This window comes from Hyla sarda, chromosome 11 (genome assembly GCF_029499605.1).
Source record: "Hyla sarda isolate aHylSar1 chromosome 11, aHylSar1.hap1, whole genome shotgun sequence".
Lineage (NCBI taxonomy): Eukaryota > Metazoa > Chordata > Amphibia > Anura > Hylidae > Hyla > Hyla sarda.
This window is the reverse complement of record NC_079199.1, coordinates 16,144,874-16,289,052: the sequence shown is the minus strand read 5'-3', so window position 1 is coordinate 16,289,052 and position 144,179 is coordinate 16,144,874. Positions and strand designations below refer to the sequence as shown.

The following is a 144,179-nucleotide window of genomic DNA, read 5'->3' as shown; positions in this document are numbered from 1 at the left end:
TATACTTACACCATGTACAATATCACAGCTAGCGCCACCTACTGTCTCTTTACTATACTTACACCATGTACAGTATCACAGCTAGCGCCACCTACTGTCTCTTTACTATACTTACACCATGTACAGTATCACAGCTAGCGCCACCTACTGTCTCTTTACTATACTTACACCATGTACAATATCACAGCTAGCGCCACCTACTGTCTCTTTACTATACTTACACCATGTACAGTATCACAGCTAGCGCCACCTACTGTCTCTTTACTATACTTACACCATGTACAGTATCACAGCTAGCGCCACCTACTGTCTCTTTACTATACTTACACCATGTACAGTATCACAGCTAGCGCCACCTACTGTCTCTTTACTATACTTACACCATGTACAATTTCACAGCTAGCGCCACCTACTGTCTCTTTACTATACTTACACCATGTACAATATCACAGCTAGCGCCACCTACTGTCTCTTTACTATACTTACACCATGTACAATATCACAGCTAGCGCCACCTACTGTCTCTTTACTATACTTACACCATGTACAGTATCACAGCTAGTGCCACCTACTGTCTCTTTACTATACTTACACCATGTACAGTATCACAGCTAGCGCCACCTACTGTCTCTTTACTATACTTACACCATGTACAATTTCACAGCTAGCGCCACCTACTGTCTCTTTACTATACTTACACCATGTACAATATCACAGCTAGCGCCACCTACTGTCTCTTTACTATACTTACACCATGTACAATATCACAGCTAGAGACTGAACCAGAACCTGTTACTATATATCTCTAGTATGAGGGTTTTTTCCCTTCCTCTGGATCAACTCCGCAGGAACTCAATAGGGATATAGGTTGATCTTGATGGACTCAACTTTATAAACCATGTTACTAATATAGAAGAATAGGACTCCAGTAAACTGTTATAAAGAAGTAGTAATGGTTAGAGACAGTAGGTGGCGCTAGCTGTGATATTGTACATGGTGTAAGTATAGTAAAGAGACAGTAGGTGGCGCTAGCTGTGATATTGTACATGGTGTAAGTATAGTAAAGAGACAGTAGGTGGCGAACCTCCTCCTCATGTAATCACCTTACTACTGGGGTGACACACTGTAACAAACCTCCTCCTCATGTAATCTTCTTACTATTGGGGTGACACACTGTAACAAACCCCCTCCTCATGTAATCACCTTACTACTGGGGTGACACACTGTAACAAACCTCCTCCTCATGTAATCTTCTTACTATTGGGGTGACACACTGTAACAAACCCCCTCCTCATGTAATCACCTTACTACTGGGGTGACACACTGTAACAAAACTCCTCCTCATGTAATCTCATTACTACTGGGGTGACACACTGCAACAAACCTCCCCCTGATATAATCTCCTTACTACTGGGGTGACACACTGTAACAAGCCTCCTCCTCATGTAATCTCCTTACTACTGAGGTGACACACTGTAACAAACCTCCTTCTCATGTAATCTCATTACTACTAGGGTGACACACTGTAACAAACCTCCTCCTCATGTAATTTCCTTACTACTAGGGTGACACACTGTAACAAACCTCCTCCTCATGTAATCTCCTTACTACTGGGGTGACACACTGTAACAAACCTCTTCCTCATGTAATCTCCTTACTACTGGGGTGACACACTGTAACAAACCTCCTCCTCATGTAATCACCTTACTACTGGGGTGACACACTGTAACAAACCTCTTCCTCATGTAATCTCCTTACTACTGGGGTGACACACTGTAACAAACCTCCTCCTCATGTAATCTCCTTACATCTGGGGTGGCACACTGTAACAAGTCTCCTCACCATGTAATCTCCTTACTACTGGGGTGACACACTGTAACAAACCTCCTCCTCATGTAATTACCTTACTACTGGGGTGACACACTGTAACAAACCTCCTCCTCATGTAATTACCTTACTACTGGGGTGACACACTGTAACAAACCTCCTCCTCAGGTAATGTCATTACTACTGGGATGATACACTGTAACAAACCTCCACAGCGGCGCCCTCATTAAGAGGGCACTATAGGCAGCCGCCAAATCTGCCTATGGTTATAACCGGCCCTGAATCTCTTTGAACGGGGCCCCGGCAGTCTGCTGGAAGGGGGCGGGCCTACCCCCGCACGAAGTGGCAGCCGACACTCCCCTCCATGTTTCTCTATATGTCGTCTGCAGCTTTCTGCAGGGGTCGAAACGGCCGCTTCCAGCAGACTGCCAGAGCCCCGCTAAGGAGATAGCCCCAGTGATCGGACCCCCGCGATCTATAACTAATCCCCTGTCCTTTAGATTGGGGATAAGTTATGTTTCATTGCACTACTCCTTTAAGTTTCTGTCATACTTTAAAGGAGAACTCCGGAATAGGAAAACTATCATCCATACTGCCGGCAGTAAAAAAAAATAAAGATGTACATACCTTCCTCCGCTCCCCCGGGGCCTCCGGTAACCGGCTCCAGTCTCCGCCGCGATCCACTTCCTGGTTGCTGGTGGTCGGAGTCATACTGTGCTCAGCCAATCACCGGCCGCAGCGAAGTCCTGACTCGGCCGGCAATAGGCTGAGCGGCAGGGTGAGAAGCTTCAGGACACAAAATTCTTCACTACACCGGCACCTGCTGCCGCTCAGCCTATCGCCGTCCGAGTCAGGACTTCGCTGCGGCCGGTGATTGGCTGAGCACAGTATGACTCGCCGACCACCGGCAACCAGGAAGAGGATCGCGCCAGAGACCGGAGCCGGTTACCGGAGGCCCCGAGGGAGTGGAGGAAGGTATGTACATCTTTATTTTTTTTCACTGCCGGCAGTATGGGGGACAATTTTGCTATTCCGGAGTTCTCCTTTAATGTGTGATATCTGTGGGTGTTCCTTCGTTTACATCAGTGGTCTTCAACCTGCGGACCTCCAGATGTTGCAAAACTACAACTCCCAGCATGCCCGGACAGCCAACGGCTGTCCGGGTATGCTGGGAGTTGTAGTTTTGCAACATCTGGAGGTCCGCAGGTTGAAGACTAGTGTTGAGCGGCATAGGCCATATTTGAATTTGCGATATTTCGCGAATATATGGACGAATATTCGTCATATATTCGCTACTTTCGCAAATGCTTAATAACCGCGTACATGTTCGCATATGCGAAGTTTCACTCAAGAGAAAAATGCGCATACAAATTCGCATATCAGAAAATTTGCATATGTGAAAATGCGCATATAAAAAAAAAATGTTATAACATAAAATTCGCATATCTGAAATTATCATATGCGCAAATGCGCATATGCGAAACATTTTATATCAGAAAATGCGCATATAAGAAAATTTGCATTTAAGAAAATTAACATATGCGAAAATGTTCACATGAGAAAATGCGCATATAAGAAAATTAGCATATGTGAAAATTTGCATAAGCAGGGAAAAAAATAATCGTAATTGCGAATATATAGTGCTATATGCGAATATTCGCGAGCAACACTATTGAAGACCACTGGTTTACATAAAGATTAGGATTGCATCATAGTGTACCCCACATTCATGCACAGTGTTTTCCAACCAGTGTGCATCCAGCTGTTGTAAAACTAGCATGTTGGGAATTGTAGTCATGCACACTGCACAAGGTAGAAAACGCATCATTTTTTATGCAGAAAAGAATACAGTTTTCACCTGTGTGAACAATCCCTTATAATACCAAATAATATGGTAGTTCAATACCCGACCACTAGGGCGGCGGGGAAAAAAAAAAAAAGCTCCCTTCCACTATAATATACGCATGCGCAATCTCAATTTGCATTCCTATCCCCAGAAGCGCCGTACGTCACCTATCCCCGCCCATTTTCTGCATCGCGCTTGCGTTGTCTCCTAGGCGCATGCGCTTTGCTCTTCGGCGTGCTGCTGAACGACGCAAACCATCTCAGACTGTAGGAAGTGGTGTGCGCGTTGGGACAGTTTGCGCATGCGCCTCGGCCGAAAAGAGTCCACGGGGCATGCGCAGTGTATTTATTTTTTTTTTTTTTGTCCGCGGATGGTGCTACGTAGACTGGCAAGTTTGAAAGGCAGTGGGAGGAAGGTGCCCGGGGCTGGCACTGGGGTGAGGGGCAGGCCTGGCATTGTGTGCTCCGGAGATATCCAGGCCGGGGGGGGGATAACATTCTGTCAGGCATGCTGTAGGCTGCGGGTCCCCACATGGCTGCCTATCACTGCTGTGTGCCCTTCTGTAACAGTGACTCCAGGTACAATGCCGACAAGAAGATCTCCTTCCACAGGATCCCGGCCTTCCATGTGGAGCCGCAGAGACACCGGGACTGGCTGAACCGGATCCGCAGGGAGCCCGGGCCCAACTTCAAGGTAATCCTAATAAGAACTACAACTCCCAGCATGCCCTGACAGCCAAAGGCACTTGACTTGTTGCAGAACTACAACTCCCAGCATGCCCTGACAGCCAAAGGCTCTTCACCTGTTTCAGAACTACAACTCCCAGCATGCCCTGACAGCCAAAGGCATTTGTTGCAGAACTACAACTCCCAGCATGCCCTGACAGCCAAAGGCACTTGTTGCAGAACTACAACTCCCAGCATGCCCTGACAGCCAAAGGCACTTGTTGCAGAACTACAACTCCCAGCATGCCCTGACAGCCAAAGGCACTTGTTGCAGAACTACAACTCCCAGCATGCCCTGACAGCCAAAGGCACTTGTTGCAGAACTACAACTCCCAGCATGCCCTGACAGCCAAAGGCACTTGTTGCAGAACTACAACTCCCAGCATGCCCTGACAGCCAAAGGCACTTGTTGCAGAACTACAACTCCCAGCATGCCCTGACAGCCAAAGGTTCTTCACCAGTTTCAGAACTACAACTCCCAGCATGCCCTGACAGCCAAAGGGACTTCACCTGTTGCAGAACTACAACTCCCAGCATGGACTGACATCTGAAGTGCCATCGGCTGTCTGGACATGCTGGGTGGTGGTGTTCTGCAACAGCTAAAGTTACATATGCTGTCAGGACATGCTGGGAGTTGTAGTTCTGCTAAGCTGAAGCATCTTTGGCATGTAGTAAGTTTCTGTTTTACAAAGCTGAAGTGCCATTGAATGTGAGGGCTTTCTGGGAGCAGTAGTCTTGCAAAAGCTATGGGGCCTTCAGATATCAGGGCATGCTGGGTGTTGTAGTTTACACAGCTGAGGTGCGTTTTCTGTAAGGGCAAGCTTGATTGTTGTAGTTTTGCAATAGTCGGGGCATGCTGAGAGTTGTAGTTCTGCAACAGGTAAAGTGCCTTCAGCTGTTAGGGCAGTGTTTCTCAACCAGGGTGCCTCCAGCTGTTGCAAAGCTACAACTCCCAGCATGCCCGGATCCGGGCATGCTGGGAGTTATAGTTTTGCAACAGCTGGAGGCACCCTGGTTGGGAAACACAGTGTTAGGGTATTCTGGGATTTGTAGTTTTACATTAGCTGAAGCTCCTTCCGCTGTCGGCATGCTGGAAGTTTGCTTTGTAAAGCTGGGGTGCCTTTGGATGTCAGGGCATGCTGGGTGCTGTAGTCATACAAAAGCAAAGGTACCTTTGGCTGTCAGGGCATGCTGGAAGTTGTAGTTTTAAAACGGGACAGCCACAGGTTGGAAATCGTTGATATAAGGTCTGATGTACACGGCGACTTTAGAAAATTCATTTGCAAAAAAATCCGTTATAAATGTCTGTTAGGCTGCATTCTCACCACGTTTTGTACATACGGGCGCTGGATCCAACGGGGGGAGGGGCAAACCGGGCGCTCCCATACCCCGGTCGGATCAGCCCATGACTCGATTTACTTTAATGAGCCGACCGGAGTCAAACGGTTTTGGACCGGACCTAAAACCGTAGTGTACGGTTTATCGGCCGAGCGCAGCCCTGTCCCCACGTCGGGGAACTAATCATATTTCACCTGTGAGCGCTGCTTCTCTCCCCCCCCACAATAATTATCAGCCGCAGCGATGTTCCACCTCGGCCGGTGATGGGCTGAGCGCACTGTCATGTATGGAGCCAGCTTCTTACATGACAGAGGGCTCAGCCCATCACCTGCCGAGGCAGAACATCGCTGCGGCCGGTGATAGGTTGACGGCTCTGTGACGTTCCCAGGACCGCAGCAGAGGGACCGTGAGGCCGGGAACATTGAAATGTGAGTTAAAGTTTATTTTGTTTATTTTTGCAACCCAGGCAAAGAATAGTACAGTACAGCAGCTAATAATTATTGTGGGGGGGAGAGAAGCAGCGATCCTAGGTCACATATAATTGGGGACAGCCGCTGCGGCTGATAATTCATTCGAGGGGGGGTAGGGGGGGGCAGCTGGTATTGCGGTATAGGAAAAATTCATATTGTGCAGGAAAGAAATTTCAGTATTCGGTATGAACTGGTTTATAACTGGTATAGTAAAAGTCTGTTCCATGATGGGCGTAGTAGTAGTCCCGGCTGTGGGAGTGTGTAGGCAGAGGTGTTAAAACGGTCGTACATGACAGATGTTAAAACGATTCTTAACAGATGAATATGCCCGTTATTGTGACAGGCGTTATTCCGCGTTAGAACCCTTTATTTCATCCGTTATTATACATCTGCTGATGAATACTCAATGTGAAAGGAGCCTTAGACTCTGCAATATTCAGCCAGCAGCCCAATGCATGTGTGAACATGGCCTTAAAAAAAAAGGTCTGGAAAACAGCGCCACATCTATCCACAGGTGGCATGCAGTACTGCACTGTTAATCACTTGTATCCGTCCGTGTCCTCATCCTCACTCATCCCTTTATCTCAGGTCTCCAGCTGCACCAGAGTCTGCTCCAAGCACTTCCTCCCGTCTGATTTTGTTCGGACCTTAACAGGGAAGAGGAATCTGAAGCCGTACAGCGTGCCGTGCATCTTCCAGTGGTCGACCAATGAGATGGCCCAGGAGCAGATGTCCATCCCCAAAAGGAATTCTGGGTAAGGAGTCACCTGTCACTATTAACATTCCAGGCTGCTTATGTAAAATGAAAGGGGGTTATCCCCTTATCCACAGGATAGGGCAGTGTTTCCTAACCAGTGTGCCTCCAGCTCTTGCAAAACTACAGTTCCCAGCATGCTGTGAGTTGTAGTATTGCAACAGCTGGAGGCACACTGGTTGGAAAACTTTGGGATATGGGATAACTAGCAGTTAGTGGGTGTCCCAGAGGTCAGAGCTCTATGTCAGATAATACCAACACATACCAACAGATATTTAAAGGGGTACTCTGGTGGAAAACTTTATTTATTTTTTTTAAATCAACTGGTGCCAGAAAGGTAAACAGATTTGTAAATGACTTCTATTAAAAAAATCTTTATCCTTCCAGTACTTATTAGCAGCTGCTCTATGCTACAGAGGAATTTATTTTCTTTTTGAATTTCTATTCTGTCTTGTCCACAGTGCTCTCTGCTGACACCTGATGCCCCTATCAGGAACTGTCCAGAGCAGGAGAAAATCCTCATAGCAAACCTATGCTGCTCTGGACAGTTCCTGACACGGACAGAGATGTCAGCAGAGAGCACTGTGGTCAGACAGAAGTTGGTTGGTGATGTTTTACGCAATATGTTCTGAATAACCCATAATGGTCCCAGGTGGGAATACCTCTTGTAAATCTTATGTATGTTATGTAAAAAGAAAAAACAAAAATAGAGAATCTAATCTATAGAAACATAAAATGTGTCGGCAGATAAGATCCATTTGGCACATCTAGTCTGCCCAATAATCTGAATCCTATCAATAATCCCTGGCCCTATCTTATATGAAGGATATCCTTATACCTATCTCTATCTTATATGAAGAATAGCCTTATACTTATCCCTATCTTATATGAAGGATAGCCTTATCCCTATCCCAATCTTATATGAAGGATAGCCTTATACCTATCCCTATCTTATATAAAGGATAGCCTTATCCCTATCACTATCTTATATGAAGGATAGCCTTATACCTATCCCTATCTTATATGAAGGATAGCCTTATCCCTATCACTATCTTATATGAAGGATAGCCTTATACCTATCTCTATCTTATATGAAGTATAGCCTTATATCACTATCTTATATGAAGGATATCCTTATGCCTCTCTCTATCTTATATGAAGGATAGCCTTATGCCTATCCCTATCTTATATGAAGTATAGCCTTATATCACTATCTTATATGAAGGATATCCTTATGCCTATCTCTATCTTATATGAAGGATAGCCTTATGCCTATCTCTATCTTATATGAAGGATAGCCTTATACTTATCCCAATCTTATATGAAGGATAGCCTTATGCCTATCCCTATCTTATATGAAGGATAGCCTTATGCCTATCCCATGCATGTTTAAACTCCTTCCCTGTATTTAAATGGGCGCTGTCACTTTAAAAAAAAAAAAAAGTGACATTTTGTAGAGATGTTCAACAAAGTATAAATGAAAGCACTCACCACGTCATTCTGCAAAACACTCTTCTTTGAGCTTTATTCTTGAAACATGGTGCACTGAGGGGGGTGAGGGTGCAGGGCGGCAGGATGTTATAGGCAGTGGAAAAGGACTGGATGCCGGGGCGACGTTTCATACCAAACGTTGCTGTTTCAAGCCCTCGATTTTCGATTGAGTATTAGCTGCATAGGAGCTCACTGTGCTGAAGTTTCTTGTATCTTGGAGTTTGCACATGTTGTAGAGATGTCAAAAGTACGGCTGGGCGGTATACCGGTTCATAGCGAATACCGACATTTTTGTGCTGCACGATATGAATTTTAACCCATACCGCAATACCGGTTTGGCCCCTCCCCCTCGGGAATGAATCCTATGTGACCTGCGAGCGCTGTTCTGCCCCAAAATTAATTATTAGCCCAGCGCTGTCCCCAGCAGGGTACTACTCACCTATCACCCGCATGCGCTTCCCTCCTCATCCTGTTTGTTGCGGACGCCGGTGCTGACACTCTATACCAGTGGTCTCCAACCTGCGGACCTCCAGAGGTTGCAAAACTACAACTCCCAGCATGCCCGGACAGCCGTTGGCTGTCCGGGCATGCTGGGAGTTGTAGTTTTGCAACCTCTGGAGGTCCGCAGGTTGGAGACCACTGCTCTATACTGTGCGGTATCCCTATGCCCGGGCTGCAAAAAATAAACTTTAACTCGCCTCCCGTTGGTCCGGTACCGGCCTCACTTGTTTCCTGGGGATGGGAACGTCGGACAGCCGTCACCCTATCACCGGCCGCAGCGATGTCCCGCCTCGGCCAGTGATAGGCTGAGCCCACGGTCATGTAAGAAGCCGGCCAGAGCTCCTTACATGACAGTGGGCTCGGCCTATCACTGGCTGGGGCAGGACATCGCTGGGGCCGGTGATAGGCTGACAGCTCTCCGACGTTCCCATTCCCAGCGTATGGCCGACGTAGGTGCGTTAAAGTTTATTTTGTTTACATTATGCAGCCCGGGCATAGGGATACCGCACAGTATAGAGTGCCAGCGCCGGCAGCCGCAACAAACAGGACAAGGAGGGCAGCGCTTGCGGGTGATATTTGAGTATTTACCCCGATGGGGATGTGGGCTGATAATTAATATGGGGGGAGGTTCTAGGAATTACCGTTATATATAGAGATGAGCGAACTTACAGTAAATTCGATTCATCGCGAACTTCTCGGCTCGGCGGTTGATAACTTTTCCTGCATAAATCAGTTCAGCTTTCCGGTGCTCCGGAGGGCTGGAAAAGGTGGATACAGTCCTAGGAAAGAGTCTCCTAGGACTGTATCCACCTTTTCCAGCCCACCGGAGGACCGGAAAGCTGAACTAATTTATGCAGGAAAAGACATCAACTGCCGAGCCGAGAAGTTTGTGACGAATCGAATTTACTGTAAGTTCGCTCATCTCTAGTTGTGATCTGAACACTCGGACCCCAACCAATCACTAGAGTCGGGAGAAGGATGCGCTAAGAGAGACAAGCGTACAATGTAAGACTATGGGATTGTCTCGATCTGCTGCTTCTGCTGCACTTTTCTCCCAGCTTTTTTTTTTAAAGTGACAGGTACAATTTATAGTAAGTGTATCTGATGAAACTGATCTATTTTTCTTTATATATTTCCTGTTGCCAGGAGCAGTAAGAACATGCTTCAGCCTATATTGCCTTCACTACCCCAAGTCCAGAACAATAAACCTTCGCAACCAATAGAGATGACGGCCTCCATCCTGGACCACTGTTACGACTTGCCCCCCATGACCGATACAGAAATGCTTCACGCAGCCCGTGAGGAAATCGCCAGGTTACAACAACGCAATGCCGCCCTGGAGCAGAATCTGTTCTTTCTGGAGCGGTTTTCTTCTGACTCGAGCCTTATTTACTTTTATACCGGTTTTAAGGACTATTCCACTTTAAAGGTAGTTTTTTCAACCCTGACCGAAACAGAGGGCAGCTCCGTGAAATGGAAACAGTGCCAGCAGGAAGGGGACCTGAGCGTCAGCCGGGAGTCTGTGCCGGAATTGGAGGGCATGGCGCAGATCGACCAGTTCTTTTTATTTTTATGCAAAGTCCGCCAGGGATTCCACGATCAGGATCTTAGTATCCGGTTTAACGTTTCACAGAGCAGGGTTGCCCGGATTATCATCACGTGGGCTCACTATTTGTATCTTGTCCTGGGGGAAATACCTCTTTGGCGCAGCCGGGAAACCGAGTGCCAGGATGTGCCCGAATGCTTTAAGGCTTCATACCCTCGCACTCGGGTGACTTTACATTGTGCAGAAATTAAGGTCCAAACAAGCAACACGGACAGCGTACCTTCTCAGCTATGTCATAATCATGCTGTTTACAAAGGTTTGCTTGGCATAGCGCCCCATGGGGCCGTCATATTTATAAGCCCGCTCTATTCTGGGTGCGCATCAAAGAGAGACATTATTAAGTCATCCGGTATCTTGGAATTGTTGGAACCCGGAGATTGGGTAGTCACCGAGAAGGATTTCCTCATCCAGGACTTGGTGGAATCCATTGGTGCCTTCGTGGTCATCCCTCCTATTATCACCACCACTGCCCTCCCTAGGGAGTGTCATGAGGCCACGGTCATGTTGAGCCAGCCGCCGACAGACCAGAACGCCATGTTCATCTTGGCATCCACCAATGAAGAAGGCCAGGAGACCTTGGTGGTGACCACCTCAACGGCAGAAGAGGACACAATGGTGGAACTGGAACAGTCTGCCGGCGAGGTAGACGTGGTCGAGGAGGTCGTGACCGAAGAGAAGTTAGTGGAGGAGGAGGTGGAGACCACGACGGAGAACATTGAAGAGGTTTCCGAGGATCACGGTCAGTCTGGAGCGGACATAAGAGACTTGGCCAGGCGTCACGGGAACGAGATTGTGATGAAGGACACTCATTATGGCCGGGAGGAGGTGGTGAGGTGCGTGCTGCACCTGGGGAAGGCCGCCGAAGAATCCTCCGGACTAAACAAAGACATAAATTCCCTTGCTCGTCTGAGAATTTGCATAAACCAAGACATAGAGAGGGTTCGCCAGTACCATCTGTTTGATAACATTTTGCCCTGTGCTCTAGGGGGCATAGCCAATCAGTTATGGGCCGTGTGCGCCATGCTGACTAATATTAACGGCTCACTGAGCTAGAAGTGTGAATTTTAGATGGTGTGTAAGGGAATCGGCCAGCAGAATGGACTTAATAAATTAATGGGGTTGTCCAAGAAGCAGAATAGGTCCTACCCGGTTATTTCCGCCTTTTGCATATCTGGGAAGTATACCTGGCACCAGCCCCCTCATGTTGGACGGTATACCTCTGAGATGTGCAGAGGGGGGGGGGTGTTAGAGAAGTATCGGGGAGCAAAACAGGTAGGACCTCTTCTGCTCTTTTAGGACTTTTACCCTGATAAACAGAAACTAAGTTTGTCAAAGTGCCAATGGGGGCATAAATTTATGTATGTGCGCTATATTAACATCATGAAGCATTACACCTTGTCTATTAAAAGGGGTACTCCGGCACTTAGACATCTTATCCCCTATCCTAAGGATAGGGGATAAGATGCCTGATCACAGGGGTCCCTCCGCTGGGGACCCCTGCGATCTTGTACCCCGTTAAAATCAGTCCCCGGAGTATGTTTGCTTCAGGTCTGATTACTGCCGATCACGGGGCCGGAGCGTTGTGACGTCAAGGCTCAGCCCCCCTCAATGCAAGCCCCCTCCCATAGGCTTGCATTAAGGGAGGGAGGGACCGGGGGGGGGGGGGGTTGGGGAGCCTTGACGTCACAACGCTCCGGCCCCGTGAACACGCTCCAGGGACTGATATTAACGGGGTGCAGCGTGCAAGATCACGGGGGGTCCCAAGCAGCGGGACCTCCGCGGTTAGGCATCTTATCCCCTATCCTTTGGATAAGGGGATAAGATGTCTAAGCGCCGGAGTACCCCTTGGTCTTGCATTATATCAGTGTTTCCCAACCAGGGTGTCTCCAGCTGTTGCAAAGCTTTGCAACAGCTGGAGCCACCCTGGTTGGGAAACACTGGAATAATAATGCAAGACCATAACTGCTCCTGACTCTGATCAGTGATTGGACTTACATTGATGACCTTTTCTAAGCTCAAACCATCCATATGGAGTCCCAGAAAACCCTTTTAAAGGGGTACCCTGGTCTGGTGAAAAACAATTTTTTTTTTTTTTTCATATCGACTGGCTCCAGCAAGTTAAACAGATTTGTAAATTACTTCTATTAAAAAAAATCTTAATCCTACCAGTACTTATCAGCTACTGAAGTTGAGTTGTTCTTTACTGTCTGAGCAGAGTGTTCTCTGCTGACACCTCTGTCTGTCTCAGGAACTGTCCAGAGCAGGAGAAGTTTTCTATGGGGATTTGCTCCTACTCTGGACAGTTCCTGAGACACAGATGTCAGCAGAGAGCACTCTGGTCAGACAGAAAACAACTCAACTTCAGCAGCTGATAAGTACTGGTAGGATTCATTTTTTAATAAAAGTAATTTACAAATCTGTTATAACTTTCTGGAGCCAGTTGATATGAAAAATATTGTTTTTCATTGGAGTACTCCTTTAAATATATAACAGGGCAGCTGTCGCCTTCCCTTAGACATGGCCTTTCATTTCTCCTTCAGGCCACTCTTGCTTTGGACAATCGCCATTTATAACAGCAAAAAGGATATCACCAGGCAGAATGTCCATCTGGAAAATTCCCGGCAGACAGGCTCAGAAACGCGCCGGCACCATAGATGACAATGCATTTAGGAGCCGATGCTGCGGAAGGAAATGACGTCTGCCATGTGAAACTGAAATTCGGCAGTGTGCACGGTGCAGCAGAATCCCATTGAAAACAATAAGATTCTGCTGCAGTTTAATTTCCAAGTAGACTTTTTCTACCAGATTCTACTCAGATTCAAGAGTAGATCAGCTGCAGTCTGTGGGGGGAAAACAAAGCAGCAAGTGTTTATGTAATAAATCTATTTTCCTGCGCTGGCGATGCAGGGAAGAACTGAAATTGGGGAAATTAGTCTGAAATTCATGTTCAAAACTGCTGACCCTGTTAGATGCTGTAAGGATAAGGAGACACGTGGTACCTTTCATATATCTGTCTGTGCTTCTATAATGTAGAAAAAGTCAAATGTTCCCAAGCCCCTTAAAGGAGTACTGCAGCCATAGAACACTTATCCCCTGTCCACAGGATAGGGGATAAATGTCTGATACCGGGGGGAGGGAATCACACTGCCTGCCGTGGCTATGCTGCATCTCCGCCTCTCCCATAGATATACAACAGGGGGGGGGTGGCGGTGTCAGCTGCGGCCAACATGCCTCCTGCGGCAGAGCTGGGGCCCCGTACAGGAGATCACAGGGGGGGGGGGGGGGGGGGGGGGGGATAAGATGTCTTGGGGATAAGATGTCTTGGGGTGGAGTGCCCCTTTAAGTGCTGCGGGCTGGAACACCTCCTTGATTTCCATCACTGTCCCTGTTAGATTGACAGTCAGCTGGGAGCCGAGCCCTGTTTCAAAATGTGCATACAAATTGTATGCAGGTGGTAGATGGAGAAACAGGGCTCGGCTTCCAGCTGAATGTCAATCAAGCAGGGACAGGAGGAGGAAGTGAGGTGGTGTTTTAGCGCTCAGCACTTCGGGGTATTGGAAACGCCTCTTAAACACTTGTCATCAAAGACTCAAAGCATTTTTCTATGTTATCTTACAGATATGAAAGGTACCATGTGTTTCCTTGTCCTATCAGTATCAATTGTAGCTTACAGATTCCCTTTTAAGGGTGTATTCACATGTACGGTATTCTGCGCATATATCATGCTGCAGGTTTTTTGCTACAGACTTCAATGTGAACTAAATAAACACAGCTTCAAATCCTGCGCATTAAAGGGGTACTCCAGTGGAAAATAATTATTTTAAAATCAACTGGTGCCAAAAAAGTTTTACAGATTTGTAAATTACTTCTATTTAAAAATCTTAATCCTTCCAGTACTTATCAGCTGCTGTATGCTCCACAGGAACTTGTGTAGTGCTTTCCAGTCTGACCACAGTGCTCTCTGCTGACACCTCTGTCCATGTCAGGAACTGTCCAGAGATCAAGCAAATCCCAATAGCAAACCTCTCCTGCTCTGGACAGTTGCTGACATGGACAGGGGTGGCAGCAGAGAGCACTGTGGTCAGACTAGAAAGAACTACATAACTTTCTCTGTAGCATACAGCAGCTGATAAGTATTGGAAGGAATATTTTTAAAAGAAGTACTTTACAAATATGTATTACTTTCTGGTACCAGTTGATAAGGAAAAAATATATAGTTTTCCACTGGAGTACCCCTTTAAATATGCTCAGGATACTGTTGGGGTGAATAGACCCTAAAGGGGAATCTACTGTTCAGTTCAGACCACGCTTTATCGCTTTTATTTATAGTTGTGCAAATCGCTGCATTTTATTTTCGTAGATGTTTTTGTTCTATTTTTTGTACTATGCAACTTTGTGCATGAAATACAATCTTATCCTTCAGTCGAGTCACGATACATACCTGTCCGACTAATGTTCAGCAAGAATTTTTAATTTATTTTTTTTAGGTTTAAATTTTTTTTTTTGCAGTGGTCAAACAATTCACTTTACTTTAAATCTGGAAATGCATCTTAGGAGACATTGTCCAAAATATGGGGGGGGGAAGGGAAAGAGATAAAAGTTAGAAAAGGAAAATTACTAATGGCCCCAAAACACATTAGAAAAAAAAAAAAGTTTTCAGGATCAGTCTAAAGCAGTGTTTCCCAATCAGTGTACCTCCAGCTGTTGCAAAACTACAACTCCTACATTATGTCAGTGTTTCCCATCCAGGGTGCCTCCAGCTTTTGCAAAACTACAACTCCCAGCATGCCCGGATAGCCTTTGGCTGTCCGGGCATGCTGGGAGTTGTAGTTTTGCAACAGCTGGAGGCACACTGGTTAGGAAACACTGCTTTGGTGCATCCTGAGCCCTTTTACAGGTATCACACCACTAAGGTTTTGTTTGGCAATACCATCATTGTCGCGTTATAAGGAAAACCTTTTTTTTTTTTCCTGAGTTTAACGGACGTCATTTTGACGGGGGGGGCAACAGCAGGTCCCGATGAATGGGGTCCATCCCGTGCCACTATTTTTAAAGGGAAGTAGTGGGAGAAAAAGACCAAAAAAAACACTTTTTTTTTCTCCCACTATTTTCCCCGCCAACCTATGTCTGGTTTAGATTATATTTGAACTTGCTTCAGCATGGTCTGAGATATCAGCGAACTTTCGCCCAATGCGAAAAAGCAGTCTAAATCCTTTGCCAACTCTCCCCCATTGGGGGACACCAATGGCACACTTTAACTTCTAATGGTGTCTATCTCTTCGACAGGAAGAATATAGCTGCACGATGGGATTTTTTTTTAATCATCCTTCCAAACAAGACTAAGGGTACGTTTGGATGAGCGGATTTACAGCTGATTTTATGCTGCGGATCCGCCGCTGAGGGATCTCTATATGCTGCCTTTACATGTGCCTGCTCGAAGCGGCAATACGCCGCTACGTGCAGACACACTGAAGAGATGTGCGAGTCGCCGCGCATGCGCAGTGTACTCGCACACATCGCGGCGTTTCACACATTGCAGTGTGTCTGCTCGTAGCGGCGTATTGCCGCTCCGAGCAGGCCCATGTAAAGGCAGCATATAGAGGTTCTTCAGCGGCAGATCCACAGCAAAATACACGTGGAAAATCCACTCGTCTGAACGTACACTAAACTACTGATATAAAACTGTGAATAGCACCTAAGGCTTCTTTCACACTGCCGTTGCGCCCCCGTCAAGAACGGCCATGAAACTTTTTTTTTTCACTTTATCTGAGTTTGAGAGCCATCATTTTAACGGGGTTCAATGTGCAATAGCAGGTCCCGATGGACCTCATTATAGTCAAAGGGGGTCCATTGGGCGCCACTATTTTTTAGGGGAGAAAAAAAAAAGCAAGGGGAAAAAAAAAAGTTCTGCTATTTTCCCTGCTGCCCGTCACACAACGGTGGAGTGAAAGAGGCTTGAGACTACCTGCCATTCTGCTAAATATCACTTGAGTTCTGTGGTGGCCTAAGTGGTTTAGTAGAGCCCAAGAGGGGGAGGTTGGGGCTGGGTGTTTAATATATATATATATAAAAAAAAAACGCACCTCTGCTCAGGTGGGGTGTGGTATTGCAACTCTGTCCCATTTGCTTTAAAGGAACTAGGCTGTAATACCACACACAAACTGAGGACAATTGTGGCGCTGTTTCTGAAAGAAAGCAGCTATGTATTGCTTATCCTGGATAAGGTCTTTTAAAAGGGGATAAGATGTTTTCTGGCGGACTACCCTATCTAAAGAATGTCTGATCACGGGGTCCGGCTGCTGGGGACCCCCGCCATCTCTGGGCTGGTGTCCAGAACACAGAAGCTTGGAGCTTTCGGGGGATGTCTCTGCCATCTCTGTGAAGAGATGGTAATGTTTGTCCATTCTCCTTGGACATGTGCCATCTCCATACACAGCAATGCATTTCTGAGCAGATTTTGCAGACAGAATTGACATGTTCTCATTCTCTCTCTGGAATTCGGAATTTTAAGTTCCGGGGCCGTGGTTTCCATTGTGGAAATTCTACTATTTGTACGTTGCAGCAGTTTCATTGAAAACAATAGGAGTCTGCAGGAAGAGTTTTTGAGAAGAATTTTTCCCACCAAATTCTGCTCGTAAATCCGCTGTGTGAATGGTCCTTTATGTTCTCTAAATAACTGAGGCTTTCATGGAGCAGGTTATTTATTCTGCGCATACAATACAGACAGGTGGATCCTGTTTAATGTGACGTCTGAAGGGAATTGGTCACACCAGGTGTTTATTGGAGGTTGCACAGTAAGGGTACGTTCACATGTACAGGATCTGCTATATATTTTCTACAGCTAATTTATGCTACCTATTAAAGGGATACTCCGGTGGAAAATATTTTTTTAAATAAACTGAAGCCAAAGAGATTAGTAGATATCTTAAAGGGTACTTCGCCCCTAGACATCTTATCCCCTATACAAAGGATAGGGGACAAGATGTATGATCATGGGGGGGACCTGCCACTGAGAACCCCTTTGATCTCTCCTGCATCACCCCTTCATCAGCTGCACAGAACGAAGTTCATTCCGTGCCTGATGTCAAGGCCCGCCCCCTCAAAACAAGTCTATGGGAGGGGGCGTGGTGGCTGAGTCATCATCAGCACAGAGCAAACTTCACTCCATGCAGCTGATGACAGGGGGGGCTGCAGAAGAAATCGTGGGGGTCCCCAGAAGCAGGACCCCCGGCAATCAGACATCTTAGCCCTGATCCTTTGGATAGGGGAGAAGATGTCTAGGGGCGGAGTACTCCTTTAATCCTTCCAGTACTTAGCTGCTGTATGCTCCACAGGAAGTTCTTTCCAGTCTATCCACAGTGCTCTCTGCTGACACCTTTGTCCATGTCAGGAACTGTCCAGAGCAGGAGCAAATCCCCACAGCAAACCTATGCTACTTTGGACAGTTCCTTACATGGACAGAGGTGTCAGCAGAGAGCACTGTGGTCAGACATAAGACATTTAAAAAGAAAAGAACTTCTTGTGGAGCATACAGCAGCAGATAAGTACTGGAAGGATTAAGATATTTAAACAGTAGTAATTTCCAAATCTGTAACTATTTGGCAACAGTTTAAAAGAACATCCCACCGGAGTACCCCTTTAAAGGTAATGGGTAGCAAAATGAGTCACACGGAAATATCCACATGGAAAATCTGCAGACCATGGCAGCGCTAGAACGGTTCGGAAATGCACTGTCTCACAGCAATGTATTTCTGTGCGGATTTAAAAGAAAGAATAAACATGTCTATTGTTTCTGCAGACAGGAAATAGAATTTCTATGCCAGATGTGAACAGTGCAGCAAAATTCCATTGAAATTAATGGGACTCTGCTGCTGCAGGATTCTCCGTGCAAAATTCCACATGGAAATTCCATCATGTGAATGTAGCCCCAGAGTGCATCCGCATCGTATTTTACGCTGTGGATGCGCCGACAGCAGTAACCAGATCAAGCTCCCTGCTGCAGCTCGGTAGCTCAGTGTGTCCACTCGTAGCAGCACATTTCCCGCTGTAGACACAGTGCCTGCTCATAGCAGATGCACAGTGGGAAATCTGCCACTATGAGTGGACACACGGAGCTACCCGGCCGCAGCAGGGAGCCCACTCTTGTGACTGCCATCGGCGTATCCAGTGTTAAATACATAAGCATTCGCTTCTCTTCTAAATAAATTCAAAATCTTTCCCCTGCTTCTAAATGATGGACGTGACCTAATGTCCAAGAGGAAAAGGGGGGGGGGTGAACCCCTCATGAATAGGTGGTGTGTGGGTGGGTATCAATATTATCCACCTATGCAACCTCCCCTTATATAGCATTGTGGCTGATCTGCATCACTTAGAATAGCTGTTACCTGCCCTTGTACCAGTAAGTGTGACCTCTTTGTTGGTATTTTATTTTTAAGGGGGGTGAATACTTATGCAAGGCAATGTAGATTAACGTGTGTGCACATATATGTCCTCCATCCCCATACAATTCTTTTCCCCCATGTATCTGATCACAATAACTACAGACCCCAGGGCCGAAGCCCAGGAGTCACTAACTCCCCTCTTGATAAGTCCCCTAAAATATAACTTTTAATAGTGTAATAAAATATTCCCACTCAATTGATTAAAAATAAATGTCAGAGTGTTGCTTGAACAGTGAGAAATAACCAGTGGGGGAGCCCCTATCTGATAGTATAACTGTTTTAGCGGCGCTGCAGCCTGCCGCAATGGCAACACTATGACGTGCGACTTAAAATATAAGCACAGCCACCCCCGACATGTTTCGCTGTTGAGACAGCGTTATCAAGAGGTAATGTGGCTATAATTATATAGCCACATTACCTCTTGATAACGCTGTCTCAACAGCGAAACATGTCGGGGGTGGCTGTGCTTATATTTTAAGTCGCACGTCATAGTGTTGCCATTGCGGCAGGCTGCAGCGCCGCTAAAACAGTTATACTATCAGATAGGGGCTCCCCCACTGGTTATTTCTCACTGTTCAAGCAACACTCTGACATTTATTTTTAATCAATTGAGTGGGAATATTTTATTACACTATTAAAAGTTATATTTTAGGGGACTTATCAAGAGGGGAGTTAGTGACTCCTGGGCTTCGGCCCTGGGGTCAGTAGTTATTGTGTCTTAGGACCCCTCATTCCCCCGTTGGGATTTTTTGAGTTTGATTTATCTGATCACTTTCTCACAATCTCCCCCCTGCTGTGCTTTATAGGTGAATGGGGTAAGATGGCGGCTAAAAAAAACATTAACCCCTTTGATTTTAGAAGCTTGAATCGCCCCCTTTTCCCAAATTCCATTTAAAAAATATGTAAAACATAACATATGTGGTATCAACGCATGTGTAAATGTCCAATAAAAATATGTTAATTAAACCGAACGGTCAATGGCGTACATGTAAAAAAAAAAATTTAAGTTCAAAATTGCGTATTTTTGGTAACTTTGTATACCCTAAAAAAATATTTTAAAAAAATGGTATAAAGAGCGATCAAAAAGTCCCATCAAAACAAAAACAGTACCAATAAAAACTTCAGATCACGGTGCAAAAAATTAGCCCTCATACATCCCTGTCGGGGTTTTTGTTTTAAGTCCCATACAAGTCTATGGGAAATATGTTACTGCATAACTTCCAAATGGCTGGAGATATTTTAATAATACTCAGTAACATGTTACTTAGATGTCCATTAAAAATATAGGATAGTTAATTTAACCCCTTAACAACCACAGACGTAAATGTCCTGGTGCGGAGGTACTTCGTGCTCCAGGATGTACATTTATGTCCTGTACATGACCGTGAGCATTGTAGCGGTGTTCGCCTCATACACTGCAGGTCCCGGCCGCTATCAGCGATGGCGCCGATGTCCACCATTAACCCCCAGATGTTGTGACCAATACAGATCACGGCATCTGCAGCAATGCACACCTTTAAATAGATGATCTGAAATAGATGGCACTGCCGCGGAGATCCGGTAATCTAAAATGGCGGCAGGAGGTCCCCTCACCTACCTCCATCCATCTAGGTCTGAGATCGAGCAGAAGATTGCCGATAATACTGATCAGTGCTATGCATAAGGCAATCAAGTGATTGCTATAGATAGTCCCCTATGGGGACATGTGTTAAAAAAATAAAACAACATTTGAAAAATCCCCTCCCAATAAAAATGGAAATTGTCCCATTTTACCCCCCCAAAGAGTAAAAAAAAATAAAAATACATTTGGTATTGCCACGTGCATAAATGTCCGAACTAATCAAAATGTAATGTTAATGATCCCATATGGTGAACAGCGTAAAAAATGTAAAAAGTTTTTATTCCCCAAAAAATTAGCGATATAAAAGCTTCATATACACAAATGTGGTATCGATAAGTACAGATCACAGTGCAAAAAATAAGCCCTCATACCGCCCCATATACGGAAAAAAAGTTATAGGTGGTCAAAATAGGGCGATTTAAAAAGTTTGAGATTTTTTAAGCGGTACAATAGAAATGTAGCCATGGGTATAATATCAAGAATATTGACCACAGAAGAAAACAAGTACCGTATTTATCGGGGTATACCACGCACCCTCATTTTACCAAGGATATTTGGGTAAAAAAAATTTTTTTACCCAAATATCCATGATAAAATGAGGGTGCGTGTGTGCGCGTGTATACCCCGATATACCCCCAGGAAAGGCAGGGGGAGAGAGGCCGTCGCTGCCCACTTCTCTCCCCCTGCCTTTCCTGGGGTCTAGAGCGCTGCTGTCGGCCCTTTTCACCCCCTGGTTATCAGCGCCGCTGCCCGTTCTGTCCCCCTGACTATCGGTGCCGGCGCCGATAGCCAGGGGGAGAGAAGCGGCGCCGACAGCCAGGAGGAGAGAAGGGGCAGCGGCACCCATTGCCGGCGCCGCTGCCCCGTTGCCTCCCCCCATCCCCGGTGGCATAATTACCTGAGTCGGGTCCGCGCTGCTCTGCTGCTCCAGGCCTCCGTCGTTGCTATGCGCTGAACGGCGCGGCGCATGACGTCAGAGCGCCGCGCCGTGCATAGCAACGACGCAGGGGACGCACGCCGGAGGCCTGCAGTAGCGTGGACCCGACTCAGGTAATTATGCCACCGGGGATGGGGGGAGGCAACGGGGCAGCGGCGCCGGCAATGGGTGCCGCTGCCCCTTCTCTCCTCCTGGCTGTCGGCGCCGCTTCTCTCCCCCTGGCTATCGGCGCCGGCACCGATAGTCAGGGGGACAGAACGGGCAGCGGCGCCGATAACCAGGGGGTGAAAAGGGCCGACAGCAGCGCTCTAGACCCCAGGAAAGGCAGGGGGAGAGAAGCGGGCAGCGACGGCCTCTCTCCCCCTGCCTTTCCTGGGGGGTATCGGCGTATAACACGCACACAGACTTTAGGCTAAAAATTTTAGCCTAAAAAGTGCGTGTTATACGCCGATAAATAAAGTACATTTTTACCGTAAAGTGTACAGTGTGAAAATGAAACCCTCAAATTTGCAAAACTGGTTTTCATTAAAATTTCCTCCCTAAAAATAGAATTTTTTGGCCATACATTTTATGGTAAAATGAGGCCATTACAAAGTACAATTTGTCACCCAAAAAAAAACAAGCCCTTATTGTTCTGTAGATAGACATATAAAAAATAAAGAGTTATGGATTTTAGAAGGAGAGGAGGAAAAAACGAAAACTCAAAAATAAAATTGGCCTGGTCCTTAAAAGGTCAAAATGGGCTTGGTCCTTAAGGGGTTAACCCTAACCTACCCTCATAAGCAAATCTATGGGAAATATATGTTCCAGCATAACTTCCATACATCTAGAGGTATTTTGATAGTACTTGGTGACATGTTACTTATGTCAAATAAAAACAGTTACATTAATCCTAATCTACCCCCATGCAAGTATATAGGACTTCTGGTACCTTACTCCATAAGCTCCGCATCTTCTGGCTGACAGTCTGGCTGGCAAGCCACACCCTTGAAAATACACGCCCACCCTTTAAGCCACGCTCCTTTTATTTTCGATACTTACAATACCTTCATTACAACTTAGATCTAGGCCGGAAGAAGTGCTAATTAGCACGAAACCACCGGTCGTTGCCTCTGAGCCCCCGTCTACTATCCCTTTCCTTCCATGAGCCTCGTTTGATCCAGCTATGGATGCAGTAAGTGCAGGATTCCTCTATTATTTACCGTTCCATAGAATTAATATAGTTTGTGTGTTTAAAATAAACAAGCCAAGACGCCTCTTTATACCCATAACTTTTAGAGCACTGACACTTCCCTGAAGTGCCGACTGAGAACTGATACACACGATTACTGACATCCACTAGATGGCATCTAATTCTTACCTTCAGCGTCCTCAGCTAGTTAGTGTATATTTTTGGGACACTGATCAGTTCTTTTCCATTGGCATTCATAGATTTAACTCTCAAAAGGAACAAAAATAAATAAATAAAATTTACTATCTGGGAGCAGTCGGGCCCCCGCAACCAGACACTTGTTCCCTAGGAGATAAACTGTTTTACACCATAGTACTCCTTTAAAGGGGTATACCGGCCTTATACATCATATCCCCTATGGGGATACGATGTCTAAGGCCGGTATACCCCTTTAACAAGGGTTATTTTTTCACCAAGAGGTCTGATAATACACCATTATACTAGACTGCTGTGTTTTATTGGACTGTTTTGCAAGTGTGAAACAAAGCGATGAGCCTATATATAAGAAAATTCATCAAAAAGAAGAAGAGTTTTCATTCACAGATTACTTTAATTGTCTCATCTGGGGAAAGAAAACTTAAGATCATGACTTTGCCAACACTTTATTAACAACGAAACGTGATAAAAAGAGAAAAGTACATACAGATGGATACAAACATGAATGTTTCTAAAAATCTGGATAACAAAAAAAAAAATGTTTTTTGCGACAAGTCATGTGTCAACTACCTGCTGGAGAATCGTCCCGACACAACCACATACTTTATCTGGTACATGTCCCTTTTTAAACACTTTTCTTCAAATGAAAAAACAAAACCAAAGTCAAAAGTTTAAGCAATGTGTTCCAGAAGATTGGATACGTCTTATATTTGTACAAAAGTAGAATTAGAGCAGAAGTTACAAAAAGAAAAAAAAATACATTATACAGGATGTATACCACTTCCAGTGAGAGGAATCTGGAACACAGGTGTGAACAGAGGGATAAGTCTCCCCCCGGTTTTCTGTTAATTTCTGCCACACAATAAGATCAGTCTGCTCATACACAGCACACCCCTCGGGTGCCAAAACCAACTTTCCCCCCAAAGTGAAAGACAAAATTAGAAGGTTTTTTTTCTCTTATAATTTATGTTAACTCCTGCCTTAAAATGGAAGAGAAGGCCTTCAAGTGGAGGGAGGATGGTAGTACTGTCCGTAATTCCAGGCGTTCTGGTAGCTGTATTGCTGCTGCTGCTGCTGCTGCTAATAAATAAAAGAAAATAAATAAAAATATTAGAACATAAATGTAAATATATATTTCTGACTCCTTTAGGGTGTATTTATACATACAGTAACCTGTGCATATATGAAGCTGTGTTCAGTCAATTAGTCTGCAGCTTCAAAAAAGGAAACTCATCCCGTTCACCCACACTAAATCCAATATACTGGGTTAGTGTGGGTGAACAGGAGTCCAACAAGGGGTTTGCTTACTAAAATATGTCCAGTAGGTCCCGAGATATGTCCCCCAGAAGAGCCTCTTGCAAATTACATGAATTGCACGCTATTGGCGGGGCCCCGCCAGCTCAATTTACATGTTCATGGTCAGTGATTCTACGTCTCAGTGACGTGGAGCTGCAGGTCATGTGTATCTCTGCTCTTTGCATACAGCACATGCATTGACCGAGTGCTCATGTGACCAGCGAGGCACAGACCTTGAATATGTAAATTGAACCGTGGGGCCCCGCCTCCAGCATGCAATTCACAGCATTTAGCAGAGTATATTCTGGGGTACATAGCTCAGGACCTAAAGGACGTATTTTAGTAAGTGACCCCTCGGACTTCTGTTCACCCACACTATAACCCAGTCTATTGGGTTTAGTGTGGGTTAACAGGCTGACCGTTTTCCTTTGAAGCTGCAGAATGACTGAACACAGCTTCAAATCTGCAGCATCAAATATGCACAGGATACAGGTTTAGAGTGGGTAAACAGGCTGACCGTTTTACTTTCATATGCTATGCATTAAATTGATGTGCAGGATACTGCGGGGGGGGGGGGGTGCGGGTGGGGGGGGGGGGAATCCATTGGGGATGTCCATGACAACTCTGAGCTTATTCGTATGATCCCCCTGAAACGCCACTTTTATTTCCATTACAGAATGTTTCAAGGGGACCTGTGGCCAACCCCCTAGAAAATAAGATTTTATTGTCACCATATATTCAATAGTTTTAAAACAATTCAGTGAATGTCAGATATTCAATCCCATTACTAAAACTAAGTTCTCGCCCATCTGACAGATTGCCTGAACTGTTAAACTATAACCCCTCAAATCTCAGGAAGAAACTGTACAAGGGCATGTGATCAACTGCAAAACTACAACTCCCAGCATGCCTGGACAGCCAAAATGCTGAAATCATGCAGTGTTCGCAGCAGACATGTTGCGGATTTTCTCAGGCAGATTCTTCTGTCAAAAATCTGCAGCACTCTACAGTAGCAACAAAGTGGATAGAAAAAGTAGATCTCTCTCTCGTAGGATCCATTGGGGGACACAGACCATGGGTATATGCTTCTGCCACTAGGCAACAAAAAGAAAGTCATCCCCTCCTGGCAGGATATACCCTGCCTACAGACTCTGAGCTTATCAGTTTAGTCCCAAAGCAGTAGGAGAGGACAGACAGGGAAAGAAACAACAGTAACTAACTGTCCAAGGAAACCACAGCCAAAAAAAACCCAAACCAACCCTCGGACAGGCAACCGAACCAAGGACAAAAAAAAAATAGGTGGGTGCTGTGTCCCTCCCAATGGAGCCTCCAAGAAAGATTTTACGGTAAGCATAAAAATCTACTTTTCTTGCTCGGCTCCATTGGGGGACACAGACCGTGGGATGTACCAAAGCAGTCCCCGGGATGGGAGAGAACCCAAGCAACTCAGTTGGAAGGCTGGGCCACAGCCGCCTGCAACACCTTGCGACCCAAACCAGCGTCAAAGGACGCAAAGTGTGCACCTGGTAACATTTTGAAAAAGTGTGCAAGGACGACCAGGTGGCCGCGTTACAAACTTGCAAGGCCAAAGCCCTGTTGTGGAGAGCCCCGAAACAAGTGGAATGAGCGGAGAACCGGAAACGCGGAGTCTTGCCTTTGCAGCGGTAAGCTTCTAAGATGGCAGAACAGATACACCGCAAAATGGTCGCTTCCAAAGCAGGAAATCCCTTACAACAACCCTCCGTAAGCATAAAGAAAGAGTCTCACTGGCAAAAGGATGAAGTGACCGAAAGGTAAATCCGATCGCCCGTACCACGTCAAGACCATGAAGCAACCGTTCCCTGGGATGGGACGAAGTTGGACGGGAGGGCACTCATTTAGGTAAAAGGGGGAGACTGGACAGAAAACAACTTTGTCCTGGTGCAAGACCAGTTAGGGGGAATGGCAGGAGAGAGCTGCCAGCTCTGAAACTCTCCGAATGGAAGTGACCGCAATGAGGAAGGCCACCTTCCAGGAAAGGAGATGAAGAGAAAGGTTTCAGAGAGGTTCGAAGGGAGTACCCTGCAGAACACAGAGAACCAGATTCAGATCCCACGGGGGAGTAGGTGGACCTGTACGGCAGAGCTGCATGAGCTAAACCCTGCAGGAAAATGTGGATGTGAGGGTCGGATGCCAGGGGGCACTGAAAAAGAATGGAGAGTTGACACCAGACCCTTAAGAGAACCGAGAGCCAAGCATTGTTCCAGCCCAGACTGCAAAAAGGAAAGAGGGCGTGGAAAGGGAGAAAACAACTGGGGAGAAGGATTGAGACTCACACCATCGAAAGTAGGACCGCCAAGTAGGGTGATAAATCCACAGAGGAAGGCTTGCGAGTCCTGATCATAATGCGGATCACTTGGGGAGAGAACCCCCTGGCCCTTAGAACCGCGGATTCAGCCGCCACGCCAAATGCAGCAACAGTAAATTGGGGTGGCAAAGGGGACCCCGAGAGAGCAGGTCTGGACGAACTGGGAGGCGCAGTGGTACATCGGGCACCTAGGCGAACAACATCGGCGTACTAAGCGTGCCTGGGCCAGTCCGGAGCCACACGAGAATGGCGGGGATGCCCTCCGCCTTGAGTTTCAACAGGACCATGGGAAGGAGAAGAAGGGGAGGGAAAAGATAGAGGGGGGGGGGGGGGGGGGGCAAAGTGCGACCAGGGGATCACTAAAGGAATCTACGGCTAGGGCCGGAGGAGGTCCACGTCCAGAGGGCCCCAGAGGTTACAGATCTTTGCAAACACCTCTGGACGAAGAGACTGGGTCGGCAGAGGAGCAACTGAGGAAGTTTGCCTCCCAATTGTCCACCACCAGGATGTGGATCGCCAATATGGGGGGGAACTGAGTTCTGCCCAGAGCAGAATCCTGGAGACCTCGATCATTGCCGCGGGGCTGCGAGTGCCGCCCTGGTGATTGATATGCCACAGCCGTGGAGTTGTCCGACTGGACACAAACAGGATGGTCCTGAAGAAGGCGCTATCAATGGTGGAGGCAAAAAAGTAAACTGCCCAAAGTTCAAGGATATTGATGGGGAGAAGAGCTTCCTGGGAGAACCAACAGCCCTGGACCGTACGATCCATGAAAACTCCCCCCCCCCCCCCCAACCAGTGAGACTGTCATCCGTCGCGATGACCTGCCAGTGGAGGGGCAGGAAAGATAGTCCCTGTCGAAGAAGAGGAGACAGAAGCCACCACAGGAGGGACTGGCGAGTCCTGAGGGGGAAGAATAATCCTGTGATAGAGGGATAGCGGAGACTTGTCCCACGGGGACAGTATAGTTGAAGAGGTCGACAATGAAACTGGGCGAAGGGAAACGACTTCCATGCAGAAACGAATGGAAACTGGAACAGAATGACGGCGAAGACTAACGCCTGTTGACAGAGCACGGCGCTTGTACAGCGGGAGCAGGAGCCGCTGTGTCAAACTCGAGTCCCAAGAACACCAGAGACTGGGTGGGAGTCAGGTTGGACTTGTCCTGATTGACCACCCAGCCAAAACGGGACAAGGTCTGAAGAATGAGAAGGAGACTCTCCTGATTCTGGTCCCTTGTTGGGGCCTTGATCAGGAGGTGGTCCAGGCAGGGGATCAAGGACACACACCAGGCTCGCAAGATGGCAATCACCACCGCCAGGACCTAGGTGAAGACCCTTGGGGCCGTGGTCTGGACAAAAGGAAGGGCCACAAACTGAAAATGGCCCTCCGGAACAGCGAAGCGAAGATAGCGCCGATGCACCAGAAAAAATGAGATGTGAAGGTAAGAGTCTTGGATATCCACCGAGGAAAAACTCCCCTTGATCCATGGATGCCACCACAGAACAGAGCAACTCCATGGGGAATTGACTCATGAGTAGGTGGCGGTTGAGGAGCTTCAGATCCAGGGATCGAGCGGACGGAACCCCCTTTCTTGGACGACGAACAGGTTTGAATAGAACTCCGAAAAACGCTCCTTGGGAGGAACTGGAACGATCACTCCTTGAGCGAGAAGGGTCCGAAGTGAGACCCGAAAAGCAGCTGCCAAGGAAGGAGAGCGAGGGGGGCGGGAGCGGAAAAAACTGTCCCTTGGAAAGGAAGCAAACTCAATCCAATAGCCGTCTGAAATGATATCTCTGACCCAAGAGTCCTGCACGTGGGCAATCCAAATGTCACGGAACAGGGACAAATGAACTCCCACCCGAAAAAAAAATTCTGGGTGGGGGCATCCCTTCAGGCAGAGTGAGGCTTACGGGTGCCTGACTTGGCCGCAAAATGGCCGGAACAGTTATCAGACTTCCAGGAGGGGAGAGCCTTGAAGGAAGGAGCCTTCCTATCCTGTGAGAGCACCGGTCTGGCTGCCCAAGCCAAAAGACCAAAAGGAGGTTTGACTTCCTTCGGGAATCGATATGGCGAGACTTGTTCTGTGGTAATTAGGAACTCTTACCTCTGAGATCATCGCATCCAGGTGTTTTCCAAAGAGCCGGGTCCCAGATAAAGGAAGCTTAATGAGAGATTTCTTGGAAGCAGCATCAGAGTCCCAGGCCTTGAGCCACATGGAGCGACGAATCGCCACCAGGTTACCTGTGGCAAAAGCCATACAACGGACGGACTGTAAGGAAGCAGAACACAAGTAATCCCCAGCATTGGAGGGTTGAAGAGCAAGAACCGACAATTCCTCCTGAAGGGGACCCATATAAAATGCCCTGGCAGAGTTGGGAAGCCCAAACAGATAGGGCTTTTGACACCCAAGCTGAAGCGAAAGCGGGAAGCAAAGCTGAACCGGCCGCTTCAAAAGCAAACTTGGCCAAATTCTTGATCCTCTTGTCAGTCGGATCCTTAAAGGAGGCCGCGTCCCCCAAAGGAAGAGTAGTAGATTTTGACAGGCGGGAAACCGGAGGATCCACAGCTGCCGGCGTTGTCCATTTCACAATCAAGTCCTCGGAAAATGGTAACTGCACCTGAATCTTCTTAGTCCCTTGGAAGTGTTTGTCTAGATGCTTCCATGCCGCTTCGAGTAAGGAGTCTAATTCAGCATGAGAGTTGAATACCTTAGGAGAGAGACTGCAGCGGTGGAAGGAAACTTCTGGAGCTGGGTCCGAAGTTCCTGGGACCTCTAGAAGAAGTGTGTCCGTGATGGCTGACACCAAGCTGTGCACCATGTCGGACACGCTGGTACGGTCCTCTGGATCAGATGTAGTACACCTGACACCTTAACTTCCAGCTTCCCAGGAGAACCGGAGCGGGTGGAAGCAGCCTTAGATGTAGGCGAGGAGGACCTAGGACGGCGGATTCAGCAGAACCACCAGGCATTTTAGTTTTGCAGCCCACACAAGAGTAATAAGTAACCAGGGCCGCAGTGGCCGGTCTGGGTTCGGACATAAATTCAAGTAAAAAGTCAGCAAGAAAAAAGGAGCAGTCTCACCCGGTTTCTGTGTCCCTCAAATGGAGAGAAGAAGCAGGCTGTAGCTGGAAGAGCAGTCACTCTGTACAGGAGGAGAGAAGGAGGGGAGGGAGGTCCCAGGATAAGGAGGTGGAACACTATGTAGCCAGACCCTCATTGGTGGAACTACACAGAGAAGGTCAGTGACCCTCCATTGCGCACGCTGTACTGTGATAGGACGGTGGGGGGAGAGTGGATGGGGGCGCGCTGAAAAGCCCTGCCGGCGGGAAGTGGGCAAGTCCGCAGCCACAGCCTAAATTAATGACTCCCGACGTTACGGGCACCTTATACATGCAGGCGGCCAAAGTGAAAGTAGCTGCCGGCTGTGCACACGCAGCGCAGCCAACAAGGAGAGCGCAAGGCTGTCAGCGCACCACCCGCAATAGGAGGAACGAACTGTAGAGCTGCAGAGTGCCAGGAGAATGCATCCGAATACAGTGCTGGACCGGAGACTGACACAAAGACCCCGGAATTCAGGATGGCAGAGCAGGGAAAGCCTGGTCCATGAAAATGCTGAGGTACAGCAGAATGGGCATGAAACAGGGGTACTCCAGAGGTTGAGAGTCCTGAAAAAGAAAGACAGCAAGACAAGCAAGGAAGGTAGGGGGACCTGGACCCAAGGTACAACCCCAGGTGCTGGCGGGTGGCGAAAAGGGGTTGACAGTGCATAACTATGCCTGTGCCCCTTCATCGCATATGGGGGAACAGTGAGCGCCATGTTCCTGAACCCCCACCTAAAAACAAGGAAATAAAAGGGAGATAAGAAGCTAAAAAACATTTCCCTGAACTAAAAAATAAAGTAAAAGACCAGGTCTGGAAAATGCCAGACATGTGTCTGCCTTCTACATGAACTAAGCCAAAACTGATTACCTCAGAGTCTGTAGGTGGGGTATATCCTGCTAGGAGGGGGCAGACTTTTTGCTGCCTAGTGTCAGCAGCATACACCCACGGTCTCTGTGGCCCCCAATGGAGCCGAACTAGAAAAATCTGTGCAAAGTCTGCACACAAATTGACCTGTGGAGCGGATTTAATAAATGATTTGGAGCAGATTTTCCGGTGTAAACAATAATATGCACAGTGTGTGACCATACCTGAGAACTGCTAGTCACGGAAAACCACCACAAATGATGTAGCGGATAGGATTTTGCAAATATCTGACTTTCTGATTCTTGTGTCATATACGGCTGAGGCTAATGATTGACTAATGGTGATGAACATATATGGTGCACATCACTGCAACCCTATGAAAAAAGCTAGTGAGGAAGGGAGTGTGAGCGCAAAAGTACATAGTGGTCCCTCTAGTTACAATATTAATTGGTTCCAGGACGACCATTGTATGTTGAAACCATAATGCTATGGAAATCTGGTAATAGGTTCTGAAGCCACCAAAATGTCATCCAAAAATAGGTTAAAGTGAGAATTAAAGAAAAATAAGTAGATAACTAATATAGATAAAGCAAGTCCTTACATATAAAAGTAAGAAAGATCTGCTGGGAGCTGTAATCACTGTCTATGTAGAGGACAGGAGCTTCTTCAGGGTACAGTACAGTGTTCTAAAAAAAAAGTAACATGGAGCCACCCTCACCTGGTGTCCTAAGGAGCAGCTAACCGTGGCACAGGTAAAGAGTACAGAACATGTAATACCTCCCTGTACTGTAGGGGGCGCTGTCAGACAGCCAGTCAGTGCATGCACTTCAGTAATACAGGTAAGGAGTAGTACAGAACATGTAATACCTCAAAGTACTGTAGGGGGCGCTACCAGACACCAGTCCGTGCGTACACTTAAGTAATACAGGGGTTTTACCAGTGAATGCCCATTCTGATTGGTTCTTCCAGCCATTTGCAGGTATCACAGATCTGGACTGTCTGTACATTGTATATTGAGTCTGGTTTCAAGTTACAATGGTCCAGAAAAGACCCTTCTATGTTAAGGCCATTGTAAGTTGAGGGACCACTGTAATAGGAACATTTAAACAAAAAAAAAAAAAAGGTACTTTCTAAACACTACTTCAAATCCTCCCCATCTGTTAAATGGGAACACTGTCTATATTTAGAGCAGGCAATGGATCTTTCAACTCAAAGAGGAACCAATGAAGCAACATGACCACTTACCTGGTACCAGTTTGCATAGTTATATGCAGGCTGAACAGCAGCTGTGGTTGTGGCAGCCATAGGGGCAGCAGACATCACCGCACTGTCCTCCGAGTGCAATCTCTTTGCATCAGGCTGTTCCAAGCTACAATTAACACAAAAGTTAGTATAGAGGAGACTTCATGATTTCAACATGAGGCGTCTGGCAATGGCTTATTTCCTATTCCCCAGTGACATGGTAGCAGACATGTCATGTATATCACTGTTTAAAAGGTGTGTCAGATCTATTTCAATGGGGTAAAAGGGGTATTCCAGAAATGAAAACTTACGCTGCAAACAATAGATGGCTTATTACTTTTGTAAATAACATAGCATAAAAAAAAAAGTTATTTATATCACTTCCACACATCTCAGCTGCCCCATCATACCTGTTAAAGGGGAACTCCGGTGCTCCAGCATTCTGAACATTTTGTTCAGAACGCTTTGAGCCGGAGGAAGGGATTGTGATGTCACACCACACAGTGGGAGAACGTGGGGCCTCAGCAGCAGGACCCCTGCAACCCATCTTATATCCCCTATCCTTTGTATAGGTGATAAGATGTCTAGCAGCGGAGCACCCCTTTAAAAAAAAAGCAGGAGAATGAAGCACTTGGGCAGTCCAGAGCCTGTACTTGTGGGTAATGTTAATACTTTGGGCTTTGTGCCAACAGTCTTGCTGCAGCGCCTGTATTGTTCTTGGGTGGCTGGAGCAGAACCTAAGACGGCTGTCTGTAGTACTAATTTTTGTCTTCACAGTAGAAATTATCATACTATTTAAGACAATTAGCATCTAGAAGTACAGAACTCTAGGAAAGAAGATTAGGTTAAATGCAAGGCACTAATAGGCCTTTGCAGCAACAAAAAATAAATCAAAACATGTAAAACTGTACATGACATGAAACAACAGGAGGTAAAATTGCCACAAATAGTATTTAATCATCTGATTAAACATATTATAAATTGTACTAGTATCCACGGGAGTTTTACGCCTTCTTAAAATGTCAAAAAAAAAATCAAATCTATTCTCAAAGTAAAAATTGTGGAGTTTAAAATAGATTAGGATAGAATTTTAAAGTTTTAAGGCAGGAAAAAGGAGATTTTTTGTACTCTCTGTAAAATGTCTCTCTCATAGCCTTCATTAGGGGACACCTATACTGATTGGTATATGCTCTTGCCACTAGGAGGCGCTGACACTAAGTAGAAAACAAAGTCGGCTCCTCCCTGGCAGGATATACTATCCCACTGGAAGTGAGGTAATCAATTTTGTGACAAAGCAGTAGGAGAAGCCAACAAAGACACGCCCTAAAAAGGAAACCGGGAAAAAACTATCCGGACAAGACATGAAGAAATGGGTGGGTGTTGTGTCCCCCAATGAAGGCTACGAGAAAGATTTTATGGCGAGCACAAAAAAAACTCTCACGATCGCTCTTCATTGGGGGACACAAATACCGATGGGACGTAACAAAGCAGTCCCTGGGGAGGGGGAAAAACAATCACTTGAGAAAGGGAGCCAGTCCAGAGACTGAACCCTATATGTCCGTAAGGCTCATGGACAAGACCCAGGGCCAAGAGGAAACAGAGGCCCACAAACTGAGCATCCGGAAGGTCCCACCGACCATGGAGATGGACAAGAACGCCAAGGAAGGGACCGTACTTTTAGAGACTCCATAAAGACACAAGAGGGACATCGCAGAGGCTGGATGGGCCATAACAATCCTGGTAGAAGGTAGAAAACTACTCCAAGGAAGCACAGAACCAGACAGAGGGCTAGTCCGGCTGGTAAACACAAAAAAAAGAAAAGGGAAAAGAAAAACCCCAGAGATTCAAGAGAACAGGGAGTGCACGCCTGAGCAAAAGGCGAGCACAGTCAAAGTGGAGACCAGAACCTCTGGGGAAAAGAAAAAAAAAGATGGGAACTGTCTCCAGAGAGGCATGGTGAAGAAGACCAATCACCTGACCCAAAAATTAGCAGGCTCCAAAATCACTGTCCCAGGGCACACCACGAGCACTCGGGAGGAAGAGCGGAGAGTACGACGCAGAGCCTGAACAACGGAATAGAACATGATGAGGAAACTACGTCACTGCATAAGCTGAAAATGGTCAGACTGGCGTAATCCTGCTGCCGTTACGCCTTCCGTCCCTGGAGTACATGGACCCTGAGGGAGAAGAAAGGGAAAAACGGCCAGACAAGGAGCTGAATGTCATGGGAAGTTGCCCCCCTAACAACGGAGCAGCCGACATGGGGTCTGGAGGTTCCCAAGGCTCCCGGAGGTCCCATACCCCTGTAGGGTGAGCAAACCCCACATCTGGAAGATGCTCCAGGAAATAAGACTTCTATGTCGAGACAAGAAGTGTGGCACAGAAGAACCGCCACACCATGGGATTGCAGAGAAGTCTGTGCAGGAGCCCTGGACATACCCAAGACCGCAACCATCACAAAGGCCCAAAGAACCAGGAGGGCCAAACTAGAGGAGAGGGCATGCCGTGACTGTCCAGAAGGTTGCCCATGGACCCTGGTGGTCTGAACAGACCAGAGTACACTGAAGCAACATGCTATCACAACAGGAATGGGGAGGAAGACGAAAGGTAACCCAGCTGGGACTCCAAGGATTTGGGAACATGAAGGCTACCCAAAAGACTGGTGTGTACTGGGCGAACATAACCTCAGGAACCCTGACAACAAGTGCCAGAGTACGCCAGGTACTGAAGGAACCATCTGAGTCCCAGGAGGGATCTGAACCCTGGACATTGGTGCTGGGCAATATAGAAAGACTTGACTACAAATGCAAGTGAGAAGTATACACAACATACAGAATGGGGAAGTACACCTCATTGGGGTGAAACCCTGGACCCTATAAAGAAAAAGGGGCCTGAACCTGTGTCAACTGCTGACACAGCACATGTCCTGCAGGATGGAAAACAGGTATAGCACCAAATGGCGCGCTATAACCATGCTCTCAGCAGAACAAAGTTGCTCCCTAAGAAAAGGGAACAAGATGTTTACCGTTTCAGCAAAGGGCTATTAAACCAGCAGTAAACATCCACACCATATTGCCAAATGGGCCTACAATCAAGGAATATCATCGAAGACACAAGAAAGATGAATTTGGTGCCTGAAACCATGCAGACAGTCTTACTCACTGGTATAAGTACCACTGGTAAAGGTTCCAAGGTGACCTGATGGAATATAAAAATCATGCAGACACAGGCTGGCTAAATGGCACAGCCATGGAACACACCAGGACACAGTGTACAGAACCCCACACCGAAAGTGGATTACCTGCCGGCAGCCAAAAAAGCCGCAGGCATGTGGTGAGGGACAGGTTAGGGTAGGGAACCCAGCGAACAACAATGTGGAGCATTGTATGGGGCCCATGGACCACACGTGGTCACTTATCTGGAACCGCACTTTGGCAGTGGGTTACCCAAACTTCCCCCATGGTGCAGGGAGTACTCAACGCGGTAGTAAACCATGCGGATAACAGTCCAGCTGACTGGTATAAGATCCCTGAACCCGCAGGGTCACTCCATTGAGTACACAAAGCTAAAGGGCAACCAGGTGGTGTAAAAGCATGCAGATCAAAGATCAGCAGGCAGCCAAAAAGTCCCTCGTACCTGCGACAACGCCCTTCCAGAATACTCACCCAAGAGCGAGGTACGGGAAGCCCTAGCCATACCTGTTGCAGCCCTGTGATGGGAGGCCGATTGCAGCAGAAACCGTGCAGACAATGGTTTGGCTTATTGATAGCGTACACCTCCGGGTGCAGGTGGGTGGTGATAAGGTGACCACAGCACAGACAAGTGAACACTGCCCCTTTTGTTGCATATGGGAGGGCGGGAAGGCCCAGTAAACATTGGTAGTATCCCTGCCATCCTGAGAGATCGGGGGAGGCTGAGGAGCCATGGATTGTATCCCCGTCACCCTGTATAGTGTCCATACGACTCACCGGGTCACTTCTGCGCACTAGCAGTGGGGCACCGCAACTCCAGCCACAGATACAGCAGTCAGGTGATAAGTGACAGGCAGCTGATGAACCACGCAGACCACTGTCTGGCTTACTGGTATAGGGTCCATTGCATACACAAAGGGTCCATCGGACAACTCTCACTAGCAGTGGGGTACCAGAATACCAGCCACAGATGCTGCAGCTATGAAATGAAAGACAGGCAGCAGAGGAAACCACGCAGACCACTGTCTGGCTTACTGGTAGAGTGTCCATTGCATACACTGGGTCACTCCTTCACATACCTCGTACTAGCAGTGGGGTACCGGAATACCAGCCACGGAAGCGACAGCAATATACACTGCTCAAAAAAAATAAAGGGAACACTAAGATTACACATTCTAGATCTGAGTAAATGAACTAATTGTATGAAATACTTTCCTCTTTACATAGTTGAATGTGCTGACAACAAAATCACAAAAATGATCAATGGAAATCAAATGTATTACCCCATGGAGGTCTGGATATGGAGTCACACTCAAAATCTAAGAGGAAAACCACACTACAGGCTGATCCAACTTTATGTAATGTCCTTAAAACAAATCACAATGAAGCTCAGTAGTGTATGTGGCCTCCACGTGCCCATATGACCTCCCTACAACGCCTGGGCATGATCCTGATGAGGTGGAGGATGGTCTTCTGAGGGATGTTCTCCCAGACCTTGACTAAAGCATCCGCCAACTCCTGGACAGTCTGTGGTGAATGGAACGAGACATCCCAGATGTGCTCAATCGGATTCAGGTCTGGGGAATGGGCGGGCCAGTCCATAGCATCAATTCCTTCCTCTTGTAGGAACTGCTGACACACTCCAGCAACATGAGGTCTAGCATTGTCTTGCATTAGAAGGAACCCAGGACCAACTGCACCAGCACATGGTCTTAAAAGGGCTCTGAGGATCTCATCTTGGTAACGAATTGCAGTCAGGCTTCCTCTGGCAAGCACAAAGAAATGCCACGCTCACCATTACTGACCCACCACCAATCAGGTCATGCTGGAGGATGTTGCAGGCAGCAGAACGTTCTCCACGGTGTCTCCAGACTGTGATGTCTGTCACATGTGCTCAGTGTGAACCTGCTTTCATCTGAGCACAGGGGACCAGTGGCGAATTTGCCAATCTTTGTGTTCTCTGGCAAATGCTAAACATCCTGCATGATGTTGGGCTGTAAGCACAACCCCCACCTGTGGACTTCGGGCCCTCATACCACCCTCAAGGAGTCAGTTTTTGACCATTTGAGTGGAGACATGCACATTTGTGGCCTGCTGGAGGTAATTTTGCAGGGCTCTGGCAGTTGTCCTCCTGCTCCTCCTTGCAAAAAGGCGAAGGTAGCGGTCCTGCTGCTGGGTTGTTGCCCTCCTACGGCCTCCTCCACATCTCGTGATGTACTGGCCTGTCTCCTGGTAGCGCCTCCATGCTCTGGACACTACGCTGACAGACACAGCAAAACTTCTTGCCACAGCTCGCATGGATGTGCCATCCTGGATGAGCTGCACTACCTCAGCCACGTGTGGGTTATAGACTCTGTCTCATGCTACCACCCGAGTGAAAGCACCGCCAGCATTCAGAAGTGACCAACACATCAGCCAGCATAGGAACTGAGAAGTGGTCTGTGGTCACCACCAGCAGAAAGATGCGTCCGTGGGGAGCCTGCGGCTGCGGCTCCCGTCCATTAGACTAGCTCAATCTGCAGGCAGGAATACATTAAGAGGCACTCCCACAGAGTCGGGAGCCCCAGAGGAGACCAGGAGATCCCCGCAAGTGCCGGTACACCGAGTGGTGTTGCTAGTGCAAAGACCCAGGGAGACCCCAAAATAAAGAAGTGAGTCGCACCATAACCCACAGAGTTCCCTTGCAGTGGTAGCGCTGCAGGCTACCCCAGTGAAGCCAGATTTAATAAGGCATCCCCTTACAAGGGGGGAGTGGGATGTGTGTGGCTGGCTCACATACCTACCTGGATCTTGGCCATAACTTACCCTGAAGTCTTCAGTCAGCTTATGGCCACGCTGCATCATGTTAGGCAGCCATAGCAAGGCGAGCAGGGGCAGTGGGGGACCCTGACCAAGGGTACAACCTCCAGGCGCTGGCCATTGGCGTCAAGGGGTTGACGGCCCATACAGTTAGGTTTCCGTGCCCCTTTGTCGCATGTGGAAGATCAGGTAGCGCCATGCTCCTGTCTCCCAACCTAGAAAAATAAGGAAAAAGAACCTAACTAGACGTACTTAACTTAATAAAATGATAGACCAGGTCTGGAGATCTCCCAGACCTGTGTCTTGCCTCCTTCTGACACTAGCTAAAACCGATTGCCTCACTTCCAGTGAGTGGGTATATCCTTCCAGTGTCAGCGCCTCCTAGTGGCAAGAGCATATACCCATCAGTATAGGTGTCCCCCAATGAATAGTGACCGAGAAAGTGTGAGCTACAAGAATTCTTTCTGTAACATGTAAACTTTACCAATAATGACTCCTAACCCCTGAAAAATTTTCCATTGTTTTTAATGGGATCCTGCCGCTCTGTGCACACTGTGGAATTTCTGCAGCGTAATTCAGTTGGTGGAATAGACATGTTCATACTTTGGGCAAAATTATGCATGACTGCATTGTCATCTAAGATATGAAACACGTCAAACAAAACGATGGCACAAAAGGAAGCGAGCAATTGGCTTCGCTAGTGCAGAGAGGCAAAGAGAAAAAACCTGGACTGTGTGAATGCAAGTTGAGCCAGTCTACTTCATCCCTCACTGCCAATTAAAGGTAATTAAATGCTCAGCAGTGCTTAGTGTAACCCATTGCTTGCGGTGCTGCTTTTTCTTTCCTACTAAAACAGCACCTTCAAACCAGTGCTTCAGTAAACCACCCAACAATGCCATGTAGTTACTAGGGATCGACCGATTATCGGTATGGCCGATATTATTGGCTGATAATCACGATTTTGGGCATTATCGGTATCGGCAATTACCTTACCGATAAGCCGATAATGCCCCGCCCCCAACGCACCGCAACCGCCCTCCCCCCGTAGTGGTGGGCGGTATACCTGTATGGATTTTTGCCCATACCGCTATACCGGTCGGGCCCCTCCACCACCCTCCAAGTCACTAAAAAAATTAAAAAATTCAACTTAGCCGATAACTTATACCGATATTCTGGTATAAGTTATCGGCTATTTATCCCCCCCTCGACACCGCTGCAGAGCATTGATTTAAAGTGGGCTCTTTAAATCAATGCACTGCAGTTGCTTTTGCAGTGCCATAGGCCGCCGCCGCCACCACCACCCGCTTCTCTCCCCCTACCTATCAGGGTGGTCCGGGCCATCCATCCTTCCTTCCTGTAGTGTCTGGCTGCATTCCGGGTGGAGGATGAACCGGTCCGGGCTGTCCTTCTCCACTCCGGGCAGGCTCCGGCCTAGTACGCTGCATAGACGCCGCTACACAGTGACGTCAGGTGCGTCGCTGCGCACGGGCGTCACTGCGCAGCAGCGTCTTTGCAGCATACTAGGCCGGAGCCTGCCCGGAGTGGAGAAAAGGACCCCTGGAGAAGGACAGCCCGGACCGGTTCACCCTCCACCTGGAATGCCGCCGGACACTACAGGAAGGATGGATGGCCCGGACCACCCTGACAGGTAGGGGGAGAGAAGCGGGTGGTGGCGGCGGCAGCCTATGGCACCGCAAAAGCCACTGCAGTGCATTGATTGAAAGCGCCCGCTTTAAATCAATGCTCTGCAGCGGTGTCGAGGGGGGATAAATAGCCGATAACTTATACCGGAATATCGGTATAAGTTATCGGCTATCGGCCCTAACCTCCACCGATTATCGGTATCGGCCCTAAAAAAACGATATCGGTCGATCCCTAGTAGTTACTGTAAATCATCCCTCAGCAGTGTCAGTCTGTGCAATCCAGTGCGCTTTTTCCAGCATCATGTCACAGCAAAGCAGTATGGAATAGGTATTGTGATATGATAAGCCAGACAAGAAAAAGGCAGTTATTTTATGTGTTTACTATTGTTTAGCGTTGATAGCTTAAGGGTCCGTTCACAAGGGCGGATTATCTGCGGAATTTCCGCAGCGTATTTGCTGCAGAAAATCTGCTGCGGATTTTGCTACCATTGACTTCAATGGGTCAGAAGAAAATCTTCAATAGAGGTAGATTTGCAGATTTTCCTTCGGACCCATTGAAGTCAATGATAGCAAAATAAGATGCGGAAATTCCCGCCCGTGTAAACAGACCCTTAGTCTGTATAAATTAACTTTCAAAGTGGTCCAGGTGCCTGAAAATATCCAGGATGACAGTAGGTCTTCTTGGACTGTATACATATTTTTCACGCACCCAGAGCACTGAAAATGGAAATAATTTAAGAAGAACCAACAGTTCTGGTTGCATTTACTGGAAATTTGCTCAACACTACTACTATTCATAAATCCACCTGAAATGCAGAAATTAAGAAATAGCTGTGCGCCATGTAGGGCAGCGGTTTCTAAACAGTGTACCTCAGGCTCTTACAATACTACAACACCCAGCATTCCCGGATGAGCTTTGGCTGTCTGGGTATGCTGGAAGTTGTAGTTGTGCAACAGCTGAAGGCCCCCCTGTATGGGGTAAAAAACTGATTTAGGGAATTCAACAGCAGTGACAGCCCATAAATCACATTGGTTAATATAACAAAACCATGTAGGTATTTTACTATCTTTTGAAACCAAATACAAATAACACAACTTACCCATTCTCTGCTTTCCTTTTCTGAATTTCTTGCTCTCTTAAAAGCTTCTGGTGATCATCATAGGATGTCAACAGCCTGAAACAAACACAGACTTGTTAACACTGTAACTGCATTTAAATATTTTTTTTATTTTTTTAGTATGTTTGCATGTAGTGCATCTTCTGAAGATATGTATATATGACCCCCCCGACCTACGATGGCCCCGACATACGATAATTTTCAGAGGCCATCACATGTTGAAGGCAGCATCAACATACGATGCTTTTGTAAGTCGGAGCCATCGCATAAACGGCTATCCAGCTGCTGCAGGATAGCCGTTTACGGTGCCCCGTGTGATCCGGTGATTGTCTCCTACCTGTCCTCAGGCTCCGGAGCGTCCTCTTCAGGATCCCCTGCATCGCAGGCGCTCTCCTCCGTCGTCATCACGTCGCCACGCACACCGGCCCGTCATCCAATAGGAGCGGCGTGCATAGTGACGTGATGGCGCCGACGGAGAGCGAGGATCCTAGGGAAGCAGAGAGGTTCCCGAGCGGCGGGGACAGCGATGGAAGGCGACATCCAGGGCAGCGGTGACGGTCCGGAGCGGCGGGGACAGGCGAGTGTTACGTCCTATACTTCCCATTGCACGGATCCCTCAACATACGATGGTTTCAACAAACGATTGTTCGTTTGGAACGGATTACCATCGTATGTTGAGGGACCACTGTAGTGATTTGCACAGCATAATAAGACATGTGTTAACATACTCAAAGATTCCAAAGGACATTTTTATAGAGTAGACTAATTAATTAGTGGGGAAAAACAAACAAACATTGACTTACTGAATTAGTACCATTGTTTTGAGGAACTGAAAAGCGTAGTCTAAACCATATTTTTTGGACCAAGCAGAATAAAAAGATCATCTTAGTCACTAAGTGCAGTGTTTTCCAAACCACGTGTCTCCAGCTGTTGCAAAACTTCCACTTCCAGCACGCCAGGACAGCCAGAGGCTGGGAGTTGTGGTTCTTCAAACACTGGAGACACCATGAAAAACACTGCACTAGTAAATTACAATCTGCTTATTAAACGGGTTATCCAGAGTTAGAACAAGAGCTGATTTCTTCCAAAACCAGCGCCACACCTGTCCTCAGGTTGTGTGTGGTATTGCAGCTCAGTTCCATTTAAGCATCTTATTAGACTGAATTTTTTAATTGAACAAGCCTATTAATCAATATTCTAAATGCATATATTAAAATGTTTTTAAACGTAGTATAAAAAAGAAATAGCATAAAATTACAATCCCAAAATCTCAACCCCTATTTTTTTTTTTTTTAAATCAACTAATGACAGAAAGTTAAACATATTTGTAAATTACTTCTATTAACAAATCTTAATCGTTCCAATACTTATTAGCTGTTGAATACTACAGAGGAAATTTTATTTTTGGATTTATTTTCTGTCACAACCATAGTGCTCTCTGCTGACACCTCTGTCCATGTCAGGAACTGTCAAGAGCAGGAGCAAATCCCCATAGCAAACATATGCTGCTCTGGACAGTTCCTACAATGGACAGTAGAAATCCAAAGAGAAAAGAATTTCAACTGCAGTATAAAGCTGCTAATAAGTACTGGAAGGATTAAGAATTTTTAATAGAAGAAATTTACAAATCTGTAACCTTCTGGCACCAGTTGATTTAAAATTTTTTTTTTTTTTTTTTAAAGTGATCATTTTCCACCAGAGTACCCCTTTAAGCAGATGAATACTAAATGCTTTAGGGATCATTCATAATAAGGAGATTTTTTACACTTACAGTAAAATCTTGGAACCGTGGGTATATCTTGCTACCACTAGGAGGCTTACACTAGGCATACAAAAAAAAAAAAAAAAAAGAAGTCGGCCCCTCCCAGCAGGGTATACCCCACCTACTGCCTTAGAGACACTCAGTTTTAGTCCCAAAGCTAAAGAGGAACCGAAAAAATACAGAGTCCGGAGAGAGCCCAGTCAAAACAAATGACCCAACAGACTGACAGGCAAACGACTCAGACCACAACTAAAAACACTGGGTGGGAGCTGTATCCCCAATGGAGCTTCTGAGAAAAAGATTTTACGGTAAGTGTAAAAAAAATCTCCTTTTCTCATTCAGCTCCATTGGGGGACACAGGAACCGTGGGACATACCAAAGCAGTCCCCGGGGTGGGAAAAACAATGCAACCCGGAATCAAGCGGACGACAGAGCCACCGCTGCCCGCAAAACCTTACACCCTAAAGAGGCGTCGGCGGATGCAGAAGTGTGCACTTGGTAAAACTTTGTGAACATGTGCACCGAAGACCAAGTAGTCGCTTTACACACCTGTAGGGCCGAAGCCCTGTTAAAGAACGCCCAAGAGGCCCTCACAGAGCGAGTGGAGTGAGCTGTAACCCGGAAGGGAGGATCCTTCCCCTTGGAACGATATGCTTCAAAAATGTCGCGGATAGGCTCGAACGGAACGGATTGCAAGGCACTCAGGACCAAATTCAAGTCCCAAGGGGGAGTAGGAGACCTGTAGGGAGGAATCTCATGAGTTACTCCCTGAAGGAAAGTGCGAACCGATGAGTCGGAAGCTAGAGGCAGCTGAAAAAGAATAGACAGCGCCGACACTTGACCCTTGAGAGAACTAAGCGCCAAACACGTTTCAAGGCCCGACTGCAGAAACGCCAGAAGGTTCGGAAGAGAAAAACGAACCGGAGAAAGAGCCTCACACCACCGAATATAAGCCCGCCAAGGCCTATGGTAAATCCTAGCCGAGGACGGCTTATGCGCCCTGAGCATAGTGCGAATAACCCCAGATGAGAAACCGCGAGCCTTCAATACCGCGGTTTCAAACGCCACGCCGTCAAACGCAGCGGCTGTGAATTGGGGTGGCAAAGAGGACCCTGAGAAAGCCGAAAGGGAACGTCCTCCACGAGCCGAACCACGTCGGCGTACCAAGAGCGGCGGGGCCAATCCGGAGCCACTAGGATGGCCGATAAACCTTCCACCTTGAGTTTCCTGAGCACTCGGGGAAGGAGGGGAAGTGGCAGAAACAGGTATGGGAAAGTGAACCGAGACCAGGGAATGACGAGGGCGTCCGCGGCCAGAGGATCTCTGGACTTTGCCACGAAGGTTGGAACCTGCCGGCTTAAGCGGGACGCAAAGAGGTCCACGTCCGAAACTCCCCAACTACGGCAAATGGACTCCAACAACTCCGGGTGAAGGAACCACTCCCCGGGATCAAGAGAGGAGAGACTTAGTAAGTCCGTTTCCCAGTTGTCCACCCCTGGGATGTGGATCGCTGATATGGAGGGAACCATGCGCTCCCCCAGATCAAGATCTTGGACACCTCGGTCATGGACGCGCTGCTGCGAGTGCCCCCTTGGCGGTTTACATACGCTACGGCCGTGGCGTTGTCCGACTGAGTGCAAACTGGGTGACCCCGAAGAAGGGACTCCCAGTGCCGGAGACAAAGGAAGATTGCCCGGATCTCTAGGACATTGATAGGAAGCTTTGCTTCCTGAGGGGACCATCGGCCCTGGACCGTCCGGTCCAGAACACACACACCCCTCCCCCCCCCCAACCAAGGAGGCTCGCATACGCAAGAACCAGCCAGTTCAACGGTAGAAACGAGCGGCCGCTCTGAAGGAGAGCGGAGCCACCAAAGAAGAGACTGACGAGCCGAGGGGGGCAAACGGATCCGGTGATCCAAGGACAGAATGGCCCACTGAAGAAGACGGCAAAGGAACTGCGCAAACGGAACCGCCGTCATGGCCGCCACCATTCTGCCCAGTACTGCCATGCAGGAACAAATGGACACTGGCACTCAGCTTGTCCGGAGGGAGGAAAACTCGGGCGCTCCCGGTATCAAACCGGAGGCCTAGGAAGACCAGACACCGGGAGGGAGAAAGGTTGGATTTCTCCTCGTTGATCAGCCACCCGAAGCTGGATAGGGTCAGCAGGGTGATGTGGAGACTCTCCTCGTTCTGGATCCGGGACAGGGCCTTGATAAGCAGGTCGTCCAGGTAAGGAAGGACAGACACCCCCCAGGACCTGAGAATGGCCATGACAGCTGCCAGGACCTTGGTAAAAACCCTGGGGGCTGTGGCCAGGCCGAAGGGCAGAGCAACAAATTGAAAGTGACCCTGCGGAACGGCAAAACGTAGAAAACGGAGGGAAAAAAAAAATCGGGATGTGGAGATACGCATCCCGAATGTCCACTGAAGACAGGAATTCGCCATGATCCATGGATGCAACGATCGACCGTAGTGACTCCATTCGGAAGTGGCGAAGTCGAAGATGTCGATTGAGGAGTTTTAGGTCCAAAATCGGACAGACCGAACCCTCCTTTTTGGGGACAACGAAGAGGTTTGAATAGAAACCCTTGAAACAGTCCTGAGATGGAACGGGCACAATGACACCCTGTTGCAGCAGAGTGCGAATGGCAGAATGAAAACCTGCAGCCAGAGCAGGTGAACGAGGAGGCCGGGACCGAAAAAAACGATCCCGGGGAAAAGAAGCGAACTCGATTTGGTAACCGTCGGAGAGGACGTCCTGAACCCAAGAGTCCTGGACTTGTGCCAACCAGACGTCCCGAAAAAGAAGTAAGCGACCGCCCACCTGAGACGAAGTCCCGGGTGGGGACGCCCCTTCATGTCGAGGAAGGTTTGCGGGTTCCCGATTTAGCGGGAAATCGGTTGGAACGGCTATCCTGCTTCCAAGAGGGGCTAAGTTTGAGGGACAGGCCCTGTCTACCCTGCGAGGAGCTCGATTTATCCTGGCGCCCATGGCCCAGGGAGCAAAAGGACCGAAAGGAGGTAGACTTCCGAAAACCCCCACGAGCCGCAGGGCGGCGCACCTTGTTCTGGGGAAGCAAAGAGCTTACACCGCGCATAGCGTCGGAAATGATGCCAGACGTGACAGCCGCACAGCGATCAGACTCCAATGAAACCTGGCATAAACATTCACCTGCACTTGGAACCTTAAGAGCAATCTCAGCCAGATCATCCGGGGAGGCCCCGGACAACAGCCCTTGACGGAGCTGTGAAGCCCACACCGATAAGGCCTTTGCGACTCAGGTTGAAGAGAAGGCTGGAAGCAGGGAGGATCCCACTGCCTCAAACGTGTACTTGGCCAAATTCTCGACCCGCTTGTCCGCGGGATCCTTAAAGGAAGTGGCATGCGCCAACGGTAGAGTGGTGGATTTGGATAAACGGGAGACAGGGGTCCACAGATGGTGGAACGGTCCATTTAGAGATAAGATCCTGAGGGAATGGACACAGAGGCTAAACGTTTAGCGCCTTGGAAGCGCTTCTCCGCAAGCTTCCAGGCAGTCTCCAGAAGGTCATCAAACTCCTTATGAGGATGGAAAACCTTAGGAGAGCGATGAGTACGTGTAAAAAGGAAACTTCAGGAGCAGGGTCCGAAGGTCCAGAGTCCTGTAGATGGAAGGTGTCCCTGACTGCAGACACCAAGCTGTCCACCAAGTCAGACATGGATGACAGTTCTTCAGAATCTGAATGCGGAGCCGGGTCTGAGTCCGCTAGTTCACCTGGAGATCGGGAACGGTTAGTGGAGGCTCCCAATCTAGGTGACCGGGATCTGGAAACTCTGTTCGGGGAACGAGAACGGCCCCTGGGAGACCGGCCGCGTGACCGGGAACGCTGCCTAGGAGCGTGAGACCTGGAGCGCGAGCGGCGCCTGTTTTCAGGAGATTAGTCAGGATAAATGACCCATGGACGTCTGTGGGAGCGTCGACGGTCCCAAGATGCCAAACTTGTCTCCCGAGGGGAATGCAAGGAAGACTGCTTTAAGGCCGTAGCTACTTCCTTGGAAACCTGTGCCAAGTCTGAGATAGTTTGGGAGAGGGAAGACCCCCAAACCGGGGCAGGGGCAGGGGCCACATGCACCGAAGGGCCATCTTGGGTAGGGGGAGTTGGGCGCGAGGAAGAGCAGGCAGAACAAGTGGGTTCAGCCGAACCCCCCGAAAATTTAACCTTACACCCTGTACAAGCATAGTAAGTGACCGAAGCAGGGGCCGCCTTGTCTGAAAGAAGGTTCAAAACTGGGGGCGGACATTGCCAAGCACAGCTAACTAGTGACAGAAGAAAAATGGAACAAGCTCACCCAGGTTCCTGACTGACGTCCCTGCAGCCTCAAGAATACAGGACAGGGGGCTGGATTAAGCAGAAATGCAGCAGCCGAAGAAGGGAAGACCCACAGGAGCAGAGTGCTGCAGCGTCTGTGAAGAGAGCAGTGCTGGACCCGGAGCAGTGTCACGTGATCCCGAAGGGGAGGAGTTCCCAGGCACGCGCTAGCACGGGAGAGGCTGAGAAAAGCCTGGCGTGCCCGAGCTGCCACCGGATAGGCTGAACTTGCCCTCCCCATGCGAGCGCTGCGGTCATTGGACGCGCAGAGAACGCGAAATAAAGGGGCGGAGCTACTCGCGGCCGGGACCAGGCCAAAGCCGCGGGCTGAAATAGCGGCCTGGCTTCCAGCCGAACATGCCGCCCTGATGCCTTTGAAGCCGGCAGCAGTCTCCCAATACGGGGACGGCTGCCGGAGATAATAGTCGAGACCGACTGCGGACTGAAGAAGCGGGTGGGCCCCGGACCGGACGGCCGCAAATACTGCCCGGAGAAGCCGACAGCTGCCTCACCGCGTGTGGGGACGGCTTTCGGTATAAAAGTACGCCGCAGTCGTGGCCAGTTCCCCATAAAAACAGCCGCAGGCCCCCAAAAGTGCCCCTTCCTCACAACAAAAAGGCCCCTCCAACCCTGATAATAAAGGTTATCCTTATGATTAACCCCTGAGGGGCCCTAGGTTAGATGAAGTGGGGTGGGTGAGAGGGGTGCCAGGGAACATACTCACCTGACTATGGAGGTATACTTACCTCCCTAGAAGTCCTCTCCCCAGAAGTCTTCACCAGACTAAGCCTTCTGCATCATGCCAGGCTACTTTAAGCAAGGCGAGCAGAGGCAATAGGCGACCCGGACCCAAGTTACAAACCTGATGCTGGCTGGTGGCGAGGAAGGGTTAATGGACCATACTCTATGGAACTGTGCCCTTCAGTCGCATGTGGGGAAACAGGCAGCGCCATGCTCCTGTTGCCCCTACCTAAAAAAAAAACAAAAAAGAAAAAAATCTAAACACTAACTAAAAAATAACAAAATAGACCAGGCCTGGAGCAATCCAGACTTGTGTTGCCTCCTAGGACACTAAACTAAAACTGAGTGTCTCTTGGGCAGTAGGTGGGGTATATACCCTGCTGGGAGGGGCCGACTTCTTTTTGTATGCCTAGTGTCAGCCAGATATACCCACGGTTCCTGTGTCCCCCAATGGAGCAGAATGAGAAAAATAATCTTTGCTCAGAGATATTCCGGGCAGAGATTTTGTCTGGAGCAGGCGCTGACATAGTAAGCTAGGACCACTTGGAGGTGCCCTGTCCTAATACAACAATGCATTTCATAGGGGATTCCAACAAAATTATTAACATGTTTATTCTTTCGGCAGAGTCTGGGGTCAGGAACTTCCACAGCAGAAATGTCTATTGTGAAAGGTGCAGCAGAATCCATTGAAAACAATGGGTGGGAGGATGCTGTACCATATTTTTCCAAGCGGAATTCAATTTGGAAAATACATAGTGTGAATAGGCCCTTCGAGATAGAAGTGTAGTGTGTGATCTGCATGTATACTATCTTCTCTCTCCATAGTCATCCCCTGCCCTATGCCATCCTTCAGTCCTGTGTATCCCAACCAGGGTGCCTCCAGCTGTGGCCAAACTACAACTCTCAACATGCCCGGACAGCATGCTGGGAGTTGCAGTTTTGCAACAGCTGGAAGCACCCTGGTTGGAAAACACTGCTTTAGTCCAATACTGAAGTTTCAAGGTTTACAGAGACTGACGGCAGAAAAAATAACAATTCACAAAAGGATTCATAGATACTTTATAGAATGTATGATAGGTGCATAACGTACAAAGATCTACAAACATGTTATTGGGTAATAGAAATATTGAATGTGTCGGCAGATCAGAACCATTTGGCCCATCTAGTCTGCCCAATAATCTGAATCCTATAAATAGTCCCTGGCCCCATCTTATATGGAGGATATCCTTATGTCTATTCCTATCTTATATGAAGGATAGCCTTATGTCTATCCCTGTCTTATATGAAGGATAGCCTTATATATATTCCTATCTTATATGAAGGATAGCCTTATACCTATCCCTATCTTATATGAAGCATAGTCTTATGCCATGCATGTTTAAACTCCTTCACTGTATTTGCAGCGACCACTTCTGCAGGAAGGCTTTTCCATGCATCCACTACTCTCTCAGTAAAGTAATACTTCCTGATATTACTGCAGAAACCTTTCCCCTCTAATATAACACTATGTCCTCTTGTACTTTTTCTTTTAAATATCTTCTCCTTTACAGTGTTGATTCCCTTTATGTATATAAAGTATCATATCCCCTCTGTCTCTTCTTTCTTCTAAACATGTTAAGGTCCTTTAACCTTTCCTGGTAAGTTTTATCCTGCACTCCATGTACTAGTTTAGTATCATCTCTGAACTCTCTCTAGAATATCTATATCCTTCTGGAGATACGGCCTCCAGTACTGCGCACAATACTCCAAGTGAGGCCTCACCAGTGTTCTTTACAGTGGCATGAGCACTTCTCTCTACTGCTTATACCTCTCCCTATACACCCATGAGCACTTCTCTCTACTGCTTATACCTCTCCCTATACCTCCAAGCATTCTGCTAGCGTTTCCTGCTACTCTATTACATGGTCTTCCTACCTTTAAAGAGTACCTTTTTTTAATATCACTCAGTACCTAATCCTGACCATGTACATCTAATTTTTATGTATCTAGTACCTTTATTTTTTTATTACACTTTTAATTTAGCTCACTAGTCTGAATTCCTCTCAAAGGGAGGGGGCGTGGCCTCACTGTGCAGGTCTCCGCCCCCTCCCTCAGTATGCTGTCTGCTCACATCTCCCTTAGCATTATCAAAACTACAACTCCCAGCTTGTCCTCACTGACAGTAGCGGGACAAGCTGACAGTGTGAGGATTTTTCCTCCAGCTCTGAGCCCTGCGCTCACAGCTGTCAATCAAGGAAGTGTGTCCATGACATAGGGGATGATGCATGGATACAGCAGGACTAGTATGTGTCCAAGCAGGCAGGGGGGGCAGTTTGACTGGCTTTTTCAGTATGAAATACAGAAAATTTTCTAATGAAAGCAATTGCACAACCTATTGTTTTTGCATGCTTTGCAACATATCCAAAGTTTTTGTATGAGACAGTGCCCATTTAAGTCTTCTGAAATAATTACTCCTAAATCCATTTTCCTCAGATACTGAGGTCACGACTCAAATATTCTATATTCTGCCCGAGGGTTTTTACACCCCAGGTGCATTATCTTGCACTTATCCATATTTTCAGTTGCCAGAGTTCTGACCATTCTTTTAGTTTTCCTAAAAACTAGAAGAATGGTCAGAACTCTGGCAACTGAAATTGTAGTCCTAAGAGAGACCAATGATTTTTAATTTCAGAACTGAATAATAAACTTACTTATTAATGTCAGAGCCGAAGTCCTCCAAGAACTCTACTTTCCTCTGAGAGAATGTAATTCTTGTAGCCAGGGGCATTGAGCTTTTTATTACTTTATCAAATAGTACCAAGATGTTACTTTCGTTCTGTTTCACGTCACCACTGAACTCCAGATCTATTAAGTTGAGGTATATCTTGGTATTTTCCTGCCCGGAAAGAAATAGCGGTTAAGGCTTCATTGCCTCCCAACAAGGGCACAAACATGAAATGTGACTTTATGAGGCAATATCAGCTTAGAGGGACTGTTGTCAACATGTTGTAATAGAAATTACATACAGTAGTCTCATAGGTCATCATTATTGCCAAGACAGTAAAGCGGAATTCACATGGGCTGGATCTGCAGCGGGTTTTACCTGCTGATTTGCACATGTAACATCCACATGATATTGCAGTAATTTTACATGTAATCCTCAAACTTCATTTTTTGTACTGTGGATTTGCCACAGATTTTCACCACTTTCAAAGTAGCACTGGTGCAACCTGCAGCAAAATACACACGCAAATTTGCCGCAGACTCACTGGAACCCAGCCTTACAAATAGAAAGACTACTTAGCATAAACAGAACTGTCTACAAAAGAGACAGCAAGTACAACAGTGTTTCCCAACCAGGGCGCCTCCAGCTGTTGCAAAACTACAACTCCCAGCATGCCCAAACAGCCAAACACCATCTGGGCATGCTGGAAATTTTAGTTTAGCAACAGCTGGAGGCATGCTGGTTGGGAAACACTGAACTACAAGATCTTCTGGCTTTATGTCCAGGAAGAATTAGTGACTTACTAGAGTACTAATTAGAAATCACTAAGTTTTGCAACCTTTTCTGAAGCACAGTGCATACTTATAAAATTTTTATGCTATAAACTTTTCCTAGTAAAAGATGAAGGCAGCTAGAATTTTTTTTGAACAAGCCCTTGTGTAATTCTTGTACTTACCTGTTTTAGCTGAGGTGGCATGCATAAGTCTGCAGCCATACTGATTTCAATTTCTAATGATGCCCACATTTCCCATGAATTCTCGCTTTGCAGACGGGGTTTAGGCTCCTCATTGAATCTAGCAATCTAACTCATTACCTGGCTACACTTTAGCAGCCTAAACTGTTGAGACTCATAAGTGGGTTGGTGATCGTTCACACTACATGCAGTTTTTATGAGTTTTGACAAAGTGCTTTTTAGTATTTAGTGTTGCTTTTATCACATTTTGCCATTTTACAGTACTGTAGTGTTTTTTTGCTGCAATTTTACAAAAAATCAAATGTATTTATTTTACAAAATTGTACTCATTTTCATGCAAGGTCAGGATAAGCACAGCAAAAAAAATACTTCTGAACACAGCCTATGAGGAGGTGTATAACTACTTTATATTCTTATCCCATAGAGATAGCAGCAATGAGATTTTTTTTATTTTTATCTTTTGTTCTTTTTTGTACTCTCCGTAAAATCTTTATCGTAGCCTTCATTGGGGGACACCGCACCCACCCATTTACGGTTCCTGGTCAGGTTGGTTGTTGCCCGTTATTGTTTTCTGGTGTCCTACGGACGTTTCTCCTTTTGTGGTTTGGCTTCTCCTACTGCTTTGTGACAACTGATTAGCTCAGTGCCTGTGGACGGGTATATCCTGCTGGGAGGAGCCGACTTTTCTTTGCCTAGTGTCAGCCTCCTAGTGCCAGCAGCATAATACCCATGGTCTCTGTGTCCCCCAATGAATTCTACAAGAGATTTCACGGAGAGAGTACTCATTGGGGGACACAGAAACCATGGGACATCCCAAAGCAGTCCCTGGGGTTGGAAAAAAAAAATGGCAGAGAAGGGAAGGTCAGGCCAGAGACTGCGCCATAACCAGTCACCCAAGAAAGTGGGCGAGGCTCAGAGGAAACCGGCTACCAACCACTTGGCAGCCCCCTCAAAACATGAAGGGCGAGGCAGGACCCAAAAAGAAGGAACTGTGCAGAGACGGGGGTCCGACTGCCGACCAAATAGACAAAAAATGGTCGCCCCAGAGGCCTGCCGGGCAAAACCCATCCTGGCAGGAGAGCAGAAGACACCCCTGATGAAAAGAAATAAGACAGAACCACCGAGGCTTGGCCCAAACACGGAAGAGAGATAATAAAAGCCTTAATACAGAGATTCTGTTAAGCAAAACAAACATGGCGAGGAAACGCCACTCCCAGAAGAGAAACATGCCGGAGAGGCATGAAGGGAGCCCAGATAGGAGGCCACTCGCCACCATAGGACAGAGGTTAGGGAGAGAGAATAGAAAAAGCAGCTGAGCACGCTCAGCAAGGCGGTAATTTTCAGAAGGCTGATACCAGAGCCTCTAGAATTGGACGAAGAGAGAAATAAAGCAAAACTCATGTACAGTCCCGAGCGCCTGAAGAAAAGTTCCAGGAAGAAGCCGAACACCCAAACCGAGAGGTTTAAGCTCAAATCCTCAATTCTAGGCAACTCAGTGTAAAACCTGGTGGAAGAGAGCCCATGAGTGCACCACACAGCCACGAAAGTGGGAAATAACATGCGACAAGGTGGACCATGCATGTGGAGATGCACGAAACTGCCAGACTGGGCAACCAGGACAACCCGAAGGCCCCCTACTCCGAGACCCTAGGATAACCCCCCCCCCCACGCCAGAGGGAGAAGGAGGACCGCAAATAGACCTGAGGGAAGGAGCAGAGCCATCCTTAACACCGGAGCCACTGCACAGAGAAACAGAGGATCCCAGGTCCAGGAAGAAAAGGAGGGACCCTGGAGTCCCAACCAGGAGAGGCAGAGAACCTCACGACAGAGTGGCTGATAAGCACCCAGACCAGGGCAGGACATACAGCTGCGAGCAAAGACCGCCGCTGCAGATAAACAGCGAAGAAAAGTAGGACCGGAAACCTGCCAAGGCCAGAGACGAAGTCCCGGAATGGTGGAAGCCCCAGGAACAACCACTCCGGAGCACAAGGCATGGAAAGGCCACCTGGCAGAGAGCCAAGGCAAGGAGAGCCTGAAAGGACAAAATAATGAGGGAGAGGGACCAGAACGACTCCAGGGCCACAAGGGAAGAGTGACCCAGCCAAGGGGAGAATTGCGGCCAGGAGAAAAAGGCACCGCTACCCCTGAGGCAACCATGCCACCCAGAACTACCCTTGAATTAAAAGCAGATCCAACTGCAAACCAATGGGACATCACCCATGCTGCTGCCATAGAAGGTCCATTATACCTGCAGGGACACAACGTTTGGTTGTCTCCAACCACAAATGTGGTGGAAAGCACATTCCCGTGGACGTTGGGGAAACCTGGGTGCATGGAGAGACACCCAGCCGACAACACCCGCATTACGTGGTACACCAGAACTGCAGCCATAGATTCGGCAGATATCACGCCCTCCAAGGGCATGGCAGAGAGCGGAAGAACAACAGTCAACTCTGACATACCGAAACTACAACCGTGGACCCGGCAGATGTCGCAACCTCTTAGGATGGTGTAGAGGGCCATCGTACATCGTCAACTCTCACTCCCAGTGGAGTACCGGAATAGCAGCTGCGGCAGACAAACCAAACTATGGATGGTGGAGAGGGTCCATTGTACAGCAGTCAACTCACAGTGAAGTACCGAAATAGCAACTGCAGCAGACGACCCAACCGCCATGGATGGTGTAGAGGGTCCTATGTACAGCGGTTTACTCACACACAGTGGAGTACGGGAATAGCAGCTGCGGCAGACGGCACATCCTCCATGGGCGGTGGAAAGGACCACGACCACCCACGAGGAGTTCGCAGAGAGTGCCCACACAGGGGCACCCCATTAGACACGTTACCCAGGAAGTGGGACACTAGGACTGCAGTCGCGGATGTGGTGGATGCAGTAAGAGTGGTCGGTGGACAAGGGAACAAGGTTTAATGGCACTCACTGTGTAAAAACACAGAACATTCAAGCAGATGTTGTCCTTGGTGGGATCTAAGTCCCAGACCCCAGCGTTGCACGGCAACAGCATTAACCACTCAACCACCATGCAGCCTCTGACAAGGAACGCAGGTTACTGACCCAAAGTCTAAACCTATGGCAAAACTGCATACCCCAACGAAAATGACCAATGGGGTGCAAGAGAAAGCAGGGAAAACCCATAAAAAAGGTCACTCTGGAATCTGGGCTAGAAGCACCCAGTGCGGATTCTAGGTCCGCGGCTTATGTACAATGCACAAGGGCTGCTGCCGCAATACACGGATCAAAAGCCAAACATTCCAATATGTGAGGTGCACTGGACCTGCAGAAACAGGTTCATCAGTCACCCGTCAGGAGCAATGGAAGCATAAAATCCACTCCATATGTGGTTCCCAGATAGGTGACATATCAGATATTAAGCCGATTAGAGCAGATACTACAATAGATCCTAGCCAACAAGCTGAGAATTGATTGACAGACAGAAGAGGAAGGGCCATAGAAAAAAGCATATGTAGCTGCAATAATTACTTTTGACCACTAGAGGGGAGCCTAATACAGAGACAGAGAGAGACAGTGCTGAAGCAATGCAACCTTTCAGCCACTGGAGGGCGCAGAGTGCTCGTGAAAGGCTTTTTTTAAATACACTTCCTCTATCTGCAGATCACGCGGCCCCCCGGAAAGAACATGCACGCTATAGAGAACATGCCCACGGGTGCCATGGGGAATGGACAAATGCCACGGCCGGTCCCAATTCAACCGCAGCTCCGTTTAACCATGCGGAAGAGCCGCTGACTAAAGAGGGTCCAGCCTGCAAGGTACAGCACGTGGCCAGCTTACTGAGCCTGGCCGCAACCTGACAGATGTGGCCAGAGCGGGGGAGGGAGGAATTGCACTCCAAACACTCGGGCAGCAAGTAGAGAGTCCCTGGTCAAGAAAAACCAGGCCACTGTGCCTGGCCGCAAAACTAAGTGCGGCAAGGGGATATTTGCCTTGGGGGGTATGATGGACAGTCCACCAGACTGTGCCCTCCATGTGGAGCTGGAGGCCATGAGGGGACCGGCCCAGCACAGCCACGTGCGGCTGAGGAACTGGGCACTATAGAGAAGGGGGACCCCTGGGATGAGCACAAGGGAGAGTGTGGGGGGGGGATGAAGTTCATACTCACCCATGGACTCCATCTTCCTATACTAAACCCAGACATCTTCAGTCAGCTAAAGGACATGCTGCAACATGCCAAGCTGCCATAGCAAGGTGGGAAAGGGCACGTGGGGGACCCCGACCCAGGGTACTACCGCCAGGCGCTGACCAATGGCAAGAAGGGGTTGACGGCCCATACTCTATGCACCGTGCTCCTTTGTCGCATGTGGGCGATCTGATAGCACCATGCTCCTGTCACCCAACCTAGAAAAAAATCAAATAAAACGAACTATACAGGCCCAGCTAGAAAACAATAGAAGTGAAGATAGCAGGTCTGGAGAGAGCTCCAGACCTGTGTCTGCCTCCTACTGACACCAAGTTTAAACTGATTAGCTCAGTGCCTGTGGGCAGGTAAATCCTGCTGGAAGAAGGAGACGACTTTTTTTGCCTAGTGTCAGCCTCCTTAGTGGACAGCAGCATAATACACGTCATTGTGTACCCCAACGAGGCCACCAAGAAATACAGATAGTGCTCAAGGGATTTGTATAACTACTATGTATCCTGATCCTATAGATATAGCCGCAGCAGTATACAGAGACCTGGAGTTGTCTGGGAGCTAGAAGGCATCTTATAGGTGATGTCATTCTAAAGTGCACAGGAAGTCTGCTGATCCGGACTTTCTACTTCTTCTGACACATTAGGCACTTGTTTTCCGTGGGCAAGACTAGTGATAACATGAACCAGTTATAGTAAAGAAATGTATGAATGCAGCTGTGAAGGAATGAAACAGATATTGCTGCATGATAAGTCAGTCCGTCCCCAAAAAAAGCTTTTTTAACTAAAAGTAAGCATGTGATAAACACCCATGCCAGAGACCATTAATCCTTCAAGTACAATAGCTTATAAGGGGGCTGGGAAGTCACTTACTTTGTCTTTCTGAAGAGCATCATTTAACACCTTCCTCGCCTTTACCGCATTTTTCAGAATTTTGACATAGAAGCGAGAAAGCTTAATTGCATAAAATGAAAATTCGTGCGTGGCTTTAGAATTTTTCATTGATTCAGTCAAGAGCTCCTCGGCCTCCTTAATATTTCCGTGCCGCCGCTCCAAGTTGACTCTTCTTAGTCTGACTGTTGCTAGACTATCCACAGACTCTTCCAGTGTTTTTAAAATTCGTCTTGCTTCATCAGTATTCCCTGCAATACCACAATAGTGTTAGGACAAAAGTTTTATATTATTATTTACTCTTTTATGACTAAAGAAAGTTGCAATATTTCTTACCCTGTTGTTCCTCAAATCCAGACCATAATAAATGTGCTAAAGGTTTCTTTAGGAGATGGATGTTACAGGCTCTGGTGTATACATGTCTTGCTCCTTCTGGGCTGTGGTGCTCCATATACTTGGCATACTAAACACAAGAAAGACTCTCCGTTAATACGTTCAAGAACGATGTAAAGTGTGAACAATAAAATTCTTGTTTTAAACCCATTCAGCACCTTTATTGAACCACTAGACTAGATTCTGTAAGGAAGGGCGAAGGGAGGCAACGCTGTTGGCATATGCAGCAGTCAAATCTGGTTGCAAGCAGACCATCCCCTAATGCAATAGATATAGTTATAGATGAACAGAATTCACAAGTTAACAGGATTAGGCACGAGAGATCAATGTGTCAGGCGATGGCGCGAATGAGAGGTCAGGGGTCTTACCTTTATCCAGAACTCCTCATAGCATGCGCAGGCTATGACACATCTCTCAAATAGGATGACCACTCGCTCATGGGATCCATTCTCCATTTCATAGTCCAAATACTCCTTCCAGTTATTGATTTGCACCCTTTCCAAAGGTTTCACATGAAAATAGGGTCTCTTAATCTTTAGGAAAAGAAAGGGTAAAAGGTAAGCATTCTAGATAAAAGTAGGTACCTGTTTCAACACTCATAACCATAGTTATATAAGAGATTAGTGCTCTCTATGGACAAATCTGAGAAACCAAGTTACAAAGAATGAAACTTACTCCCTCCTCAAAGGCCCATCTTTTATGGACTTCATTTTCATTTGTGTTGAAGATCTCTTGATGAACTTCAATTATTCGATGTCTCATGTTCTCTACTTCAGTCGTACGCTGCAAGACAACAGCAAAAATTAGTAACGCATTTTACTCCCCAGGAGTAAAACCCATTCACAGTAAGACCCATTCACAGGTATATCCTTGCCTGCTTATTTAAAAGTACTGAATGTTCAACAATGCAAAAATGTACAGTGGCCAATGCAAAAACTGATATCCGGCAGCGCTGACTGCATCAGCTGCTGCCGGATAGCCGTTTAATGTGCCCCATGTGCCCCGCTCAATGATACTTACATGTCTCTGCCACTCTGGCCCGTCATTTCGACGCTCCTCTGCTGCCACTGTTCTGCAGTCATCACGTCACTGCCAGGGCGGTGGCGACCTAGTGATATGGCAGCAGAGGAGCGGCAGGAACACGTGAATAGGACTGAGCATCCATGGTACAAATCCCTCAACATACAATGGTTTCAACAAACGATGGTCCACCTGGAACCAATTACCATCGTATGTTGAGGGACCACTGTATATGACATAGCCTGACAGCAACCACTGTGTGTTCCCAATGATAATTAAATGTACACGGTCAGATTCTAAAACATTTTATATGTTGTACATCTTGGCAAAACATTAACCTTTCTAATATACTTCATAAGAAATGTTATCTCCTTTTGACAAAAATCATGGCTTTGTCCAAGCTGAAGCACAGGCATGGAAAAAGTCCAGTGAGTGAGGGTGGGCTAGAACTCCTCTGTGCGCTCCTCCTGTCTGATAGCACTCCTCTGTGCGCTCCTCCTGTCTGATAGCACTCCTCTGTGCGCTCCTCCTGTCTGATAGCACTCCTCTGTGCGCTCCTCCTGTCTGATAGCACTCCTCTGTGCGCTCCCTGTCTGATAGCACTCCTCTGTGCGCTCCCTGTCTGATAGCACTCCTCTGTGCGCTCCCTGTCTGATAGCACTCCTCTGTGCGCTCCCTGTCTGATAGCACTCCTCTGTGCGCTCCCTGTCTGATAGCACTCCTCTGTGCGCTCCCTGTCTGATAGCACTCCTCTGTGCGCTCCCTGTCTGATAGCACTCCTCTGTGCGCTCCCTGTCTGATAGCACTCCTCTGTGCGCTCCCTGTCTGATAGCACTCCTCTGTGCGCTCCCTGTCTGATAGCACTCCTCTGTGCGCTCCCTGTCTGATAGCACTCCTCTGTGCGCTCTCTGTCTGATAGCACTCCTCTGTGCGCTCTCTGTCTGATAGCACTCCTCTGTGCGCTCTCTGTCTGATAGCACTCCTCTGTGCGCTCTCTGTCTGATAGCACTCCTCTGTGTGCTCTCTGTCTGATAGCACTCCTCTGTGCGCTCTGTCTGATAGCACTCCTCTGTGTGCTCTGTCTGATAGCACTCCTCTGTGCTCTGTCTGATAGCACTCCTGTGTGCTCTCCTCCTGTCTGATAGCACTCCTCTGTGTGCTCTCCTCCTGTCTGATAGCACTCCTCTGTGCGCTCTCTGTCTGATAGCACTCCTCTGTGCGCTCTCTGTCTGATAGCACTCCTCTGTGCACTCTCCTGTCTGATAGCACTCCTTTGCGCTCTCTCTCCTGTCCGATAGCACTCCTCTGCGCTCTCTCTCCTGTCCGATAGCACTCCTCTGCGCGCTCACGCCTGTCTGATAGCACTCCTCTGCGCTCACGCCTGTCTGATAGCACTCCTCTGTGCTCTCCTCCTGTCTGATAGCACTCCTCTGTGCGCTCTGTCTGATAGCACTCCTCTGTGTGCTCTGTCTGATAGCACTCCTCTGTGTGCTCTCTGTCTGATAGCACTCCTCTGTGTGCTCTCTGTCTGATAGCACTCCTCTGTGTGCTCTCTGTCTGATAGCACTCCTCTGTGTGCTCTCTGTCTGATAGCACTCTGTGTGCTCTCTGTCTGATAGCACTCCTCTGTGTGCTCTCTGTCTGATAGCACTCCTCTGTGCGCTCTCTCCTGTCTGATAGCACCCCTTTGCGCTCTCTCCTGTCCGATAGCACTCCTCTGCGCTCTCTCCTGTCTGATAGCACTCCTCTGTGCTCTCTCCTGTCCTAGGTTACAATAACTTGTAGTTTATAAGGTCATGTGACTGCACATAGCAAGGACACATACACTGCAGGCAGTCAAATATGTGGGATTGCCCACATGACTACTAAGCTTGTAATGAGAAAAGATATCAGTAAAGAAAGTGTCAAGGTTTAATTAAATCTAAAACGATCATATAAATCTGCTCAGCTTCTGCTTTGTAACATTCTGACTGCAGACTAGACAGCATTATCTATGTGACAGATCTGCTTTAAAAGGTCTTTGCCAGTGTTTCCAAACCGGAGTACATCCAGCTATTGCCAAACTTGCTGGGAGTTGTAGTTTGGCAACAGCTGGAGGCACCCCTGGTTGGGAAACCCTGGTCTATGCACGTGTTCCTGTCAAACTGCAGTTACAAAAGCACAAAAAACAAAACCTGTGTACCTGTGCTGGATCAGCTATGTCCTCGAGGCCGGAGGGATACTCCATTTTGGATCCACCATGATGATTTACTGATGCCAACTCCTTTCGCAGTTCAATGAATTTTTCAGCAGTAAGAAACTCTTTTGGCAAATGTCCTTGTATGTGTTCCTTAAACCTGTGGATGGGGGAAGATGCAGTTCATAGAGTAAGATTATGAGAAAATGCTAAAGGTATCTAATCAATTGAGGAAGGAAGGTTATACAACCTACTCTTATTCACCCGAGCCACGTCCAGTGGACTCTCCGTGAAACCATTTGAAAATTAACCCTCTGCATGAGACGATACTTAATCTGTTAATGACAGTGGATTGCAAAGTTAGGTTGCTGGCAGCTTTAGCTAAAAGCACAGGTCTAGATATGGAGGGAGGAAAAAATAAAAGTCTACAGATAAGTTCTCAATGAAAACAAGGAATTGAAAGTATGTGCATTCTGCTCCTAAGAATCGATCAATAAAGTATGACTAACAGGGGTCTCAACCCTTAGGACCATCAAGCCTGAAACGTGTAAATGAACTCAGAGTTACCTCTAATGCTTTAAAGACAAAAAGCAACAAGGTGCATTATAAATTAAGCGCTTCAGTCCCTGAACGGAGGGCCACTATGTTTTTTTTTAAATCATGGGACAGTTTCCAGCTCCGTTTCCCGACTCCAATGCGAGGCCCATCACATTACGTCTCGCCGTGGAGACAGGAAGAAGAGTCTCCTACTGCATAGATACAGTGGTCCCTCAATATTAATTGGTTCCAGGACGACCGTTGTATGTTGGGGCCATAACTATGGAAACCTGGTAATTGGTCCTTAAGACCCAAAATGTCATCCAAAAATAGGAAAAAGTAAGGATTAAAGAAAAATAAGTATCGTATATACTCGAGTATAAGCCAAGTTTTTCAGCACGATTTTTCGTGTTGAAAACACCCCCCCTCGGCTTATACTCGAGTGAACTCTCCGCCCTCAGTGGTCTTCAACCTGGGGACCTCCAGATGTTTCAAAACTACAACTCCCAACAAACCCGGGCAGCCATCGGCTGTCCGGGATTGCTGGGAGTTGTAGTTTTGAAACATCTGGAGGTCCGCAGGTTGAAGACCACTGCCCGTCACGTTACAGTCACGTTGCCTTGACGACGACGCACAGGGAGGTTCATGAGCAACGTCCCTGTGCGGCGTCGTCAAGGCAATGTGACTATTCCGGGGCCGAGCCTGAAGCGCGGAGAAGAGGTGCCCCCCCCCCCCCAGTGAAGATGGATAGCCCGGAACGACTATCCCTCCCCACCGGACGGTCCCTGCAGCACAGATGGCTCGGACCAGCGCACCCCAATGTCCCGCTGAGCGGAGGACAAAACTAAAGGGGGTGAGAGGGGAGGGGGGCATGAATGAGGTCAAAGGCCGCAGTGGTCTTCAACCTGCGGACCTCCAGATGTTTCAAAACTACAACTCCCAGCAAGCCCGGACAGCCGATGGCTGCCCGGGCTTGCTGGGAGTTGTAGTTTTGAAACATCTGGAGGTCCGCAGGTTGAAGACCACTGTATCAGACATTGACAAGCGGTGATGATGAAGGGGTGGGCTGATGACATGTGGTGATAATGAAGGGGGGGTGTGGGATGACTGGCGGTGATGATGAAGGGGGGTGGTATGATGACAAGCGGTGATGATGACAGGCGGTGATGATGAGGGTGTTAATGATGGGGGTCTGGATGATGTATTTCCCACGCTAGGCTTATAATCGAGTCAATAACTTTTCCTGGGATTTTGGGGTGCAATTAGGGGCCTCTGCTTATATTCGGGTCGGCTTATACTCTAGTATATACGGTAGATTAATATATATCAAGCAAATCCTTACATATAAAAGTATGGAAGCTGTAAATCACTGTCTATGTAGAGGACAGGAGCTTCTTCAGGGTCCTGTACAGTACACAGTGTCCTAAAGGAAAATGGAGCCACTCTAACCCCTGATTAGCACCTAACCCTGGCACAGGTAAAGAGTAGTACAGAACATGTATAACCTCCCTGTACTGTAGGGGGCGCTACCAGACACCAGTCAGTGCATGCACTTCAGTAATACAGGGGTTTTACCATTGAATGCCCATTCTGATTGGTCGGTTCTTCCAGCCAGTGACACTTTTCACAGATCTGGACTGCCTGTACATTGTATGTTGAGTCTGGTTTAAAGCTACAATGGTCCAGAAAAGACCATTGTATGATGAAGCTATCATATGTTGAGGCCATTGTAAGTTGAGGGATCACTGTATATACAGCAGGGAGAACTGCGCCTCCTTCAGGGATATAGGTTTCAGATTTAAAATGCATGCCAATTTGAAAAATTACTCTTGTGCAAAATGTTTTTTTTAAAAAGGTTTACTTTTAAGTCAGTGTTTCCTAACCAAGGTGCCTCCCGGACAGCCGTTGGCTGTCCGGGCATGCTGGGAGTTGTAGTTTTGCAACAGCTGGAGGCACCTTGGTTAGGAAACACCACTTTATGTTAAGTCTAAATTGCAGTGCCAGGCGATGTCATACTGGTATGGACATCTACGTACTAGGAACTGCAGTACTGCTGCCCTAACCATAGTGGCCCCGTCACAAATAGAACCCCTAGTGATCATACACTGGCAACTTATCAAGGTCACAAAATGTAAAATCCTGGCAAAAACCCTTTAATGTTTAAAAGGGGGTACGCCGATTGAAAACCTTTTTTAAATCAACTGGTGGCAGAAAGTTAAACAGATTTGTAAATTACTTTATTAAAAAAAAAAAAAAAATCTTAATCCTTCCAGTACTTATTAGCTGCTGAATACTACAGAGGAAATTATTTTCTTTTTGGAACACAGAGCTCTCTGCTGACATCTCTGTCTATTTTAAGAACTGTCCAGAGTAGCAGAAAATACCCATAGAAAACATATGCTGCTCTGGACAATTCCTAAAATGGACAGAGATGTCAGCAGAGAGCTCTGTGCTTGTGATGTCAGCAGAGAGATCTGTGTTCCAAAAAGAAAAATTTTTCTCTGTAGTATACAGCAGCTGATAAGTACTGGAAGGATTAAGATTTTTTAATAGAAGTAATTTACAAATCTGTTTAACTTTCTGGCACCAGTTTATTTAAAAAATAAAAATAAAAAGTTTTCCACTGGAGTACCCCTTAAATGGAGGAGGAAAAAAAAAATATTTAAAGCCACACAATAGGAAAAAGGAGGCGGCAATTCTGCAGAATTTACTTAACTAAAAACCTGCAAATAAGAAAGCAAAAGACAGCATAGTATTAAGGCCAAGATTAAATGTCAACACCTTAGATGCCATTTGCCATTTTGTGATGGTAAATATCCTTTTACTGGTTTACACTGGAATTAACGTCCATCCTATCTGCAAAAGAAATCTAAGACCATGTGATTCTAAGCACACAACTGCTAAGTCAGACCTGAGAAGCTCCTGTTTTAAGGGTTTACCCATGATTGACGGCGATAAGAAATTTAAAGGGGTATTTCAGTGTTTTATTAAAAAAATAAAATTAAAATAAAACATGGTACTGGTGCAGGGAGCACACTGGTCCTGCACCATGCACTCATTTTGGAAGAGAGAAGATTGGGAACCTGACTGAGCCAAACAGGGCTCTGTATTATTCCAACCACACAATTAGCAAATTATATTCATTTATTTTTGAAAACGCAAATTCCTTTTTAACTCTTCTAGTAGTCAAGAAAACTGGCTTCCAGCTCTTGTAAAACTTCAACCCCAAGCAAGTTCTTGGCTCTGAAGCTTTGCTTGCATTAGACATACAAGATTCTTTATAATATTAGATTAAATTTAAAGTAAGCCAAGATAAGGCCCCACTATTAGTCTGAAAATATTAGATGCAGAGCATGTTGCAAAACTACAATTCCCAAAACGGAACATTAAAATGGTACCATTCATCAAAAAGCTTTTGATATATTATAGATTAATGTGTGCAGAATAACTTTCCTATTGCATGTTACTAAAAAATATGCTTCTTTCTATTTAATTTTCAAGTCCTGGCCGCAAGCCCTTTTTATAGATTTCAGAGCTGGAGTCTTAAATCTCAGACTGCAGCCAGGACACAGACAAGCTCAGCACTGCTCCCTGCATGTCAATCAGACAGGCAGGCGCCAGCACTGTGCTCATAGCACAGCAGGGCATACTCCTGACTCAGCCTTACTGCATGCCCTCATTCATTTTACTATCTGAGCTCTGATCTTTTGTCCCTGTGCACACGCAGTTGTAAACAGAGAGGAGAAGATTCAGAGCTGCCAGCTGAGCTCGTCTGTGTCCCGCCTGCAGGCTGAGATTTAGGACTCCAGCAGGAGTCTGAAATCTATAAAAAGGGTTTGCGGCCAGGACTGGTAGGGGAGACCTCTAGCGGTCATTTTTTCAAAATGGAAAATTAAATAGAAAGAAGCATATTTTTTTTATAATATGCAATTGGAAAATTATTCTGCATACATTAATCTATAACATATTAGGTTTGTTTTATGAAAGGTACCCTTTAACCCTGTCTACAAAAGGAAATGTAAGTGTAGATACTGATATACACAACCTATTGCACAATAGCAGCCCCCTGAAGAATGTTATCCTACTAAAACATATGCAGGGGCTGGAGTTAAAGTGGCTCCCTGGCAGATCGTCACTTATACATTGCACTATGGCTGTATATGTAACTAATAGCACTTTTTACCTATATCTGTAGCTGTGTGCTATTGCACCTTCTATATAAGTAGAATTTCCTTGGTGTTTGTTCATTATTCTTTATGTTCAACATTGCTTTTTAGACACTCATCACTGCCCGGGATCATCACAGGAGCGCCTTTTTTAGTTGCTGTGTTCCTCCCATTTTAATTATTGCAAAGCTTTTATTTATTTTTTTTAACTAATAAAATGTACACTCTACCATTACATTAAAAGTCTGCCTGAATATTTTTGGTAGGTTTTCATGCAGATACTGAACACAACTGCTGAGGCAGAGAACCTACTCTAATGGCAGGGTCACATGCAGAGCATCTGCAGCAAATTTTACACTGTGGATGCACTGATGGTAGTCACAAAGGGACTGCAGAGCGAGCTCTCGACTGCAGCCGGGAGATCGCTCTGCAGTCCCTATGTGACTACCATCAGTGCATCCGCAGGGCGAAATATTCTGTAAATGCGCTCTGTGTGACCCTGCCTCCAAGGGGAAAATATATTAGTGCAGATTTGTGCACAATATGAAATCTGCTGCGCAAGTGTATGGGCTTCCCAGTCGCTACACAAAAATGTATTATGTGGCAAACATTGCTTCATAAATGACAGGAAGCCAGTGTACTGGAGTACATTCGCACAAAGTTTTTGCGCAAATGATTAATTCAGTGCCCCACCAACCAGTGCACGTGTTAACCAAGCCTGCAAGGGCACAGCAAGAAAAATGTTGAAGCCAACATGAACATAATGCACTGTTTGATAATAGGAACACAGTGCGCACACAATTCTGAAGGCTTTTGACAGGAGTCCCTGCATCTGTGTAAGCAATTAGGCTGAAAGCAAAAAGAATCAGCATAATTTATGTGTTCATCCCCAGAATTTTAATACATTTAACCTTAATCCATTCTGTACCGTTACATTAACAAAAAGCAGCCCAAATACTGACATATGCCACAGGACACTTATGTAGTGAAAATATTTCACTATGCTACAGGGGCTGTAAAGTTAGTGCAGTTCATAATATAGTGTCTGTACCTGTGTACCGATTTTCTCACAAATCTTCTGTGATTTTCACCCCAATATTTATTTTTATCAGCATACAAAATTACTCATTTTTCCCAGCTTGCAATGCAGCCGAGACCTGACTCACTAGTCAGCTGATGACAGGGAGCCTGTCTGCTTCAATGGGTGGAGAGATCAATCTGCAACTAAGTGAATCTGCAACTAACTAAGAACAGTCGCCAGAAAGTATTGCAATGTGATACAGCATTGATACTGAAGACAGGGGCTCTTGGCCTCAATGAACACCATGATATTAATGTATTTCCATGATAGTGGTATGCAATATTCTGGTTAAATGTTATCTACTGTGCTTTTAGCTCTTTGTTCAAATGTTTTTAATGGTTTTTTTTCTATCCTTGTAATTGTCAATAAAGTTGTTGTATTTTTGGGACTATTTAAGGGGAGGGATAGCTTCCTGGAATCAGGCTGTGAAGAAGCTTTGGAAGCGAAACAATTGTTGCCTGTGTGCTGCATAAGCCGACAATAAAGTTGTGTTGGATCCATGACGTGTGCCGCAGACACTTTATTCCTACACCTGTGCTATTCAATCTGCAATTAATGCAACAGCTGTAGGCACCCTGATTGAAAACCACAGGTCTTTTGAATGGATGCAGCTCATTTATGTTTCAATGGGTGGGGTGGCTGATTTGTAGGAGGGAGGAAAATGGAATGACAGGATTTGTAGGCAAAGAAGAAAACTCAAAAAGGAAATACCAGTTCACAAAAAGCTAGCCACGGTGTTATGGCAATCTCACAACAGTCATTTAGCCCCAAGACAAGCGCAGATCCTTCCTAAGCATGTCCATTACTGCCTGCCAGGTACATACTAAAATCACCTTGTGGTGGAGAACCCCTTTATAAGAACTACCTTTTCTTACTAGAAACTGTCACCATCTAAAGAAGCTATTCAAAGGCTTATTTCATAAAGACAAGCCCTATCCATAGGCAACATTAAGGCTATAAACTTCTCAGGGTCTATGGGAGAGTGGGCCATACATGCACTACAACACTACATGCTTGGTCATTGAGAGGTGTAATATATCTCTTTAGTATAAGAGGAGACAAAAAATAAATAAGCAAACCACCAATCCACCACTCAATACTACTCAATTTACCTTTGAAAATGGTGAGCATAGAGCTGTGTTGGAATTCCCAGTAGCCGACTGTATATAGAGGTGACTCCACTTAGATTTCCCAGTTCAGTCTCATAAGTAATATACATTTCCCATAATTTATCTGAACGAAAGTCTAGACCTGCTGACATTATAGAGTGCTCAAATGTCCTGCAAGACAGAAGAATTGTCACAATGATTATAACACAGACTCCACATCAACAAATAGGATGAAAACAAATAAAGAGGAATACATTTTAGGCACGCCCAAATATGATTAGCAGAGGAAGAAACAGCATTTGTTTGATTCTGCCTTCCCTGTGAAGTGGTTCTGCAAATGCCGTCTGTGTAGACAGGTTGGAATAAATGGTTACTGTTGTTTCAAACAACTTTTCTCCATGTGATTCACAACTTATGTGTAAATCAACTTCAGTAACTCATTTAGCAAAAAAGCTGTAGCATGTACTATGTGCTGGAGAAGGATGAAGAGTAGAGATGAGCGGAGTTACAGTGATTTGATTCGTTCAGCTTATAAATTAGTTCAGCTTTCAGGTGGGCCGGAGACTTCTCCTAGGACTGTATCCACCTTTTCCAGACCACCGGGGCACCTGAAAGCTTAACTAATTTATGCAGGATAAAGTCAGCAACCGCCAAGCCGAAAAGTTTGTGACGAATCGAAATCACTTTAACTTTGCTCATTTCTAATGAAGAGCCCAAGAAAGCCCTTGGCTGTGTACTTGAGTCAGTCTGCCTTCTGAGGATGATGCATATTGTGCCTGAATTAGCCTCCCTCATCTCTAACATTCAAAGCTTGGAAAAAAAAAAAAAAAGAAAATTAAAAAAAGGAGTAGCGCTCCATAGCGTAAAACCGCACCAGAGGTCGGGTAGGGGGTATAATGAATCACAGCCGCTTACCCAGTATAGTTGTGTAGATCATACACAACAACGATGAGCGCAAGTATATCAAATCTGGAACCGTCTGCAGCCTTCAAGCTTTTCTATTCAGTTGTAGATTAGCGCAGGCTTCTAAGTAGTAGGCAGGAAGATTCAGGTGGCGCTGACTGACCCAGAGCAAACACAACGGAAACCATACAGGGGATTTATTGACCAAGATGCAACGCGTTTCGCTGCGCATGCGCAGCGAAACGCGTTGCATCTTGGTCAATAAATCCTTTGTATGGTTCCCGTAGTCTCTGCTCTGGGTCTGTCAGCGCCACTCGCATATTGCTGCCTACTACTTAGAAGCTTGCGCTAATTTATCACTCAAAGCTCGGGCAGCATTCCCCTTTGTAAATCCCATTGTACCTACTGCTGTATGTCCACACTGCTGCAGTGTAATCCCCCCTTCCCTTTAGGTTCCCAGCAGCATTTCAGTGCTTAGTGTAACCCCTTCCTGGCAGTGCTCCTTGTGCCATTTTCCTTTTACATCTGCTCACGTAGCACCTTGTAAAGCCAGTGCATCAGTAACCTCTTGGTATGCCATCTACAGTCATGTACTCTGTAAATCTTCCCCCAGCACAGATTGTTCAGTCTAGTGCACTGTCACCAACATGGCCAAACCGTAAAATGGATTATGTACTGTGATTGGCAGTAGAAAAGATAAAGAACCTGTGTTTACTACTGAACTCTGCAAGGTGGGTATTTTGAATATTTTTTATTTCATTTTTAACTCCTTGCAGGCTGCAAACGCTGCTCTCTTATAACTTAATGGGCTTTTAATGTACCTTTGCAACGTTCATAGAAAACTCACCCTCTCAGAGTGTTTGCCGTCTCCGGATCAGCAGGATCTAACGTTTCTTTTAAGAATTGAAGATAATGTATCCAAAGGTCAACACTTAAGGTAATAGCCTGAATTCCTCTACGATAAACCTATACATCAAGATAAAATAGAGAAAATACACCAAGGCGAATGATACATTTCTTGTCCCAGAAGAATGAATAAGAATCCGGTCAACCTTACAAAGGCTAAATATTTGGAATTTCATTGAAAATCTGCCATTACCATAGAAGTGGAGGTTGGATAGAACATGGCTTATGTTCTGAGCTCCACTTGCAGTGTCTTGATCTTCAATGCGCAGCTGTATTCTTAGCAGGAGCTGAGGGCTGGCTTTGGGGTACAGACCATAAGGCACAGACCCATTAGATTCTCATTCACAGCGTCTGACCACAAATTCAATAAACAAGTAGCAAAATGTAAACCAGCAAAACTTAAATCTAAGCCACCACACAACGAATGACAGAAAGCCCTGCCCTACTTGTTAAGCTGCAGTGTAATATTGGCTTGCACTGCACAGCTTGACAAACTGTGGAGATTTAAGGCACCTGTCAACAAAGAAAGGAGATATTAGGACAAATGTCACGCTTAGTGACAAATGCTGTATTAATAATCCTGCTTTGACCTTACACGGGGGCCGAGAGCAGGCCCTATGCCAACATCCAATATTGTCTAATGCCTAAATAACATTACAATTACCTCATCAGCCTCCATGACATTATTGCACCGCTTTTCCAGATCAGCATACTTCTTCCAGTAGCCATAACAATAAGGATACCGAGCGAGAAACATGTCAAACACTCTCCGGGAAGCATAAATATGATTCTAGAAACAAGAAGAGTTTGTCAGGTTGTGAGAACAAAATGTCATTCACACTTGTACACAGATTAAGTGGAATTGCCTGGATATTGCAGTTCAATTGGCCTTTTCCCTGTGTAGTGGTTACTCCTGTCCACTGTACAGTGACCCCTCGACCTACGATGGCCCCGACATACGATCATTTCAACATACGATAGCCTCTCAGAGGCAGCATCAACATACAATGCTTTTTTATGTCAGGGCCATCGCATAAACCCCGTGTGGTCCGCTGACTATCACTTACCTGTCCTCGGGGCTCCGGTGCGTCCTCTTCGGTATCCCCTGCATCGTCGGAGCTTTCCATCGTAGTCATCATGTCGCCGCGCACGCCGTCCCGTCATCTAATAGGAGCGGCATGCGCAGCGACGTGATGGTGGCGACGGAGAGTGAGGATGCCGGGGAAGCAGAGGCCTTGCCGGAGCGCCGGGGACAACACGGAGCGGCAGGGACACGTGAGTATAACCGCCAATACTAGTGGTCTTCAACCTGCGGACCTCCAGATGTTTCAAAACTACAACTCCCAGCATGTCCGGACAGTCGTTGGCTGTCCGGGCATGCTGGGTGTTGTAGTTTTGCAACATCTGGAGGTCCGCAGGTTGTAGACCACTGTCCTATACTTAGCACGGATCCCTCAACATATGATGGTTTCAGCAAACGATGGTCCATTTGGAACGGATTACCATCGTATGTTGAGGGACCACTGTAATTGGAACCACTACACATTAGTAATTAGATCAGTGCCAACGATTCTAGCACAGCAGGTGGTGTTTCCTTTAATATACTGAAGAGTGCAGGGGACACAGAAGTCAAAGGGTATGTTCACACGTCCAGAATGTCTGCACGCGGACATTCAGAAAACTGCGGGAATCAAACTGCTATGCAGTCCGTGCAGAGTCCACATAAAGAATGAACAGGTTCATTCTTTCTGCAGTGTAAACAGCGCAGTAGAATCCCATTGATTACAATGGGACACTGATGCTCTGGAATCTCTGGTGGAATTCTGCACAAATTTTGGACATGTGAACATAGCCAAAGTCTCATCGAACTGGGAGTAGTAGCTGTATGACAGCATTTCTACTGATGGAAAAGAACTGTTTTAGGGTCTATTCATGCCTTATTTAAGCTGCAAACTCCACGGCAGCAAAAAAATAAGGGCTTGTGAACTGACCCTAAGGGTGCATTCAACATGTGCATATCTTGCTGCTTAATTTTCTACCAACTGGGGTACATTCTCACGTGCGTTCTTTACTGCAGATTGTATGCTGTCGATTTTCCAACCCATTGAAAACACTGGGAAGGAAAACCAGCAGCAGAAAATCTGGACTTCTGAACGTACCGGCACCATCTCCAGATGGCAATGCATTTCCTATCGGTCTCTGTCGAAAGAATGAACATGTGTGAATGCTTGAGAAAGACATTTGGGGGGGGGGGGGGGGAGATATTCACTTTTTTTGCTTTTAATACGCCACATTTGCCTAAAATGTGGCGCACACGATTAGCGCCACATATTCAGATGTTTAGCACCTGATTTAGCGCAGTCAATTTTTTAAAAGGTGTGTGGTTAGGCTTATTGTGTTATTATTAGCATCCTATTTTCAAAGATCTAGCACCCCTTTCTGGTGCACAAAGTGTGGCAGCTAATAACAACACACTTGGTGTTAAATAATTTGCTTATTGTGCTATTTGCCCCAAAGTTTCAAAAGCCCAAACATGTCTGAAAATTAGGCGCAGTTAACACTCTTTACTGTGCAAAATAAAGAGCCCTAATAACACAAGTCTTTGGATATTCCCCCCATTATGGTAAGAGCAAAACATTGCATTAATGTATCTGATGGGTGAAGAAAACTACACGTTTACTGGATGTACTTTTTGGAGTGCAATCTTCTATTCAGATTTTTACATGTGGTGTAAATAGTGAGGCAGAATTCCAATGAAAACAATAGGAAAACAATACAAAGCATGAATAAGCCTTTAGGATGCACCTGCGTATGTTTCACACTCCACTATAATGTAAAAGTCTTAAAAAGAATGAAATCTGCAATATCCGAGTCGCCACTTTTCTCAATTATCGTTAGTTAAGTTTGAACTTGAAATTTTATCAGGAGTTTAATCTCAGCGCTAAACTGGCTCTAATCTATGTCTGCCTGAAGCTATGAACCCTATTGTACATAAATAGATTCACTGTTCAGTGAAGCAGTGAGCTGACCATATACACGTGATCAGCCAAACATTAAAGGGGTACTCTGCTGCTCATCGTTTGGAACGAGCTGGTGCCAGGAGCTTGTGACGTCATAGCCAGGCCCCTCATGACATCACACCCCACCCCCTCAATGTAAGTCTATGGGAGGGGGCGTGACAGCTGTCACGCCCCCTCCCATAGACTTGCATTGAGGGGGTGGGGTGTGACATCATGAGGGGCCGGGCTATGAAGTCACAAGCTCCTGGCACCAGCTCGTTCCAAACGATGAGCAGCGGAGTACCCCTTTAATTTGGCCATCTCTGGCACCTGATCCCTGCCCTCAATGGAGCGTTCACAGAATGCGGGAAAGGTAAGCCACTGTCAGATTGAGAACAAAAGGACTGGGCATGCTGGATTTTAGCTGTCTGGTTCTTCCCTCTACTGACCTCTATTTGTTCAAGGGGAACAAAACCTACATGAAACAGAAACATCCTGTAATAGTTTATTAGAAATTGCTCACAATGTAATTTCAGTGACCAGATTGTGCAAAATGTGTCTGGTAAAATAAAAGTAGTCATTAGATTCTATGATCAGGCCCTATAAATACTTATAAATGTAGGGCAAAGGTAAAGAGAGGTCATGATATTTTAGGATGGAATTTATGCAAAAAAAAAAAAAAAAGATTTTTTTTGTACTCCCTATACTGATTGGTATATGCTCTTGCCACTAGGAGACGCTGACACTAGGTAAAAAAGTTGGCTCCTCCTTGGCAGGATATACCCAGCCACTGGAAGTGAGGTAACCAGTTTTGTCACAAAGCAGTAGGAGAAGCCAATAAAGACATAAGTCCGAAGGACCCCGGAGAAGAATCATTAAATAAATAACCCGGACAAAAAAATTGAGACATGGGTGGGTGCGGTGTCCCCCAATGAAGGCTACGAGAAAGATTTTACAAATCCACAGAGGAGAGAGTGGGGGATGGGCACTACAACAAATGTGTATAGCAAAGTCCAAGCAAGCACTTATTTAAACCCGGTGAAATGAACAATATGGGGTGCAAGACACTAGCAGGAATAGGCAATTCTGCAATCAAAAATCACATGAAGAGGAAAAAATATGTATGCACTCACCATGTTCTTCAAAGGCAGTTCATGCTTTTATTGTAACAGCATAATAATGAGGAACCAGATGATGCGTCTCTGACACGAAACCACACTGTCGTCGTTCCGATATGCTCCTGCTTCGGCTGCCGGCTGGTAGTGCTCTCCCTCCCTGCACCCCTGCTGAATTTATCTATCGACTGTTCATAATTATGCTGCTACAATAACCCTGCACCAGATGGGCGCCAACTGAGCCATCCTAGTCGTGTCTAAGGCAACAAAGCAGATGCCTGAGCCACCCTGCACAGGAAACCAGGAAAATACCTGGAGGCGGGGGGGGGGGGGGGGGGGGGGGCTCAACTGACTGTCGCCCCAAAAGGCCCCCTGCCAGAACAGAGGTGCTCAGCAGTCGCAGGACCTAAGCATCCGTAGGGACACAGACATGGTTACCTCCCGATAGTAGTGGGGTACCAAACTGCAGACACGAAGGAAACCGCAGACATCAAAAAGTCTGGCAGAATGGAAGACAGACTCAGCACCCAATGGTGCGTCACAACCATGCCCTTAGCAGACCAACGTAGCACTTGGAAAAAAGCAAACAGCGTGTGCAGCTGTAGCAATGAAAAGCCATGGAACCTGTAGTAGATGCCCACACCCCAGCTCCTAATGATGCTACACACCAGGACTGCTGTCTCAGATGCAAGCGATAAGGGATGCATGTGGGGCAGGAAACATGCAGACACAGAAGAGGCCCCATGAACTTATAGACACACTTTGTGGAGCTTCACATGGAAGGAGTCACAGGACTGCAGTCGCGGTAGTGGCAGGAATGGGGGAGGTGACCTTGTGGATTAGAGCAGTGTTTCCCTACCAGGGTGCCTCCAGATGTTGCAAAACTACAACTCCCAGCATGCCTGGACAGCCTTTGGCTGTCCAGGCATTCTGGGAGTTGTAGTTTTGCAACATCTGGAGGCAGCCTGGTTGAGAAACACTGGATTAGAAAGCCATGCAGGCAGTCTTATATCTGGCATAGGGACCATGGCCACACTGGGTCCCGCATTCAGTACCACATACTAAAAGTGGGCTACCAGCCTTAAGCCATAAGAGCGGCAGGCATGAAGAGAGGGACCTGGTAAAGTAGAGAAGCCCACAAACCAGCATGTGGCGCATTGCAGAGGGCGACCCACTCGGAACTACGCCTAGGCAGTGGTTACCTGAACATCCGCCATGCTGTGGAAAGTGTATGGTAGTTGACCCGACATAGCAGTAAATTACGGGGAAAGCCGACTGGCTGACTGGTGAAGGATTCCTGAACGCACAGGAACACTCCTTAGAACTCTACCACAGACAGTGGGGCACGGGAGTGCGGCCAATCTTATGGGCGACCCGGTGGAGTAGGAGGCCATGCAGACTAATGACTGGCGCTGACTGGCAGCAGTCCCTTGTGCCTGCAGGAACCCAGACAGATTCCTCACACCAACAGTGAGGTACGGGAAGCCACAGCAATGCACCCGGCAGCCCAGAGATGGGAGACCGCGACAGCGGCGGAAACTACATACAACAGTCTGGCGTAATGAGTGCCCCTCCAGGCGCTGGTGATAAGGGGACAGACAGGCCATAACTGTGCCTCTTGATGCATGTAGAAGGGCAGTGAAGCCTAGAAGCCATGAATAGAATCCCGTCACCCTGGGAGATCGGGGGAGACTTAGGAGCCATGGATTGTATCCCCTTCGCCCTGCATAGGGTCCACAAGAGCACAGCAGATATTTTTGGTGCACTGTACACGAAGATACTGCCATATCGGGTCAATGCATGGGGCAATGGAACCAAGCTTTGAAATCGGCCCCCGTTCTCAAAAATCCATTTAATATATGGTCCCCAAATAGGGGACTTTTTTTCTCCAGATATTAAACAGATAAGAACAGATACTACACTTGATCTTAGCCAAAAGGCCAAGAAGCAATAGATAGTACAGACTAAGGCTGTAATTTTGTGTCCCCAGAGATCACAAGCATGCATGGAAAAAAGGCACAATTTAATTATAGGCCACAAGAGTGTGCTAAACACCACTACATGATCTGAGAAACCAGCAGCAGAGATTCACTTTTTTCTTTTTTTAATACACACACTACGTAAAAAAAAGCGTGGGGAACAAGGCGCCTTGCGCTAAATCTGTCCTTATGATCCTCGAAGGTTGAAAGGACATGGAAGCCCACACCATGATCCTCATGCAGGGACACTAAGGAATACTCATGCTGCAGCCTCGGAGCGGCGAAGGTACAGAGCAGCGCACTTGGAAGCGCCTGCTAAGGTATCGCACAGCTCAGAGGCCAGGGGACAAGAGCGGGCCAGACCCAGGCAAACGGAGCCTCTCAGAACAGAGCACCGCCGACCCCTGCAATGAAGGAGGGGCGGAGAAAGACACTGGTGGAGGAGGGGGGGGGGGGGGGGGGGAAGAGCTAGACGCCGCTGGAGGTGCCCATTGTCAGATCTCCGAGTAAGCACCTGCCGGCTACAGGAATGATCCGTGGGGCATGCGAGCCTGGAGAGGAGGCACTGCCTGGCCTCCTGGTCGGCACGCTCTCAGAGGGAGAAAAAGGGCGGAGCCACGTGCAGCCATAGCCCCATGAAAAAAAATGGAGAGTAGGCGCAGTCTGGTATCCTGGGGCACGCTGGCTCAGGGGGAAGAAAAAGGGTGGCCATGTGCTACCAGAGCCCTTGACTCCCGCCAGCTGAGCCCCCAGCGCACTGCCGACCCCCACAGTGGGGAAAACACAGCTGGCGGAAAGGGGGAACAGCAAGGCTGTTCAGAGGTGAGCTGGAAAACCGTGCCTGTGGAGGCAGCCGCTGCAAAAGGCTGGCAGCTGTCCTCCAAAGGACATAGTCTGCAGATACACAGCCCTCCCATGAAACCCTGAGCAAGCCCCACAATAAAGGACAGTCTCTTTTTAAAGAGGGGAGGGGGCACATACTCACCTGCGGACGCCATCTTCTATACTCTCCTCATGCGTCTTCAGCCAGCTTATGGCCACACTGCATCATACCAGGCTAAGATAGCGGGGCGAGCAGGGGCAGTGGGGGACCCGGACCCAGGGTACAACCTCCAGGCACTGGCCGTTGGCAAGAAGGGGTTAACCGCACACTATGTCTGTTCCCCTTCGTCGCATATGGGGGAACAGGAAGCGCCATGCTCCTGAACCACCACCTGAAAAAGGAAAACAAAAAGGAGAAAAAACCTAAACAGTCCTTATCAGAAAATAAAAGCCCCCCAGACCTGTGTCTTGCCTCCTACAGACACTAAGCTAAACTAATTACCTCACTTCCAGTGGGCGGGTATATCCTGCCAGGGAGGAGCGTACTTTTTTTCCTTAGTGTCAGCACTTAGTGTCACACCTGGTGGCAAGAGCATATACCAATCAGTATGTGTGTCCCCCAATTAAGAACGCCCAAGACGTTTACAGACCATCGGCACTGGGGCGCTCAAAAATAGCAGAAGTGAAATGATTGGGAGTTGAACTGTAGGATAGGCTTGAGAACGTGGTGCTGGATACTTCAGATATAGAAATTTACAATAGCATTTATAGAAAAAATTGGTAGGATAGTATAGGAATCCTTTCGTAAAAACTCCACCACGGAAATTATGTTTTTCTTTCGCACAAATTATGCGCGGAATTCCATGCGGTATATAGGAGGAAACTTTTTTTTTTGCTGGACTACAACCACCAATTGTAATTTCCCTTTTTATTTTTTTATTTTTGTGCTGAGTTTCCGCACATAAACTATTTCAAGCAGAACATTTTTTACCATTGACTTCTGATCGCGTATTCCGCAAGAATGAACATGTTCTTTCTTCTAGCGAGCGGAATTTACGCAGTGTGAACAGTGCAGAGTAAAATACATTGAAGTCAATGGCAAAGCAGATGTTAATTATTTCTAAGCGGAGAATTCAAGAGGAATTACTCCGTGTGTACGCAGCCTTCTAGTTGCCGTTTTGAAGAAGCTTTATTCTTTAAAACATCGTACAGGTGACAGTAAGATGAAGATAAAGACATTAGCTCCGAGGAATTGTCTTTGTCTTCACCTTACTGTCACCTATAGAATGTTTTAAAGAATAAAGTTTCTTCAGAACAACAACTAGAAGGGTGAGTGTTGTTCTAACAATTTTTTCTCTATAAGTACTACGATATTCTAGGATTGTCACACACGGCTACCAACCTCTTGTTCGACATAATGCAACAGGTATGTCCACGTGGTGAAGTCCTCAGGATTTGCCTCCACGGCCTTCCAATACTTGTCAAACTCTGGAGGGAGAGGCGGCTCAGGCTCGGGTTCTGCCTTCTCAGGGGGTTCAGCAGCCTCCTCCACTTCATTGGGGGAATCTTGTTCTGGAGACTGTTCCATTGCAGTCACTTCTAAAATATCTTTATCAGGCTGTGAAGGAGCCCCCGCAGGAGCCTCAGCAGGAGCCTCAGCTTTCTCCTCTGGATTCTGAGTCACAGGACTAGAATCTGGCTTCGGGTCCGGCATCTTGGCACAATTGTGGACCTGAAAAGATTTTACAAAGTGAATATTTTTTTTTATATTGGGGAAGGAAAAGGGTAACAAAAAAAATAAATAAAAATACATTTTTTTTGTCTAGAAAGGCAGGTGGCCTGGCAGAGCAGACTTTTAGGAATTACTACATGGCAGCACAATTGTGGAAGATTTCTGGCTCATTATTTTGGCTCATTTCTGGATCATTATATTGTTACCCACAAGTATGGATTGAGATCATGTAACATTTTGGAATTTTAAGAAATTTTCAATATGCACGAAAATGTTAAAGGTTTGGGATAAGTTTGTTCTCCACTGTAAGAATATAAATTCATAGAATTTGATCAATTTAAGGGATGTCGCAATTTGGCACAAGCATGGGGTTAGGGTTGAGCACTTGTGTGAGGTAGAAAATTAAAGAGTTTTTTTCTTATTTTCAAGAACAATATAGTATAGAATTAAAAATTTTAGCTATTTAGTCACATGGTCACAAACTTAAAGGGGTACTCCGGTGGAAAACTATTTTTTTTTTTTTTTTTTTTTTTTAAATCAACTGGCGCCAGAAAGTCAAAACAGATTTGTAAATTAATTCTATAAAAAAAATCTTTACCCTTCCAGTACTTCTTAGCAACGGTATGCTACAGAGGAAGTTCTTTTCTTTTTGAATTTTTTGTCTGACCACAGTGCTCTCTGCTGACACCTCTGTACATGTCAGGAACTGTCCAGAGAAGGAGAAAATCCCCATAGCAAACCTCTCCTGCTCTGGAAAGTTCCTGACACGGACAGAGGTGTCAGCAGAGAGCACTGTGGACAAGACAAAAAAAAAATTCAAGAAGAAAAGAATTTCCTCTGTATTATACAGCAGCTAATAAGTTGTGAAAGGGTTAAGATTTCTTAAATAGAAGTAATTTACAAATCTGTTCAACTTTCTGGCACCAGTTGATTTAAAAAAAATAAAATAATAAAAAAAAAAGTTTTCCACCAGAGTACCCCTTTAGTTTAAATTTTGATGCTGGGGCAAAGAAAATTTTCTAGAGAACGGGTACCAGGACATGATGGAAGTTGCAGTTTTTTAAAGGCCATAGAGCCAAACTATTTTAGGCATGCTGTAAGTTGTAGTTCTGCACCACGTAGAGAGCTACATGCTATTAGGACATGCTGGGAGTTGTAGTTTTGCATCACCCAAGGTGCTTCAAGCTATAAGAACCTGCTGAAGGTTGTAGTTTTGCAACACCCACAGAGCCACATGCTATCAAGAGGTACTGGGAATTATAGTTTTATAACAACTGTAGAGCCACAAACTACTGAGGCATGCTGGGAATGTAGCAGCAACACCTAAATCAATGGTTTCAAAACAGAGCCCCTCCAGCTGTTGCAAAACTACAACTCCCTGCATGTCATGCTAGTAGGCGGCTCTCTAGGTCGGTGGCTTCCAAACAGTGTCTCCAGCTGTTGCAAACTACAACTGAAAGTATGCCCTGATAGTAGTGGATCTGTAGGTCAGTGGTTTCAGGACAGAGCACCTCCAGCTGTTGCAAAACTACAACTCCCAGCATGTCCTGATAGTAGGCAGCTCTCTAGGACAGTAGTTTCAAAAAAGAGCACCTCCAGCTGTTGCTAAACCAACTCCCAGCATGCCCTGAAAGTAGAGGGCACTCTAGGTCAGTGGTTTCAAAACAGAGCACCTCCAGCTGTTGCAAAACTACAACTCCCAGCATGTCCTGATAGTAGGTGGCTCTCTAGGTCAGTGGCTTCCAAACAGTGTCTCCAGCTGTTGCAAACTACAACTTCCAGTATGTCCTTATAGTAGTAGTAGTAGTAGTGGCTCTGTAGGTCAGTGGTCTCAGGACAGAGCGCCTCCAGCTGCTGCAAAACTACAACTCCCAGCATGCCCGGACAGCCAACGGCTGTCCGGGCATGCTGGGATTTGTAGTTTTTCAACAGCTGGAGACACTTGTTGGAAACCACCGACCTAGAGCCGCCTACTATCAGGACATGCTGGGAGTTGTAGTTAAGCAACAGCTGGAAAAACAAAAAAGTTAGGTATCACTGCGGTATCTCAGCTTAGATACAGCGCCTCTGTGGAGTGCGGCAGCAGAACTTTCTAGAACAGTTCTACCACAGGGGGCGCTATATGTCCCCGCACGATGAGGCAGACACAGAGGTTTACATTATGGAGTTCACGGACGCGGAGGACAGGTCGGCGGCTCTATAGAATGGCGCCACACGGCGCGTCCCCCTCACCTCCGGCCCTACCCGCGCCTCCCGCCATGTTCCCCGCCTCACACACCCACCAGCGGCCGCAGCGCTTTCCCCCGTCTCCTGAGCGGTGTCTCTCTCTCCCTCACCCGCCTAAAGTCTCACAGTTACCGTCGTGAGGGCTCCTCGGTCCGGGAGTCGGTGAGGTAACAAGTCAGCAACACGCCGCCAGAAAGAACCGCTCCGCCCAATGAAAGCACGTAGTACGCACACACGTACGTACGTAACGCCGGTGGGGGGGGGGGGTAACATTGGCGACGTAGCGTGCGTTGGGTTCCAGGCTGGAACGCAAAGAACGCGGTGACGTCATATTGTTTATGCACGCTGCTGGGTGGAGGAGCGGCGGGGTTGATGTCGGTTCTCGCTGGAGCCGCCCCTCGGGGCCCCGCCGGTGTTCTCCTGGGCTGAATACGAGCTCCGACAGCGGGTGAGGATGGGCAGGTGCAGGGGGCACGGCCGGGTGCGGGTAGTGGTACAGCTCGCATGCGATTGGTTGGACGCGGGGCCAATGACGATCGGGACAACTCAAAACATCCGTCACCATAACTGTACCCTATGACTATCCTGTCACCATAACTGTACCCTATGACTATCCTGTCACCATAACTATACCCTATGACTATCCTGTCACCATAACTGTACCCTATGACTATCCTGTCACTATAACTAAACCCTATGACTATCCTGTCACTATAACTAAACCCTATGACTATCCTGTCACCATAACTGTACCCTATGACTATCCTGTCACCATAACTATACCCTATGACTATCCTGTCACCATAACTGTACCCTATGACTATCCTGTCACCATAACTGTACCCTATGACTATCCTGTCACCATAACTGTACCCTATGACTATCCTGTAATCGTAACTGTACCCTATGACTATCCTGTCACCATAACTGTACCCTATGACTATCCTGTCACCATAACTAAACCCTATGACTATCCTGTCACCATAACTAAACCCTATTACTATCCTGTCACTATAACTAAACCCTATGACTATCCTGTCACTATAACTAAACCCTATGACTATCCTGTCACTATAACTAAACCCTATGACTATCCTGTCACTATAACTAAACCCTATGACTATCCTGTCACCATAACTGTACCCTATGACTATCCTGTCACCATAACTAAACCCTATGACTATCCTGTCACCATAACTGTACCCTATGACTATCCTGTCACCATAACTGTACCCTATGACTATCCTGTCACCATAACTAAACCCTATGACTATCCTGTCACCATAACTGTACCCTATGACTATCCTGTCACCATAACTAAACCCTATTACTATCCTGTCACTATAACTAAACCCTATGACTATCCTGTCACCATAACTGTACCCTATGACTATCCTGTCACCATAACTGTACCCTATGACTATCCTGTCACCATAACTGTACCCTATGACTATCCTGTCACCATAACTGTACCCTATGACTATCCTGTCACCATAACTGTACCCTATGACTATCCTGTCACCATAACTGTACCCTATGACTATCCTGTCACTATAACTGTACCCTATGACTATCCTGTCACCATAACTGTACCCTATGACTATCCTGTCACCATAACTGTACCCTATGACTATCCTGTCACTATAACTAAACCCTATGACTATCCTGTCACCATAACTGTACCCTATGACTATCCTGTCACTATAACTGTACCCTATGACTATCCTGTCACTATAACTGTACCCTATGACTATCCTGTCACTATAACTAAACCCTATGACTATCCTGTCATCATAACTGTACCCTATGACTATCCTGTCATCATAACTGTACCCTATGACTATCCTGTCACCATAACTGTACCCTATGACTATCCTGTCACCATAACTGTACCCTATGACTATCCTGTCACCATAACTGTACCTTATGACTATCCTGTCACCATAACTGTACCCTATGACTATCCTGTCACCATAACTGTACCCTATGACTATCCTGTCACTATAACTGTACCCTATGACTATTCTGTCACCATAACTGTACCCTATGACTATCCTGTCACTATAACCGTACCCTATGACTATCCTGTCACCATAACTAAATCCTATGACTATCCTGTCACTATAATTATAATTATACTCTTGGAAACCCCAGAAACGTGTCCTCTATACCAGCACAAGGCAGTGTGAACCTAGTCTTAGAGGTCTGGTATCCATAGGCTACAGCTCCACAGCAACTTTCTGCTGCAGTCCAAAAAGTGCCAGGCTGTCAAGTATTCCTTTGCTCTTTTGCAGTCAGGACATGCTGGGAGTTGTAGGTTTGCAGTCAGGACATGCTGGGAGTTGTAGTTTTGCAGTCAGGGCATGCTGGGAGTTGTAGTTTTGCAGTCAGGGCATGCTGGGAGTTGTAGTTTTGCAGTCAGGGCATGCTGGGAGTTGTAGTTTTGCAGTCAGGACATGCTGGGAGTTGTAGTTTTGCAGTCAGGGCATGCTGGGAGTTGTAGTTTTGCAGTCAGGGCATGCTGGGAGTTGTAGTTTTGCTGTCAGGACATGTAAAGGGCACAAAAGCTGAAGACAACTTTTATTATACAAGTGTCACACACAGTCTTTCACCTTTTCACAGAATTTATTCCCAAATTGAACCCCCAAAAAATACAAAATGAAGGCTTCCTCGCTTCCTGTCCCTGTATCTGAGTTTGTGCAGCGTGCTCGGAGCTGTGCCAGCTGTTCACAGGACGATCACACCCTCTTATTTACCCTGTCACCCGCCCTCCATGTGATCGCTGTGTGTCCGCTTACATCTGCAGTCATACAGCACATCACACCTGTTCAAGACATGTGACTCCACTGCTCCCTCTATAGGACACATCCAGAATTTATTTTCTCAATGTTAAAGGGGTACTCCGCCCCTAGACATCTTATCCCCTATCCAAAGGATAGGGGATAAGATGTCAAATTGCCGGGGTCCCTATGCTGGGGACCCCGGGGATCGCTGCTGCAGCACCCCACTATCATTACTGCTCAGAGCGAGATCGCTCTGCACGTAATGACGGGCAATACAGGGGCCGGAGCATCGTTACGTCATGGCTCCACCCCTCTTGACATCACGGCCCGCCCCGTCTATACAAGTCTATGGGAGGGGGCGTGGTGGTCGTCACGTCCCCTGCCATAGACTTGCATTAAGGGGACGGGCCGTGATGTCATGAGGGGCGGAGCCATGACATCACGCTGCTCCGGCCCCTGTATCGCCCGTCATTACGCACAGAGCAAACTCGCTCTGCGCAGTAATGATGGCGGGGTCCCCATCAGCGGGACCACAGCGATCTAACATCTTATCCCCTATCCTTTTGGATAGGGGATAAGATGCCAGGGGCGGAGTACCCCTTTAAAGGGGTATTCCAGGCAAAACCTTTTTTTATATATATCAACTGGCTCCGGAAAGTTAAACAGATTTGTAAATTACTTCTATTAAAAAATCTTAATCCTTCCAATAGTTATTAGCTTCTGAAGTTTTCTGTCTAACTGCTCAATGATGATGTCACGTCCCGGGAGCTGTGCATGATGGGAGAATATCCCCATAGGAGCTGGACAGCTCCCGGGACGTGAGTCATCAGAGAGCAGTTAGACAGAAAACAACAACTCAACTTCAGAAGCTAATAACTATTGGAAGGATTAAGATTTTTTAATAGAAGTAATTTGCAAATCTGTTTAACTTTCCGGAGCCAGTTGATATATAAAAAAAGTTTTGGCCTGGAATACTTATCAGCTGTTGTATAATACAGAGAAAATTCTTTTCTTTTTGAATTTCCTTTCTGTCTGACCACAGTGCTCTCTGCTGCCACCTCTGTCCATATCAGGAACTGTCCAGAGTGGGAGCAAATCCCCATAGAAAAACTCTCCCGCTCTGGACGGTTCCTGCCATGGACAGCACTGTGGTCAGGCAGAAAAGAAATTCAAAAATAAATGAATTTCCTCTGTATTATGCAGCAGCTGATGAGTACTGGAAGGATTGATTTTTAAATAGAAGTAATTTACAAATCTGTTTAACTTTCTGGCACCGGTTGATTAAAAAAAAAAATTTCCACCGGAGTACCCCTTTAACCCTTAGCTGCTGCAGATAGGAAGGTGTTCATAGACATGTATGGGATAATGTGCATCTATTCTACTACCTTTTCTGACCTATAGAAATGTATTACTTCGCCTGTTGTAGCCTTGGGAGTGTACGGATGATGACCTATAGCAGTGGTCTCCAACCTGCGGACGTCCAGATGTTGCAAAAGTACAACTCCCAGCATGCCCTGACTGCAAAAGTACAACTCCCAGCATGCCCTGACTGCAAAAGTACAACTCCCAGCATGTCCTGACTGCAAAAGTACAACTCCCAGCATGCCCTGACTGCAAAAGTACAACTCCCAGCATGCCCTGACTGCAAAAGTACAACTCCCAGCATGCCCTGACTGCAAAAGTACAACTCCCAGCATGCCCTGACTGCAAAAGTACAACTCCCAGCATGTCCTGACTGCAAAAGTACAACTCCCAGCATGCCCTGACTGCAAAAGTACAACTCCCAGCATGTCCTGACTGCAAAAGTACAACTCCCAGCATGCCCTGACTGCAAAAGTACAACTGTGTTCCAATCCGTTCAGGGTCCGTGTGAACATAGCCTAAGGTAAGTTTTTCAGAAACGCATGTGAATATATGGGGGGTAGCACTATATCAAGCTATAAGACAACTTGTATATAGAATTTTACACTAGTTTTCTATTGTGAATGCTCTGTCTCAGTTGTCCCTTATACTGCGCACACAGAAGAGGAATCCTTCTTTCCTATATATCTTTAGCAAACCCTCAGAAGAGGGGATCTTGCATTCCTATATCCCTATAGCACACCCTCACAAGAAGCAGCAGCAGCATGGATGGCATTATGGAGCAGTGCTAGGTAGTGTAAGCTATGAATCCACCCTGTGTCTCAGTCTTTCTTCCTCTCTCTAGCCACTGCCCGCTCTTGTCACCTTATGTGGAAAGAAAGTAATATAAACTCAAGGAAGACTTAAATGGGCACTGTTTCCCCCAAAAAACTTTTGACGTGTCCTGTCATCTCCCGACTGTCACGTGACTGAGACAGTCTGATAATGTAAGTCTACGCCAGTGTTTTCCACTCAATGTGCCTCCAGGTGTTGCAAAACTACAACTCCCACCATCCCCGGACAGCCAAAGGCTGCTGGGACCCCCACAATCTCCAGAAGTTGTCAGGATGGTGGAAACATATCCGCGGCTGGAATAATCAGTAAAAAAGGGAGCATTTCAGCACCATTTCAAAGTGGGGCTAACCCTTGTGCGAATCTACTACAGAAATTTAAAGGGCTTATCCAGAAATAGAAAACCAGCACTAATTTCTTTGAAAAACATCACCGCCCCTGTCCTCAGGTTGCATGTGGTATTGCAGCTCAGTTCCATTAAAGGGGTACTCCGGTGGAGACATTTTTTTTTTTTTTTCAAATCAACTGGTGCCAGAAAGTTATGCAGATTTGTAAATGACTTCTATTAAAAAATCTTAATCCTTCCAGTACTTATCAGCTGCTGTATGCTCCAAGGAAGTTGTGTAGTTCTTTTCTGTCTGACCACAGTGCTCTCTGCTGCCACCTCTGTCCAGAGCAGGAGAGGTTTGCTATGGGGATTTTCTTGTACTTTGGACAGTTCCTGACAGGAAGTCAGCTCAGGCTTTTTATTCCTGGACAACTCGTTTTAAGGGTACGTTCAGATGAGCGGAGATTCCGCACGTATTTCGCTGCAGATCTGCCACTGAAGGACCTCTATATGCTGCCTGTACATGTGCCTGCTTGAAGCGGCAATACGAGCAGAGACACTGCGATCTGCGAGTCACCACGCGCATGCGCAGTATACTCGCACATCGCGGCAGCTCTCGGCCTGGCTCATTGAGCAGGGGGAGCGGCCGCGATGAGTGCGAGTACACCGCGCATGTGCAGCGACTCACACATCGCTTCAGTGTGTCTGCTCGTATTGCCGCTCCGAGCAGGCACATGTAAAGGCAGCATACAGAGGACCTTCAGCGGCAGATCTGCAGCTAAATACGCTCGTCTGAACGTACCCATAAAGGGGTACTCCCGTGGAAAACTTTTTTTTTTTTTTTTAAATCAACTGGTGCCAGAAAGTTATACAGATTTGTAAATCACTTCTATAAAAAAAAAAAAAAAAATCTTAATCCTTCCAGTACTTCTTAGGGGCTGTATACTAAAGAGAAATCCAAAAAAGAAATGCAATTCCTCTGATGTCCTGACCACAGTGCTCTCTGCTGTCCATTTTAGTAACGGTCCAGAGCAGCATATGTTTGCTATGGGGATTTTCTCCTGCTCTGGATAGTTCCTAAAATGGACAGCAGAGGTCAGCAGAGAGCACTGTGGTCAGGACATCAGAGGAATTGCATTTCTTTTTTTTGGATTTCTCTTTAGTTTACAGCCCCTAAAAAGTACTGGAAGGATTTAGATTTTTTTTAATAGAAGTGATTTACAAATCTGTTTAACTTTCTGGCACCAGTTGATTTAAAAAAAAAAAAAGTTTTCCACGGGTGTACCCCTTTAAGGGGTACTCCGCTGCTCAGCGTTTGGCACAAACTGTTCTGACCGCTGGAGCCGTGATGTCATAGTCACGCCCCGCCCCCTCAATGCAAGTCTATGAGAGGGTGGCAAATCAACTGGTGCCAGAAAGTTATGCAGATTTGTAAATGACTTCTATTAAAAAATCTGAATCCTTCCAGTACTTATCAGCTGCTGTATGCTCCAGAGGAAGTTGTGTAGTTCTTTTCTGTCTGACCACAGTGCTCTCTGCTGCCACCTCTGTCCAGAGCAGGAGAGGTTTGCTATGGGGATTTTCTTGTACTTTGGACAGTTCCTGACAGGAAGTAAGCTCAGGCTTTTTATTCCTGGACAACTCGTTTTAAGGGTGTACCCCATTTAAGGGGTACTCCGCTGCTCAGCGTTTGGCACAAACTGTTCTGACCGCTGGAGCCGTGACGTCATAGTCACGCCCCGCCCCCTCAATGCAAGTCTATGAGAGGGGGCGTGACAGCGTCACGCCCCCTCCCATAGACTTGCATTGAGGGGGCGTGGCTGTGACGTCACAAGCTGCCGGCTCCAGCATTCGGAACAGTTTGTTCCAAACGCTGAGTAACGGAGTACCCCTTTAAGTGTTGGCCTCATCTGTAATGTGTGAACCTGTCTTTAGGATGAACCTGAGGATGGGGGGGGGGAAGATCTTACAGGTACCAGGAAAGTTACATAACCTGGGGCCGGTAGCTACGCGATCATCCCCCACCTCCAGGGTAACATTCCCGTGATCCGTACCTGTTTACAACATTCGCCTTGTTGTTGTTCACCTCCTCGTTCCTTTCTCCGCAGGATGAAGACATTGTTCCAGGAGATTAAAGCTTCCATAAAGAATAACTCTGACCAGGATCGCTCGTTCTGGAGGCCGGTGCTCCCATGGGGCGGCGTCTTCACCATCAAAGCTGGCAGGAAGGCCGTGTCCTGTATGCCGCTGTATGTCGAGATAACGCTCAAGAACACCTGCACTATCGATGGCTTCCTCATGCTGCTGTACATCATCTTACGGGAGAATAACTCCTTCCCCCGGGAGCTGTCGCACTACCTGGGCCGGGAGTTTGTGGATTGTTTCCTTCACCTGATGGACACCTACAGCTTCACCTCAGTCAAGTTACTGTGGATATGGGACAAGATGGAGAAGCGGCAGTACAAGTCCGGGATCCACAAGGCCACGCTCGAGATTGACTTGTTCGGCAATGAGCACGAGAACTTCACTAGAAATCTGGAGCACCTGATGGCCACCATACAGGAGAGTTACTGTTCTAACTCCAGATGCCCGCTCCGCGCCCAGGAGAGCCACATGCAAACCATATTAATAAAGTAAGATGTTTATTTTGCAAAGGTGACGGGATACTAATTCATAACCACCATAATATTGGGCCTCAGGGGCAAAGTAAGGCAAAACCTTAAAGGGGTACTCCGCTGCTCAGCGTTTGGAACAAAGATGGAGCCGGCAGCTCGTTAAGTCATAGCCCCACCCCCTCATGAAGTCACACCCCACCCCCTCAATTCAAGTCTGTGGGAGGGGGCGTGACGGCCGTCACGCCCCCTCCCATAGACCTGCATTGAGGGGGCGGGGGGTGACGTCATGAGGGGGAAAGGCTATGGCGTCACGAGCTCCAGCTTTGTTCCAAACGATGAGCAGTGGAGTACCCCTTTGACAAGGCACTGACAGATTCTTAAAGGGGTATTCCAGGCAAAAACATTTTTTATATATATATATATATATATATATATATATATATATATATATATATATATATATATATATATATATATATATATATATATATATATATCTCTCTCTCTCAACTGGCTCCGGAAAGTTAAACAGATTTATAAATTACTTCTATTCAAAAATCTTAATCCTTCCAATAGTTATTAGCTTCTGAAGTTTTCTGTCTAACTGCTCAATGATGATGTCACGTCCCGGGAGCTGTGCATGATTGGAGAATATCCCCTTAGGAACTGCACAGCTCCTGGGACGTGAGTCATCAGAAAACAGTTAGACAGAAAACAGCAACTCAACTTCAGAAGCTGATAACTATTGGAAGGATTAAAAAATTTTTAATAGAAGTAATTTACAAATCTGTTTAACTTTCCAGAGCCAGTTGATATATAAAAAAAAGTTTTAGCCTGGAATACCCCTTTAAACTTTTTATATTATCTACATCTTGGAAAAAACATTTCTCTTTCTAATATACTTCATAAAATATGTGATCCCTTTTTTTTTATTTTTTTAATAGAAATTATGGCTTATTAAAAAGGGACCACTAGGGGTCCCTATACCATCATTTTTGTCCCAGCTGAAGCACAGGTTGGGGCAAAGTCCAGTAATTGAGGATGAGACTAACATTCCTCACTCCTGCCCTATCAGACTGCTGCATGAAAACAGAGAGGAGGGGGTTACAGAGCAGACTGCAGTGATTGGATAAAGAGACACAGCACATCACAGCAGACTCAGGGAGGAAGTGAATGAATGGTGAGTGAGGGCGGCCTCAGTGCTTGACTTGGACACCCCCTTCCTGAGCAGTGGATGTCAGAATGAGTGAGCAGCAGAACAGAGGGATTTGTGAGCCAAATACAGAAGGTAGACACATAAAACAGACATGTAAAGTATCTGCATGAAGCATTATTTTTCTGGGATATGACGGGTACACTTTTAGTCATGCCTCACTTCCCCCTCACTAGGCATTATATAACATTTTTAGTTTTGTTTAGAATGTTCCTTTTTAAGTCAAAAGATTTAATCGTTTGGGGTTTGGGTATTCAGCCCCCCCCCCCCCCATGAGGCGAGAGAAGTGTATGGTGTAAGTCCAATCAAAACTTTTGATATTGTACAGTAAGAAGAAGAATATTATTAATGTTATTGTTATTCTATGCTTTTAACTGTGCAGGCATGCTGGGGGTTATAGTTTTGCAACAGGGTGAGACACACGGTTTGGAAAACACTGCCTTAAAGGGGTACTCCGGTGGAAAACTTTTTTTTTTTTAATGAACTGGTGCCAGAAAGTTACACAGATTTGTAAATTATTTCTATTAAAAAAAAAATATTAATCCTTCCAGTACTTTTTAGCAGCTGTATGCTACAGAGGAAAATTTTTTTTTTTTTTTTATTTTTTTGTGTTTTCCTCAGTGCTCTCTGCTGACACCTGATGCCCGTATGAGGAACTGTCCAGAGCAGGAGAAAATCTCTATAGCAAACCTGTTCTGTACTGGACAGTTCCTGACACAGACAGAGGTGTCAGCAGAGAGCACTGTGGACAACACAAAAAAGAAATTCAAAAAGTAAAGAATTTCCTCTGTAGCATACAACTGCTAAAAAGTACTTTACAAATCTGTTTAACTTTCTGGTACCAGTTCATATAAAATAAAAAAAAGTTTTCCACCAGAGTACCCCTTTAAAAGGGTGCTCCCACTGCTCAGCGTTTGGAACAAACTGTTCTGAACACTGGAGCCTGCAGCTCGTGACGTCATAGCCCCTCCCCACTCAATGCAAGTCTAAGGGAGGGGGCGTGATGGCTGTTTGGAAAACACTGCTTTAAAGGGGTATTCCGCTGCTCTGCGTTTGGAACAAACTGTTCTGAACTCTGGAGCCAGAAGCTCGTGATGTCATAGCCACGCCCCCTCAATGCAAGTCTCGCCCCCTCCTATAGACTTGCATTGAGGGGGCGGGGTGTGGTGTCATGAGGGGGCAGGGCTATGATCACGCGCTGCCGGCTCCAGCGTTCGGAACAGATTGCAGAGTACCCCTTTAAAGGGAACCAATCAGCAAATTTTAGCATATATAACAATGCGTTATATATACTAAAATCGTTCCCCTCACCAACCCCGGAGGACGTTTTTGCCCCCAGGAATGGTGACGTTATGAAGTTGCCGCCCAGCAAGTGCTCTCTGTTGACACAGGTGGCAGCAGAGAGCACTGTGGTCAGACTGGAAAGAACAGAGCTTCCTGTGGCGCATACCGGAGCTGATAAGTACTGGAAGGATTAAGATTTTTTTTAAATAGAAGTAAGTTACAAATCTGTATAACTTTCTGCCACCAGTTGATTTAAAAACATTTGTTTTCCACCGGAGTACCCCTTTAAAGCAGCACTACCAGGATTTAAAGCTATCCCCATCCTCAGGATAGGTGGGAAAGGAGGTCATATGGACAGGCATTGTGCATTCTATGAGACTTATGTTTATAGCCATGTGTGGCGGACCCTCTAGAGTGAATGGAGCGGTGGCTAAGTAAATGTGCGCACAATTGTGTGTGTGCAGCTCCAGCCTAAATATTAGTGAAGTGTTTAGTAAAAATAAATAATTTGTCTCCTCACCTCCATATTATTTTCTTCAGCCCTCCCCATGACATACCACACGGAGACCTTATTCAGATGGCGGTGGATGGGCTGTTCTGTTCTCGGATCGAACTATGTGAAGAGATTGGGTGAGTGACCAAATTACTGTCTGTAATTTTAACCCTTTCCTGACAGTGATTTTTAATTTTTGCATCTTTATTTTTTTTTTATTTTTTTACTTCTCGCCTTCTAAGATCTGTAACCCCTTTAAAGGAGTACTCTGAAGGGAGTGTTTTTATAATTTTTTTTTATTTATTTTTTTATTACTCCAATTACGGCTATTTTGTGGAATATAAATCTATACCTACTTACCTCCAGCGCTCCCGCAGTGCCTCCCCCCCCCCATCATCTTTCCAAAGCTGCAACAGTGGTTCCCCCGGCGCACGCGCAGTTGGGCGGTCCACCCCTTTATACCACCAATGGTTTAAAGGTCCCTTTGACAGCAACAATCTATAGCAGTGGTCTCCAACCTGCAGACCTCCAGATGTTGCAAAACTACAACTCCCGGCTGTCCGGGCATGCTGGGAGTTGTAGTTTTGCAATATCTGGAGGTCCTCAGGTTGAAGACCACTGATCTATAGTGTTGCTAGGCATCTGCGTGCTGGCTTTTAGCAATGGCCCTCAGCTACTGTAATCAGCATGGGGCCATCTGATATAGTGTGGGCTCAAGTCAGGAGCCCACACCATACACCCTTAACGGCACTATGACTTATAAACACTTCATTGAGCCTTAAAGGGGTACTCTGCCCCTAGACACCTATGCTAAGGAGAAGGGATAAGATGTCTGACTTGAGGGGGCATGGTGTCACATCACAAATGCTGCCACCCAAAGCCAGTGTTCTGAACATAAAAATACTGTGGGGGGTCCCAGTTGCCGAACCCCTGCAATCTCTGGGCCGGCACCCCGTCGTTCTGACATTTATGTTCAGAACGCTGGCTTTGGGTGGATGTGTTGTTGTTGAGACGGCTGTATGATTAAATGGGCACTGTCATTAAAACTAATTTCTGCTATTGCACTCCTTATGGTAAATAAAAATCATTCCAACGTACTTTGTTTAAAAAAAATAAATAAAAATTCTATGTTTTATTTGTGTTTTAAAAAGCTGCCACTAGGTGTCTCCTTACTTGTCCAGAGCACATTCCCCCCCCCCCCCCCCCCCCAAGTCACAGACATTGGACTCCTGCTGGCCGGGCAGAAGTCCAAAAGCAGGAAATGCTGAAAGGGGGGCAAGCCTCAAGTCCTGCAGGAATGCATGGGAACGGAGTTCCTGCACTTTTTGCACAGCAGGAACACCATTCCTATTAGCAGGAGTCCTGCAGCACCAGCCCTTAAGTTGAAATCTTTTTTTTTCGAGGACTTGACCACTGGAAAGGGGGCAGGCCTTAGCCAATCATAGCTCATCTCACACTGAACTGCTCTGGGCTGTGTGTAGCAGAGTGAGGGAGGAAGTTCTCCCCTGTATGGCTTCAGATGATGACCCGTCTGCTGGGGAACGCCCCTTCCCAGTCTGTGAATCTGACTGAGCAGAAAATACAGAACAATATCAAGGTAGAAAACTAACAAATAATAAAAATTAAAGGCAGGGGGTGGTTTATCATGATGGGGGCAGTGAATTGGAAGGATTATAAAATTTAACAAGATCATGAGCGGTACTCTTTTTAGGGTTGGTAACCTCAGAAACACATCACATGACTTCTGAATATCTGACCTGAATTATGATCTCTGGTTTACTTCAATAAAGCAACTGAGTACGTACGTTTCCAAGCTGGAATATTTTTCTGTTCGCTTTTTCGTTGGGTGCCTGCCCACGGGCTGCAGAGGGAGTCAGGATATCAAGCTGGACACATATCGTGTTTGTGCTGTATAAATTGGGTATCGTTGTAATTATATATATCTGCCTGGAAACAGAAGCCCTTGAAATTTGCAAGATTGTGCTTTGTTTTTAATTTCGCCCCACAAATATTTTTTTTTATTTGTTTTATCGTAGATTTGGTGGTAACATGAGTGATGTCATTACAAAGTACAATTGGTGGCACAAAAAAATAAATAAATAAATAAATAAATAAATATCATGGGTCTGTAAGTGAAAATGATAAAGCATTATGGCTATTGGAAGGCCAGGAGGGAAAAAAGGAAAGTGCAAAAATGAAAAACCTTACGTCCTTTAGAGGGATAACCCCGCCCATCATCTGATAGACACTCCCATTACTAAACTTAAGTTCACACCCATTTGACTGATTCCCTGAATTATAAACACTTATATCTCAGCAACGGAAGGATGTATCTAAAAAAAAACTGTAAAAAGTTGTGTGGTCAGGGCGCCCTAAGCTATTTAAAAAGAACCTGTCACCAAATAAACTACTAAATACTCCTAACACTCCCTCCACCCTTGAAAACAATTTCTGCGCTTTAAAAAGCTGTGTATCTTTACTTTATTCTTGCTCACATAGTGCAATCTCGAAGCAGAAAAAAGTGGGCATTTCCCAGCAGGCATGTTGTCACTGAAGCCTGCTGGGGGACCACTTCTGCCCTCACACTGTTGCAGCGCTGTGATGAATAGAAGACCTCAGGCTCTGTGCATCTTTCAGTGAGGCTCTTTGCAGCTTTCAGTGAGGCTCTGTGCCGCTGTCAATCAAGCTCAGTGCAGAGAAACACTTCCTGAGTTTTGTCTCCTGCCAGGCCGGGAGGAGACCAAACTCACTGTATTAATTGCAGCAGGAAACAGAACAGAGCCATCTAGTTGCTGTTTTTCTATGACATTTTTTTTTCAACATATTTATGTTGATCATTTTAAAAGCAAGTGAATGGTAAAGTGTCTGCTAATAACACAAGGAACACTGTATTAAAAGTTTTATATGGTGACAGGTACTCTTTTTAAAAGGAGTACTCCGGTGGAAAACTTTTTTTTTTTTTTTTAAGTCAACTGGTGCCAGAAAGTTAAACAGAGTTGTAAATTACTTATATTAAAAAAAATATTTCAATTTCTTTTCTTTTTGGAACACAGAGCTTTTTGCTGACGTCACAAGCACAGTGCTCTCTGCTGACACCTCTGTCCATTTTAAGAACTGTCCAGAGTAGGAGAAAATCCCCATAGCAAACACATGCTGCTCTGGACAGTTCCTAAAATGGACAGAGATGTCAGCAGAGAGTACTCTGGTCATGATGTCAGCAGAGAGCTCTGTGTTCCAAAAAGAAAAGAATTTCCTCTGTAGTATTCAGCAGCTAATAAGTACTCGAAGGATTAAGATTTTTTAATAGAAGTCATTTACAACACCAGTTTTCCACCGGAGTACCCTTTTAATGATAATGCAATCTCATTATTTTTGGGCCAGCCATGGGTCCTCATTAATTCAGATTGAGTCCAACAAAATCTATGAATACAGAAGCAAATACTGTACTATTTACCACCATACACTGTATTACAGAGCCATTTCTTTTTGGGGTAAATGCCCTCTTTTGGCACGGCACATCATTGGGCAGAACAGATTTCTAGATGTATCATTTTCCTATTTCATAGTGTGTGTCCCGACCATGATAGATGGACAGATTTATATAAATAGATTTATTAGATATGTGCGGTCAGGATTTGATGATACGTTTTTTTTTATCTTTCAGGTGCGGCTGCCTGAGAGAATTTTCCCAGAGAATTTTCTGCCATGGAGCGCCTCCATTTGTTATCCTAAACATGGAACAGTGGAAATCAGAAGACCTGGCTTATGTGCCGTATTACCTGGACCTATGTGATCATAAGTAAGTCGAATAATTCTAACCTCCCCTTTATGGGACATTTATAGAATATCCTGTACATATGCTATGGAGGGTTAGGGGGATTTTCACACGGTGGAATTTCCGTGGAAGAATTACACTGGAAATTCTGCCATGATTAACTGTCTGTTGATTTAAATAGGATTCCGCAGGCCCAATCAGACAGCAGGATTTGCGCGGCGGGCATTCTGTCGCAGAAATTCTGCTTTCCCCATTCCGCAGAAATATAAGACCAGCCTTATATTTTGCGGAATACCGCAGAGGAATCCCATTGAAATCCACTGGGCTCGAATTTTGTCTGAATACTGTGCTCGAAATTGCCGAAAATTCCGCTGTGTGAACACACCCTTAAAGGTGGTACTCCACCCCTAGACATTTTATCCCCTATCCAAAGGATAGGGGATAAGATGTCTGATCGCGGGGGTCCCGCCGCTGGGAACCCCCACAATCTCTCCCTGTTATCTGGTGCACGGAGCAAGCTTTGCTCCATGCCTGATGACTGGTGATGCAGGGGCCGGAGAATCGTCACATCACCCCCCCCCCCCCCCGCCCCCTTAATGCAAGTCTATGGGAGGGGGCGTGGCGGCCGCCACGCCCCCTACCATAGACTTGCTTTAAGTGGGCGGGGTCGTGACGTCATGATCCTCCGGACCCTGCATCACCAGTGATCAGGCAGGGGATAAGATGTCTAGGGGCAGAGTACTCCTTTTAAAGGGAATGTCCACCTTTTAACACTTCAGCTGCAGTTTACATTACAAACTGCTAATGCTGTTCGATGCTGTCAGGACAAGGAGACACATGGTACCTATATTCTAATGTATAAATAATAATAATATAAATATCTCTTTGTACACCGGGCATGTTGGGAGTTGAAGCTTTGCAACACCTGCAGGCACCCTGGTTGGAAAACACTGTTCTTTGTTAAGGAAGGAAAGAGTCAAAGAGGCGTTCCCAAGTCCCTGAAGTACTGAGGGCTTAAAGGGCTACTCCGGTGGAAAACATATTATTTTTTTATTTTTTTTAAAGAACTGGTGCCAGAAAGTTAAACAGATTTGTAAATTACTTCTATTAAAAAATCATTACCCTTCCAGTACTTTTTAGCAGCTGTATGCTACAGAGGAAATTCTTTTCTTTTTGAATTTCTTTTTTGCCTTGTTCACAGTGCTCTCTGCTGACACCTCTGCCCGTATCGGGAACTGTCCAGAGCAGGAGAAAATCCTCATAGCAAACCTATGCTACTCTGGACAGTTCCTGATACAGACAGCGGTGTCAGCAGAGAGCACTGTGGTCAGACAGAAAAGAAATTCAAAAACTCTGTAGAATACAGCTGCTAATAAGTACTGGAAGGGTAAAGATTTTTTAATAGAAGTAATTTACAAATCTGTTTAACTTTCTGGCACCAGTTCATTTAAGAAAAGTTTTCCACCGGAGTACCCCTTTAAATGCCAACTTCCACCCATTTCTCTCCATCCCTGTCCCTGCTTTATTGACAGTCAGCCTGAAGTCGAAACCCTGTCTCCAATTTTTTATTTATTTATTTTTAAATCTACAATGTGTACATCTGTAATTTTAACTTAAATGGGCACTGTCAGATACAAAAACTTTTGATATGTTGTAAAGCATGTATAACCAATAGGTTTTGCAATTGCTTTCAGTAGAAAATGTTCAGTATTTCATACTGAAAAAGCCAGTCAAACAACTGCCCCCTTGCCTGCACACGTACTAGTCCTGCTGTGTCCATGCATCATCACCTATGTCATGGACACACTTCCTTGATTGACAGCTGTGAGCGCAGGGCTCGGAGCTGGAGGAAAAAATCTTCCCACTGTCAGCTTGTGTCCCGCTACTGTCAGTGAGGACAAGCTGGGAGTTGTAGTTTTGCTAATGCTAAGGGAGATGTGAGCAGACAGCATACTGAGGGAGGGGGCGGAGACCTGCACAGTGAGACCACGCCCCCTCCCTTTGAGAAGAATTCAGACTAGTGAGCTTAATTGAAAGTGTAATAAAAAAATAAATAAAGGTGCTAGACACATAACAATTAGATGTACATGGTCAGGATTAGGTACTGAGGGATATATTTAAAAAAAAATGTTTTGTTGGATCGGACTGGTACACTTTAATTTTATGGCCATATTTTCGTAAGCAAAATGGCTAAATTTACACTGTGTTTCTCAAGATGCCAAGAAGCATCTGATTGTGGATGGGGGGGTGTTTGACCGCTGGACCCCACCACCATTCACAAGAACAGGCCCTGATGCACAAATGCTGCTCCATAGAAACTCGCTGGACACTGCTGAAGATGACAAAGTGCAGTCAGAAACATATACTGTATATAGGTGATACATTATCATCCCTACCTAACCTACCTATCCAATCTGCTTTCAGGTATCTCCTAGAAGGCGCCACTCTTTTTAACAAGGAGGAGCACCATTACTCTGCAGCCTTCCAGATCGACGGCTATTGGATGCACTACGACGGCCTTAGGAATGTAAACTTAATCCTTTTACACAAACCTCCGGAGCTGCTCCTCCTGTCATCATTGGTTTACATACGTGCAGCAGAGAAATGAGAAGGAACTTTGTTTTGTTTGTTTTTTTGTTTTGTTTTTTGGATTTTTCTGAAGGAACAATTTGGGAAAAGTGGAAATTTTAGAAAAAAAAATTACATTTTTGTAATTGATATAAAGTTTAATCATAATGGTGCTAAAAAAAGAATAATAATAATACCGGCAGTAACACTGTTTGTATCTTCTATAAAATAGATGGGAGACTACATGCTGCGGAGCCGATTGTCCCTCCATAGATGTATATGGAGCAGGTAACGCTAAGATTGACAGTAATCGCTCACGGTGACTTGAAAGACATTTCATTTATTTTTGAGAATATAACTTCTATATTTTATACTATAGATAAGTGTCAGACTTGTTAAAATGAGGTTTGGTTATCATTTTAAAAGGAAAATGTTTAGGGGATAAGATATAGAAAGCTGCAATACCCCTTTAGGGGATAAGATGTATGATCGCAGGGGTCCCGCTGCTGGGGACCCCCGAGATCTCGGTGCTGCCTCATAGATGGGGACATGACATCACGGCCCCTAGTAACATCATGCCACGCCCCCTCCATGCATGTCTATGGGAGGGGGCGTGACTACGTCACGCCCCCTCCCATAGACATGAATGGAGGGGGCATAGCGTCACGTCCCCATCTCGGAGGCAGTGGCCGGCACAGAATGCCGGGGGCTGCACCGAAATCACGGGGGTCCCCAACGATCATACATCTTATCCCCTATCCTTTAGGGATAAGATGTATAAAGCCGAAATACCCCTTTTTAAGCAAAACAGGTTGGTTTTACATTACAGTAGTGTTGTCAGGGCAGGATGGGAGTTGTAGTTTTGCATCAGCCAAAAAGCCACAGGTTGGGCAACGTTGAATTAAAGCAAATGTTCTTTACTGAACATTAGTTAGTATATCCATGTTATTTGCATACAAAGTCAAGGATACTTTGCAAAAAGTTCACTGAACCAAAGTTCCTACTTATATTATAGTCCAGAGCTGCATTCACAATTCTGCCAGCTTCATAGTCATAGCCAGTTCACAAATCTGTAAGAATGAATTTAGCAGAGCTCAGCTAGGGTGATAGCGGAGAGTCTAAGCTGGTTAACTGTATCTAATAATAACCAGCAGAATAGTGAGTGCAGCTCTGCAGTATAGTACAGGATATAACTCAGGATCAGTAATGTAATGAATGTACAAAGTGACCCCACCAGCAGAATAGTGAGTGCAGCTATGGGGTATAATACAGGATATAACTCAGGATCAGTACAGGATAAGTAATGTAATGTATGTACATGGTGACTCCACCAGCAGAATAGTGAGTACAGCTCTGGAGTATAATACAGGATATAAATCAGGATCAGTACAGGATAAGTAATGTATGTACACAGCGACCTCACCAGCAGAATAGTGAGTACAGCTCTGGAGTATAATACAGGATATAAATCAGGATCAGTACAGGATAAGTAATGTATGTACACAGCGACCTCACCAGCAGAATAGTGAGTGCAGCTCTGGGGTATAATACAGGATATAACTCAGGATCAGTACAGGATAAGTAATGTAATGTATGTACACAGTGACTCCACCAGCAGAATAGTGAGTACAGCTTTCTACAACTGCAAAATTAAGGGGCCGGAGCAAATGACGAGTTGCCTTTTTAATCACCTAGTTTTAATAGGTATCCATTAAGTATGTGGGTAATCCAGTCCCTACCTACTGTAATAATTATGGCAGGTGACTTACTGTATTATGAATTGTCCAATACTGTGGCTGTATTTGTGCAGTGTAATGCGAATAGTTTGTATCCTAGTATAGTCTGGAATGCACAGTAGAGCAATATACTTGTTTTGTGCTTTTATGTTACATAGTTATAATTTACATGTGCGGTCAGCTTTCTTCTGCCTTAAAGGGGTACTCCGCCCCTAGACATTTTATCCCCTATCCAAAGGATAGGGGATAAGATGTTTGATCATGGGGGTCCTGCTGCTGGGGACCTCCGCTATCTCCCTGCTGCATCCGGTTGCAGCGCCAAAGGCTCGTGACGTCACGTCCGCTCCCCCTCAATGCAAGTTTATGGAAGGGGGCGTGACTGCTGTCACGCCCCCTTTCATAGACTTGCATTGAGGGGGCATGGCCGTGATGTCACAAGTTTGGCATAGCCGTGACGTCACGGGCCTCCGCATCGCCAGTCATCCGGCACGGAGTGAAGTTCTCTCCGTGCACCGGATGTCTGGGGTGCAGCAGCCGAGATCACAGGGATCCCCAGCAGCGGGACCCCCGCGATCAGACATCTTACCTTTGGATAGGGATTGAGATGTCAAGGGGCAGAGTACCCCTTTAAGCTTTTCATATTTCTGATCACATAATTACCATTTTAAAGGGGCAGTCCCACTATTAGAAGTGATGGCATATCACATAGTTATGTGGTCAGCCATTAACGTGGGGATTGGGGGGACCTCTGAGACCCACCTGAATGTAAAGGCGCCCTTACAGCTTTTTTGTGCTGCACAGCGGCATTTGCGTGGCTGTGGCGTCACGACAAAATGTTCCAAACGCTGGGGCAGTTTTTTTTTATTATTATTTTTTTTTTAAATAAATCAACTGGTGCCAAAAAGTTAAACAGATTTGTAAATTACTGCTATTAAAAATTCTTAATCCTTCCTGTACTTATAAGCGGCTGTATAATACAGTGAAGTTCTTTTCTTTTTGGATTTATTTTCTGTCACGAGCACAATGCTCTCTTGCTGACACCTCTGTCCATTTTAGGAACTGTCCAGAGCAGCATATGTTTGCTATGGAGATTTTATCCTGCTCTGGACAGTTCCTGACCTGGACAGAGGTGTCAGCAGAGAACACTGTGGTTGTGACAGAAAAGCAATCCAAAAAGAAAAGAATTTCCTCTGTAGTATACAGCAGCTGATAAGTACTGGAAGGATTAAGATTTTTTAATAGAAGTAATTTACAAATCTGTTTTAACTTTCTGGCACCAGTTTTGTTAAAAACAAAACAAAAACAAAAAAAACGTTTTCCACCGGAGTACTCCTTTTAACCCCTTAAGGACGCAGGACGTAAATGTACGTCCTGGTGAGGTGGTACTTAACGCACCAGGACGTACATTTACGTCCTAAGCATAACCGCGGGCATCGGAGCGATGCCCGTGTCATGCGCGGCTGATCCCGGCTGCTAATCGCAGCCAGGGACCCGCCGGCAATGGCCGACGCCCGCGATCTCGCGGGCGTCCGCCATTAACCCCTCAGGTGCCGGGATCAATACAGATCCCGGCATCTGCGGCAGTTCGCGATTAAAATGAACGATCGGATCGCCCGCAGTGCTGCTGCGGGGATCCGATCATTCAGAACGCCGGACGGAGGTCCCCTCACCTTCCTTCGTGCGGCTCCCGGCGTCTTCTGCTCTGGTCTGTGATCGAGCAGACCAGAGCAGGAGATGACCGATAATACTGATCTGTTCTATGTCCTATACATAGAACAGATCAGTATTAGCAATCATGGTATTGCTATGAATAGTCCCCTATGGGGACTATTCAAGTGTAAAAAAAAATGTAAAAAAATGTAAAAGTAAAAGTTAAAAAAAAGTGAAAAATCCCCTCCCCCAATAAAAAAGTAAAACGTCCGTTTTTTCCTATTTTACCCCCAAAAAGCGTAAAAAACATTTTTTATAGACATATTTGGTATCGCCGCGTGCGTAAATGTCCGAACTATTAAAATAAAATGTTAATGATCCCGTACGGTGAACGGCGTGAACGAAAAAAATTTAAAAAAGTCCAAAATTCCTACTTTTTTAATACATTTTATTAAAAAAAAAATTATAAAAAATGTATTAAAAGTTTTTTATATACAAATGTGGTATAAAAAAAAAGTACAGATCATGGCGCAAAAAATGAGCCCCCATACCGCCGCTTATACGGAAAAATAAAGTTATAGGTCATCAAAATAAAGGGATTATAAACGTACTAATTTGGTTAAAAAGTTTGTGATTTTTTTTTAAGCGCAACAATAATATAAAAGTATATAATAATGGGTATCATTTTAATCGTATTGACCCTCAGAATAAAGAACACATGTCATTTTTACCAGAAATTGTACGGCGTGAAAACAAAACCTTCCAAAATTAGCAAAATTGCGTTTTTCGTTTTAATTTCCCCACAAAAATAGTGTTTTTTGGTTGCGCCATACATTTTATGATATAATGAGTGATGTCATTACAAAGGACAACTGGTCGCGCAAAAAACAAGCCCTCATACTAGTCTGTGGATGAAAATATAAAAGAGTTATGATTTTTAGAAGGCGAGGAGGAAAAAATGAAAACGTAAAAATTAAATTGTCTGAGTCCTTAAGGCCAAAATGGGCTGAGTCCTTAAGGGGTTAAGGAGAGGTGGAGGTAGTTGGCCTCACATTGATTATATGCCATCTCTACTAATAGTGGGAATCCTTTTATTACCTTTTTGAAAAATCACATTCATGTTATTGATAGCAATGAATACAGCTCAGGAAGCAGGATCATTGTACATAGAGAAGGGAAGACTGACTGCTGTGCAGAAAGGAAATTGCGCCCTTGACTTTTGTACCGTAAATTGTAGGACACTGCCTTGTCGGTAAAGGCACTGAGCACATGGGACTTTATCCTTGCCACTGCCCGCCTAAAAAAAAAAAAAAATCCTGAAATCCTGTCAGTCTGAGATGAGGGGAAAAAAGGGAATATATAGTTTAAAAAAAAAAAAAAAAAAAAAATTTGTATTCTAAAATTTCCAATACAGTGATCCCTCAACTTACAATGGCCTCAACATACAATAGTTTCAACATACAATGGTCTTTTCTGGATCATTGTAACTTGAAACCAGACTCAACATACAATGCTACAGACAGTCCAGATCTGTGAAACGCGTCACAAGTGGAGGAACTGACCAATCAGAATGGGCAGTCACCTCTATTACTAAAGTGTATGCACTGACTGGTGTCTGGTAGCGCCACCTACAGTACAGGGAGGAACTACAAGTTCTGTACTCTTTACCTATGCCAGGGTTAGCTGCTCCTTTGGACACCAAGTAAGGGTGGGTCCATTTGGGACATTGCATGTACTGTATAGGACCCTGAAGAAGCTCCTGTCCTCTACATAAACCATTGTTTCCCACCAGGGTGCCTCAAGCTGTTGCAAAACTACAACTCCCAGCATGCCCGGACAGCCGTTGGCTGTCCGGGCATGCTGGGAGTTGTAGTTTTGCAACAGCTGGAGGCACCCTGGTTGGGAAACACTGACATAGACAGTAATTTACAGCTCCCAGCAGATCTTTCTTACTTTTATATTTAAGGATTTGCTTTATCTGTATTAGTTATCTACTTATTTTTCTTTAATCCTCACTTTTTCCTATTTTTGGATGACATTTTGGGGCTTCAGAACCAATTACCAGGTTTCCATAGAGTTCTGGTCTCAACATACAATGGTTTCAACATACAATGGTCGTCCTGGAACCAATTAATATTGTAACTTGAGGGACCACTGTACTTATGTTACGAAATATCGGTTCATAAACACTGGGTTAAATTTTAGTTGTTACTATTGTACATCATATGGTAAAATCTGTATATTTGAAAAAAAAAAAAAAAAAATGATAAAAAAAAAAATCTTTCACCGCCCCTCGGTATAATAAGAGCTTTTCGCTTGTTGACACTTGGCATCCAAGAAGACTGTTCTGACTATGATAGTTTTACAATGTAAAATTGCTGTAGTTTTCATGGCTCAAAATCTTTAGGTGGGAAATCATCTATGCAAAACTTTTGTAATTCTTTGTACACTTTTGGCTTTTTTTTTCCAGAAATAAATTTTTCTTAAGAAAATATTTAGCTTTGGTGATTTTTATCTCATTGGTTAAAAAAAAAAAAATATGAAGTTTTACTGTAGTGTGTATGACGCCCCCTCCCATAGACATGAATTGAGGGGGCGTGGCGTGATGTCATGAGGGGGCGTGGCATTACATCACATATCCAGTCCCGGAAAGAAAGAGCTTCCCCAGACTGGAGACGCAGCCCCGCATAGAATGCGGGTGCTGGATGGAGATTGCGGGGGTCCCAGCACAGCGGCGGGCCCCCAGTGATCAGACATCTTATCCCCTATCCGTTGGATAGGGGATAAGATGTCTTTAACCGGATAACCCCTTTAAGGGGTTAAATAGGGATACCCAAGAGGCTTTGCGCCTTAGGAGGAATCACTCCATCAATGAGGAATTCCTTAGGCAGGCACATGATCACATAAATGATACCCTGACTATACTTAAACTGACCTAAAGAAATGTGTCTCCAGCAAAAGGAAAGCTCTAGTCCCCCGGTGCTCGACCCAAAAACCCACAATTAGAGTCATAGGGCCATATGATAAAAAAAGATAAGGGGTACCAGTTAGGTTGCTCTTATTTATTTAAAAAATAAATTATATTCTGTTATATTCTGCACAGATTTTGATGAATCTCCTCCACTATTTTTTCATCAAAAGCCGCTGAAGTGCAAAATATGTAAGAGGGAGGGGGGGGGGGGGGGGCTGGGTTTTTTGGTCTGTACGATGGTGAGGTAGGTGGTAAGTATGACAGCAACATCCACATGATGCCAGGGTTCACATGGAGAGATTTATCAAAACCTGTGTAAAGGAAAAGTTGACCAGTTGCCCATAACAACCAGATGGCTTCTTAAAGGGGTACTCCGGTGGAAAACTTTTTTTTTTTTTTCAACTGGTGGCAGAATGTTAAACAGATTTGTAAATTACTTCTATAAAAAAAATCTTAATCTTTCCAGTACTTATTAGCTGCTGAATACTAGAGGAAATTATTTTTGTTTTGGAACACAGAGCTCTCTGCTGACCTCTCTGTCCATTTTAAGAACTGTCCAGAGTAGGACTGTGTTCCAAAACAAAAATAATTTCCTATGTAGTATTTAGCAGCTAATAAGTACAGGAAGGATTATGATTTTTTAAGAGAAGTAATTTACAAATCTGTTTAACTTTCTGGCACCAGTTGAAAAAAGTTTTCCACCGGAGTACCCCTTTTTACATTTTTTAAAAGGCTTTTAAAAAAAAAAAGAAGAAGCGATCTGGTTGCTATGGGCAACTGGTAGACTTTACCTCCACACAGGTTTTGATAAATATCCCCAAGGGACCTCCAGCAGAAAAGAAAGAAAGGTAGCAGCTGCACTCCTGGTCAAAAAATGGAGGCTCTTTGCGCACTTTTTTGATCTAAACCTGTCCCCCATCCACCACCAGATGGTGAATTGATTTAGCATGTTAGGGTCCCATCCGAAATGAAGCCAACTCCGCATGGGGGATATGTTTTGATCAAAAAGTGCGCTAAGAGCCTCCATTTTTTGACCAAGAGTGCTGCTGCAACTTTTCTTTGCTATACTCTGTATTTGGCACAGCAGCGTGCACCCATGTATTAGGTAGTTGTGGGGGCTATTTTTCTTTTTTGTGTTTTTTGACCTCTAGCAGAACATCACCCATCACATTGCCCCCGCCATCTTGTCTTCTTCCCATAGTGCATCCCGATGCTCTTTCCCAGGTAAGTGACTCGCACACACCCGTCCGTCCACATGATGGAGAACGTTCTCTATCAGACTAGGCCGCCTCAGTTCTGGTGCCCATTGTAGACACTTATTGCCGTGACCGGTCTGCGGAGCCACATATGACCTGACACCTATCACAGACATCAAATTATAAAGTACCTGAAATGGTTAACTTTATTCTGTAGATACCTGTCTAATGTATAGAGCCTTGTGTTCTCCATATATCCAGGTCCCATGTTCCTTAGTGTAACCGTATCCAGGCAATAAACTATACATTAACTATTAATAGACTAAATCACAGGAGGCTGCAGCCCTTTAATGAGCATTTTCCAGGCACGGGTCTATTTATCTTTTCATCCTACACCTGGTATACACATAGGAGCGGCCATCATACACGTATACAGCACCTGAACGGTGGACTCAGAATTCAGAAAAAAATTCTCTCTCTCTTCCCTCTTTCACTTCTCTTCTCTCCCTCCTCTTTACTCTCTTCTCTCCTTCTCTTCTCTCTCTCTCTCTCTCTCTATTCTCTCCCTTCTCTTCTCTTTCCCTCTTTCCTCTCCCTCTTTCTTCTCTCCCTCCTCTTTCCCTTCTCTTCTTCCCTCCCTCCTCCTCTCTTTCCCTTCTCTTCTTCCCTCCCTCCTCCTCTCTTTCCCTTCTCTTCTTCCCTCCCTCCTTCTCTTTCCCTTCTCTTCTTCCCTCCCTCCTTCTCTTTCCCTTCTCTTCTCTCCCTCCTTGTCCCTTTCCCTTCTCTTCCCTCCCTCCTTCTCCCTTTCCCTTCTCTTCTCTCCCTCCCTCCTTCTCCCTCTCCCTCCATCCATAAGTAAGTCCACCCCTCACATTTCTGTAAATTATTTATATCTTTTTATGTGACAACTCTGACAAAATGACCCTCTGTCACGCTTGACCAATCCCTAACCTTTACACTCAGCTCCTTTAGCAAGGCAATGGTGGTCTTAGAGGTGTTTGGGGTAATGTTAATGTGTGAATACAGCCCTGAGGCCCCCTCCCTTCAGTGCAGTGTTTCCCAACCAGTGTGCCTCCAGCTGTTGCAAAACTACAACTCCCAAGATGCCCAGGATGTTGTAGTTTTGCAACAGCTGGAGGCACCCTGGTTGGGAAACACTGCTCTGAAGTGAGGGGATCATGCTCTGTTTCAGTATGTCACAGGACATGTTGGCATTCATGGTTCCCTCAATGACCTGTATCCCCCCCAGTGTCGGCAGCACCAGACCATGAGACTCCCATCACCATGCTGGACTGTAACCAGGACCCACTTGTCTTTGTACTCCTCACCTGACACGTTTGCCACCATCTGAACCAAATAAGTTTATCTTGGTCTCATCGGATCACAGGATATGGTTTCAGTAATCCATGTGCTTAGTCTGTTGTCTTTAGCAAACAGTTTGCAGCCTCTCGTGCTCATCTTTATAAGAGTTTTCCTTCTGTGACAACAGCCATGCAGACAAACTTGATGCAGCGTTTGGTCTGAGCACTGACAGGTTGACCACCCACCTCTTCAACCTCAGCAGCAATGCTGGTAACATTTATTCGTCTATTACCCAAAGACAACCTCTAGATATGACACCGAGCATGTGCACTCAACCTCTCCTGTGAAACTTCAGTACGGTCCTGTTGAATCTGCTGCAGCTCAGTTTCAGAGTCTAGGTCATATTTATGTAGAAAAAAATTTTTTTTTTTTCAGATCCCCAGAGTTCTTTGCCAAAAGCTGACTTCCAGTGACCAGTATTAGAGAATGTGAGAGCAATAACACCAAATTTAAGACACCTGCTCACTATTCACACCTGAGATCTTGAAACGTTAACAAGTCACATGACACTGGGGAGGGAAAATGGCCAATTGGGCCCTATTTGGACATTGCCACTTAAAGGGGTACTCCGGTAAAAACCTTTTTTTCTTTTAAATCAACTGGTGGCAGAAAGTTAAACATATTTGTAAATTACTTCTATTAAAAAATCTTAATCCTTCCTGTACTTATTAGCTGCTGAATACTACAGAGGAAATTCTTTTCTTTTTGGAATGCTCTCTGATGACATCACGAGCACAGGTTATTATAATAATAATGCTTTATTTATTGTTGTCCTTAGTGGGATTTGAACCCAAGGCCCCAGCACTGCAAGGCAGTAGTGCTAACCACTGCGCCACCATGCTGCCCTTAGCATACATCTGCTATGCATGGTTGCTAAAATGGACAGAGATGTCAGAAGAGAGCACTGTGCTTGTGATGTCATCAGTGTTCCAAAAAGAAAGGAATTTCCTCTGTAGCATTCAGCAGTTAATAAGTACTGGAAGGATTAAGATTTTTTAATAGAAGTAATTTACAAATATGTTTAACTTTCTGCCACCAGTTGATTTAAAAGAAAAGGGGTTTTCACCGGAGTACCCCTTTAAGGGTGTACTCACTTTTGTTGCCAAGGTTAAAGGGGGTGGGGTATGGCATCATAGCCCCACCCCCTCATGATGTCACACCCCCACCCCTTCAATGCAAGTCCTTTAGATAGTGGATAAGATGTCTAGGGGTGGAGTACCCCTTTAAAAGAAGAATTCCCCTATCATTTGTCACCAACCTTCTGCTAATATAGCAAATGTATAGGAAACGTTAGGAAGAAATAGGGGATAAATGGAGGGGAGTATGATGGCAGAACCAGACTACTTGGGATTTCTTACCATAGTGACACATAGTTCTGTATATCAGCAGTAAACAAAAACAAATAATAAAAAAAAAAAAAAATTAGACATTTGGACTTTGCTTTGTCCATTGTAGGTGCACTATATATATATATATATATATATATATATATATATATATATATATATATATATTTTTTTTTTTTTTAAAGATTAAATTAAATGTTTAAAAAAAAGTGTTCACATGCACTTGAATGCATTATTATTATTATTATTATTTTTTAAAAATGTTTACTTCCTATTTTGCAGCCTGCTTATTTCCACGTAAAGTGCAGGCCACTCAGTCTGGTTCAGTGTGTGATCTATCAGAGAAGCTGACGAAAAGCTCGGTCTCCAACCCAGATCTCTCTTCTCCTGAACATTCTTCTAAGCTGATCTCAGATGACCTGTGATCTGTCCATAAAACAAAGCTTAAAAGATAATTCAGGACTCTAGAGATGCAGACTGGAGACAGAGCAGCCAGGTAGCTTCTCTGATGGCTACCAACATGCACTATATGTGAGAACATGCAGGCTGCAGTACACAAACTGAGCAATGTTAAAGGGGTACTTCGCTGTTCAACATTGGGAACAAACTGTTCTGAACACTGGAGCTAGGAGCTTGTGACGTCATAGCCCCGCCCCCTCAATGCTAGTCTATGGGAGGGGGCGTGATGGCTGTCACGCCCCCTCCCATAGACTTGCATTGAGGAGCGGTGCGTGGCATCATGAGGGGGCGGGGCTATGACATCACAAGCTCCCGACCCCCGGTCTAGAGTTCGGAACAGATTGTTCCAAACACTGAGCAGCGGAGTACCCCTTTAAAGACCTATAAGAAAACAAGTACTATGCAATAATAATAAAATAATTTTGAATCATTTGTCCTACAGCGTCATCTGTTTGATCCCAGCACAGCTGCATCCATGTGTTCCATTACTGTAACTGGATCATGTGATCACAAGTCTGGAGCCACAGAAAATCAGTGTTTAATGTATCAGAGGAAGCGGTCAGTCCTGGATCTGACTTCCTGTAAACTACAGGATGACATCACCTATCAGATCTTTACTTGTAGCTCCCAGACCCCCTTTCCACAGCTCTATCTGTATACTGCTGCTGCTATCATTATGGGACCAAAATGTATGTTAGAGAATCACCTCCCCTGAGGCTGTGTTCACCTATTGCATTTTTTGGCAATAATTTTCCCCAAATTGCAGCAAAAATTGTGTTATTTACTGCAATTGTGCAAAATGCTGTAGAATGAGTCATATTTCCTGCAATGTAGGAAAATCACAGCAAAAACACAAAAAATATCCATCTAAAAAACGCACTTTGGACAAGAAAAGCCATTAAAACTGCACGTAATGTGAACTGACCCCAACCCAATTATAAATGTCAGTTATTTAAGTTTTTGGTTGCTGGATTACAGCCAGATGATTAGATTGATCGCATTAGGAGAATTGCAGTAATGAGACTCCAATGTAGGCAGTATGGATAATTAATTTCTGTTCTGGAATAAAAATAAATATGGCTGAAAACCCCATGCCTGCCACATCTGCTAAAACAAGTAAGCACAAGGCATACACAAGAACCTCTAAATTATTCTCTAATAATCTCTTTTGCTGCACTTTTATGGCCAAAGCATAACCAACGCCATATTTAATGGAAACCTTAAAATTATAGTGTACCGAGTGATGTATTATGCAAATAATTTCATATTCATATCAGGTACTTAAAGAGATCATAAGAATAAATTTATTTAGAACACGAAATTCCATGAAATGCAGATTAAGACCTTTGCACGTATTATCCCAGCTTTCTATATGATAAAGGTATAGACATTTATATCACAGTGCAGCGCTTGCTATTTGACCTGTATTTATGCTGTGGGGCAGAAAGTGGCGTAAATCAGTGGTCTCCAAACTGTGAACCTCCAGGTGTTGCAAAACTACAACTCCCAGCATGCCCGGACAGCCTTTGGCTGTCCGGGCATGCTGGGAGTTGTAGTTTTGCAACACCTGGAGGTCCACAGTTTTGGGGCCCTAGGGTATAAAGGATTGTAGAAGGGTTTAGAAAGGCTCATTCAGGATTGGGCTATCCTCAATGTATGACTGGTGGGGCCTCCACTGCTAGGACGATAGGAAGGAGGCAGAGTGCACAGCTCCTTGCTGTGTATAGGTGGATGCCTAGTACTGCACCTCAGCTCCTTACAGTGATCGGACACCTTACCCAAGATCATACATTGATGACCTACGCCTAAGTCCAGGACCAAGTGTTCATCTCTTAACACAGTTTAAATGCCAACATAAAGAACAAGTCTACATAAAATGTTAAATTAGATATCCAGTGGTGAAAAACTGATCCCCTATCCTAAGGATAAGGGATAAGTTTCAGATCACGGGGGGGGGGGGGGGGTCGACCAATGGGGCCCCCGCAATCTCCTGTATGGGGCCCCAACAGCCCGCTGACATGCCACCTCAATACAACTCTATGGCAGAGCCGGAGCGCTGCCTTCGCCAATCTCCGGCTCTGCCATAGCGATGTATTTAAGGGGCGTGTCGGCCGCCGCTTCGTGCGGTGGTCGACACCCACTATCTGGCCAGTGAGCCGGGGCCCCTTACAGGAGATCGCGGGGGGCCCCAGCGGTCGTACCCCCCGCGATCTTAAACGTATCCCCTATCCTTAGGATAGGGGATACGTTTTTCACCACTGGACTACCCCTTTCATGACAGTCCGTAGAGTTATTGTCCAGAGCAGCATTCATAATTCTGCAGGCTTTAGCCAAAAGTCTCAGAACACCATCTTTGGTGACTTGCATTGTGGGAAAGTATCATCTTTACATATTATTTTTAATGGTGTGTGAGCATTAGTAATTTCTAAAATGACATTAATGCCTGGGCTACTCTATTTACTACAGCCCATTCCCATACATATCTCTTCGGTGGAAGGCAGAAACTACAATGCTGTTTTGGTAAATTTGTGTGGTTCTCAGGATGCGCTAGGAGGATTAAAAGGGATTATCCAGGAATAGTAAAAAAATAAATAAATAAAATTTCTTCCAAAAACAGCAGCACCCCTGTCCTCCGGTTGTGTGTGGTTCAACATCTTGCCCCGTTCACTTCAATGGAACCGAGCTGCAATACCACACACAAACTGAGGACAAGAGTGGTGCTGTTTCTGGAAGAAAGCAACTTTGTTTTTTCTAATCATTGATATCCTCTTTAATAGACTCACCTTATCCAGGCCTAAACTCATGGGTCGCCTTTAATACCTGCCTTGTACCCACGTCTACTTGATGTTTCATGTTAAAAGGGCACTTTAGTACTGAACAACTTATCCCCTACCCACAGGATAGGGGATAAATGTCTGGTCGCCAGGGGTCCGACCACTGAGACCCCCTGCCTGTGCATGGAGCTGCATCTCCCCTCCATGCATCTCTATGGTAGAGCCAGAGATACAGGACACAGCTCCGTGCATGTGGAGAGCCAAGGTGCCGGACAGGAGATAGCAGGAGGTCCCAGCGGTCAGACCTTCCATAATCAGAGACTTATCGGGGGTGCTGGACAGGAGATAGCAGGAGGTCCCAGCGGTCAGACCTTCCATAATCAGAGACTTATCGGGGGTGCTGGACAGGAGATAGCAGGAGGTCCCAGTGGTCAGACCCTCCATAATCAGACACTTCTCCGGGGTGCTGAACAGGAGATAGCAGGAGGTCCCAGTGGTCAGACCCTCCACGATCTGACACTTTACCCCTTATCCTAGAGGATAAGTTGTTCAGTAATTGAATGTAAACTTTGGCTTAGCACTAGACATCTTCGCCTAAGCCTTGCCCACTCTGACTCTGACTTGGTCCCTCTCTACCAGCGATACCCTACTACTATCATTCTGCATCATCATCCACTGTCATACCCTCCCCCCCATCATACTAGTTCACGTACATCGGGCTTTCCTATCAGTCGCTGAGGCCCGCTATCTCCACATCACACTCTATAGACTTCTTGGGTGCCCCAATTACTCACCAGCTGAGATTTTACTCACATTCAAGCGCAGTGTTTCCCGACCAGGGTGCCGCCAGCTGTTGCAAAACTACAACTCCCAGCATGCCCGGACAGCCGAAGGCTGGCCGGGTATGCTGGGAGATGTAGTTTTGCAACAGCTGGCGGCTCCCTGGTTGGGAAACATTGTCCAGGTGCTCTCTCGCTTCTGGTTTCTATTTTGGGTGACCGTCCGTCTTCTATACAAGCCTATATTAATTAGGTTCAGCTACAACATATCTGGTGTACTATACGGTCTTATTTACATAATTCACTTACTGATAAATAAAATAAAACACGATACCTGTCCTCCTCATATCCCTGGCACTCAATCGTGGCCATCTATGGATTACTGTTTTCTTCTAGATTTCGGAATCTTCCTCCCTATTGCAGGGTTTAGGAAACAAGAGATCGGTAAACAATTCTCTGTTAGCCGATGGGCTAAGTGCCTGGTACCGGCATCGCTCTATAGATGTAATGCAGACATAGGAAACCTTCGGCACTGCAGATGTTTTGGACTACATGTCCCATGATGCTTTGGCAACATTTTGGCTGTAAGAGCATCATGGGAGATGTAGTCCAAAACATCTGCAGTGCCAAAGGTTGCCTATGCCTGATGTAATGCTTCGGTTCCAGATACCGGTCAATGAAGCGGTAGTGCCAAGGGTACCATGACATTTGGTGGGAATGGCTTTGTCTAAGATCTTTCTGGACAAAAGAGTCAAAGCAGAGAAGACCGATACGAACGTTCCCATCACGCCCGACTCTACCCTCCCATTTATGTTTACGATGGGCAAATCCCATTGCAAAATGGAAGCAAAGTTGTTGTTGTTGGGCGCCTGTTACATAAGTTTGTTGACCGTTTCCAGTGCTGTCCAGCTGAATTGTGAATGCAGCTCTGGAGTATAATACAGACTTCAACTAACAATGAGCTTAATATAAGAACTGCAAAGTATTTTATATATACAGAGACCTGCTTGTAAACTGAGAAATGGTATTCAAAGCTGAACGTACCCATACAGCTGGACACTTGATATATATTTTTTTTTTTCCCTGCACCCGTCACAATATTATAAAGAATTGTGTGTGTGTGTGTATGTGTATATATATATATATATATATATATATATATATATATATATATATATATATATATATATATATATATATATATAATCCCAAAATAAAGCAGCACTACTTATCCAGTCCAACCAAAAAATTGGTGCCAGCGTCCCAAAGGACTTGATCAGAGTCCATCCAAGATAAAAACCAGATACAGGCGCAGCACTCCAACAAAATAAGTGATTTAATGTCTCATGTCAGCATTACAACGTTTCAGCTCCTCCTGGAGCCTTTTTCAAGCATTGCTTGAAAAAGGCTCCAGGAGGAGCTAAAACGTTGTAATGCTGACATGAGACATTAAATCACTTATTTTGTTGGAGTGCTGCGCCTGTATCTGGTTTTTATATATATATATATATATATATATATATATATATATATATATATATATACACATATTGTTCTTTTCAGTCTGTCCACAGTGCTCTCTGCTGACACCTCTGTCCGTGTCCTGAACTGTCCAGAGTAGGAGCAAATCCCCATAGCAGACCTTTCCTGCTGTGGACAGTTCCTGACACAGACAGAGGTGGCAGCACTTGAGAGATGAGAGCACTTTGGTCAGACTGGAAAGAACTACACATCTTCCTCAGTAGTATACAGCAGCTGATAAGTACTGGAAGGATTAAGATTTCTAAATAGAAGTAATTTACAAATATGTACAACGTTCTGGCACCAGTTGATTTGGAAAAAAAAAAAAAAAAATCGTTTTCCACCAGAGTACCCCTTTAGGGATTGGCGAGGCTCCGACTCCCCACACCAACAAGGTTATGAGCCACATCACAGCCTCTTCAGTGTTTATCAGCTTTCCTCATCTGTATGCCCTTACTATAAATCAGTGTTTCCCAACCAAGGTGCCTCCAGCTGTTGCAAAACTACAACTCCCAGCATGCCTGAACAGCCAACTGAATGCTGGGAGTTGTAGCTTAGCAACAGCTGGAGGCACCCTGGATGGAAAACAGTGCTAGATGTAAAAGGTACTGGCAGGTACTGCAACATTGTCCCATTGCAACTAGAGATGAGCGAACTTACAGTAAATTCGTTTTGTCACGAACTTCTCGGCTCGGCAGTTGATGGCTTATCCTGCATAAATTAGTTCAGCTTTCAGGTGCTCCAGTGGGCTGGAAAAGGTGGATACAGTCCGAGGAAAGAGTCTCCTAGGAATGTATCCACCTTTTCCAGCCCACCGGAGCACCTGAAAGCTGAACTCATTTATGCAGGATAAGTCATCCTCTGCCGAGCCGAGAAGTTCGTGACGAATCGAATTTACTGTAAGTTCGCTCATCTCTAATTGCAACTAATAATGCAGTGATGTAAGTACAACATTGGTAAACAATGAAGAGCTGTATGTAGCATTTGCACGAGTGCCCTGGCTCCTTTGAACAGCTGATCATTGGGGGTGCCAGGAGTCAGACCCCAACAGATCTAATATTCATGGTCTAAGAATAGACCATAAATTTAGCAAGGCTCGATAGGCCCTTCACAAAGTGTTTCCACACCAGTGTGCCTCCAGCTGTTGCAAAACTACAACTCCAAGCATGCCCGGACAGCCTTCGGCTGTCCGGGCATGCTGGGAGTTGTAGTTTTGCAACAGCTGGAGGCACACTGTCTGGAAAACAGTTTCATAAACCATCTATCTATAGGCAACCTGACCACTTGAAAAACAGAACAAATAACTTACGCAAAAGCTTTTCTGTCTCCTGTACCAGTCTCAAATTGGGTTTTCCTAGACTTGAGCAATGAATTGTGCGGCTTCCCTGTGACCTATAACGTAACAGACTAAAAACAAGACACAGACAGCGCTCTGTAGTGTGATACCGTATAAAACAGGGATTGATGAATTAATAGTGGCGCTTACCACATATAGTTACACTTCACCAAGTGTAACTATGGAACAGAGTGATGATTTGGGTGCCTGCAGCCGCTCCACGTCAACCTTAAATATATATGCACAAATTCCTCCATCGTAGCGACGGGATTGAGAGGTGCTGGACACACAGACTGAAAGAAATCTTGAGTTTATTCACCCATGATGCAACGTGTTTCACAGTAAGACTGCTTCATCAGCTAGGTTCACACTGCAGAATCTCCGGGCAGAAAATTTCCGTCCGGAGATTCCGAGTGTGGCCAGGACCGACTGAATCAGTCGGCGCTAGGACCGCGCAGACACGGCAGTCTCCAATAAACGGCAATGTGTTCCGCGAGTATTTCCGCCTGAAGAATGAGCAACGCCATTCTTCAGGCAGAAATTTTCAAGCGGATTTTCCGGTCACAAATTCCGCTTCACAAATTCCGAAGCGTGAATTTGTGAACGTAAACCCATTCACTATACAGTACATTTTAGTAAGCGGAATTTCCACCTGCAATTGGAACCCAGCCTTACTGTGAAACGCGTTGCATCATGGGTGAATAATCTCGACATCCCTTTCAGTCTGTGTCCAGCGCCTCTCAATCCCGTCGTTACATAACAGAGTTGTAGATAATAGTAATAGGACGATTAAATATTTCCAGAATAAACTGCATGATCAACACGTTGTTTGCCATGCATAGTTATGTCATGACTTTGGTGAGAAACCCATTTGATCTAAAATGATTATATATATATATATATATATATATTCATACATACATACATACATACACGTACATGTTGAGACAGCACTGCAGGACATAACACAGTCCGGACATTGAAGAGACACTCAAACGTATAGTAAACATTCCATATCTTGACAGATCCAACTGGATTAAAACACGTTCATGTCATGTCAAGACACGGAAAGGATGATACATCTGTTTAGGACACTTCCTCCTAAAAATAAAGTGGCTAGTATATGGTATAAGTGTACGACTGCTGGGACCCATCTGTATGATGGGGAAAACTCCTTTACGGGTGTAGTCACCTGTACAGTATCCTGCGCTGGATTGGATTCTGCAGATTTCAATGTAAACTAAATGACTGAACACAGCATCAAATCTGCACAGGATACTATACGTGTGAATAGACCCTTAGGGTACGTTCAGACCAGGAGATCCACAGCCTATTTTACGCTGCGGCTCTACTAACAACGAACCCTACAGTGTTGCCTCTATCTGTGTCTGCTCATAGCGGAAATCCACCGCTATGAGCAGACCCGCTGCGATGTCGCCGTGCGCAGTATATTAGTACACATCTTGTCTGCTCCCTGAGCTAGGCCAAGAGCAGCTGTGATGTGTGAAAGTTTACTGCACACGCATGCTGCGACTCGCACATCACGTGTCTGCTCGTAGCGGTGGATTGACACTATGAGCAGGCACAGATAGAGGCAACACTGTAGAGTCTATTGTCAGCAAATCCGCAGTGTAAAATACACTGTGGATCCAGACATGTAAACAAGCACTTAGGGTACATTCACAGGTGCCTATTTTTTGGCTGTAGATCTGCTGTAGCAGATTTTGCTGCCCATTGAAGTCAATAGGCAAAAAAATCTACAGCAAAAATACGCACATGTGAACATACCCTAAAGCATTATATTTAAAGGGGTTGTCCATGATTAGAAGAACATGGCTGCTTTTTTTTCAGAAATAGCACTGCATCTGTCTATCAGTTATATCTCGCACAGTTTAAGGGCGTATTCACACGTACAATATCCTGTGCAGATTTCAAGCCACACAAATTTCAATGTAAACTAAATGACTAAACATGGCCTCAAATCTGCGTAGGATATTGTACGTGTGAATAGACCCTAAAAGGTGTTATCCAGGATAACAGAGCTGCTTTCTCCGAAAAACAGCACCACTCTTGTCCTCAGTTTGTGTGTGGTATGGCAGCTCATTCCTATTTAAGTAAATGGAGGTCATTTGTAATACACACAATAAATATGCAGCTACATAAACTGCAGTATATAGATGCTACACTGACCGCACAGAACATCATTCAATGCAAAATATGTATGAGGGAGTTTGGCTGAATATTAATTGGCCAGGATAAGGTAAATACACATTATGTACTGCTATGGCTTCTATAGTCCAGTCTGTAACACTAAGGGAAGGGGGATATTATTTCCTATAACACTGTACGTTGTGTGAGGAGAAGCGATAACTTCACCATTATGAAGATTACATTCTCTTTATGGATGACTCTCACTATGCAGCACAAGAATGAGCATCTGCACTAATGACTGCTGGGAAATGGAGTTCAAAGCAGATCATGTGACCACCACTTTTTTTTCATATGAGGAAGGAAGGAAGGAAGAAACAAGGAAATAAGATCATGTCTGCATTATTTTTTAGAGGCAGACATTTACTTCATTCATTCTAACAAAATATTAAGTCTGCTGTGGATAGTGGATCATGGTAAAACCCTTTAAAAAGGAAAACTTTGGGGCAAATTTTTATTTCTCCTATATGCCCAGGCTGCCAGAGTAAAAAACAACAACAACTTTGACTTACCTTCTGACGCTCCCCCTGGAGTCTTCTGGCCCTGGTCTTTCTTAAGCTTTTGGTGTCCGACACGTCACACCTCAGCCGGTGATTGGCTGAGCAGCAGTGTGATGTAACAGGCCCGGGTACCAGGAAGGTCGGCTGAGGTGGGACACTGCTCCTGCAGATGATCAGCTGAGCATAGTGTGACATGTCAGGTACCAAAAGCTGAAGAAGACCGGGCCGGAGGACAGATTCCAGCAGCAGAAGTTAAGTCAAAGTTTATTATTTTTATTCCAGCTGTCTGGGCATGAAGGATAAATAAAAAAGGTTTGCCAGCATTCCCCGTTAACTCTGCTGAAGTACCACTGGACAGGTGTGCTTTTTTTTGGAAGAAAGCAGACATGTTTATAGAATACTTGACAACCCCTTAAAAAATCATGGGTCCTTCCTTGGTCTAAGCTGAGATGAAAACATTAAAAACCAGTTCCCTTAGTTATATCTGTTTCTGTAAACGCAGGTAGACAACCAATATGGTCGCCATAGAGGTGAATGTCAAACCTACCTGCTTGTTTTGCTCCATATTGCTGCATAACCTGGCAGATTTGCCATTCAGGAGCTCAGAAAAGTGTAGAGGGAAGTTTAATGTTTAGTTGTCACCCAGCTTTTCCAGATACAGATATAAAGGGTAAGGATGTGGTTACACGGTAGTTTTGGCCTCAAGAGGGGTTGCACGACCAAAAAAAATAAAAATAAAATAGATTCACACCTAAGGTAAATAATTGTGGTCACACTATGACCCGAAATTGGCTGCTATCGGGACCCAGATTTTTTTTGCAACTGTTGGTGCAAAGTCAAAGCTACTTGTAGAATACATTACGACCCCATTTACATGGTGATTTTTGGTGGCGTGACCCTAGTTGCAGCCAAAATTAAAAGGAATTTTAAATGACTGTATTGCAAAAAGTGCCTCGGGAACTTAAAGGGAAATGTCCACTTTTAACACAATATCCTAATAATATTAAAAATGTATAAAGCAGTGTTACCTAGCCTATTCCCTAACCAGCTGTTGCGATCGTACCGCTCCTAACATGCTGGGAGTTGTAGTTTTGCAAACTAGTTAGCTTAAAATAGTGTTCAAAGGCAGACATTTCCCTTTACATTCCTTTTATTTTAGGAGGAAAAGTGTATTTCATGAAAGGAGAGAGCACCGGTATAAAAGCCATTTGTAACTCAATGTAAACTTATAACTTCAAGATCAGCGATACACAGTGACTTCTTCCCACACACTACAACTGCAATGGTTGATAGGTACTTTGGAGCGTAGGCTATTTTGGGAAAAATAAATATCACTGGCTATAAGAGTGTGAGCACGTGAGCCGCACGTATTCACCAGGCAGACAACGATCTCCCCTGGATCTCCACGTCTTCCGTAGATCATTTTCCTGGAATCGAGGCCTCGGACATCCGCTCATGCAGGAATACATTATTACACAATGTGCTTTATGTTCATCAAAGGGCTGTCAGACCAAAGTTACATCGCGAGTACGCCATACCAGCCGAGTCCAGCCATGTGTCTGAAATAGGGTCATATTTCTGTACAGTATTGAGATAGGATGACCCTGAGTGACCCCCAGCCACGTAGAGGTAGTTGTCAATCACCGACGCTCCAACTCCTGGACAAGAAGAAGAGAATAAAAAAAATTTAAAATAAAAGAGAATTAAATGTTTAAGTTTCTTACAACACCCTGTATCCTGGGTGGAGGGCAGGATGGTGAGACTTTTAAAAGAGACATCTATTAGACATGTAGGGGGAGATTTATCAAAGGATTTAGACTGGTTTTTCCCCATCTAAATTTGTCGCACAGAAAGTCGTAGTTTAAATATGTGCGACTTTTTCTTTAAGGGATTTTTAGAACATGATGCATTCTGGTCTATTTTAGACGGAAAAATGCATTGGTGCTCAATTTATCAATAGTGACTTTTCAGCGACAAGTCGCGTCGGCTGAAAGTACGCTGAAATGTCAGACCATGCTGGAGCAGGTTTAAAGATTAGCTTTCACTAAATTAAATGTCCCTATTCCCCCTCCCCATCTGTCCCTGACACTAACTACATCTATCCCTGTCTTTATTTTCCCCCAAATCCCCTTAAAAATACCTTTTGTGGCACAGCTGAAGGAGCTCAGAGTTGAGCTCTTTGGTGAGAACAGGAAGTGAGCGGCCCCAGCAGGCGCGACGTCATCTGAAGCCTGGCCGGGGCTCGCTTCTGCCCATCTCTCTCTCCCATGCAGCTCGCACGCTGCAATGAATGAGGAGAGGGAGATGCAGGGGGGCGGGGATATTTAAATTCCACGCGCCGCGCCTGTACGAGGGCTGTGCTCGCTCATTGCCTGTATAGGAAACAGGCAGAGAGTGAGCACAGCGCTCGTGCGCGGCGCACAAAATTTAAATATCCCCACCCCCCTGCATCTCCCTCTCCTCATTCATGTGAACGCGCACTCTGGACCACACTGTGCCACGCTGCCCGGCCAGCGTTGGTCCAAACGTAATCAACATAATTAGGGGAAAAGTAATCCTGAGCCATATAGGGTGACACCTAGTGGCCAGGTTTTCAAATGTAAAAAAAAATAAAAAATAAAAAACATGTAAAACATTATTTTTTTTTTTAAATAAAATATATTAAAACATTTTTCTTTTTACATAATGTATTTAAGAAAAAAAAACATTTTTCATGAGAGTACCCATTTAAATACAGTCTAAAGCGGACTAACATTGGTCTATATTGATGAGGGTCATGGACAACTTTGATAAATCTCCCCCATAGTTTAGGTGACTCCTAGCATAGGTCATCACTTTAGGATCAGTGGGGGTCCAACCTGAGACCTCTGTTAAAGAGTCAAAACAGCACCTCAACAACCAGCTGCACAGGGGCCTTCACCACAGCTCCATACAAGTGAATGGGATCAGCTGCACAGGGGCCTTCACCACAGCTCCATACAAGTGAATGGGATCAGCTGCACAGGGGCATTCACCACAGCTCCATACAAGTGAATGGGATCAGCTGCAGCTCCCAGTGCATAAAGGTGGCCATGGGTTACTGTGCAATAAAAAGGAGTGAAGGGGAGAATGAAGCAGTCGCTTCACTCTCACGGTCAGGATGGAAAATACACCTTTAGGGCAGGGTCACATGAAGTGGATCTGCATGGGGATCTTGCAGAAAACAAGTAGCAGAAAATCTGCAATCAGAATTTATGCAGTGGATTCTATTGCTACCCATTGAAATCAATGGATCCAGTTTGTGGGGTTTCCAGAAGCGGAATTTCGGCTGCATGAAAACCTGTTGCGGATGCGCTACGTGTGACCATACCCTTAAAGGGGTTTTCCAATACTTCTTTAATGGGGTACTCCGCCCCTGGCATCTTATTACCTATCCAAAGGATAGGGGATAAGATGTTAGATCACCGTGGTCCCGCTGCTGGGGACCCCGGGGATCGCCGCTGCGGCACCCCGCCATCATTACTGCGCAGAGCGAGTTCGCTCTGTGCATTATGACGGGCGATACAGGGGCCGGAGCAGCGTGACATCATGGCCCCGCCCCTCATGACATCACGGCCCGTCCCCTTAATGCAAGTCTATGGCAGGGGGCATGACGACTGCCACGCCCCCTCCCATAGATTTGTATTGACGGGGGCGGGCCGTGACGTCACGAGGGGTGGAGCCATGACGTAACGATGCTCCGGCCCCTGTATTGCCCGTCATTACGTGCAAAACGATCTCGCTCTGCGCAGTAATGATAGCGGGGTGCTGCAGCAGCGATCCCCGGGGTCCCCAGCAGCAGGACCGCGGCGATCTGACATCTTATCCCCTATCCTTTGGATAGGGGATAACATGTCTAGGGGCGGAGTACCCCTTTAATTGGTGCAAGGTGAGGAAACAAAAATCCAGCTTACCCTCTCCAATATGGTGCACGGATCTGTGCCCGGCAAGGCTCACAGTGATGTGAAGACGACGACGATGATCCAGCACTTCACGAAAGACAGCTTTATTGAAGATCACATCACACTGTTAAAACCGACCATACCACAGACGCGTTTCGAGCACATGCGCTCGAAACTCGTCTGATGGTATGGTCGGTTTTAACAGTGTGATGTGATCTTCCATAAAGCTGTCTTTCATGAAGTGCTGGATCATCGTCGTCGTTTTCTTTAACCCCTTAAGGACCCGGCCATTTTACACCTCAGGACCCGGCCATTTTTTGCACATCTGACCACTGTCATTCTAAACATTAATAACTCTGGAATGCTTTTAGTTATCATTCTGATTCAGAGATTGTTTTTTTCGTGACATATTCTACTTTAACATATTGGTAAAAATTTATGGTAACTTGCATCCTTTCTTGGTGAAAAATCCCAAAATTTGATGAAAAATTTGAAATTTTAGCATTTTTCTAACTTTGAAGCGATCTGCTTGTAAGGAAAATGGATATTCAAACAAATTTTTTTTTTTATTCACAAATACAATATGTCTACTTTATGTTTGCATCATAAAATTGATGAGTTTTTACTTTTGGAAGACACCAGAGGGCTTCAAAGTTCAGCAGCAATTTTCCAATTTTTCACAAAATTTCCAAACTCACAAATTTTCAGGGACCAGTTCAGGTTTGAAGTGGATTTGAAGGGTCTTCATTAGGGATAGACCGATTATCGGTATGGCCGATATTATCGGCCGATAATCACATTTTGGGCATTATCGGTATCGGCAATTATCTTGCCGATAAGCCGATAATGCCCCGCCCCCCGCACCGCCCCCACCGAACCGGGACCGCCACCCCCTCGACCCGCCGCACCGCACCTCCGACCCACCGCACCGCGTCACACCCCCACCGTGATGCTAGGCGGTATACCGCTATGGATTTTTTCCCATACCGCTATACCGGTCGGGCCCCTCCCCCACCCTCCGAGTGAATAAAAAAATTAAACTTAACCGTAATGGGGGTGGTGGCGGCGGCGGCCTATGGCCCCGCAAAAGCCACTGCAGATCATTGATTTAAAGCGCACGCTTTAAATCAATGATCTGCAGCGGTGTCGCGGGGGGTTAAATAGCCGATAACTTATACCGATATTCCGGTATAAGTTATCGGCTATCGGCCCTAACCTGCACCGATTATCGGTATCGGCCCTAAAAAAAACGATATCGGTCGATCCCTAGTCTTCATATTAGAAATACCCCACAAATGACCCCATTATAAAACTGCAACCCCCCAAAGTATTCAAAATGACATTCAGTCAGCATTTTAACCCTTTAGGTGTTTCACAGGAATAGCAGCAAAGTGAAGGAGAAAATTCACAATCTTCATTTTTTACACTCGCATGTTCTTGTAGACCCAATTTTTTAATTTTTACAAGGGGTAAAAAGGAGAAAATTTTTAATTGTATTTGTAGCCCAATTTCTCTCGAGTAAGCACATACCTCATATGTCTATGTAAATTGTTTGGCGGGTGCAGTAGAGGGCTCAGAAGGGAAGGAGCGATAAGGGGATTTTGGAGAGTACGTTTTTCTGGAATGGTTTTTGGGGGACATGTTGCATTTAGGAAGCCCCTATGGTGCCAGGACAGCAAAATAGCCCCCACATGGCATACCATTTTGGAAACTAGACCCCTTGAGGAACGTAACAAGGGGTACAGTGAGCATTTACACCCCCCACTGGTGTCTGTCAGATCTTTGGAACAGTGGGCTGTCCAAAAAATTTTATTTGCACAGTCCACTGTTCCAAAGATCTGTCAGACACCAGTGGGGGGTAAATTCTTACTGCACCCCTCATTACATTCCGTGAGGGGTGTATTTTCCAAAATGGGGTCACAGCCTCCTGTGCAAATGACCTCAAATGTACATGGTGCACTCTCCCTTCTGGGCCTTGTTGTGCGCCCCCAGAGCACTTTGCGCCCACATATGGGGTATCTCCGTAGTCGGGAGAAGTTGCATTACAAATTTTGGGGGGCTTTTTTCCCCCTTTTACCTCTTGTCAAAATGAAAAGTATAGGGCAACACCAGCATGTTAGTGTAAAAAAATAATTTTTTTTACACTAACATGCAGGTGTAGACCCCAGCTTCACCTTTTCATAAGGGGTGAAAGGAGAAAAAGCCCCCCCAAATTTGTTAGGCAATTTCTCCCGAGTATGGAGATACCCCATATGTGACCCTATTCTGTTGCCTTGAAATACGACAGGGCTCCAAAGTGAGAGCGCCATGCGCATTTGAGGCCTGAATTAGGGATTTGCACAGGGGTGGACATAGGGGTATTCTACGCCAGTGATTCCCAAACAGGGGGCCTCCAGCTGTGTCAAAACTCCCAGCATGCTTGGACAGTCAACGGCTGTCCGGCAATACTGGGAGTTGTTGTTTTGCAACAGCTGGAGGCTCTATTTTGGAAATAGTGGTGTACCAGATGTTTTTCATTTTTATTGGAGAGGGGGGCTGTGTAGGGGTATGTGTATATGTAGTGTTTTTTACTTTTTATTTTATTTTGTGTTAGTGTAGTGTAGTGTTTTTAGGGTACAGTCACACGGGCGGGGGATTACAGCAAGTTTCCCGCTGCGAGTTTGAGCTGCCGCACAAAATTTGCTGCATCGCAAACTTGCAGCCTGATACTCACTGTAAGCCCACTGCCCATGTGAATGTACCCTGTACATTCATGGGAGGGGGAACCTCCAGCTGTTGCAAACCTACAACTCCCAGGAGGAACCTTCTATCAGTGCATGCTGGTAGTTATAGTTTTGCAACAGTTGGAGGCACACGGGTTGGGAAACACTGAGTTAGCAAACAGACAATGTTTCCCAACCAGTGTGCCTCCAGTTGTTGCAAAACCACAACTCCCAAACATTCTCAGGCATGCTGGAAGTAGTAGTTCGGCAACATCTTTAGAGCCAGATGTTGCCGAACTACAACTCCCAGCATGCTTGGCGTTGTAGTTTTGCAACATCTGGAGGACTACAGTTTGCAGACCACTAGTACAGTGGTTCCCAATCTGTGCCCTTCCAGATGTTGCAAAACTACAACTCCCAGTATGCCAAAACTGTCCAGGCATGCTGGGAGTTGTAGTTCTGCAACATCTGAAGGGCCAGATGTTACAGAACCACAACTCCAGCATGCCTGGACAGTAAGGGCATGCGGAGGATGTGTAGTTTTGCAACATCTGGAAGGGTACAGTGGTCTCCAATCTGTGGACCTCCAGATGTTGCAAAACTGCAACTCCCAGCATGCCCAGACCCCAAGGGCTGTCTGGGCATGCTGGGAGTTGTAGTGTAAGGGGACCAGATGGAGCAGTCCAGATCGCTTTACGGCGGTTTGGACTGCTGCAAAGGTCCCGCGTCGCCGCTGAAGATCCACTCACCTGTCGCCACCGCCGCCGGGATCCGGGTCTTCAGGGATGAGGTAAGTACCGGGGCCGGGCCCCAACACTCCCCCGTCCCCCGCCGCGTCCTCCGGTCTTCCTCCCGTTCTCTCCGGACTTCCAGGGGCCGGGCAGGGCGGGAGGAAGTAACCCCCCTGAGATTGGTCGGTTAGCTAACCGAAGAATCGCAGGGGATAGGAGGAGGTGGCAGGCTTGCCACCTCGCTCCTATTCTTTAGCATGGTCCTGGCTGTCTGTGACAACCGGGATCATGCAAAATTACTGGGCAGTCGGGTCCCAGAGACCCGATCAGCCCGGTAACGCCCCCCTCGGCGTTTGCCCTGGATGCCTGCTGAAGCATTTCAATAGGCATCCGCTTCCAATCTCTGCCTGGCGCGCGGCAGGGACCGGAAAACGCCATGACGTACTCATACGTCATGGGTCCTTAAAGCCCAGGGTGCGGAGACGTATGCATACGTCATGGGTCCTTAAGAGGTTAAAGGGGTACTCCAGTGGAAAGCCAATTTTATTTTTTTTTTAAATCAACTGGTGCCAGAAAGTTAAACACATTTGTAAATTACTTCTATTACAAAAAATCTTTACCCTTCCTGTACTTATCAGCTGCTGTATGCTACACAAGAAATTGTATTTCTGTATGGAGTTCTTTTCTGTCAGGCCACAGTGCTCTCTGCTGACACCTCTGTCCCCATCTGGAACTCTGAGGTTTGCTATAGGGATTTGCTTGTACTCTGGACAGTTCCTGATAGGGACAGAGGTGTCAGTAGAGAGCACTGTGGTCAGACAGAAAAGAACTCTAGAAAGAAATACAACTTCCCGTGGAGCATACAGCAGCTGATAAGTAAGAAAGTGTTAAGATTTTTTAATAAAAGTAATTCACAAATCTGTTTAACTTTCTGGCACCAGTTGATATAAAGAAAATAGTTTTCCACCGGAGTACCCCTTTAATTGGTGGCCTGTCCACAGGATAGTGATGGCATTGTGTAACTGTGGCTCATGTCCCATTGACTTTCATGGGAGCTTAGCTGCAGTTACCCAGCCCCATCACTATGCAATAGACGACACAGGGTTTCTGGCCCCATTTACTATATAGTGTGGGGTGCTGAACAACCAATTTATTTAGCGACCAACAGCCTGCTGCCCAGAAAATAAGCCCATGAGGTCACAGAACAGAGATCGCCGTGACCTGGGAAGTGAATTGCGACCCTGACATTCATCATAAGTGATGACAGATAAAAGCTACATGCCATCACCCTGAGACGGGAACACCCTTTATAATAGCATTCCAAGGCAATGGAGTACACTCCTACATGCACGTTCCCTAAGAATCCTTCACTTCACTTTTCCCTTCAGACTTGCATCCTTGTTAGATAAATTAAGATATTTTCGAACAGGATTTACTACTAGGCTTTCACAAATGGCTAAATAATTTACAAGGACGACTGATAAAACATACAGAGGGACACAGGGCAGAGATGTCAATTATTCACGGATGTGATTTTTCTCACCTGTCCTGGGTTCCGTCATCGGTCTACAGACTGTCCATTGATTCTGATGGGGGTCATACCTCTCGATGCTGGATAGGTGGGACACTCCATTGTGTCCTCCCACTACAAATATAAAGCCCAGCATCACGCCCACTCCAAAATTAATCCTCTTATCGGCCATTGGAGCCACCATCTCCCAGGAGTCTTTTGCCGGGTCGTAACGTTCCACACTAGGAAAAATTAAGAAGGGTTATTAATGTGAGACAAGAACCAGTAACATTCATGCCATTCTATTGCCTCTCCTGATATGTCTATTTAATAAATACTTTCATGTAATTTCCCCAGTGCACCAAACTTTTAAAGATAGGTAACTAATAACTGGTCTAAATTAAAACTAGACAAATTTTCAGACAGACGTTTTAAAGACAGTCGATCTAAGTTTGCACTAGGAATTAGATGGTTGTATAAAATCTCTGCTTTTATCTTACTCTGAATAAATTGACAGATGGGTATTAGCATTCAATAGGTTGTGAACCTACACTACTGTGCTTCCAGCGGTTTCAAAACTACAACTCCCAGAAAAGGCACGCTGGAAGTTGTATTTCTGCAACAGCTGGAGGCACACAGGTTGGGAAACACCACTCTGCACAGTCTGACATTAACCAGTTGTCAAGTTATTCAAAAAAATTCCATGAGGAATGACGTATACAATACAGAGATGAAAAGAAAAGGATACTCCAGAATTATATATAGTAGTGAAATGTTATCTTTATATACAATGCAGTAACACATTTCGTGTACGAAAACACAGCACATATGATTATATGTCCATAAAAATTTGTAAATGTGGTTGTCCAGCAGGATATAATGTATTTATTTTTTTGGACAGATTGGGTTAAAACAAAAAAAAAAAAAAAAAAAAAAAAAAACACATTCACCTTATTGATCCTGCACTCATATCCACTTCCTGGTTCTGTCTCAATACACAGGAAATGTTGGCTCAGCCAATCACTGGCCTCAGTAGTGTCCAGCCAATCCTAATGCGGAGAATGAACCAGGAAGTAGAGATTAGCATGGACCCGGTGACTATCATGATGGGAGAGAGGGGTCAACAATGAGGAGTGTAACCCTTTATGGCCGAAACGCGTCACATCCTGTCTTACCTGTGATCCATGTAGCGTCCAGAAATAAAGATGGCATACTGATCTGTTTATCGAGCTGGAGCCTTTCATCTTTTGCTTCTGATGTTTCGTGTGTAGTCCACACCATTCTCCGTGCTCGTGTCGTGGGCACAGAGCTGATTAGCACTCTCTCTTTAATTATATATATATACACACACACACCTCTTTGAAGGACTGTTTCGGATTATCTCCCCAAAAAGTAGGCGATTTTCCCCCCCCCCCCCCCAGAAAGAGCACCACTCTACGCCAACCCCTTAAAGACTTGCATTTGTACTAATACAACATCGGCTCCTCTCATTGCTGGTTTCTATTTACATACAGGCGTCGTTTCCCTAACAACCATATATTAATAGGCAGATAATGACATCCCTCGTTGATTATTACCAAGAGGATTGAAATGCTCATATAGCTACTACAAGGTCACCAGAAGTCACTATGTGTACACTTACCTGTTCATGTGAGCGGGGCCATAGCCTCCAATAGCATAGATCATACCATCCAGCACAGCACCTGCAAAGCAACTTCTAGTTTTAATCATGGGAGCGACCAGCTGCCATTCTTTCGCCTTCGGTATATATTTTTCAACAGATTGTAAACATGACTGTCCATCGTATCCGCCTAAGGCATAAAGTTCTCCCGCTAAGACCACTGCCCCGAGGGTGCTCCTGCACTCATTCATTCTCTCCACAGACGTCCACGTGTTGGTCACTGGGTCCCAGCACTCCACCGAGCTCTCGTGCTTCCTGTAGTTGATGCCCTGTCTCACGTGAGTGGCGATGCCCCCGACTACATAAACCTTCTGGTCAAGAGTGCACAGTCCAAACTCATACCGGGGGGACCCCAGGGGGGCCAGGCCAATCCAAGAGTCGTCCTGTGGAAAATACATCTCCATGCTGGAAGAAACAAGAGAGCGTTAGCCGGACATGAATAAGTACATTTTATTAGCTAAAGTTTAGTAAAGGGGTACTCCGGTGGAATTTTTTTTTTTTTTACATCAACTGGTGCCAGAAAGTTAAACAGGTTTGTAAATGACTTAAAATCTTTACCCTTCCAGTACTTATTAGCAGCTGTATGCTACAGAGGAAATTATTTTCTTTTTAATTTTTTTTGTCTTGTCCACAGTGCTCTCTGCTGACACCTGATGCCCATATCAGGAACTGTCCAGAGCAGGAGAAAATCCCCATAGCAAACCTATGCTGCTCTGGACAGTTCCTGACACAGACAGAGATGTCAGCAGAGAGCACTGTGGACAAGATAAAAAAAAGAAATTCAAAAAGAATAGAATTTCCTCTGTAGCATACAGCTACTAATAAGTACTAAATGGATTAAGATTTTTAAATAGAAGTAATTTACAAATCTGTTTAACTTTCTGGCACCAGTTCATTTAAAAAAAAGTTTTCCACCAGAGTACCCCTTTAATGAAAGCAGCTTCAAATAAGGAAAACACAACAAACATATTATCCTATTATTATATAATAGAACAACGTTTCCCAACCAGGGTGGCTCCCGCTGTTCTAAAACCACAACTCCCCAGCAAGCCCGGACAGCCTTCGGTTGTCCGGGCAAGCTGGGAGCTGTAGTTTTGCAACTGTTGGAGGCACAGTGGTTGGGAAACGCTGTAATAGAAGGATATCCTATCACTTTATGGTGGGGAGGACTTAGTGCTGGGCGGTATACCAGTTCATAGTACCAAATTTTTTTCCTGCACGATATGAATTCTTCACATACCGCAATACAGGTTGGGCCCCTCCCCCCCCCTCAAATGGATGAATTATCAGCCGCAGCATGCTGTCCCCACATCAGGGAACTAATTATATGTGACCTGCGGGCGCTGTTCTGCTTCTCTTCCCTCCCCCCAATGAATTATCAGCCCAGCGCTGTGTTGTCCCCCGCAAGCGCCTCATCCTCCTGCGAGTTGTGGGCCGCCAGCGCTGGAACTCTGTACTGTACTACAAATTCCTTGTGCCCGGGCTGCAAAAATAAACACAAACTTTTACTCATCGTCCTATGTTCCCCCGTTTCTCCGGTACCGGCCTCACGCTGGGGATGGGAACGTCACAGAGCCATCAGCCTATCACCGGCCGCAGCGATGTTCCGCCTCGGCCGGTGATAGGCTGAGCGCATTGTCATCTAAGGAGCTGGCCGGCTTCTTACATGACAGTGCGCTCAGCCTATCACCGGTATGAACCGTTAAATCGCGTATAACTTACAAAAATACCGTGATACACATTTTTGGTCATACCGCCCAGCTCTAGGAGGACTCAACTCTTAAACTTGCACAACTCTTACTAATTTATTAAGTAAGTATGATCATTTACGTAGGAGGACGATCTATAATGGATGGGAGCTGCCTAACATTTCATTAATAAGATTACATTGGGAGAATCGGCAGATGCTGGAGGGATCTGGAAGTGGTTAATTCCACTTTCCCTATGCAAATAAACAAGCATGCTTATGGAAGTTAAGTGCATACGTTTATGGGGGAGTTAGGTGAAATAACTGATGGCCGAATATTTAAAGGGGGCACTCCGGGGAACTGAAACTCATTCCCTATCCACAGTATAGGGGATAAGTGTCTGATCGTGGGAGGAGTCTGACTGCTGGGACCCCCAATAATATCCTGTATGGCGCTCCACTCCTTACTAGTCCCCGGCACGCTCCCGTCCCCAACCTCAGATGAACGCAGGTGACGGCCGACTCAGCCAATCAGCAGCTGAGGTGGACTGTCACTTGCACTCGTCTCGAAAGGTGGGGGCTGGAGCGTGCCGAGAACAGGTAAGGAGTGGGGTCATATTCCTGCTCATTAAATATTAAGACAGCTGGAACATTTTCTCAGCTAAATCAGCAGTGAGACTGTTCTAAAGGTAACTACTGTGACAGAAATGCTTTTCTGCCTTAAAAATCTAATGATCAGTAATATGAGCTCCCCCTCTTCACATCAATGGTCTCTCTCGGAGCAGAGAGGAGAGGAGGGGGGAGTAGACTGCATTCAGAGAGCTACAAGGGAGACAGCTCTGCTCATATGGAGAAGTCTGTGCAGCATATTAACATTATATAATAAGCTCATTTATTATACTTTTTAAAACCATAAACAGGTTGTTTCTTTCGCCAGACAACCCCTTTAACATACCCTCAGTGAATTGGCAATAATCGGCAATAAGCAGTAGGGGACGGATGGAAGGGAGTATGCCTGCAGGATCAGACTACACATGGTATGTTTGTAGTCTGTTACCATGAGATGTAGACACAAAGCAGAACATTTTAAATCAAAACTACTTACAAAGTAACCTAATTTTCTATTTTAGATTCTCTGAATCAATATCTTTATAAAATAATGTGGACTTCTCCTTTAAAGGAAACCCTGTCACCTGTTTTAATGCTTCCCAGTGTTTGGGCAGCATAACACAGGTGCAGTGAGCGGGGTCCCAGAACTCTATGATATGCTTAAAGGGGTATTCCGCCCCTAGACATCTTATCCCCTATCAAAAGGATAGGGGATAAGATTTCTGACCTGCAGCACCCCTGTGATGTCACGCCTCCTCGCTCTGTGGCTGATGACGGGCGATGCAGAATATGGAGTATCGTGCCGTCACGGCTCCGTCCCCATGTGACATCACGCCCCACCCCCTCAATGCAAGTCTATGGGAGGGGGTGGCAAGAGGGGGCGGAGCATGACAGCACGAGGGGGCAGAGCTGTGACGTCATGATACTCTATCCCCTGAATTGCCCGTCAGCCACAGAGCGAACCTTGCTCTGTGCAGCTGAGAAACAGGGGTGCTACAGGAGAGATTGGTGGGGTCCCCAGCGGCAGGACCCCCAAATCAGACATCTTATCCCCCATCCTTTCGAAAAGGTATTAGTTATCAAGTTTAAAAATATATGAAAAAACAGTTTACAGGTTCCCTTTAATTGATGGGACACACATGGTCACTTACCTTTCTAGGCAATTGAACAGTCCAGCTTTCCCTCCCACCGCACATAGCACTTTAGGAGCACAGCGCGGCTGTGTCTTTAGCACCGTCTGATGGGAAAGTCTATGTTCAGGCATAAAATGGTATTTCAGAGCTTCGTTCAGTAAGTGTTTACACGTGTGGTCATCGCGTATAAGGTGGTTAGCTTCATAGAGGCGGGTAAGAAATTTGACACTCAGCAATGGCAACCGGACACAGTGGAGCAACTGCGAGAGGAACTTCTGGCGCTCCTGCACGTCGTACTTGATCCAGGCTTCGAGGGCATAAAACACACTTTCCTCATTCACAACATTCAGACAGTCATTGGAAACGATTTCGTGTAGCTCAGAATTTGTCAGCTCGAAAAATTCTTCCGTCTGACAAACGTCTTCAAAGTTCTGACAAATGAACTTGTTGGCAGCTAGGTAGAGTTCATGGCAGCCGTAGGTTTCGGCGAAACGGGAGATCCCAATGCAATTGCCCACGTCAAGCTGGCTCTCCAGGAACGCACAGCATTCCTTCAGCACGAGCTTGATCTGCAGGAGGTTTGCGGCTGGAAGAAGGGATTCCACCGTTTCCTGGGAGATGAAGACGGTTCCGGTGTAGGCGTACTCTATGATGGCCTGGAGGGCGGCCTCGTCGACACACTGGAACTCCACCTGCGAATTCTCTTTCTCCAAAAGGTTTCCTGTAAACATGGCTTTAAAATAAGGGCTGATGCTGGCGAGCACCACTTTATGGGCGTGTATCTTGACATCACCCACCTGGAGGACAATATCGCAGAGCTCGTGGTGCTGGCGGAGGAGGTTCAGGCCCTGCAGAAGCTGTTCTGAGTGCAAGTGGGTAATGTTGGCAAGCATGTAGGACTGAGAGGACTGGTCCATCTGAAAACACAAGCAAAACAGATCACATTGTCAGGTGCTTCACACTTCTTTATGTTAAAGGGGTACTCCACTGCTCAGTGTTTGGAACAAACTGTTCCGAACGCTGGAGCCGGGAGCTCGTTACATCATAACTCCGCCCCCTTGTGACATCACACCCCGCCCCCTCAATGCAAGTCTATGGGAGGGGGCGTGACGCTGTCACGCCCCCTCCCATAGACTTGCATTGAGGGGGCGGAACCTGACGTTACGAGAGGGCAGGGCTATGACGTCACCAGCTCCTGGCGCCGGCTCGAGCTTTCGGAACAGTTTGTGCCAAACGCTGAGCAGCAGAGTACCCCTTTAACTAGGTTACCCGGGAAGTAGACATTCATTAAAGCGTTATTATAATTTAAGCAAAGAAGTTATTCTTTATATAGCAAAATATACTTTCCATTATCTATAGTTCTCTTGCTCTCCTTGCCGTCATTTAAAGGAAATCTACCAGCTTTTTATGCTGCCCAAACCGCGGGCAGCATGAAACAGGGTCCAGGAACATGATGATCTACTTTGATACCCTTTGATCTACTCTAATACACTACTCTGAATCATAGTGCTCCGGGCACCGTGATGTCATCTGCGCCCCGTTTCCTCCATATTTAGAATTCCCCTCCCGGCTTGCTTGGCCTGTACTGCGCATGCACCGTTTCCTGGGTACACCGGATCGGCTTTCAACAAAGATGACGTCAGCAGGGTTCATAGCTCCACCCATGCCCCAAGCAACTCATTTGCATATACAGAAAAAGATTAATTACGGCGGAACGGAGGGACGGTTTGGGACGCCATATGTATCATTTTAAAATCAGTATCAGCCGCACTATAAGCCTGTATGATAGGTTAGTGCGGGTGATACCGATGACAGATTTCCTTTAAAGGGTAACTCTCCTTAAAATAGATTTTTGCTATTGCACTCCTTATGGTAAATAAAAAATATTTCTAATATACTTAGTTTAAAAAAAAATTAAGTTTTCAATGTTTTATTTGTGCTTAAAAAAAAGATCAAGAGCAAATTTACCCCCATCTTATACACAGACTTAGGACCAAGGGCCAAACACAGAAAGTGCAGCCTGGAGTGCTGATGGGGGGGGGGGGGGTGTCCAGCCTCATCCAATCATAGCTCCTCTCACACTTAACTGCCATATGCTGTTGGTTGGACACCCCCCTCAGCACTCCAGGCTGCACTTCCTGTGTTTGGGCTTTGGTCCTAAATCTGTGTCTGAGATGGGGGAAAATGTGCTCTTGAGCTTTTTTAAGTACAAATAAAACATAGAAAACTTCATTTTTTTTAACCAAAGTATATTCGAAATTTTTTTTATTTACCATAAGGAGTGCAATAGCAAAATATTAGTTTTAATGAGAGCGCCCATTTAAACTAGGATTTCTCTGAAATGCCCAAGGATGTGTATATGTCAAAAGCTTTTTACAGGTACCCTTTAAGACCATGTTAACAAAGGGAGGAAAATCTGCAATATTTATATCCAAAACAAAGTGAATGAGATTTATAAACACATTTTATCTACATGACGCAGAAAAAAATCCACACGGAAACGGATGTGCGGTACAGATTTTAAATCTACAGGAAGTCAACCTCTGCTGCAGAATTTCTCCAGCATCTGCAATAAAATGCATTGCTGTGGCAGGAAAAAAATCCCTAAACTAGCTGCGCCAAACCCACCAGTTTCAGCAAAGCCAGCCGACCGGCTAATGTGGGTGCCCAAACCATCCTGACTGTCTCTTCACCCCTGTAAACAAAAGGATCAGAAATAATTAAATTCATCACTCAGGATGGATTTCAACATGTCTGATCCTTTTGTTTACAGGGGTGAAGAGACAGTGTCAGAGGCTTAATCTCATCCTCCTACTGAGAATACATGTGCACACGGCGGGGGGAGCAAAATGGCGCAGGGGAGGATCAAGGGAGGGGAAATTATGTGGTTCAAGGGGGTAGGAGGAATGAAGTGGCACATGGGGGAGGACAAAATGGCACAGGGGAAAATAAAGGGTGGATAAAATGGCACAGGGGGTGATAAAGGGGCATTGGAGAAAAAAAGCACAGGGGCTGATTAAGGGCTGAATAAAATTACATTGGGGGGGCTTCCACATTTCTAATGCTAACACTGGATACTGGTACAGGGGTGTGGACATTTAAAAAAAAAAAGAAAAAACTACTTGTCCACGGGACTAAAACAGAGCAAAATCTACTTGTCCCTCATGACGATCCACTTGTCCGGGCCAATTTTCGGTACCATTTTGGTATTCATCTGACTTTTTAATAAATTTTTAATTTTTTTTCTGGGATATTATAAAAATTGCAATTCTGTGGTTTGGTATTTTTTTTTACATTTACGTCATTTACCGTATGGGATACATAATGTTATATTTTAATAGTTCGTACAATTACGCACGCAGCGATACTAAATATGTTTACATGTTTTTATGTAGGAAAAGGGGGTGAGTTGAACTTTTAACATGGAAGGGGTTAATGTGTGTCTTTTAAACATTCAATTTTTTAATTTTTTTTTAATTTTATATATATATATATATATTTTTTTTTTACACTTTATTAGACTTTTAGGAGGATTCATTAGATTCTTCATACAGATCAATAGAGTTCTATTGAACTTCACTGATCTGTGTGCTCTGCGATTGATAGAGCCTAGTCCAGCCAGGATCTATCAGTGACAGAGCCACGGACACCAGGGAAGCAGAGGTAAGCCCTCCGGCTACCTCTATAGTGGATCCCACCGCGCGCTATCGCCCTGCGGGGGGGGGGGAATCCACCTCACTAGCCCACCAGGGAGCATTCACACATTCACATGTCCCTTTAGACGCCGCTGTCAGCTTTGACAGCGATGATCTAAAGCAGTGGTCTCCAACCTGCGGACCTCCAGATGTTGCAAAACTACAACTCCCAGCATGCCCGGTCAGCCAACGGCTGTCCGGGCATGCTGGGAGTTGTAGTTTTGCAACATCTGAAGGTCTGCAGGTTGAAGACCACTGATCTAAAGGGTTAATAGCCAGCCACGGCAATCACCGCATGCTGGCTATTAGGGGCAGTTTGAGGTGGAAATTTGGGGAGGAGCGGTCGCAAATCTGCACGGGTTGCAAATTTCCATCTAACAGCGGCCCCCGGCTACTGAGAACAGCTGAGGGATCCATACAGACTGCTGAGCGCTGCCGCAAAAAAAATTCACCTGCCCGTTGCCCGGAACTGCACGTCCCGGGCGTCGGGCGATGGGAATTCCACATCCCTGCGGTATCATGTCGTGCATCATAGAATGTGCAGCGTGATACAGTATGTGCAATAGGCGTTACAGGGGTGTGTCCCCAAATTATGCACGTATAAAAAGGGTGTACCCAACATGAAAAGTTTGGAAAGCTCTGCCCTAAACGGAGCCGAGGAGATCAGCTTTAGAAAAGGGTAGTCTGGGATTAGCAAAAAAAAAAAAAAGGGTCTCTTTTCCCAGAAACAAACCCATCCTCATTCCACTGAATGCTGCAATACCAGATTTAACCAAAGAGCTGCGCTGTTCCTGTAAAGTAATGAAAATGTCATGCAACCCCTTTGATTATATGCAGCATTTCTAGTCTACATATGCGCATAAACACACATTAAAGGAGGAATCCAGCAAAAATAAACGTATCCCCTATCCATAGGGGATAAGTAGCTACCGTAATTGCCGGGACGGGACCTGTCGCTCAGTGATGAGTGTGGGCTGCTGCTGCATTCATTTCTATGGGAGTGCCAAAAAGAGCCGAGTCCGATAGTCAGAAATCACTCTCATAGAAATGAATGACGGGCATCTACCAGTAGACGACATGCGCTCCTCATTAACGGAGTCTGGGTCCCGTCCTAGAAATTGCTGAGGGTCCCGGCGCTCGGACCCCCCACGATCAGCTGCTTATCTAAGATATAATATTACTTTTGCCGGAGTTCTCCTTTAAATGCAGAACAGTATGCAGAGTTTATAAACCGCACTCACTTCCTATGTCTTACCCCTACTCGTCTCCTTTTAGAATTCATCTGAATTTCCTCTTTGTTCCTCGCTAAGTGGGCAGCACGCACCACACATCACTACAGATGTAGCAGAGCCGAAACTTCATTTACACCGATCCCGTTTCAGAGTTATGTAAATTGCTGGGATTACTTAAAGTGATCGGTGCTGGATTCACTGCTCAGTAGCCTTTGGCTAGGTTCAGAATACGGAATCTCCGCCTGCAATTCCGCTTCTAAATTGCAGGCAGAAATTCCGCTTACTAAAATGTATAGTGTAGTGAATGGGTTTCCGTTCACAAATTCACACTTCGGAATTTGTGAAGTGGAATTTGTGAACGGAAAAACCGCTTGGAAATTTGCTCTTTCTTCAGGCGGAAATCCGCGCTGAACACATTGCAGTAGGGATCGACCGATTATCAGGATTTTGGGCATTATCGGTATCGGCAATTACATTGCCGATAAGCCGATAATGCCCCGCACCGCTAACGCCCCCCCTCCCAACCCGCCGCACCGCGACCGCCCCCCCTACCCACCGCGTCGCACCCCCCACCGTAGTGGTGGGCAGTATACCGGTATGAACTGGATACAGTTTTTTTTCTCCCATGGTATGGATTTTTGCCCATACCGCTATACCAGTCGGGCCCCTCCCCCACCCTCCGAGTCAATAAAAAAAAATTTAAACTTACCCGTAATGGGGGTGGTCTGGGCCATCCATCCTTCGTGTAGTGTCCGGCGGCATTCCGGGTGGAGGGTGAACCGGTCCGGGCTGTCCTTCTTCTCCGGGGGTGCTCTTCTCCACTCCGGGCAGGCTCCGGCCTAGTACGCTGCATAGATGCCGCTACACTGTGATGTCAGGTGCGTCGCTGCGCACGGGCGTCACTGCGCAGCGGCGTCTATGCTGCGTTACTAGGCCGGAGCCTGCCCGGAGTGGAGAAGAGCACCCCCGGAGAAGGACAGCCCGGACCGGTTCACCCTCCACCCGGAATGCCGCCGGACACTACACGAAGGATGGATGGCCCGGACCACCCTGACAGGTAGGGGGAGAGAAGCGGGTGGTGGCGGCGGTCTATGGCACCGCAAAAGCCACTGCAGTGCATTGATTTAAAGTACCCGCTTTAAATCAATGATCTGCAGCGGTGGCAAGAGGGGATAAATAGCCGATAACTTATACCGGAATATCGGTATAAGTTATCGGCTATCGGCCCTAACCTCCACCGATTATCGGCCCTAAAAAAAACAATATCGGTCGATCCCTACATTGCAGTCTATTGGAGACCGCAGTGTCCGCACGGTCCTAGCGCCGACTGATTCAATCAGGGCTTTCTGCACTCGGACTCTCTGGGCGGAAATTTTCTGCCCGGAGATTCCGTAGTCTGAACCTAGCCTTAGGATTCCCATACACTGTTTCCCAACCAGGGTGCCTCCAGCTGTTGCAAAACTACAACTCCCAGCATGCCCGGACAGGGCATGCTGGGAGTTGTAGTTTTGCAACAGCTGGAGGCACCCCGGTTGGGAAACACTACCATACACCTTGCCGCTTCATTTACTAAGGGTTTTTCGAGAAGATATTGTATGGTTTTATGTGTTGTGCGCCAGAACTTCCGACAAAAAAAATAAATAAATAAAAAACCCTACTAAGGCCACTTTCACACTACAGGAGGTATCATCCTGCTTTTTTTACTGCCGTGATTTTACAATAACAGATGAAAAAAAAAAAAAAACGGATAATAACTGATGACCATCATCCGTTCTTTTTTATGTTTTTTTTCTTAAAAAACCTGATGTTGTTCTGTTCATCCGTTATTACCAGTTACATCAGTTTTTTGTTTTGTTTTTTTGCTTTTTTATCAGGTTTTCAACCCTTTTTTGTAAAGCTGTACTGAGCATGCTCAGTACAAAAAAACGGATGTTGACAAACCTGACAATAACTGATGGTAGCGGATGTTTTTTTCTAACATCCGGTTTCCCATAGACTTCAATGTTAAATTTTAACGGCCGTTTTTTCCCCCCATTATTTTAGCTGGACCAAAATTTAGTGTCGGCAAAAATAACTGACATAAGTAAAAACGGACATGTCTGATGCAAAAGAATGTTCAAAAAATCCCATTGACACGAATGGGACTTTTTGCCGGCCGTTTTCAGGACTTTTTGCCGGGAGTAAAAACAGAAGTTTTTACAGGTGATACCTGTAGTGTGAAAAGGGCCGAACTCTTCACTTTACTCAGAAAACCCTACAAAGGGGAGTGAGCATCAGGGAAAAGGGCCGTGTCTCTTAAAAAAAAAAAAAAAATTACAAAAAAAAACTACATATTTGAAAGCAAAAAGTAGGGAAAAGCCGCCAATTTCAAGATACAATAGTAAATACCGTGGAGACATACCTGTCAAAAACAAAAACCCACAAACAAAACTACACTCTACTCTTAGTAAATGAGGGCCAATATATGTTTCCTGATCCCTCTATACATATACCTGGGCTCGGCCAGTGTTTCCCAATCATTGTGAGTCCTGCTGGTACTAAACTACAACTCCCAGCATGCTTTTGCAACAGCTGGAGGCACCCTTATTGGAAAGCACTGCCTTAGGGCTCGTTCACACAGGCGGATTACCTTTGGAAAATCTGCAGCAATGTTGGCCCACCTCGGCCGGTGATGAGCTGAGCGCATTGTCATGTAAGAGGCCGGCTAGCTCCTTACATGACAATGCACTCAGCCTATCACCGGCCGAGGTGGGACAACTGGTACCGGAGCAACGGGGGAACGTAGGAAGGTGAGATAAAGTTTATTTTGTTTAATTTTGCAGCCCGGGCACAAGGATAGTACAGTACAGTGCAGCGGCTGATAATTATCTGTGTGGGAAGGGGGGGGGAGGCAGCGCTCGCGGGTCACATATAATTAGTTCCCCGATGTGGGGGAAAGCTCGCTGCAGCTGATAATTCATCCATTCAAGGGGGGGGGGGAGGGTCCATCCACTATAGCGGTTTGGGAAAAATTCATATCGTGCAGGAAAAAAATGTCGGTATTCGGTATGTACCGGTGTACCGCCCAGCACTACATGGTAGCCACCCCCTTTTTCAAATTTGCAGCAGGAGATCCGCTGCGGGTTTGAAAAGGAATCAGCTCGTGTGAACGAGCCCTTAGTGTGCATTCACATGTGCATATTTTCTGCTGATCTGCTTCAGCAGATTTTTCTGCCCACTGAAGTCAACGGGAGGCAAAATCCGCTGAAGTAATGCTGCAGCAGAAACACACCCTAAGCGTACAGTCACACGTACAGGATCTGCTGCATATTTTGTGCAGCTGATTTTGCTGCATATTAACTTCAATGGGTAGCAATATCAGCTGCAGAAAACATGCAGCAGATCTTGTACGTGTGAACGTACCCTAAGGGCGAGCGGATCCACAGTGTATTTTACGCTGCAGATCCGCTGAAGTACAGGGTGCCTTTAGATGTGCCTGCTCGGAGCGGCAATACGCTGCTACGAGCAGACACACTTCGATGTGGGAATCACCGCGCAGTATACTCGCACATCACGGCTGCTCTCGGCCTAGCTCATGGAGCGGCCACAATGGGTGCGAGTAAACTGCGCATACGCGGCGACTCGCACATCACAGCAGTGTGACTGCTCATAGCAGCGTAATGCTGCTCCAAGCAGGCACATTTAAAAGGCACCCTGTAGTGATCTTTCGGCAGCGGATCCACAGCGTAAAATACGGTGTGGATCCGCTAGTCTGAATGTAGCATAAGGGTCTATTTACATGTACAGGATCCTGCGCAGATTTGATGCACAGGATTTGTAACTGAATATTCGAAGATGTGCTCAGTCATTTAGTTTACACAGAAAATCCTGTGCATCAAATCTGCGCAGAATACTGTATGTGTGAACGTACCCTTAGGGAGTTAATCCTGCTGACAACTGCTTTAAAAAAACTAAAAAAATTAATAATAATAATAATAATAATAATAATAGAGAGGTTTTTCTACCGGTTGTAAGTGCTGGGCAATATACCGGTTCATACCGAATACCGGTGTGTTTTCTCTGTACGATATGAATTTTTCCCTATACCGCAATACCAGTCGCCCCCCCCCCCCCCCACATTGAATGAATTATCAGCTGCAGCGCTGTCCCCACATCGGGGGACTAATCATGTTACCCGCAGGGGCTGCTCTCCTTCTCCTCTGAGCCGCGGGCACTGGAAATGAATGAGTTGTGAGCCGCGGGCGCAGGACGGAGAACGGAAGCAGTCACCTCCCCCTGCAAGCACTGATAGCCAGTGGGTCACGTGCGCTGCAGAACTTCTGATCAGAAGTTCTGCAGCGCTCGCGGCCCACTGGCTTTCAACGCTTGCAGGGGGAGGTGACTGCTTCCGTTCTCCGTCCTGCGCCCGCGGCTCACAACTCATTCATTTCCAGTGCCCGCGGCTCAGAGGAGAAGGAGAGCAGCCCCTGCGGGTAACATGATTAGTCCCCCGATGTGGGGACAGCGCTGCAGCTGATAGTTCATTGGGTTGAAAGGGGGGGGGGGGGGAGCAGAGCAGCGCCCGCGGGTCATATATGATTAGTTCCCCAGCGCACTGCAGCTGATAATTCATTCGAGGAGAAAATGAGTGAAAAAAATTTAAAAAATACCGTCAAATACCGTGGAACCGCCATAAGTTTGATACACATTTTTGGTCATACTGCCCAGCACTACCGGTTGTTACACATTTTGTGTGATTTCTTTTCCGATTTGCAGTTCGATTTTGTTACTCCGGACGTTATTTCTTACTAATGGATGCAAGTAATGAACTCACACGTTTTAGCATTTTAGCGTTTTATTTATTTTTTTGTTATATACATTGGGGGAGATTTATCAAAACCTGTGCAGAGGAAGAGTGGTGCAGTTGCCCATAGCAACCAATCAGATTGCTTCTTTCATTTTCCACAGGCCTCTAAAGAGGCCTGTGGAAAATGAAAGAAGCAATCTGATTGGTTGCTATGGGCAACTGCACCACTTCCTCTGCACAGGTTTTGATAAATCTCCCCCATTGTGTGCACTGATGGCAGCTTTTTCATAGCCACTTTACTTTGCCAAAATATGCCCTTATTTTTTTTTTGTAAAAATACAAAAATAAGACTTGTACTTTGTGTGCCTAAAGCTCGTTCACACTACGAAAATATCCGTGTGGGTTCCACCTTCCAGCGCACGCTCCCATTGATTTCAATGGATTTTTGCCACGCTCAGTTTGTACTTTAGAAATTTCTGTGACAGAACGTTTGTCGCAAGTCTGAATTTGGGTAAAATATTTACCGCATTTAATCTTCTGGCAGAATCTGCCTGAGAAGTCCCTCTTATAAATGGAATGGCGTTACGTCCGCGCCAAATAGCCGCAGACATAAGTGCCGATTCCCGATCATTTCTGTTCTGTGCAGAAGATTGCAGACCCACAGAGGAAGTCAGCGAGGAAAATGTCCTCAGTGTGAATGAGCTCTAAGTGCCTGTTCACACTACGTAATTCCACTACAGCCGCCTCCTATTGTCTTCAATAGGATTCTGCAGCACCAAGTTCCAGCCGAATTTGAGGGAATTGTCGTCAATGGTGGCAGTGCATGTCCTAGCTCCAAAGGATTTCGGAGGGGCCGCTGCAGAACGGTATATATTCCTGTCAGAAACCCCATAGTGCGGCGTTTCCCAACCAGGGTGCCTCCAGCTGTTGCAAAACAACCACTCCCAGCATGTTGGACTATATAGTAGTATATAGTATAGGTCAGTGTTTCCCAACCAGGGTGCCTCCAGCTGTTGCAAAATTACAACTCCCAGCATGCCCGGACAGCCGTTGGCTGTCCGGGCATGCTGGGAGTTGTAGTTTTGCAAAAGCTGGAGGGCCTACTGTAGATATAGTATATTATACAGACCCCTGTCCATCCCAGAACCCTGACTCACCTTCCCAGTTGCTGCAGGGACCGTCCGGGGAGGGTGAGCCGGGCCATCCATCCTTCCTGTAGTGTCCGGTGGCATTCCGGGTGGAGGGTGAACCGGTCCGGGCTGTCCTTCTCCGGGGGTCCTCTTCTCCACTCCGGGCAGGCTCCGGCCTAGTAACGCTGCATAGACGCCGCTGCGCAGTGACGTCCGTGCGCAGCGACGCACCTGACGTAGACGGCGTCTATGCAGCGTACTAGGCCGGAGCCTGCCCGGAGTGGAGAAGAGGACCCCCGGAGAAGGACAGCCTGGACCGGTTCACCCTCCACCCGGAATGCTGCCGGACACTACAGGAAGGATGGATGGCCCAGACCACCCCCATTACAGGTAAGTTTAATTTTTTTTATTGACTCGGAGGGTGGGGGAGGGGCCCGACCGGGATAGCGGTATGGGCAAAAATCCATACCGTGGGAGAAAAAAAAAAAACGGTATCCGGTTCATACCGGTATACCGCCCAGCACTAATATATAGTAGTATATAGTATAGGTCAGTGTTTCCCAACCAGGGGTGCCTCCAGCTGTTGCAAACCTACAACTCCCAGCATGCCCGGACAGCCAACATCCTAGCTCCGAAGGGCCCGCTGCAGAACGAAATATATTCTAGTCGGAAATCCCATAGTGCAGTGTTTCCCAACCAGGGTGCCTCCAGCTGTGGCAAAACTACCGTTGGCTGTCCGGGCATGCTGGGAGTTGTAGTTTTGCAACAGCTGGAGGCCCCCTGGTTGGGAAACACTGCACTAGTGAAAACAAGCCCTAAGACTGTCTTTGCTGCCCATAGCAACCAGTTGGAGCTTAGTTATTAGTGATGAGCGTCAGGGGCCATTTTGGAATTTGCAATATTTCACAAATATGTGGACGAATATTCGTCCTATGTACGCGAAATACGCATATTTGCTATGTTCGTTTTTTTTTTGTTTTTTTTTCTCCGTGCGAAAATTCATAATGAAATTCGCATAGTACACGATTATATATTTCACCTAAAAGGAGGGAGGGATCAGTGTCCAATCTGGAAGTGCCGATATTCGCATAATAAAATAAATAAAAAATTCGTCATTACGAATCTATATCACTATATTTTAAATATTCGCAAAATCTCGAAGTGCCGCTATTCGCTGTAAAACTTCTCATTTCGAATATTCGCGCTCAACACTATTAGGTATAACCTATTCTAGAAGTAAAAACAAAAGCAAAAAACTGTCATTGGGTGCAATAACCGACAACCAATCAGAGCCTAGCTTCTATTTATGTTACACTGGACTCTAATTGGTTGCTATTAGCAACAGAAAAATAATCAGGGCTCAGTTTTTATTTCTTATGTTGCTATGGATTAATAGGCTCTGATGAGTTGCTATTAGCAACAGACAACCAATCAGGACTGAGTTTTTATTATTTATTCTTCTTTGACTTAATGGACTGATTGGTTGCCTGTTGCTAATAGCAACCAATCAGGGCTCAGCTTTTATTTTTCTTATGTTGCTATGGACTTTGATTGGTTGCTATTAGCAACAGGCAACCAGAGCTAAGCATTTAGGGGGAGATTTATCAAAACCTGTCAAGAGGAAAAGTTGCCCATAGCAACCAATCAGATCGCTTCTTTCATTTTTAACAAGGCCTCTGCAAAATGAAAGAAGCAACCTGATTGGTTGCTATGGGCAACTTTTCCTCCCCCCTTATTTCTTATGCTACTATGAAATAATTTTAGTTCTCATAGGTTGCTATTAGCAACAGACAACCAATCAGGGCTCAGCTTTCATTTCCTGACCTATTATGATAACTGAGGTCTGACTGGTTGCTATGGGCAACAGCTCTGATAAATGAGGCCTGTGGTGTACGCCCACTCCTCCCTGGCATCTCCCATCATGGGTGGCAGCTGTCCCTTTTCTGGCGCACATCCCTGACCCTCATCCTCCCCACTACCACCCCCGTCATCCTCCACCCCGCTGACCCGGGCACCCCGTCCCTTACCTGTGTCACCCGGAGGCAGCAGAACACACACAAGCTCTCCTCTCCTGTCACAACCCAAACACAGCGGAGAGAGAGCGCGTCACTTCCAGGTCAGGACGGCCCCGCCCAGAAAAAAACACACACAGAAGCGATCTGTAATGATCTGTAATGGAGGCCGCGCCACAGAAACACTACAACTCCCGGCGTCCAAGGCGGTGGCGGGGCAGCGGGCCACGTGACCAGGGGCGGCGCCTGTGCAGCTGTTGCTATAGGAGCGGGTGATAGACAGCAGGAGTGTGCGCGGGAGTGTGTGAGGCGCTGGGTAGTCATGTGACTTCCCCACAGGCTGGAGGCGCAAGGGATTGTGGGATCTCCTCTTCTATGTAGTTGACTTCATTTCCAACCAGAAGTAGTGAACCTAGGGTTTCCCAACCAGGATGCCTCCAGCTGTTGCAAAACTACAACTCCCAGCATGCCCGGACAGCCGTTGGCTGTCCGGGCATGCTGGGAGTTGTAGTTTTGCAACAGCTGGAGGCACCCTGGTTGGGGAATACTGATTCCACCACTTCGTGACCAGGCCCATTTTGGCAGCGATTTTTCATTTTTGTGCTTTTGTTTTTTTGTTTTTGCTCATTAAAGGGGTACTCCGGTGAAAACCTTTTTTCTTTTAAATCAACTGGTGGCAGAAAGTTAAACATATTTGTAAATTACTTCTATTAAAAAATCTTAATCCTCTTCCTGTACTTATTAGCTGCTGAATACTACAGAGGAAATTCTTTTCTTTTTGGAATGCTCTCTGATGACATCGCGAGCACAGTTCTCTCTGCTGACATTATTATAATAATAATAACGTTTTATTTATTGTTGTCCTTAGTGGGATTTGAACCCAAGTCCCCAGCACTGCAAGGCAGCAGTGCTAACCACTGAGCCACCATGCTGCCCTTAGCATACATCTGCTATGTATGG

The 144,179-nt window shown here is 45.9% G+C and overlaps 4 protein-coding genes, 2 non-coding genes and 1 pseudogene across 14 annotated transcripts; 2 read left to right on the top strand and 5 right to left on the bottom strand.

The window, feature by feature from the left end:
- The first annotated feature begins 4,031 nt into the window (after nt 1-4,031).
- LOC130295189 (uncharacterized) lies at nt 4,032-12,086 on the top strand. The gene is made up of 3 exons (XM_056545658.1): nt 4,032-4,366; nt 6,795-6,961; nt 10,099-12,086. Exons 1-3 carry the CDS (start codon nt 4,205-4,207, stop codon nt 11,609-11,611), a joined length of 1,842 nt encoding a protein of 613 aa, XP_056401633.1. The 5' UTR covers nt 4,032-4,204; the 3' UTR covers nt 11,612-12,086.
- An 11,217-nt stretch (nt 12,087-23,303) lies between these two features.
- On the bottom strand, nt 23,304-79,588 carry PRPF39 (pre-mRNA processing factor 39). 6 transcript variants are annotated; one of them, XM_056546942.1, is made up of 14 exons: nt 79,434-79,588; nt 76,746-77,075; nt 69,093-69,218; nt 68,370-68,488; nt 66,623-66,790; nt 59,733-59,886; nt 57,206-57,313; nt 56,899-57,063; nt 56,474-56,600; nt 56,120-56,388; nt 50,099-50,283; nt 40,533-40,607; nt 31,803-31,926; nt 23,304-24,024 (listed from the first exon to the last, which is right to left on the bottom strand). In XM_056546942.1, the coding sequence occupies exons 1-14, from the start codon at nt 79,572-79,574 to the stop codon at nt 23,947-23,949; spliced, it is 2,169 nt and encodes a 722-aa protein (XP_056402917.1). In that variant the 5' UTR covers nt 79,575-79,588; the 3' UTR covers nt 23,304-23,946. The 6 variants fall into 6 exon arrangements, with proteins under 6 accessions (XP_056402917.1, XP_056402921.1, XP_056402923.1 ...); XM_056546946.1 differs by having other exon boundaries at nt 23,304-24,015; nt 79,434-79,587; XM_056546948.1 differs by having other exon boundaries at nt 79,412-79,534.
- LOC130296127 (small nucleolar RNA SNORD127) lies at nt 50,358-50,442 on the bottom strand. Its single transcript, XR_008849127.1, has one exon. It is a non-coding gene; the product is annotated as a small nucleolar RNA SNORD127 (small nucleolar RNA).
- On the bottom strand, nt 54,410-54,527 carry LOC130296037 (U2 spliceosomal RNA; annotated as a pseudogene).
- On the bottom strand, nt 74,298-74,494 carry LOC130296147 (U2 spliceosomal RNA). The gene has a single exon (XR_008849138.1). It is a non-coding gene; the product is annotated as a U2 spliceosomal RNA (small nuclear RNA).
- On the top strand, nt 79,520-108,407 carry C11H14orf28 (chromosome 11 C14orf28 homolog). 4 transcript variants are annotated; one of them, XM_056546949.1, is made up of 7 exons: nt 79,520-79,749; nt 86,714-87,238; nt 90,258-90,347; nt 93,875-94,009; nt 96,410-96,508; nt 96,786-96,872; nt 107,716-108,404. In XM_056546949.1, exons 1-7 carry the CDS (start codon nt 79,640-79,642, stop codon nt 107,765-107,767), a joined length of 1,098 nt encoding a protein of 365 aa, XP_056402924.1. In that variant the 5' UTR covers nt 79,520-79,639; the 3' UTR covers nt 107,768-108,404. The 4 variants fall into 4 exon arrangements, with proteins under 4 accessions (XP_056402924.1, XP_056402926.1, XP_056402925.1 ...); XM_056546951.1 differs by having other exon boundaries at nt 96,786-96,841; nt 107,716-108,403; XM_056546952.1 differs by lacking the exon at nt 79,520-79,749 and adding an exon at nt 83,152-83,969 and having other exon boundaries at nt 107,716-108,407.
- A 6,175-nt stretch (nt 108,408-114,582) lies between these two features.
- KLHL28 (kelch like family member 28) lies at nt 114,583-143,477 on the bottom strand. Its single transcript, XM_056546265.1, has 5 exons — nt 143,235-143,477; nt 130,383-131,281; nt 126,897-127,340; nt 125,288-125,496; nt 114,583-118,049 (listed from the first exon to the last, which is right to left on the bottom strand). The coding sequence occupies exons 2-5, from the start codon at nt 131,279-131,281 to the stop codon at nt 117,886-117,888; spliced, it is 1,716 nt and encodes a 571-aa protein (XP_056402240.1). The 5' UTR covers nt 143,235-143,477; the 3' UTR covers nt 114,583-117,885.
- Nucleotides 143,478-144,179: the final 702 nt, after the last annotated feature.

Excerpts from the sequence above, each read along its gene's own strand:
- C11H14orf28 (XM_056546949.1), top strand. The coding sequence starts at position 79,640 with ATGCACGCTGCTGGGTGGAGGAGCGGCGGGGTTGATGTCGGTTCTCGC. Across the intron at positions 79,750-86,713 it reads AATACGAGCTCCGACAGCGG|GATGAAGACATTGTTCCAGG; the intron begins GTGAGGATGGGC and ends CTTTCTCCGCAG. Across the intron at positions 96,873-107,715 it reads ATTGACAGTAATCGCTCACG|CGTCATCTGTTTGATCCCAG; the intron begins GTGACTTGAAAG and ends TTTGTCCTACAG.
- PRPF39 (XM_056546942.1), bottom strand. The coding sequence starts at position 79,574 with ATGTTACCCCCCCCCCCCACCGGCGTTACGTACGTACGTGTGTGCGTA. Across the intron at positions 56,389-56,473 it reads TGGATTTGAGGAACAACAGG|GGAATACTGATGAAGCAAGA; the intron begins GTAAGAAATATT and ends GTGGTATTGCAG. Across the intron at positions 50,284-56,119 it reads ATGCTCTTCAGAAAGACAAA|GAAAATACCAAGATATACCT; the intron begins GTAAGTGACTTC and ends CTTTCCGGGCAG.
- LOC130295189 (XM_056545658.1), top strand. The coding sequence starts at position 4,205 with ATGGCTGCCTATCACTGCTGTGTGCCCTTCTGTAACAGTGACTCCAGG. Across the intron at positions 4,367-6,794 it reads AGCCCGGGCCCAACTTCAAG|GTCTCCAGCTGCACCAGAGT; the intron begins GTAATCCTAATA and ends CCTTTATCTCAG. Across the intron at positions 6,962-10,098 it reads ATCCCCAAAAGGAATTCTGG|GAGCAGTAAGAACATGCTTC; the intron begins GTAAGGAGTCAC and ends TCCTGTTGCCAG.
- KLHL28 (XM_056546265.1), bottom strand. The coding sequence starts at position 131,281 with ATGGACCAGTCCTCTCAGTCCTACATGCTTGCCAACATTACCCACTTG. Across the intron at positions 127,341-130,382 it reads CTGTTCAATTGCCTAGAAAG|CATGGAGATGTATTTTCCAC; the intron begins GTAAGTGACCAT and ends TGTTTCTTCCAG. Across the intron at positions 118,050-125,287 it reads GATGACGGAACCCAGGACAG|GAGTTGGAGCGTCGGTGATT; the intron begins GTGAGAAAAATC and ends CTTCTTGTCCAG.